The sequence below is a fragment of the Asterias rubens genome, chromosome 5, assembly GCF_902459465.1.
Source record: "Asterias rubens chromosome 5, eAstRub1.3, whole genome shotgun sequence".
Classification (NCBI taxonomy): Eukaryota; Metazoa; Echinodermata; class Asteroidea; order Forcipulatida; family Asteriidae; genus Asterias; species Asterias rubens.
The window spans coordinates 2322602-2460791 of record NC_047066.1 but is presented as its reverse complement, the minus strand read 5'-3'; the positions used below and the strand labels follow the sequence as shown (position 1 = coordinate 2460791).

General features: G+C 38.1%; 4 protein-coding genes across 6 annotated transcripts; 3 read left to right on the top strand and 1 right to left on the bottom strand.

The window, feature by feature from the left end:
• Window positions 1-8591: 8591 nt before the first annotated feature.
• Window positions 8592-42880, top strand: LOC117291013. The gene is made up of 5 exons (XM_033772610.1): window positions 8592-9079; window positions 35808-35941; window positions 38655-38750; window positions 39225-39353; window positions 40175-42880. The coding sequence occupies exons 1-5, from the start codon at window positions 9049-9051 to the stop codon at window positions 40868-40870; spliced, it is 1086 nt and encodes a 361-aa protein (XP_033628501.1). The 5' UTR covers window positions 8592-9048; the 3' UTR covers window positions 40871-42880.
• Window positions 42881-52825: 9945 nt separating this feature from the next.
• Window positions 52826-107323, top strand: LOC117290541 (N-alpha-acetyltransferase 25, NatB auxiliary subunit-like). 2 transcript variants are annotated; one of them, XM_033771975.1, is made up of 24 exons: window positions 52826-52899; window positions 57143-57228; window positions 60939-61077; window positions 64720-64838; window positions 72040-72114; window positions 72734-72920; window positions 80948-81059; window positions 82069-82161; window positions 83320-83504; window positions 86730-86911; window positions 88115-88340; window positions 89577-89687; window positions 90471-90540; window positions 91584-91683; window positions 92460-92611; window positions 92988-93043; window positions 95024-95096; window positions 95529-95775; window positions 97103-97226; window positions 97815-97877; window positions 98927-99024; window positions 100238-100348; window positions 106403-106552; window positions 106901-107323. In XM_033771975.1, the coding sequence occupies exons 1-24, from the start codon at window positions 52836-52838 to the stop codon at window positions 107030-107032; spliced, it is 2955 nt and encodes a 984-aa protein (XP_033627866.1). In that variant the 5' UTR covers window positions 52826-52835; the 3' UTR covers window positions 107033-107323. The 2 variants fall into 2 exon arrangements, with proteins under 2 accessions (XP_033627866.1, XP_033627867.1); XM_033771976.1 differs by lacking the exons at window positions 86730-86911; window positions 88115-88340.
• A 4069-nt stretch (window positions 107324-111392) lies between these two features.
• On the bottom strand, window positions 111393-118919 carry LOC117290309 (peptidyl-tRNA hydrolase 2, mitochondrial-like). The gene is made up of 6 exons (XM_033771629.1): window positions 118792-118919; window positions 117800-117960; window positions 116469-116558; window positions 115457-115578; window positions 114404-114516; window positions 111393-112039 (listed from the first exon to the last, which is right to left on the bottom strand). The coding sequence occupies exons 2-6, from the start codon at window positions 117944-117946 to the stop codon at window positions 111990-111992; spliced, it is 522 nt and encodes a 173-aa protein (XP_033627520.1). The 5' UTR covers window positions 117947-117960; window positions 118792-118919; the 3' UTR covers window positions 111393-111989.
• A 145-nt stretch (window positions 118920-119064) lies between these two features.
• On the top strand, window positions 119065-135946 carry LOC117290308 (beta-glucuronidase-like). 2 transcript variants are annotated; one of them, XM_033771628.1, is made up of 13 exons: window positions 119065-119189; window positions 122413-122668; window positions 123764-123946; window positions 125490-125665; window positions 126740-126882; window positions 127837-128030; window positions 129184-129324; window positions 130977-131152; window positions 131731-131880; window positions 132521-132614; window positions 133212-133388; window positions 134038-134173; window positions 135151-135946. In XM_033771628.1, exons 2-13 carry the CDS (start codon window positions 122435-122437, stop codon window positions 135270-135272), a joined length of 1926 nt encoding a protein of 641 aa, XP_033627519.1. In that variant the 5' UTR covers window positions 119065-119189; window positions 122413-122434; the 3' UTR covers window positions 135273-135946. The 2 variants fall into 2 exon arrangements, with proteins under 2 accessions (XP_033627519.1, XP_033627518.1); XM_033771627.1 differs by having other exon boundaries at window positions 119065-119293.
• The last annotated feature ends 2244 nt before the right edge of the window (window positions 135947-138190 follow it).

Genomic DNA, 138190 nt, shown 5'->3' with positions numbered 1-138190 from the left:
TAAGCTGGGTGCTTCTCAACACTTGGGTGCGAGCGTTTGGCAACACTCAAAGAGAGTGACTTCTCTTCACTTTGAGTGTGTAAATCCAGTGTAGGTGTGTGTCTCAAGTTACTCAGGAATGTTACTCATGACCAAACAGTATACTATCAACGCAAATTATAAAAACTCATCTCTAAGCATAGTGATAATTACACTCAACAGGAGTACATTATAACAATGTAAGATAGTCAAACTTAAACCACCCAATAAGTATACTTTAACTCAATACTCAACATGAGTATTATGTCAAAAGAGTAAATAAATTGGTATGCATATCAAATGAAAAGATAAGTTTTCACGTTTGGTAATTACTCAAAACAAATATTAACTTCAAAACTGACTTGGTAACGAGCATTGGAGAGCTGTTGATAGTGTAATTTCTCACTCAAATAAAAAAAGACTTCTAGCTAGAAGTCTCTTATTCTCTTATTCCTATCTGAAAGCACACAAATTCGTCCAACAAGGGTGTCTTTTCTTTCATTATTTTCTCGCAACTTCGATGATCAATTGAGCCCAAATTTTCACAGGCTTGTTATTTTATGCGTATGATGGGATACACCAAATGAGAACACTGTTCATTGACAATTACCAAAATAAAATTAATATATACATGTACCTTGCCTTTAACCCACCCAATAAGTATACTGTAACTCAATACTCAATATGAGTATTATGTCAATGGAGTAAACTTTTGTTTATTTATTTATTAATTTTGTTATATAACTAAATATTCATAAAGCATATAATGACAAACTTGACGAGTACTGCAACCAGAAAGACGAGTAAATTTAAACCACAAATAAGTATGAAATTCAATACTCAACATGTGTGTTATATCAACAAAGTCAATTAGTGTATATTATTCAATCCCTAAGTAAGAATTTAACTCAATCTTTAATATCTAACTTAGTGTGGGTATGAGTACTTATATAGAACTTATTGGCGTATTGTGTCAAACGGAAGTAATTTCAGTCACTCATAATGATGTAAAGCGCTATATTAATGATCCGTATTGTAATTAATCTGCCGCTGAACTTTGGAACAATCTCCCAATTAATGTCCGTAAATCTTCTTGTGTTGTTACTTTTAAGAAAACTTTCCTAAGAAGAAGATTAATGATTTGTTTCTTGCTAGTTTTAATTTATCACTTTCTTTGGTTATAAGCTTTGATCATGTTTTAGACAAGCGCACTATAAATACCTTTTATTATTTTATTATTTATTACAACTCAATATTCAACACTCAATACTTCAACAAGAAGTATTAGTGAGAGTACATTATTTAATACAAATATAAAGAGGAGTACATATCAGTCACTCATTGACAATATAACTCCATATTCAAAAGCAAGTTGTATGCCAATAAAATCAGCGATTATATTAACTGGAAAGACAAGTAAATTTAACTCAACACTCAAAAGGGGAAAGACCTATTATACCCAATAAAAGTACATCTCAAATCGAATAATGTATATCATTACTCAAATAGAATAATATAGGTTTTCTCGGTCAAATTCGGCAAATGAGCAGTCAATTTCATTTCGAATTAAAGCTGTTTTGCCTCTCCAGTTGTTACTGCGTTTCAAATTCAGAATTCGGCCATTCAATTTCATTTAGAGTCGAGTCAAATTCCTTTAGCACTCTGTTCAATTTAGCGTACCGTCATTCTTTCTCGTGACACATCCGCCTCAAGAAGCGTCTGTGAATTTGAATGCTGCTTTGATGAATTTTAAATTGAATGATTACTTTGTTAAATCGAATGACGCAACATTACATTTTACTAATCATAAAACGCAATCGAATGACCATTTTCAGTAGCATTCGATTTCGCGCGAAATAGAATAGCTTGGTGGTTAAATTGGCTGCTCTTTTTCCGAAATTGACCGTGAAAACCTATAATATGTTAACAATACTCCAAACGGTAGAGACTTATTATACTAACTTTTAGAGTGACGTCAATATAGACATTTTTAAGATGCTCATAAAGAGTTTATTCATCAACTCTAAATCACTGAATTACATTACACTGTATTACATACGGCTAATCCATTGCTCATCTATAAAGCTGATCTAATCACGATAGGAGTAAATCTAAACTATACATTGATTCCTCTATGAACCAACTGTGCATCCCATCACTGACCTAGAGTTCAACTCACAAGCAATAGTTTATTCCCCACCCACATCATCCCGCGCGGGATCAAAGACCCTTCCAAGGCACTGAACACCTTTGGTAAATGTCGAAGACAAGTATTCTCCCTTGGTGTATCCCAACATAATATGCATAGGGGCATAATGTAACAAATATGTAAAAGAAAAAGTGAGCTCAATGGGTTATCAAAGTTGCAAGAAAATAATAAAAGAAAAACATTCCTTTGTTGCAAAAAAGTGTGTGCTGTAAGATGCCTAAAAAGGCTTCGGGCCTGGAGTATTTTATTTTTTCACGAACATTATGTTAGTTCAGAGGGAGCCGTTTCTCAAAATTGTCTATACTATCAACAGCTCTCCATTGCTCTTTAACCAAGGAAGTTTTATGCTTGTAGTTAATTTAAGTAATTACCAATAGTGTCCAGTGCCTTCAAAAGTGTATACCACTCAAAAAGAAAAATCTCCACACTCAAGTGATCTCGACACTGAATTATTACATCAGGGTTATCTATTACTCATCTATAAGCCTGATCTACCTTTAGGTCGGAGTATTGCTTTTACATTAATCCCACTTGATTACTGAATTTATGTAAAGAATGATGCCCGAGGTTCAAAATAATGGAGCGATTTAATAATAGCATGACGTCACAGGTATGGGCTTAACCTTTATAATGGCCTCTTTTGTACGAACTGCTGTTGAGCTAGCAATGATTGTTCCCATTGCATACAAAAAGCTACACAATGACGTCCGATCGCTCAGGGGTAATCGGTCTTTTAAAAAATCGTCATTCGAGTTTTCATATATATCAAATTGGTGCAAAAAAAAATAAAGGGTAAGAACATCACCCTTTTTGGTCAAATATTTTCATTTGAAAGGGTCTGTGTACGTTTGATTTGTAGAACCCTTCGAATGTTCCAATCTAGATATACAATCAAATGTTAAAAAGGAGGTAGCATTTTGAAGATATCGCCAAAAAACACGAGTGAATGTCCACGCAGGAAGAAAATCCCTAACAGTGTGCATCTGTTCAGCAGAGGGTGGTTTCGAATCCCGGTCGTGACACTTGTGTCCCTGAGCAAGACACTTAACTATAATTACTTCTCTCCACCAAGGTGTAAAAGGGTATACCTGTGAGGGCAGAGATGGTTCTTGTGATTGATTTAGCCGAGAAGCGCATTGTTGCACAGGCTGTTTACCCCCACCAGGGAGCTGAGATGGTTTAATGCATATGTGAATTAAGGCCCGCAGTGACCAGGGGTAATAATGTGAAGCGCTTTGGGACGCCTTTTGGGTCTGAAAAGCGCTATATAAAAACTGTTTATTGTTATTATTATTAGGAATGCACGTAGTTATTTCTATATTCATATTTCTGGGGATAAAAAGTGATACATTTTTCCATAACCGCAGTTCTTCAAAGTGCTCTGCTGTACGTCTTACCACATAAGCTTTTATTGACATTCATGTTTGGAGTAATTACCAAACGTATACACAGACCCTTTATAAGCAAATCTTAGAAGTATGAGAATACATTTTAGGCGTAAATAGCTCATGCTTTGTTAATTGTTTGTTCTTTAGAAGCGATGATCGGATCACATTGTTGTTTGATGTTCCTAATGGTCTTTGCACTTTTCCTGATTCCCCATGAAGTGTGCCCTGGAAAAAGCGAGTTGGTCTATAAAAAAAGGTTTGAAACCGTTTGTTATGAAATGTATACGGTTAGAAAGATGTTTTAAAAGTATAATACAATGATCCACACAAATATGCCTAAAAATCGCATGGTTATCCTTTTACTCTGCGAACTTACACAGTCGGCCATTTTGTGGAGTCAAGTTTTTGACGCCATAAAATGGCCGACCGTGTTAGATCGCAAAGTAACAGGAAAACAACTTTTAACTTGTTTAACTTTTAAACCATCTTTCTAACCATTATCGTTTTCATAACAAACGGTTTCAAATGCTTTTCATGGACCAACTCGTCCGATCCAAGGCAACGTGTTCTTTTAAGAAAAACAGTCCACATGAGTTTTGCGGCCTCTAAATGTAGCCCATACCTTAATTTAGTTATAATGATTGTACATCATGAGGCCCGGTCAATGTAACCCCAACTTTGTACCTAAATGTAGCCGGGGCCTAACGTGATACAAAGATTGAATCTGATTTACCCCGGTCATACACACATGTAGCCTCAATGTAAATGTCGCCCGGGACCAAAATGCGAACCAAACATTGTCCCTAACTTAGCCAGTCATATTTGTAGCCTGAACGTTGGACCTAAATGTAGCCCGGGCCTAATTGTGGCCCCAGTTGTGTACCTAAATGTAGCCTGGAACCTTAATCTGGCCCATCATGATTCAGCCCGGTCCTTCATGTTGTAACTATGTCGCCCGGACGTCCTCTTCCTTAACTTTGACAGTTTTTCAGTTTCTGTCTGTAGGAAAGGTACCGTCTGTAGGAAAGGTACTGAACTTTTTTACACATTACTGTTTCTTCTCAGAACAACCACAGCTTATGAAATATTTGCTACATGGTGTCTCCACAAAACCTCAGTAGATTGTATCTTGCAAAGTGTTAAGTCCTACTTTACACTGTTTTAGACATAATACTAACATACAATAAGCAGTTAACTTTCAGATTGAAAGCAGTCAGTTATTGATCGATGATATCCAATTTATATACGTTGTCTTTAGGACCTAAAAAACAATGGTGTGACCACAAATAACAATAATTGATGTATTAAACAAAAAACAAAGGATATCCGCCAGAATTGACAGGAAATGTAGGTGTATTATATCAATATCATAAATGTATTAAAGGAACACGTTGCCTTGGATCGGTCTTTGAAAAGCGTTTGTAACCGTTTGTTATAAAATGCATATGGTTAAAAAGATGTTTCAAAAGTAGAATATGATCCACACACATTTGCCTCAAAATTGCGTGGTTTTCATTTTACTTTGCAAACTAACACGGTCGGCCATTTATGAGAGTCAAAAATTTGACTCCCATAAATGGCTGACCGTGTTTGTCGACGAGGTAAACGGAAAACCACTAAATTTCGAGTGATACTTGTGTGGATCATTATATTCTACTTTTTAAATGTCTTTCTAAGCATATGCATTTTATAACAAACGGTTACAAACGCTTTTCAAAGACCAACTCGACCGATCCAACGTGTTCCTTTAAGTGTTAATTCTTCAGTGAGCTTTGAAATTGAAACAATCAAATTTGGTTGACAACATTTGCAATTCTGATAAGTCAACGAGAATGCGAGTATGGCAGTGTGTGTGTTTTATTAAAGTGAACGTATTACGTTTTGTTATCACTCTTGACATTACTGGCAATAAAAATCCTTGTTGGAAGCCAAAAATCAGCAGCTTTTTATAGTAAACCATTATGTAAAAAGATAGTGATTACAAAGGTCGTGGGTTCGAATCCCACCCGAGTAAAGCCCGGTTCATACTTTCTGCGAATGAGAATGCGATACGAATGTTGACGTCACAAATTCGCAACGAAAAATTCGCAGCGGGCAACTCCCCTCAACTCACTTGCGAATATCGCTGCGAAAGGAGGGTTGTGACGTCAAATTCACGTCAAATTGGCTTCGCATTCGCATTCGCAGGAAGTATGAACCGGGCTTATTATGCCTATGGTTTCTTTCACAGGACTCGGGTAAGAACTGAGAATACAGTGCTAACACACATCGGTGTATAATGTGTAATACAACATATAATAAGATATTGGTTGTAATGCTCCAAAAATTGAATCTGAGAAGCATTACCGTCGGTAATGTTTCTCAGGTTGTGTATTCCTATTTACTATATGGACCAAATCAACTAAAGGAAAGGATAATACACACAACAATATTCATATAGCCTGTTATTGGGGATTTTCTTCCTGCGTGGACGTTCGCTCCGGCTTTTCGACGATATCTCAGAAACGTAACCACCCATGCAGGGCCTAATTTCACAAAGAATTCATATTCGGTCTTAACTGCAAATCAATCTTAAAGGCAGTGGACACTATTGGTAATTTTCAAAGACACGCCTTGACAGTTGGTGTATCTCAACATATATGCATCAAATAACAAACCTGTGAAAATTTGAGCTCAATCGGTAATCGAACTTGCGAGATAATAATGAAAGAAAAAACCACCCTTGTCACACGAAGTTGTGTGCGTTTAGATGGTTGATTTCGAGGCCTCAAGTTCTAAACCTGAGGTCTCGAAATCAAACTCGTGGAAAATTACTTCTTTCTCGAAAACTATGGCACTTCAGAGGGAGCCGTTTGTCACAATGTTTTATACCATCAACCTCTCCCCATTACTCGTCACCAAGAAAGGTTTTATGCTAATAAATATTTTGAGTAATTACCAATAGTCTCCACTGCCTTTAATTGTTAAGCGAAGTTAAATGTCACAATACGATTCACTTTGGTGAAACTGACAACTCAACTTTGAACCTTTCAGAAGGGCTCCAACCACATCTTTCCAACCTCCAGCCTATGCGCTCAAATACCAAACATCTTCTAAGTAAACCACTGGCCAAAACATGATGAGTGAAAGATCGCTTACTTCTGCTGCCCCTTCATTGTGGAATGACTTACCGGATCATATTTCTCAATCACTAGCTTTGTTCAAAATTTTCCTCAAGACTCAGCTAATGAGGACTGCATAAACGTTCCCTTCCTTATACTGGTATATACTTTTCCTTTGACTGTAGCCCTAGTAAAAATTTAATACGCAAGTTTAATTACGAAGCTGTATGAATGAGGCAGTACGTCATCGGTCTAATATTGTCAACAAACCGTTAACATTTATAAGGTGCTCGAATCGTGTTTGGACAACGGTCAATTGTTTGTAAGCTGAAATCACAGTAACTTACCACTTAGCAGGTGTGTTCTTAATGTCTGTTCGCTAAAGATCAATTGTATCAACATTGAAATCGTATACCGACAATCAAAGGTCGCCAATACCCTTGGTAGTAGATGATGGAGATTTTTGCTTTTGAAATAGTTTCTTCTGACAAAAATATCATAAAAATAGAGTGGCCGCTCTTGAGTGAAAACAACACAGGGGAAAATAGTTTATGTTTTGTGATGTAAATGGTGTGCGTGTTTGGGAACGTAGGTTTAATTTCAAGACACTTGACACTATTGGTAATTGCCAAAGACCAGCCTTCTCACTTGGTGTATTTCAACATATGCATAAAATAACAAACCTGTGAAAATTTGAGCTCAATTTGTCGTCGAAGTTGCGAGATAACAATGACAGAAAAAACACCCTTGTCACACGAAGTTGTGTGCGTTTAGATGGTTGATTTCAAGACCTCAAATTCTAAACCCGAGTTCTCGAAATCAATTAGTGGAAAATTACTTCTTTCTCGAAAACTAAGCACTACAGAGGAAGACGTTTCTCAGAATGTTTTATTCCATCAACCTCTCCCCATTAATCGTTACCAAGTAATGTTTTATGCTAATAATTATTTTGAGTAATTACCAATAGTGACAGCGAAATTAGCAAATGGGGGAGTCATCATATAGTATTTGTTGTCAACTTTAGCACTGTTTTGAGGACGCATTTTTTTGAGGCTTCGACTGGTTCATTTATTGCCAAGCTTTCAGATGTGCAATGCTATCCCATTCCAACCTTTGTACGCTGTGATTAATAGATGGAAATTTGCATTAATTTGGGTGTTACCCATATACACCGATGCTTTGTACGTTCATGTTCCCTGGTGGCACTCTTCAAAAGAGTGTAATTTTCATAAGCCCAAACCTAGCATAGGCCTGTGGTTGAGCTCTTCTGGACCCCCTACCCCGACACAATCAACCGCCCAAATAACTTAATTTCTTATTCAAGTCAATAAGTTCCATATCTGATTTATGTTACGTTTACTGAGTTATCACATCACTGTGTGCTGTGGAGGCAATTTGTTCTCTGCTATGATGAATAAATCTCTCAGATGATCCACAGCCCACACAAAGCATAGCAACAACCCACTTGGTATTGCCTTTACAAAGCATTGCGATGACTGTCTACATGATCATTCTATATGAACTGTCTGAGCGTACATCCCCATCATTGATGCATTGACAGTTCAGACCACATGCAACAGTTTATTCGCGACATCACCCCACGCGGTTGAGCATCACTGTATCAAAAAAGACTCCTTGTCTGTGTATGTCTGTCACTCACCTATTGTCGTTTTAACCCCCGGACAAGTTTAATCGAGTCCGCTTGCAGATTATTTGACAAAAGCTGCCTCTTTTCGGGGGGCGTTTTTATCCAAATGCAGTGACTTTCTCATCGGGGAGTAAGCTAGCTGTGATGAGAGCATCGCTAACGCATCGTTTTGCCTTGCCTATACCCGCAGCTAGGTGTCACAGCTGTGTACATTCCAACCCAGATCACCGTCACCTGAACTACGTACCGTGTCTTGCACAAGTGGGTCGACCGAGTACCCCACGTGCCCCCTTTATTCCCCCCACTTAAATTGAGTAATGCCCAATTTCCGTTTTGTTACAATTGAAAATTATGCTTGGATAAAATTAATGTGAATGATATGCTCGTTTTATCGCCGGTCGTTTGGTAGTTTGTGGTTTCCCGTATAAAAAGGAGAACGTTACCAAGTAGCAGCACAGAACTAGTCGAGCTGGTAGAGAGCAGTACACACGCAACACAGACGCGCTGCTTCTTGTAGAAATTATTATTGAGTATTGTCGCGTAAGAGTGAGAAGTGTTTGTAGATTTTAGGAGAAGTGGAGAGTGCCTTTCCCCTTTTTTGGACTTCGAGTGATTTGTGAGTTGGAGAGGCAACTACAGTACAACTATCCTGAGAAGCAGATTCAACCGGTCGCTTTTTCCACCATGTGCCTTATAAAGTCTTTAACTACGGCTGGTAAGTTTTGATTTTAGAACATCTTTTCATCACACAGTTCCGAACCACCTTTTTGCATATACTGAAATGTGCAATGACAACGTTCGGACTACCCAATTAAAAACACACTTTCGCTGTTGACACTTCAATCTTGTGGTTTTCATGTTTTTGTTCAAGATTTGCACATTTAAACCGCTGCATATACTGTGGGAAAAGTGTTGTGGTATTTTCTTTTTTCGTTGGGTATTATTTGCATTAGATGACATTAAAAGGAACTTGATTGTCTTGTAAATCGTTCCTTGTAATTCTATTGACTTCCACTGCGTGGGTTTGTATATGGAATGATGCGAATGTTGGATAAATAACCGCATGATAGCTCTGTTTAGGAAATGGACTAACTGCGAAATTTGATTTGTGTTGAGGATGGGCTCGATTTCCCCCAAAAAATGAAACTGATCTAAAAGAGTAAAGTATACCTTTCTTATTGAAACCGTTCGATTGTTTTAATATGATGTAAACTGTAACATGTGAAAGTTTAATTTCAAAAGATGGTTGCGTTTTTTGAGATATTGCCGAAAATCCAGAGCGAATGATATGTCCATGCAGGAAGAATTATCCATAAGAACACACAATCTGAGCAACGCTTCTCAGATTCAAATTATGGGGCATAACAACTTTTTTCATAACCACATTACTTCGAAGTAAAATGGTTTACAAAATGCTTTATACTTTCGAAAGCTGTTATTAGCTGCTTCATAAACCATAGTTTGTATTGCCATTTGATAAGACTGGTTACCAAACGTAAATACATTCCTCTTAATATTATTTTTGCAAATATGCTTTTCGTGTCAATTAAGGGTTGGGCTTGATTTCACAAAGAGCTAGATTGACCTTAAGTTGTGCACAAAGAATAATTGATAAGGAAAGTGAAAGGCCACAATACAAATTAATCATTTGTGATATTGACAACTTATCTTAGAGTGAATCCTAGTGCTTTGTGAAAAAGAATCAGGGCACCGTGCGCTAATATTGATAATAGTTGTGTGCCAATTTTAAGTTCCAAGCAAAGTGTTTAAAATGGTTTACAAAATGCTTTATACTTTCGAAAGCTGTTATTAGCTGCTTCATAAACCATAGTTTGTATTGCCATTTGATAAGACTGGTTACCAAACGTAAATACATTCCTCTTAATATTATTATGCAAATATGCTTTTCGTGTCAATTAAGGGTTGGGCTTGATTTCACAAAGAGCTAGATTGACCTTAAGTTGTGCACAAAGAATAATTGATAAGGAAAGTGAAAGGCCACAATACAAATTAATCATTTGTGATATTGACAACTTATCTTAGAGTGAATCCTAGTGCTTTGTGAAAAAGAATCAGGGCACCGTGCGCTAATATTGATAATAGTTGTGTGCCAATTTTAAGTTCCAAGCAAAGTGTGATGTCACAATACAAATTATTATATTGACAACTCATCTTAAACTGAAGAATCTTAGTGTTTTATGAAGAAAAAAACGAGTCAGGACACTGTTTCACTAGGAACTAAGTTGTGTACAAATCTTAATTGCCATGCAAGGTGTAATGTACACGATACAAATTTGTATTCTTGTGATATTAACAGCCCGTCCTAAAGTGAATCTTAGCGGTTTGTGGAAAAACGAGACAGTGCACGGTTTCACCAATAGCTAATATTGATATTAAGTTTTGTATCAATGTTAGCCACTAAACAGTGTGGTACGATTTAATTCAATATTTGCAATCAAGTCGTCTATAGATGAATGTTATAATGTGATTTAGGTTGTAAATTATTTATTGAGACAAAATGGTCATATTATATGAGCAACTTCAGCCTAGAGCTGCGTTAAGCATTCAATTTTTGTCCACACAGCTAATGTAAATGTTTCACTTACAAAACCATGCAAGGAAAATTTGATCAAACTCGCACGTATTTCACGTACAAAACGCAGCTTTGCGTTCAGTCAAGATGGCTGACTTTTCAGTCTGTGACGTCAGGTGGGAACTACCGTTGATCTCTGTCACATATATATCAATGAGAACTACCCATTCATTGTAATCGAAAGTCCCATTGTGTACACTAAAATGAGACAATGGGTTTACACTCTTTATCGTAAAAGATTTCCAGACCTGTACAGGTATCACCCGATTGGATACCAAATAATTATCGTAAAACTTTAAAAAAAGGAAACTGTACCAATGGATTCAACCGGTTGTTAAAAGAGATACAACGAATTACTTATTGAGTGACATTTATGCTTCAGAATTTTGTAAACGGTATCCTTAAACTAAGCTGTAACATGAACGTAAAATAAATGTAACGATAATCAACAAGTATACGTGGTCCTATACTCATAATTTACTACTGAAAGATGTAATAATTTGCACATGGACAGGCAAGCTTGTGGTATGATTGATTTCATTCAGATTCTATGTGTAAATGTATGGCAACAGTGAACCGGTAACTGATTTTGATTTCATTCACATTCCAAGTGTAAATGCATTGCAATAGTGAACCAGGAGCTGACTCGACATTTATGTTAAAACTTTTGACCTGGAATCTGGTCTAACTGTAAAGGCCTAAAACCAAATCGGATTCACGTTGAACCACAACCGGTGAGGCGGACCAAATAACACCATAATCCAATGTAAGAACAAAAATCCAACCGCATAAGTCTAACAAAGAAGACAAAAGCAGAAATTGTACTTGGAAGAAATAATAAGCAGTAGTCAAACTATCATTTTATATGTGGCAGATACTCTGATGATACTTGCTTAGCAGAAGACTTCACTAAGCACCACTGTATTTGCGAACACCTCATCCCCGCAAGTCATGTGTGTCACTGACTGTGCATCTACCTCCCACCTGAAAATGTTCACCTCGTGTATAACAAACCTCTGTCAATAAGAAAACGATATCTCCAGATAGCTAAAGAGACACAAGTGTTTAGATAGAGACAGTGGGAGGAAATCCATTAAGCGTTTACTTGGTATTTAGGGCTAAGGCTAAGTGGGAATTCACTCTTAGGTAAAAGACGGACAAAAATCGGAACCTGATCGATGTTGGCCGGACTGACTAAATACTTAATGGTTTGACGTGCTACTCTGTCAAGTTCCTGAAAATAGATTGAACGAGGCCCTGATGGAGAATACCTATAAATATATAATTATATAGCACGTGGGTTGTACTGCAAACGAACGCTCAGTTGAAGTGGGATTTAAAGTATTTATATGTAAAAAATTGTGGTTTTTTCTTCGTTTAGTTTCAGACGCTACCAGTCTAATTTATGAATTTTGTAGTCACGTAAAACACATTGGACTTCTATTTCAATTGTATAGCACTTTGACTCTGCTGGGAATGAACGGTTAGTTGAAGTGGGGATTTTAATATGTATACAAGAAAAATGCATGTTTTTGTCTCTTCTTCGTTTTACTTTAGGCGAAACAAGACAAATACATCAAGTTTGTAGTCAAGCAAAATATATATATATATATATTTTTATTGGATTATTCTCAACTAAAGCACATTGACTTCCGCTCAGTTGATGTGGATTCAACGAATATTCATTAAAAAAAGTACCTTTCTTGTTTTTCTTCGTTTCGCTTTAGGCGAAACCAGCCATTTTTTTGAATTTGTAGTCACGTAAAACACATGGTTTTTATGGGTTATTATACAGCACGTTTGCTACTGCAATATAAATGATTGCCCAGTTGTTCTTCTTCGTTTAACAAAATACCACAGTTAAATGGCAAAGGCTAAGGAAGGGGCATACTGCACAAAACATAAAGACAGTACTTTGGGGAAGAAATGTTTTCTGGCAGATTACGGGATAAAAAAAACAATTACCTTAAGAGATAATAGCTCCATCTGTCATTGACGAAACATAAAATTAAACATGCTCATTCGATTTCTGATTGTTGTTTTCTTAACACAAGTATTTGATTTAAAGAATACACAAGAATTAGTTATCTTTTAGCTTTCATGTTGTTGCCAGTTTTCCACGTTGTACCGTCATTTCGTTTTGTAGTAGCATTACGGAAAACAACTCAAGAAGAAACTAAATAGATTAAAATGCCCACGTACTTCCATTCACCACTCCTTCACAAGGATTTCAGCAATCTGGTTAACAACGTTAACAGTACTTTAAAGACCTTTAATGTATGTGGATAACGAAGGACGCATACACAAGAACAAAACACAGGACCAAAATTGATTAAAAAGTAGCCATCAAGTGGTGTGCCGACTTAAAGTGTACAATAATGATATCCTTGAAGTTGACATACATGTATGAGCAAGCTGACAGTGTACCTGTTGAATGCCTCACTGCGCATGTCAGTATTTACGCACTCAACCCCCCCCCCCTAGATAAATCAATAACTGAACGACGTCAACCCCAATCATGATTTATTTTTGCGACTGGCACCGTCATCACGTGTTCCATTCACAAATTCACTCTCCGAGTGTTTACGAAGGTCGTTTTGGATGCATTCTTGGGCCGGTGGCCTCGGATGGTTGATACAGTATAATGGAGGTTATTAGGAAACGCAGAGAGAGTAATTCGTTCCAATAACGGTTATCGTCAAGAACTGATAGATCATTCTGCTATAGCGGAACTTGCGTTGGAAGAATGTATACACAGTGGTTTCAATTCAACCACGAATGACGTGATTAGTCTACCTTTGTTTTTAAACTTATATTAACCCCGGATATTTGATGTTGTGTCTCAATCAAATGAACAGCTTTCATACCAAATAAGAAGCCAAGCACTTGTATACGACGGCCGAGACATGTACCTTGTATCATGACGACAATGCGTTAAAATGGTTCGAAAATGGTTTATTTACACGTTCGTTTTCCCGCCCAAAACATCCCGAGCGCGTTGTTACAGCACTTAGCGTTAATGTCGTAGCCAGCCAACGGCATCGCTCGATCACACGCCGACTATTTGACATCTGCCCTTGTACATCCTTACCATATAAATACACGTCATTGCAAGCCCCGTCTTGTACTTATTTATAGTGGAAAACAAAATGAAAAACAACACAATCGAAGAGGTATGACATTTGAACAAGGGTCCGTGCCACCCACCTAAAATGCCAATTGAAAAAAAACCTCTCTTATAATCTGAAATATGTCCCTTCATCATGATGGTGGATGCAAGGAGAACTCTAAAAATAGCTCTAACGGCGATAGTCACACGTCAATCCGTTGATATGAAATGAAAGAATCCATTATACAATAATATGTATATATTAATAAAGTAACTGTCGACTTCTCACCCGTTGAGTAAGTGTTTGATTGTACCTCATTGGTCTAACAGTGCAGTTTACTTAATTAATTAGGCACACTTGATTGATCTTATAAGGAGGTGAAGAAGCCTTTAGTGTGCAGATAGATTTGTAATGTGAAATTGCTGTAAATTGGTTTGAAACCAACACTGTGTACAGTTTAACCATCTGGGCCCAATCTCAGCTGCTTACGCACAAACAAAATAATGCTAAGCACAACATAAATTATGCTGATCAGGATCAGCCAAACGATCACAGCCAAAAGCACATGTACCATATGTGACCTGCATCCTGCTCATTTCTGCTTAACAGAGAGTTGTGTTTAAAGACAGTGTACACTATTGGTAGTTGTCAAAGACCAGTCTGCTCACTTGGTGTATCTCATCATCAGCATAAAATAACAAACATGTGAAAATTTGAGCTCGATCGGTCGTCGGAGTTGCGAGATAACTATCAAAGAAAAAAACACCCTTGTCACACGAAATTGTGTGCTTTCAGATGCTTGATTTCGAAACCTCAAGTTCTAAACTTGAGGTCTCGAAAACAAACTCGTGGAAAATTACTTCATTCTCCTAAACTAGGTCACTTCAGAGGGAGCTGTTTCTCACAATGTTTTATACCATCAACCTCTCCCCATTACTCGTTACCAAGTAAGGTTTTATGCCAATAATTATTTTGAGTAATTACCAATAGTGTTCACTGTCTTTAAAAAATATTTGCTGCTGAAGCAGCTCTATGAAATTGGACCCAGTTCATTGCTCTATATAGTTTAACCAATACCGTACAAGAGGGTGTGTTTTAAAAGCTCACAGAAACTGAACAAACTATACAAAGTAGCTTATTTCGTCCCAAAAATAAGAAAGACTATTTCTAAACGTCACCTGGCTATTATAGGCAAAGTTTGAAACACGTCTGACACTTGGCATTCAAAAAATCTTGGAAATGGGATTCCCCGTGCCTTTTTGTTAATTTAAAAGCACCCAGAAGGTGCAATGACTTGCCTTGACCGTTGTTGACAAAAACCCATGTAAACATCTCTCTATTATAATCAAATACAATCTAAAGTGCAAGGTCCCAGTCGAGAAGTTCCTAAACAAATGTTTCATTTCGAAATGGAAATGTTTTAGAAACACAGTACACAAGAAACGGCCACCCAGTGGCGTCAGTGTTCTTTGTGACTTTACCGAGGCAGATCCTCACGGTCCCATGAGCCCATACACGGCTGATTCCCGAGGTTGGCTTTGTGATTACGCAGTTCTACCCCGATTAATTTGTTTTCTTTTTTTCAATGACAAGGGCTTCACAAATAAAATACGTTATGGGTGAACGTTCGAGCATGATGAAAGGTCTTTTGGGGTATATTTAGTGTCCGAAAGACAGTTTAAAAAAAAAGATTATCTCAGATGGTCCAATCAGATTTCAAATTTGTAGTTTTCCCAGATAATATGTAATCACTCTTAATATTAAGTGCAATAAAAACAGCTCTGGTTAGAAGCATACCGCAGCTTTTGATAGTATAAAGCATTATGAGAAATACTTTACTTCGGAGAAATATTTTTATGGGCTATATCAGCCGTTGTGCCCCAAAAAATTGAAGATGAGATTATAACGCTTGTCAGATTGTGTATTTTTGGTTTAAGAAAATTCTTCCTGCGTAGACAAAACCGCTCCGGATTTTCAGCGATAGCTAAAAAAAAACGCGACCACCTTTTAATTAAAATGTTCACCTTATTGTACACATCTACATATTTTATGATTAAAATGATCAAACGGTTCCAAAAACAAAAGATAACTTTGCCGTTAATGTTTAAGATAAATCTACCAAAAAAGAAACCCGCTCCAATTGCCTTGCTTTTTGTGCCAAAGAAAGTGCACGACTCGGTCGGGATAAGAAGCAGAGTGAACAAATTTTTAAAGTGTTCCATATTACTTTGTATACGGTTCTTAATCTCTCTTCTTCATCTTCTTTTCCTGATTTACCATTAGGTGATTTTGTTCATTTAATAAACTGGGTTAGAGTTTTTTATTTTAACTTCTTACATTTATTTATCTGTATATATTTTTTTTAAAGTGGTACGGGTTAAATTTTGTAAAACTCCCGAGAATTCAAACTCCTGAAACTCGTTTATTCTCATGCCAAACCATATAGCAGTCCCATCATGCTCTTTTCATAATGGCTGCGAGTATAAAAAGCCAGGAGTGCGTTTTGGCGACCCGACCAAAAACTGTTTCTGACGTCACAACCAAAACGGTAACCGAGCTCACAACTCGGTTGTCGTTCAGTCTGAACAGCAGAACCAACGACCAACAACCGAAACAGTTTTTGGTTGGGTTCGCCAAAACGCACTCCAGGTGCTCTATAAATTACGTCACACTTGTGTGGAAACTTTCTTGAATGCATCCTTTGTGCGCATCCCCGTACACACTTGGATGACTCCATAATAGGAGTCAGGAGTACATACCCGAACTATGCCTCATTGTTCTGACTAGATCGGACAGGGCAATACTACTGTAGTGCTGGGCTGATCCTTTTAGACAGGCAGCCATTGCATTTGTATCGATCAAACACAATCCCACACTGTGTACATACTTGTTGACACCTATCACTGAACTACATGAACACGTTATTGAACATCGTTGGATGTAGTACACACCCAACCTCAGGAAGGTTCGACCCCGGCAAGTCGGTTTAGCTGGGCCTTACACCAAAGCAGCACCTCATCAGGTATAAATTACGGGTAATATTTATAACTTGATGGACATATACCTTACTTGACTCTTTCAAGAACTTCCAATTTTACGTAGGGCCTGTTCCCCTTTGTCAAAGAACATCATTGGTAACTGTCGTTGCGGACGTAATATTAGTCATTAAATTGAAACGTTAAATTGTCTAGGGGAATCTTATTGGGGTATTGACCCGTTGGAAACCGTTGGTAAAGAATTGAGTGCACAGCTTAGCCACTTTTAAGTGGCTGTTTCTTTGCATTGTTAAAACAATGCAATTTGCAGACACCATTTCGTCAACAACAGTTTTATGACACAAGCTATTAATATCTGTTGTACCTAGTACCTAGGTTCCTCCAGCCGCTGTTTGGTCGCGCTATACATAGCCCCTTTGAATAAGTAATTACAACTTAGATTTCAACACGCCGTTTGCGCGTCATAAATAATTATTTCCCGCCAAGGACGAGCCATAAGCGTGGGAAGATATCCTTCGACGGAGAAAGCAAAAATTGTCACAACTGCTTCCCGTAATGTCTGGGCCTCTAATTTCATAGAGCTGCTAAGCAAACAAATTTGCTTACCGTAAAATTTTCAAAATATACTAGAACAATTACTGCTCAATGCATATTCATTATAACTATAGTTCATGACCTTAATAGTACGAGTCAATGCAATGATGGCTCGCTTTCTGGTACAAGTTGGTACACCGTGTTCGTCTGGGATTATTGTCCCTTGTCTTTGTCTTTGTGAGTCTTATATCCGGTGTTATTCTGTCAATAGGTTAAGGGTTTCACCCAATCTTAAGTTTTGCCCTTCTGATTTGTTAATAATGTTGGATACTATTTATAACTTTCACTGTTAATATTATGAAACACAAATTGTGTATTAATCATGCAAGGGCATAACCGACGTTGTGAAAAGGGCCCCACAAGGACACTCCCGTAAGCGTATACATTCTAGTTCTGACATAGAACATAGCAGCTGAATTATGAAGACAGCCTTTGTTCTTTATTTTGTCCCTGTACTAAAGGGCAGTGGACACTATTGGTAATTGCTAAAAATAATTATTGGCGTAAAACCTTACTTGGTAACAAATAATGGGGAGAGGTTGATAGTATAAAACAGTGTGAGAAACGGCTCACTCTGAAGTATCGTGGTTTTCAAAAAATAAGTTATTTTCCTCGAATTTGATTTCAAGACCTCAGCTTTAGAATTTGAGGTCTCTAAATCAAGCATCTGAAAGCACACAACTTCGTGTGACAGGGGTGTTTTTTCTTTCATTATTATCTCGCAACTTTGACGACCGATTGAGCTCAAATTTTTCACAGGTTTGTTATTTTATGCATGTGTTGAGATACACTAAGTTAGAAGACTGGTCTTTGATAATTACCAGTAGTGTCCAGTGTCTTTATTGTTTTATTGAATTGGAACCCAAAGTTGAATCTATACGTATAATACTTGTGTTGATTATACTCAGTTGCAAAAAATAGTTAATGGCCTGACGTATTGACCCTAGCAGAGTCTTTCTCGAAGGCTAAATGACAACACAACAAACATGAACAGGTAACTAAGTGAAACATAAGCAGTGAAGTGGAAATACATGGGTTAGAAAACATACAGAAAAACAGGGGGTAAACAATGAATAGGGGGACAAAAAGGGGGTGGGGTGAAGGGAAGGGACTGGCTTGACCACAAGCAAGAAGATGGAAACGCAAAGGTCAACATCAAGGGTGGGGAGGTGGGGTAAAAAAGTAATTAATATTAGTGAATGAAGCTCAGGCTAAAAAGCTATGGGAAAAAGGAGACGGCAAAATCCTTCTTGGATGTTCAGACCATGGGGTTGAAGTCTATAACCAGTTGCATGACACTTAATATGCAGATGGCATGTTCTATGTACTCCCAGTCTTTGCATACTTAACAATTGCTAAGATGCAAGATGATAATGGGGCCGCTTTACTATGATCGTTTCCGAGGTTGTCTTTGATTAAAAATCAACCAAACGCTGAGAAGGAAACCATTAACGTTCGCTTCTCCGTCAAAACAAAATAACAGACCACAAACCTTTGTTTATGAAGTAGACCACTCTAAAAACTGGGGGGGGGGGGGTCAGAATTTACCAGGATTGTGTGTCCCAAGGGGGGGGGGCTGACTCGTTTTGGGTCAGTCTGAGCGGGAAATTGTAGAAGGTATTCAATGGTTTATGGGGGTTAATTCATTTTAAATTTTCAATGTAATATATAAAAACAAACTTTTTTTTAGTGTGTCTTCTTCTATAGTCACCTTTCCAGTTAGTTTAAAATTTTTAGCATAGATAGGGTTAGAGGCGCAATATAAATTTTAAGTATTATTATTATTATTATTATTATTAATTTAAACATCCAATTTAAATTCGTGCACATTACAACGTAATACGGGGCTCTGGAAGTGACATCTACTTGTTGTGATTCTGAGTTGGTAACTGCAGTAAAAAAATAGTATTAATAATAAAATGGGATGCTCACAAGGCGCTTTAAAGGGTTTGTGTACTTTTTGTTGGACACAAAACACAATGTCCACAGATTTACGTTAAACTGACAAAGTTTGCAGATTTTAATAATCGAAATCTTCCAGATGACAAAACAGTTGACCTATTTTTGTCAGGGATTTTTAGCACGTTGAACATGGAGTGTAACTTCAAATGCAGCACACCGTAATAACAACATTTCGTCTGCGGTTGGATTCGTGTGGGTCTTCTTTCTTGACTTTGAGACGAGCATTATTTTTGAGGATCAGCGGAGGTCGCTTTCAATAAGAGCTACCAATGCTTTTGGCGTGTCAATCTTACTGTTAGTGTGAAAGTGTGATGTCACAAACAAAATCACAAAATGGTTATTTTGACGACTAATCTTAAAGTATTTGTATTTGTATTTGTATTTGCACACATTTATTTCATTGCTGCCCTACATTTAAACTTACACATTTTGCAAAGTTTTATAAATATATTCAAATTATGAGTAGTTTACAGTATTACTTAGTATCTTAGGATATGAAAGTTTACAATGATTTAGATAGTTATACATTAGGAAGCTTTTGAAGTAGGACAACAATTAGGTTAGGGTGAAGCAGAGGCTTTTGTGCCTTAACCTATGGACAGACAAACAACATAAAATACTATACAGAAGAAAGAAAACACAAGACAGACTAGACAAACAGAATACACGACAGAGGCTAATATATGATGGCGAGTAAGTTAACAATATACTTAAATAAACCTACGAATAAGCATCAAGAAGTTGCTTTTTAATTTTCTTGTGAATGCAGGAAGAGTGATTGAAGATTTAATTGAGTAACTAAAATTATTCCAAAACATAACGCCACGTTGAACAAGACTATTTTGGTATAATGTTGTTCTCTGGCGGGAAACGAGCAGGTTTTTCTTGGCAGTGCTACGAGTATAATGTGAATGGATGTTGGAAGTTAGTGTGAAAAGTGAATTAATGCAACTTGGCAATGCGTTATTCATAGCTTTATACATCAATTTACCCAAATTTAGTTGGTAAAGGTCAATAATTTGTAGTAATCTAAGATTACAAAATAATGGAGCCGTATGGTCACGGGCACCAGCATTAGAAATAATACGAACAGCTCGCTTTTGCAAGGTGAGAAGTCTACTGTTTTGTGTCAAGGAACCACCCCAAGTAAGAATGGAATAATTTAAATACGGAAGAACCAAAGAGTTATACAGGGTCAGCAAAATAAACCCAGGAACGCATTTTCTTAGACGGTTAATTATACCAATACTTTTAGCTACTTTATTGGTAACGTCTCTTAAGTGATTCTTCCAGGATATATTCTCATCAATTTCTGCACCAAGAAACTTGGTATGTGTCACTTGTTTGAGAACTACACCATCCAAAACTAGGGGTACAGATTGAATATATCTACGTTGAGCTTGACAGAATATAATATAATTGGATTTTAGCAAATTAAGACAAAGTTTGTTTGCTTTAAGCCATTTACTTATTTTTGCGGCTTCAAAATTTAAAATGTTCACAGCTGCATCAACGCATCTGTGGCTAAGAACTAAACTTGTGTCATCAGCAAAAAGACAAAATGATATAATATCGGATGTGTTACAGATGTCATTAATATAAAGAATGAATAGCAAAGGTCCTAAAACAGAGCCTTGGGGCACTCCACAGATGATATTTTGTTTTGTTGAAATTGTAGAATTATATGAAACAACTTGTGTTCTGTTAGATAAATAACTTTTAAACCACTCCAACGCTATTCCGCGGACTCCATAATGTTCTAATTTGTGTAATAATATGTCATGGTTAACAGTGTCGAAGGCCTTAGACAGGTCTAGAAATATGCCAATAGAAAATTTTTTGTCTTCAAAGCCATAAAGCAATTTATTTATTACAAAAGATGTCGCTAACTCCGTAGAACGCTTTTCTCTTTAAAACCAAGTTGTGATTCAGAGAGGAGGGTATGCTTAGATATAAAGCCTTGTATAGATGAGTTTTTCAAGAGTCTTTGAGAATGTCGAAAGAACTGATATCGGTCTATAATTGCCAATGAGATTTCTATCACCACCTTTATGGATAGGGGTAACTTTAGCTTTTTTCAGACCATCTGGAAAAACTCCCGAAGTTAAAGACATATTGAAGATCTTTGCAAGTGGTTTTGCCAATGAGTACCTAGCTTCTTTAATAACAATAAGGCTTAAAGAATCACACCCTGGGGCTTTACCACAAGGAATCTTGTTAAGAATGTCAACAATTTCTTCTGGTGAAATAGGGGTCAGGAAAATAGAGTATTACGAATGGAGTATTACAAACTGGGAGCTTGTTAGCAAGTTTAGTACCAATGTTAACAAAGTAATCATTGAATGCACCACTAATTGGATTGTCACCTTCAATAGTCACACCATCATCATCGACAATGGAGGAAGGGTTTGGTTTGAATTTTCGCTTATTTAAAACAGAATTTATCACATTCCAGGTGCCTTTGATATAACCCTTGTTGATTTCGAATTGAGAGTTAAAATACCGTTTTTTAGATATTCTAATTAAAGAATTTAATTCATTCTTATACAGAGTATAAGTGAAGGTACACGTTTGGTAATTACTTAAAACAAATATTAAATCAAAAACTTGGTAACGAGCATTGGAGAGCTGTTGATAGTATACTACATTGTGGGAAACGACTCCCTCTGAAGTAACGTAGTTTTTAATTTAATAAAGAGGTAATTTTTCACCAAAAAAATAAAAGACTTCTAGCTAGAAGTCTTCTATTCATATCTGAAAGCACACAAATTCGTCTAACAAGGGTGTTTTTTCTTTTATATTTTTCTTTCAACTTCGACGAGTAATTGAGCCCAAATTTTCACAGGCTTGTTATGTTATGCTTGTGATGGGATACACCAAGTGAGAACACTGGTCTTTGACAATTACCAAACATGTACCCTCCCTTTAAGATGAATCTTAGTACTGTTTGAAATTGAGCCCCTTGTCTGGTTTGACATTTTACAATCAGTGAACTTTCAGGTTTGAGCTCTTTGGTTTTTATTTAGATACCAAATACTTTGTCTTAAAGACTCTGGGCACTATCGGTAATTGTTAAAGCCCAGTCTTTGAAATAAACTCATTTATTTTGCCATGTTATTATTGGGTCAATATAAAATAAAAAAAAACACAAACACAAACGAACAAACGAACAAAAACCACAAACAACTTAAAACAACAAGGAACAATTTAGATCTGAAAGTAACCTTCGCAGATACAAGTTGTCGTTACCAACCCCCCCCCCCCCCCGATTGAGAAATTTTCTTCTTTTGTCTTTTAAGCAAATTTTAGGTTGCTCAAAGTTGTTGACCAAACGGGTTGTTTTTAACGTGACCGCAAGATTTATAAAAACGTACCGGGTTGTCAATAATGCGCATTGTTGTTGTTTGTTTGTTTGTTTGGGTTTTTAATAATAAAGTATATTTCTATAGGTTACACTTGCGTCATAAAACCTCAATACCGAAAATGGATTTTAACGCAATTTGCTAAAATCGGAAACCGTAGGTTGATCGAATTATAAGAAATGTTTAAATGTAAATGTGTGTTGATGTACCTGAAGAGATTTTAGCGGAAATTGATCGTGGACAACCGTATTATACCAACGTCATAATGGTTTCGTCACTAAACCGTTTGACATACCAAATTAATAACAAAATTCACAAGTCACCTGTTCATAACATCATGCGAATTAATTATTTACGATGTAATTAGAATTTTGTATCAAGGTACTATGAGTCACTCCAAGGTTCAAATATTGACCAAACTTACGCTTCGAAAAAGTAAAAGAAAGTGAACCCGAAACACAGTGTCTCAAAAAAAAAGGGTGAACCGGAAAAAGCAACAGGTGCTTGTGAAGATGTGGGTTAAGGAAATTCTTTTCTTCAGGTAGCTATTTCAAGATATGAAATAGTTAATTAAAACTGGTTGTGATTTTGATGGTATGGGATTACTTGGAATTTTTGGGAAATTCTTTTCTTCAAAAATAACTTTCTCAAGAGATGAAATAGTTAAATAAAAGTGATGTTTTGATTTTGAAAGTGTGGGATAACTGGGGTTTTGTTTTTTAAGAATAACTTTTTCAAGTGTCTAGGACCGAAGAAATAATGCGCCGGCCTGTTGGTTTTAATTTTTAAAAATGGAATATCTTTCATTTTCAAAACAGGTGCACTGTAGTATTGCTTTAGGCTCGTCTGTTTCCCCTCCCACCAACCTTACAACCTTTAACTCAATTATACTGGGCTGACAGATATGGGCTTTACAAATCAACTGACGGAACCTGACAACAATTATGCGCTGACTTGAGTTAAATGTAAAACTTAACAAGAATAATTAGTAATAATTTTGGAGGCTATACTTGCAGCTGGAAGGCTGAATGGTGAAGGACAAAGTGGACACTATTGGTATTACTCAAAATAATTGATAGAATAAGAACTGATTTGAAAACGAGCAATGGAGAGCCTTTGATAGTTTAAAACATGGTGAGAAACGGCTCCCTCTTATAAGTAACACAGTTGTTGAGAAAATGACAATTTTTCACCTAAATGAAATATTTCAGGTCTGAAGACTTTTATTATGAAAGCACACAAAGTAATGCAACGGGGGTGTTGCAAATTCGATAACCGATTGAGCCCAAATTATCACAAATTTGTTATTTTATGCATGTTGATACACCAAGAGAGAATACTGGTCTTTGACATTTACCAAAAATGTCCAGTGCCTTTAAGAGTTTGTTCATGTACGGAGGCAATAAGTCACAATGGAACAATAATTTCACCAGATAATTTTTATCGCATTATTTTAAGGCTGCAGTGCAGAATTGAAAGGCTTTTATATGTTGCACAGGTTTATTATTTTTTATACATTATGTTGGGATACACCAAGTGAGAAGTCTTTGGCAGAATACTAAAGGTGTCCAGTGCTTTAAGACTGAGTCGAAACGTATTTTCGCGATTGTGTAATAACAAGTTACCTCGTCAACCAGACGGCGATGGGTGTTTTTTGTGAATGAACGGAATGCGTAGGTTTCGTTGTCAGATGACATGGATCAGGTAGCAACGGCGTTTTTAAGTGGATTGTTGGGCAATTATTTTTGTTACGCGGGGAAGGTTGTTGGGTGGGGGGGATGCTGTTACATGATGAATTTGTGCCACTTGTCCGTGAGTTGTAAAGGGCAATTAGATGGTGGAACTGTCTGCTTAGTGAGCTAAGCTGAAGCAAAATAGTGTAGATGAGGTGATGAACTGTAATGATTTATTTTTAAGGTTAAGACTGATGTTCCGTGCAGTTTACACAGATATTCGCTTGAAAAGACTCAGAAGTTCTGACTTTTAACGAAAAGTGTTTTGCGTGTAAAATCAATTTGACTTAAAAGTGTAAACATGCTTTGGCGTTAATCATTAATTTATTTCATCATCTAAGCCCCCCCCCCTAATTATGTTGTTATTTTGTTTTAATTATAATATTTTCGCATGGTTCTAGTACCTTATTTTTATTTGTATTAACATTATTAATATTAGTTACTTACTTGTTTAATGTGTTTAATTTTCAGCATTTTTTCTTTGCTACTTTTTTTGCCTGCTTCATTGATTAATAGTTTAAAGGTAGTGGACACTATCGGTAATTACTTGAAATAATTGTTAGCAAAAAAACTTACATGGTAACGAATAATGGAGAGCTGTTGGTAGTTTTCGAGAACTAAGTAATTTTCAACGAATTTGATTTCGAGACCTCAAGCATCTGAAAGCACATTACTTTGTGTGACAATGGTGTGTTTTATTTCATTATTATCTGCTCGCAATTTTCACAGGTTTGTTATTTTATGCATATTATGTTAAGATACACCGAGTGAGAAGACTGGTCTTTGAAAATTACCAATAGTGTCCAGTGTCTTTAAGTAATAGACATCATATACAAAGCATTACAAACAATCTTAATTCCCTTAACCAAACATTCTGTACTAACAAACACTGACAATTTCAAAATTATTTTGATCGAATTTAGACACGAGGATTTTTGTTTTCTGGCCTTATTTTGGAGAGGGGGAGCCCTGAGCGGAGGTGCTCCGCGAACACAGGATGTCTCATTAACATTGCTTCTAAAGGCACTGGACACTATTGGTAATTACTAAAAAATAATTGTTGGCATAAAAACTTACTTGGTAACGAGTAATGGGGAGGGGTTGATAGTATACAACATTGTGAGAAACAGCTCCCTCTGAAGTAACGTAGTCTTTGAGAAAGGTATAACTTCTCACTCATATAAAAAAAAACTTCAGGTCTTAAGCCTATTATTTTGCATCTTAAAGAACACAAATTTGTGCAACAAGGACAAGGTTTTTTTCTTTCTTTTATTATTCTCTTGCCACTTCGACGACAAACTAAGCCCAAATTTGTACAAATTTGTTATCTTAAGCGTAGTATAGGGCTATGTTGGGATACACCGAGTGAGAATGATGGTCTTTGATACTTTCCAAAGGTGTTCAGTGCCATCAATGACTTGTCCTTAAAACATAATTCTGTCAAAACTTATTTTGATATTTCAACCAAATCCATTCATAACACTCACACAAAAAATCTATCTATTTATTGTTTTAATGTTTTATGATAAAGACTTAAATTTCATAATCAGGCATGGCATCCATCCGTAGTTCAACCACTTGACTTTGTACAAACGAGTTCATAAACAATATTAATTTTTAGGATTCGAACTGCCTCTAGCTACCGGGCAACCTCGGTAGTCTAGTTGGTAAGACACTGCTCTAGAATTGCAAGGGTCGTGAGTTCGAATCCCACCCAAGTAACATGCCTGTGATATTTTTTCACAGGACTCAGGAAAGTACTGAGTATACAGTGCTAACACACATCGGTGTATGGGTAAAATCCAAAATTCATATTCTTTATCCCCGATGCAAATTTAACATCTATTATATGAGTTCATAAACCTTTGGTCATTAACGTTATGTAAACAAATACTAATGGGTTTGTCTTCCATTGTTGAGTACAAACGCACAATGACCTCGATCACACGTATTAACCACTCAAGCTAAAGCTATTGGACACTTTCGGTAAATAGTATTGTCCAAAGGCCCACACTTCGTGTATCACAACTTATATATAAAATAAAAAACCTGTGAAAATTTAGGCTCAATCGGTCATCGAAGTCGGGAGAAAATAACGAGAAAACCCACCCTTGTTTCCGCACGTTTCGCCGTGTAGGCCCAATCCGTAATTCTCGTTGTCGAGAATTGATAATTGTTTAAATGTTTTCTCAAAAAGTAAAGCATTTCATGGAATAACATTTCAAGAGAAGTCTTTTACCATTACCTTCTGCAAACCCTGTAAGTTATTTGTAAATCTGTGAACTCTTATTTGTTTTTCTGTTCCGAAAGTGTATAGGCTAATGGCTTTAAAAAGCATCATACTCAACACACAATGTATTGTATGCAATTCTAAGGTAGTCCAAAGTGGGGCCGATATTGAGATATGAATAATTTATTATCAGCTTAATATGCAGCCCAAATTGTTTAATTCTTACACTTGAACTCACTGAATCGCTGTGTATTTTTATTAGGCTAAGTGAAGAAATTAACTTAGTAGTATTTTTCTTTCTAATGAACAGCTTTGTAAAATGGGGCCAATGTCACCCTGTGCAAAATACTCGACTGGTTTACTTCTTTAAAGGCAGTGGACACTATTGGTAATTACTCAAAATAATTATTAGCATAAAGCCTCACTTGGTAACGAGTTAGGACCCGTCTTATCTCGAGTTAGGACGAGTAGCTCGTCCTAACTTAGGATTAATCTTAAGGTTATAAAGAGTTTTGTGAAATCGACGGCTGGACTCTATTGGTAATTGTCAAAGACAAGTCTTCTCACTTGGTGTATCTCAACATAAACATAATTAACAAACCTGTGAAAATTTGAGCTCAATCTGTCGTCGAAGTTGCGAGATAGTAATGAAAGAAAATAAAAACCTTGTGACACGAAGTTGTGTGCTTTCAAGTGCTTGTTTTCGAGACCTATACTTGAGGTCTCGAAATAAAATTCATGGAAAATTACTTCTCTCTCGAAAACTATGTCACTTCAGAGAGAGCTGTTTCTCACAGTGTTTTATACCATCAACCTCTCCCCCTTACTCGTTACCAAGAAAGGTTTTATGCTAATAACTATTTGGAGTAATTACCAATAGTGTCCACTGCCTTTAATAAAGTAAAACAATTGAACGGTTTCGAAACGCAAATGTATACTTTGCCCTCAAACCCGCCGTCTCTGCAGAAAGAGTGAAGAAATGCTCTTTTATTTGGGGTTAAATTAATTAGATATGAAGTCAGATTGTTTTAGTATAACTTATGGATCACATTACTGTCAACTTATATTGGCAAAACACGCTACGATAAGGTTAAGAACATCCCATGGTGTCTTGTGTTACGATAAAGTGCGCAATGACGTCACAATGTAGACTTAAAGGCAAAGTATACTTTTGTTTTTTTCTAGAGCCGTTAAATTGTTTTAAACCTATGTGATTGTAGACATTACAAAGTACAACTATAACCTGTGAAAAATTTGATTTCGAAATGTGGTAGCATTTTCGAGATATCATCGAGAATCTAGAGCGGTTTAGTCCATGCAGGAAGAATAATTCGTTATAATGGAATACACAACCCGATAAACGTGTCTAACACCAGTAACGTTCCTTTCAAAAAATTGTTGTTGTTTTTTTATTATTATTATTTATCTATTTTTCTCGGTTTTTGGGTTGTTTTTTTTTTTTTTGGGGGGGGGGTCGGATGATTTATTTTTTTCATAACCACATCACTTCAGAGTGAAATGTTTCTCACAGTGCTTTATGCTATCGAAAGCTGATGTACTTCTAAAAGTATATTTTAATTGCCACTTGTTTTTAGGAGCATTTACCAAGCGTCTATACCTTACCTTTAAGACATGAATTACGTCAATGGGTTTCACCCATTGAGTTACACCTGAGGCTCGAGGAGCGGGGGGGGGGAGGTCAAATAAAACACAAAATGAATCACAAACACAGCCAAATATAGATTTGGAGAAAAGTGTCAACACTACGATCGTACAATTCCTCCTAAATTGAGCCCAGAAGACGTGAATTAGTTGAACAACTCTAAAATAAAGGTGATATTCTTGTCCCCTTTTTACGACACAGATAATAAGTCAGTCTTCAACAGCAACATTTATTACAAATATTATACAAAATAAAGATTGACATTAAAACAGCCAATGATACTAAATAATTATAGTAGGAAAATGACAGAGTAAGTGAAATGATGACGATCCCCGGTAAGCGTTTGCTTGAATTTGGGATGTCTAACGGGTAAGACAAACAATAGACACCAAAGACAAAAACACTTAGACAGACATCACGGACGGACAGACAAGAGGGCAAACACTAACAGAAATAACTGTGATTACTCAGTCCCTTAAAAAATTATTACTTATATCGTCTCAACAACTTGTACCCTGCAAACAGCACAGTCTTCAGTATTCTCTAAAAATGCAAAAGAGTGAAAGGGCACTCTTTGAAGAGCCATATGAGGGCCAACTCTTTTTCGAGTGGTCTTCCACTCTTTTAGACTGAAGTTTGCATCTTTTTGAGTGATTGTTCACTCTGTATACTGGAGTGAAACCTCTCTAAAAGAGTGAAATAACCACCACTCTTTTTAAAGAGCATAGACAACTCGAAATGTAAAGAGAGGTGTTTTTCACTCTTTTACATTTAGAGGGTTGATAACTGCCATGCCTTCGTTACTACATTGACATCAATATAAAAAAGACAATAAATAAAATTAGGGACACATCACAAATTGACAACAGTTTTCCGTTTATCACTTAGCACCTCATTATTGGTGTGGGGGAGGGGTATGCATGGGTGTCCCCTTACTGTTATACTTGTGGTAGTATTTTATTCTATTAACAATGCAGAAAATAATGGCTTGCGAAGAATGATATGAAACTTGTTTTTACGTTTTTTGACGGATGGCTGAGTTTATCTTACGGTACACTCACCGTGGTTGGTGAACAGGAAAAAAAACACGAAAAGCTTTTGCGGTTTTACCTTTGCTTGCCCCGTAGACCGCCGAGAAAATGCTTTCTTGATTTCATCAGCAGCCAGGGCAAAGCAGTGGCATTATCACACTCACGTTCCCTGCTAAACGGCGGAGACCGTCTGTAATTAAAAAGGAAATGTTCATCTCCCTCAAGAATTAGAATAAAGGGCTCGATCAAAAAAAATCTAACCCTCTTCAACTTGGCGAATTTCAAGGAACCCGCCCACGAGCGTTTCCAACAAATTACACCCGTGAAAATCACACACAATTTGTGATTAGGAACTGTGGGTTGATGAATATTATAAGTGAAACGCTTAACGCTTTGCTGTCTTCCTTTTTTCTTCAAGTAATGGATTTTTTTTTAAGCTCATCAGTTTGAAGATCAAACTTGACGAACTTTGCTAAAATGTCGGCATTATAAAATGTCTCAGTCTTGCAGAATTCATATTTCTGAATGTGGCTAAATGCGGTATTTGAACCGTTTAAAAACAGTGGACACTGTAATTGGTAATTACTCAATGTAATTATTAACATAAAACCTAACTTGGTAATGAGTAATCGGTAGAGGCTGATGGTAAAAAACATTGTGAGAAACGGCTCCCTCTGAAATGACGTAGTTTTTGTGAAAGAAGTGATTTCCCACAAAATTTGATTTCGAAATCAAGCATCTGAAAGCACGCAACTTCGTGTGACCAGGGGTGGATTTCACAAAGAGTAAGGACTTGTCTTATCTCGAGTTAGGACCAGCTACTCGTCTTAACTTAGGACTATCCATGCAATTTGTATATCTCCTAGGACTAATCCTAAGTTAGGACTGGTCCTAACTCTTTATGAAATCGATCCCAGGGCGTGTTTTTTCTGTCATATTATCTCGCTTCGATGACCAATTAAGCTCAAATTTTCACAGGTTTGTTATGTTACGCATGTTATGTTGAGGTACAACAAGTGAGAAGACTTGTCTTTGACAATATTACCAATAGTGTTCAGTGTGTTTAAAAAAATTGTTTTTTTTATTTGATTTTTTTTTATCCAGCAGGGTGGATATACGTGCGCATTACAAGTCTTAATATTATTATTATTATTATTATTATTATTATTATTATTATTATTATTAAGAACTGTTAACAAACGGTTTTGCTCATTTAAATTCATTGTTATCCACATTTTGAAAACTATCATTTCTAGCAACTGTGTGAATTCATCAGATTTGCATAGAAATTGCAATAGGTACATAGTAAGTATAGAAGGGTCCATGGACATGGTGAACAACTTCCCTTTAAGGCAGTGGACACTATTGGTAATTACTCAAAATAATAATTAGCATAAAACTTTACTTGGTAACGAGTAATGGGGAGAGGTTGATAGAATAAAACATTGTGAGAAACGGCTCCCTCTGAAGGCCATAGTTTTTTTAAAAGAAGTAATTTTCCACGAATTTGATTTCGAGACCTCAGATTTAGATCTTGAGGTCTCGAAATCAAAAACGCACACAACTTCGTGTGACACGGGTGGTTTTTGTTTTTCTGTCATTATTATCTCGCAAGTTCGATGGCCGATTGAGCTAAAATTCAAAGGTGTGTTATTTTATGCATATGTTGAGAAACATCAACTGTGAAGGCTAGTCTTTGAAAATTACCAATAGTGTCCACTGCCGTTAAAATATGTTTGCTTAAAACACGGTACAGCATGGTGAACACAACATATTGACGTCATCTTAGATGATTCTGTACTGTTGTCTCTGATAGGTAATTACTCAAAATAATTGTTAACAAAAAGTTACTTGGTATCTAGCAATGGAGAGTTTTTAAAAGTATACAAACATTATCGTTCCCTTTGAAGTATTGTTTTTGAGAAAAAGGTAACGTCTCAATCAAATTTTGAAGCCCTTTTTAGGCATCTGAAAGCACAGCAATTTGTGCGACAATAAGGGTGTTTTTCTTTCAATCGAAAGTGCGAGTTAAAACTCGCAACTTCGATAACCAATTAAACCCAAATTCTCACAGGTTTGTTATTTTATGCATAATGTTGAGACACACCATTGAGAACAAAGTTCTCTTGACAATAACAAACGTGTCCAGTGCCTTTAACGATGAAGGGACATGTCAGATTCAAATTTGTAACGTACTCATTTTCGAATAGATATAGACCTAAAGTTAGTGATGGGGAAAAAACAAGCCTATAATCTTAAGTTAAAATGGTGTCAATTCTGTTCATATTTGTTGTCACTTTGTCATTTACTGTACTAGGGTCGAAACGTCAGGCCATTAAAGGAAGTGGACACTATTGGTAATTACTCAAAATAATTATTAGCAAAAAAAAAACTTACTTGGTAAACGAGTAGTAGGGAGAGGTTGATAGTATAAAACATTGTGAGAAACGGCTCCCTCTGAAGTAACGTAGTTTTTGAGAAAGAAATAATTTTCCACGAATTTGATTTCGAGACCTCATAATTAGATTTTGAAGTCTCGAAATAAAGCATCTCAAAGGTGACTTCGTGTGACAAGGGCGTTTTTCTTTCATTATTATCTCGCAACTTCGAAGACCGATTGAGCTCAAATTTTCACAGGTTTGTTATTTTATGCATTCGTTGAGATGCACCAAGTGAGAAGACTGGTTTTTGACAACAAAAGTGTCCAGTGTCTTTAAACTATCTTCTGTATGCATTTATACCAATTCCTTTTGGTTACAACAACTGTATTGACACAGCTAATTATATTCCATTCTCGTTTCTAATTAACTTTACATAATATAGAATTTGTTCTACGAGCAAATTGCATTTGATGAATAGCATAATGCATGACTGGGCCTAATACGTGTGTCTCTAGTGACAAAACACCCACACCCCCATACCCATGCTAAACACCAGGAATGAGTCGGTGTCAATTTGTCACCAAGTAGGAACCAGACCATAGCCAATGATTGCTCACAAAGGTACACGAAGGTAAAAAATAAGCGGTGAAACATTTGCTATTATGCACACAGACTGATATTGAAACGGAGTCGGGACGCCATACTGTGTGAGTTTTCACACGTTGAATGTATGAGTGGCTTTTTCACCGTAGAGGGCCATCATTAACAATCAGGGATAAATATTCATGGAGCTTCGTAATTAAAGGAACACGTTGCCTTGGATCGGACGAGTTGATCTATGAAAAGCGTTTGAAACCGTTTGTTATGAAATGCATATGGTTAGAAAGATGTTTTAAAAGTAGAATATAATGATCCACACAGGTATCACTCAAATTTGCACGGTTTTCATTTTACGTCGCGAACTAACACGGTCGGCCATTTATGGGAGTCAAATTTTTGACTCCCATAAATGGCCGACCGTGTTTGTCGACGAGGTAAAACGAAAACCACGCAATTTCGAGGCATATTTGTGTAGATCATTGTATTCTACTTTTATAAATTCTTAAGCAGACAATGTTAATTAATATTTTATGCTATAAGCACTACCAACAGATTCATTTTGGACATGTATAATGATAGCATGGGAATCTTAATCTGGTACGCACAATGCAGTTGTGCTTAGCAAATTGTTTTTTAGTCACAAGCAACGCTTTGATTTTGAGCCCATGTCTGTCGAAAAATAAAAAAAAAATCGATGAAAGTACAATTTTTTTGTTCACGAGACTTGTATCCGTTTTGGCTCTCGAAACCGTACACTGAATATGCCTTCGGTGGGCTCTTGGAATTTCCAGTAGGCCTATTCTTGCTAAATATTATTATAGGATGGGGAGGGGGGAGGGTACTTTAGTATACAAGGCGGGCATGCCAGAGCATGTAAATGTATTGGGGGGTGTCCCTCACCACAAATTGGCCATGGTTTGTTGTATTCGTGGCTAGTTAAAATTTTCCGCAGGCAAGTTTAGAAATTCTTTGGCACAAATTAAAAAGTTTAACGTGACCAAGGGACAATATAGAGTTACTTAGATGTGTATTTTGTGTGTACTTCTATTAGTACTTGGGTGTGTGTGTGTTATTCGCGCCTTCGAGCATATCCTCGGTTGGAGATGGCGCACAAGAAATGCATTAAAGTATTATCATTAATTTTACTTGGGCTCAATGAAGAGAAAAGGTATTTGATTTCAATTTCGTTTCAAACTTTTCTGAAATGATTGGCAAACTAAACGTGACTCGAATCAAGAGTAGAGCGGGGAAAATTAAACAACACTGAAAGTGACGGCGAAAGATAATGAGGCCATCCTTATTAATACGCTGATGTGTGTGTGTTTGTGAGAACTGTCAGCATGTAACAGGAACAAACAGACATCGGAACATAAAATATTAATCATAAACGCATGCGATACGACGAGGGACAGAAGCTTAGACACATATCACGAACAACCGGGACTAAAGACAAAGAGTCCAAGGTCTAAACTGTGTTTTGTGGGCCCCTGTTTTTCCCCTTTGGTCCATTTTACTGGTACTCCAGGTACTTTACATGCATCCCAAGTTTGTCTTTGTTCTAATCATAGAAAGGGGAAAAATCAACAGTGGGAAAGTCCATTGCTGCCAAAAGGCGGGTATAATACATGCAACAGGGGACCTATATTATACAACCCCCCCCCCCCCAACATCGATCCAGTGAGGGGTCCTGCTTTAGTTGTTCTAAAAAACAAACTTTTCTAGAGCATTCTGTTGTGGGGTCCTATTTGAACAAAGAGTTCCCTTGTGGGATCCGTTGTTCTATTGTGTAAAGGTCCCACAAGGGCACTCCCGTATAAGCGCACATTCTAGTTCTTACATCCCTGAATTATGAAGACATCTTTTGTTCTTTCCTTTGTCCCTGTATTTAAAGGCAGTGGACACTATTGGTTATATTAATCAAAATAATTAATAGCATAAAACCTATACTTGGTAACGACTAATGGGGAAGTGTTGATAGTATAAAACATTGTGAGAAACGGCTCCCTCTGAAGTAACGTAGTTTTCGAGAAATTTCCACGAATTTGATTTCGAGACCTCAGATTTAGAATTTGAGGTCTCAAAATCAAGCGTCTGAAAGCACACAACTTCGTGTGACAAGGGTGTTTTTTCTTTCATTATTATCTCGCAACCTTGACGACCGATTGAGCTCAAATTTTCACAAGTTTGTTATTTTATGTTTATGTCGTGATACCCCAAGTGAGAAGACTAGTCTTTGACAATTTAACATCATCCAATGTACACAACTTTCCTTGTGGAGCACATTAGTCTTAAGAGTGATCCCCTGAGGATATTGTTTGTGTTCTCTTTTTGTCCGTGTTGTACTGACTCGGTCTCGATCAGTTGGCTTAAGGGCACTGCAGCCGATTTCACGAAACGCTGGGATTAATCCTAACTCGAGTTAGGACGAGTAACCCGTCCTAACTTAGGATGGATTCAATGCTTCCTACGTATTTGGATACGGAAGATTAATCCGAAGTTAGGAAGAGTTTGGTGAAATCGACGGCTGGACACCTTTGGTAAGTTGTCAAAGACAAATATTCTCACTTGTTGTATCCCAACATATGCATAAAGTAACAATTCTGTGATTTTTGTTTTACTCAATTGGTCATCGAAGCTGTAAGAGAATAATTAAACACAGGACACCCTTGTTGTGCTTTCAGATGAAACTGTTCAGGCTTTTAATACTCTTATGATAAATTATACCGTCTTCTCGAAAACTACATTACTTTAGAGGGAGCCGTTTCTCACAATGTCGTATATTATCAACAGCTATCCATCAGTTACCAGAAGTAAGTTTTTATGTCAACAACTATTTTGAGTAGTTTCAAGCTGTCATGTGCCTATAAAATAATGACCAATAATAATGACATATCACGTGGCTTAGCAACTTTACCAATCGGAACGCTTTGCTCATGTTGTGTACGAACAACAGATCGCAGGTGTGGTTATTGTTGAGTCAATTAATTACTAATGGCGACTACACCACAACTTTCTTTTCATTACCCCCCCCCCCAGTTACTTATAACAAAGTGTGTAAAATTGAGTCGATTGTTATATAATGACCAAAGCAGATTTGAAACAATCTTCCTACTGTCATGAGGGAATCTGTCACTCTATCTGCATTTCGTTGTTTATTATAAGATTCCACTTTTGTTCCTTTTTTATAGCGATGCTTATTGTCTTCATCAGCAGGACAGTGTATGCAACTAACGATGGGTGTGGAATGGATGAAGAGGACTTAGACGATTATACGACCATTTTCCAGCCGTTTGGTCGATCTAAAACTCATGTCAGGAACAATGTAAGTAGTTAATAATACAACATTCATTATTAATACCCCAGACAGTTTCCATACTCCTATTGGCGGAGCGCGTTACGTGGGGTGTTTCCGGTTGATAAGGACCAGCTGGAGCTGTTTATAACTGGTTGTTTTCGGACAGCATTTGTGCATGTTGGCGCACAACCTTGTTCCCCGGGGTGATTTATCAAAGAGCAGGTAACATGGCGTCCCTTGTTTCGTCGTTATAACCTTGGTGAACCAACGTTTAATAGAGCCGTTTCTCACAATGTGTTATACTATATCAACAGCTCTCCATTGCTCGTTACCAAGTAAGTTTTTATGGTGACAATTATTTTGAGTAATAACCCATTGTGTCCAGTGCCTTTAAGACATTCGTCCAGAATAACGGTTTTTTTTAAAGGCACTGGACACTATTGGTAATTACTCAAGAAAAATGTTAGCTAAACAACTTACTTGGTGACGAGCAATGGAGAGCTGTTGACAGTATAAAACATTGTGAGAAACGGCTCCCTTCGAAATATCGTAGTCTTTAAGAAAAGGTTAAACCAGGCTTGAGGTCTTTTTTAGGCATCCGAAAGCACACACGTTTTCGGCAGCAAGGGTGTTTTTTCTTTCAAAACTTTCTTTTGAAACTGAAATAACTCGATGACCAGCTGAGTCTACGTGTCACAGATTTGTTATGTTATGCATACGTTGGGATACACAAACAATTAAAAGCCGATTTTACGAAACGCTGATGGGAATAATCCTAGCTCGAGTAACTCGTACTAACTTAGGATGGTTTCAATGCATCCTAACGTCTTTGGATACGGAATTTAACTCGTCCTAAGATTAGTCCTAGTTGAAAGAGTTTGGTAAAATCGACGGCAGGGGTGGGTTTCACAAAGAGTTAAGACTATTTCTCGGGTTATTAATATTAGCACGAGTTACTCGTCCAAACTTTAAGGACTAGCCTTAAAGTCACCTGGAAATATAGTTGTTTTCGTCAAACATTAGAGTATAAGTTTATGAACATTAACAAAAAAATTGAGTTATTGTTTGTAAAGATTTATATGTTTAAAAAATAGATAAAGTTGTTTTGGGGGTGACTCCGTCTACCCCTTTTGTGACGTCAATCGAGGCAGACTTTGCCTCGATCGCACATCGAACACACGTATACGTGCAAGCACATGCAAGTCCTAGTCGTGAGTTTGTACGTTTCGAAACAGAAAAGAAAAAAATCTTGCATTTTCCGGCAATGTCGACCTGGTGTATTTCTGCTGGATGCAGCAAAACAACTAAAGATGGGGTCAGTTTGCAAAGTGGTTCAGTCCGACGTCTTTTCCAGCGCTGTGCAGCAAACACTTCGAGCCGTCGTGCTTCGAGAATCCGGAATACACCACCACAAATTTTGACATGAAGAGAAAAGTTCTTTTTTAAAACATGACGCCATCCCAACAATTTGTCCAGCTAGTGGGAAGTCGAAGAAGGTACCTGAAAGACGTGTTGTTTCTAAAGGAGCATTTGCCTAACGTAAAAAAAATCGGGTATTGTTTCAACTCTTTTGTTGGCACTGCGCGTGATTCACCGTGCTGGGTAATCCGAGTGGACCATCTGCACAGCAGCCATACAGTGCGTGCAGTCTGCTCCGTGACCGTAGTTCTGTACGTAGGCATATTACCGATCAGGTACCCAGACGTAGTGTACGGGGCCTGACTACACATTTTCTCTTCAAATTTCGCGCTTCGATTTACGTCACAAACAGCGCCCTGTCGGATCGGGCCTACTTTTAAATTTGTAAATAAAATGGAAACTAATTTTTTAGAACCTTAGTTTTTTGTTTATTCATATTCCACTCATCAAAACACAAATTTTAGAGATAAAAGCTTTATTTTGACAAAATACCACTTCCAGGTGACTTTAAGTTTTTACTATCCTGTAAATAGTCAAGTTAAAGGAACACGTTGCCTTGGATCGGTCGAGTTGGTCTTATGGTTAGAAAGATGTTTTAAAAGTAGAATACAATGATCCACACAAGTTTGCCTCGAAAATACCTGGTTTTCCTTTTACTTTGTGAACTAACACGGTCGGCCATTTATGGGAGTCACAAATTTGACTTCCATAAATGGCCGACCGTGTTAGTCGACGAGAAAAAAGGAAAACCACGCAATTTCGAGTGATACTTGTGTGGATCATTATATTCTACTCTTAAATTATCTATCAAACCATGCATTATATAACAAACGGTTACACACGCTTTTCAAAGACCAACTCGACCGATCCAAGGCAAAGTGTTCCTTTAAGACTATTGTCCTAACCCTTCGTGGAATCGATCCTATAGACAGTGTGAACTGTGTTTACAATAAGTAAGTGTGACCTTGTGCATTCTTTGGGTATTCTGGCAGGCAAGAAACTGCGCAAGTCATACGGGAAAGTTTACATTTTGTGTCATAATTTCCACATAAATCCAAGAGTTATGAAAGTAAAAGCTGGACAAAAGTTGATACAAATTGGACAGTGCAATCTCTATAAATTATAAGATTTTATGATTTCTTCCATTAGCCTGTGTACAAATCGTGCCTGCAGGAAGTCTTGGTGGCTCTTTTGTAAACATGTGATGTCACAGGTCACATCGTCCATGAACACACACAACGTAGATTTACACACCTTGTTTGTCCGTTATTTCAATCTCAAACGTTTTTTTTGTCTCCCCGTTTTCTTTTTTTTACCACAGCAAGTTTCAGGCGAGACCTATGATGAAAACATCAGAGGGGAACTCTTAAACTTTGAAAACAATTATACTGAGGCTACGGATTCCGACTGTTGTCAAGTAAGAATTTTTAGTTATTGTTAAAGAAACATTACATAATTGGTTTTTGCTAACAGGAACAATTGCTGGCAGTGAGCACTCTATGTAATCCATCATGCTTATAAACGGATAAACCTGTAGAAGTTTGAGATTTAACCTGTAACTGCTGTACAACAAGAGATCAGACCCACGTTTTGGGTACAACCTTGGGAAATGGTTAAAAAGAAAGATCAAGGGGATGCAACTTTTCCCAAAATATCATGTACTAAATTACAAGGGAAAGTTAGAAGACGGAACTCCAATTGTGCCATAACACATCAAGAAAGCTAGAAAATGTTTCTTGACAACAAATCTGTCTAACGTGTTTCGAATATATTGTAAGATAGATGATTCAAGTGGACCCATGGCGACTAAGTTGTTGGTAGATTTTAATGATCTCGTTATCTGCATAATTTATTAAAGTAAAATTTCCTTGTTTTTTTTTTTTATTTCTAGATATACGAAAGTATCTTCCACAATTTCGGAAAATCCATCTCAGCCCTGCTAGCTATGGATCTCCATGAAGATGTGCACACTGAACTCTTTCATTCGCTCAAAAATTTTCGCGATAGGATTGGAGAAGCGGTAAGTGGTGTTTATAGATACAAGTCTGCTCGATGGCCGTGCCCGAAACGGAGACTTCGGCTGCAGCTACGGCTACTTTTGCCTATTCTTCAACACCGACAGACGCGCTGACCTAGCCGTAGCCTGTAGCCGAAGACGCCGTAAAAAATCAATCTCAAGATGTATACCAAATCTGAACTGCTAAGCAAATTGTGATGCCAAAATAAAAATAAAACACTGTAATGAAAACTGCATCATAAGATGAATCTACTTTGTGAAATCGTGCCCAGGTTTCTTTAATATATAGATTAGTGCAGTACACATGTTTTAAGGCCGTGTCACACTGCAGCGATAACGAAAACGAAAACGACAACGACGCAAAGAGAACACATTCTATTGGTTAAAATGAGCCTGCGCGTATTCTGCGTGGAGCAATTCAACCAATAGAATGCATTATCTTTGCGTTGTGATCGTTGTCGTTTTCGTTATCGCTGCAGTGTGACCCGGCCTAAAATCTCCGCTTTTGACTAGGCCCTACTATAATTAAAGCTATATCAAATGTACGCGTATGCAAGATACCATAACAGTACACGGGCGCTGGGAGGCTATTTCAAAAAGGGGTTACCTAATTTAAAATTCAGATACTTTATTATGCCGGATTGTCCGACCTATGTACTGATCAGTGGGACACAAGGTGACGGGAACGTGGGGGGGGGGTTATGTTATAGTAGCTGCCATTTGATTCTTGTTAATGTTAGCAGTAACAGAAGGCTGCATTATCCAAAATAATGATATAACCGAAAGTTGTGTTTAATTCCTTTACTCGTGTTATTCCGATACAGCTTGTTGATGTCGGTCAATGGGACGAACAACAACTTATAGCGACGAGACTCGCTCACGACGTATCCAACAGACACATCATACCTTACTCGACTGTTGCTAAGAACAATCGTCGAAACTTTTTAGCTTTTAGACTTATAGAAAATATTCTTAACAAAGACCTCGACTATTTGAAAAGCTGCTCGCAAGGTCACCGATCCAAACGCATTATGGGTTCGAGAATGGAACCACGAAATGCGCCCGTCCCCGCCGAGCCAGCAGCGGGTCGATGGGAGTATGATGCCCGTGAGAATCGCGCGTTCTATCCGCAGCAGCAGGAGCCCGACAGCCGGCTACTTGACAGTGAGCCCGTCGTTGATCCTTTAGATGATATGGTACGTCAACTCCGTATGTACGAGCAACTTCAAGAAATTCGCGAGGCACTCAGACGAAGTGACGAATTCTTAGCCTACCCTGCGGACAGAGACGACATGTTGCGGGAAATTCGCGCCTACGATCGGCAGCAGCAAGTGAGGACCGAATTGGTGGCCAAGCGAAACGGGGAGTTCCTGACGAACACAAGGGTCGCACCAAACACCTTTTACGAGACCAAGAGAGATGCAGAATATCTAGGGCCGTTTGCTGCACCTGGCAAGAGAAGTGTGCGGATGAATTCCTTGGAATTTAAACGGGCGTTGGATATGTTCTCGAAAAAGTGATCCATAGTTTTTTTGTCCATGATATTTGTTCGTGTCCAAACAGCTTGTTAATGTGTGTAAGGGGGCTTGGGTTTGATTGAAGAAAAGAAAATGAAGTTCGTTGTCAAAAGCCATCCATTAGCACTGAGGCTGATTTGCAATTTTAAATTCGATAAGATACAACTTTTATTTTTCTGTGATTATATTTAATTTTATTTTTGAAAGCAAAATCAATGTGGGCTACGATTCCGATTGCCAATTCTCTTTTAAAAAAATCTAACAAACCTTATCATAAAAAAAAAATGAAAAAAGAAAATAGCGGACTCCGTGCAGCACAGCTGTGCATATTAAATATGATTGTCAATGTTAAATGAACGGCGGACTGATTGTTTGTAGCATTTCAGACCTCGATATATCAAGATGACGTACCGCCATCTTTGGAGACCGCCATCACGGCCATCACGGTGTGTAAAATTCTAAGCCAATGATAGGCCCTTTTCGAAACGACTGGATTTGGTTTCGAAAAGGGCCATAGCCTTTCATGCATGCACGACGTTTCATCAAAGATTGCGGCCATTGAAAAAGGATTTACAAAGGGATCTATAAAAAAGAAAAAAAATTCGTGTCACACAATTCTATTTCTCAGTAACGTTTGACGCGTGGAATGCTCACTGAAAGGCACATGTTGAGCCATCTTTTTCGTGTGTTTTTTTTTGTCTAAAAAGAACATCGGTTGGGGTGCAGAGACATTTTTTAAAGTGATTTGTTCTACATCGGTAACAATGTTTTAATTGTGTCAAAAAATCCATCCCCATAATGTATGACCAAAATGTGCACGATTGATGACGATGATGACGTAATCATGTGTGTGCCTTGTTTGTTGACAATGATAAGAAACACAACTTCTGTGTACTGAGGGACGGTATGGAGACGTAGGGGGGTTTAACAGATGGATATTTGCATCGGGATAAAGAATATTAACTTTTGTTTTACTTATAATACTTAGTATGAACTAAGCGCCTTGAGTACCTTGTTGGTATAGATACGTGCGCTATACAAGACTTCGGTATTATTAAGTAAAATCGAAGTGTTTTTATAAAAACAGGGGTGTGCCCCGCAAAACATATCGGTGCGTCCTTCATTAATTATCATATATTTATAAAAGTATGAAATACACAAAAGAAATATTTGTTCAATAGACCGAATAGTGCTCAATATTTAGAGCTGCGTTTACATTGGTCCTGATCTTGCGACACGGTGGACAAGTTAAAAAGAATAACACTGAAGACGAGCAGAGTATACTGTTCGAAACGTCGAGACCAAAACCGGCTCTTTTTACAGCCAACACTCACCCTAAGAGATTTGCACATGGCTGTACATGCAAGTTCACATAGTTTTTTTCTTATTTCTCCACACCATGCAAAGCTTTACTTACTATCAAAATAACATCAGGTCATTCCAATTAAAGCAGCCTTAAGAGTAACTATTAATATAAATATGAACAGTAAACTTGCGGGTATACAAGCATGAGAAAAATCTCTTTCGAAGGAGTGGTGGCTCTGAAAAGAGCTGTTTTGGTCTCGACGTTTCGAACAGTATACTCTGTTCGTCTTCAGGAGCCATGGTTGCCACCCCGGTTGCGTATATGGTTGTGGCTAGAGTTGCTCTTAGCAACAGCGGCTATGGCTGTGGCTAGCACTGCTCATAGCAACAGCCATAGCCGCCCGTTCGGACCCAGGTTCGGCCATTGTATCTTGTATCTTTCTCTAATTGTTTATTTTATTGTTTCTTTAATGCGCTTAGAGGCTTTTGCATTAGGCGCTTTACAAATGTCTTATTGTTATTATTGTTATTATTATTATTATTATTATTGTGGTTTCATGTTACTCAATGCATTGGATGCAATTTGTCTAAAACCTTGTTGACAATCAAGTATCAATTGTTAGATTATAGGATTTGAGCATTGCATGGTGAGGTATCAATGTATGTTTGCGGTAACACCATGTGTGTATCTACTTGCCAGGTAGAGTTTGTTCTTAGAGAACTTATTCTACTACCGCGGAGTATGTTCGGGGGGTTCGGGAGACTTCTCAGATCAAAAAGAACTGTCCTGCTTTTTAACTATTACCCGGGCGGATTGTTAGATTGCTTTCCATGTTTTTCTTCGCAATTTAAATATTATCTGTTTACCAAAGAAACTTACTTGAAGCAAAATGGCGAATCCTAGAACACCGTTGTTTCACTTGCTCACCATTTGGATACACACAGCTAGTGGCATTTAAACCCAACGTCGCTGAAGTAACTTAAAGGCACTGGACATTATTGGTAATAACTCAATTGTTAGCATAAAAACTTACTTGGTTACCAGCAATGAAGAGCTGTTGAAAGAATATAACATTGTGGGACACGGCTCCCTCTGATGAAGTAACAGCCAGAGTTTTTGAGAAAGAGGTCATTTCTCACTCAAACAACAAAATACTTCAGCTGAAGCATTTTATTAAGCATCTGAAAGCACACAAAGAACAATGCCACAAGTGTGTTATTTTGTCTTTCACTATTTTCTCTTGAAAATTCGAAGACCAATTGAACCACAATTTTTACAGATTTGTTATTTTATGCTAGATTATGTTGGGATACACCAAATGAGACTACGGGTCTTTGACAATTTATTACCAAATGTGTCCAGTGCCTTTCCATATAAATAGAGTGAATGACACTGGTAGTATAGAGAAAGGCTGTGTACGAAAAGTGTGTATAAACTGAGAATGCAAGACAGGGGCCCAATTTCATGGCTCTGCTTACCACCGAATTCTGCGCTTACGATCACGATTCCCCGCTTACGTGCAAGCGCCAAAATACGCAGCTTACCCGTAAAATACGCTTGCCGTAAGCACATAATTCCCTGCTTCCGTAAGCGCCGATTCTGTGCTACCGGTAAGCAGAGCCATGAAATTGGGCCCAGAAAGCAAGCAGAATTATAGGATTCTGACTTGTTGTAAGGAATGGTCACAGAGTGTGTGTGTTTGTATACAAATTATGTGCCTTGACGTCGATGTCTATACCGTTCGCCCCCCCCCCCGCCCCCTTAACATTGAAGTCACATTATTTTGATTTGACAGAGCATGATTTCAATTTAAGCGCAAATAAAACCACCCCTTTTAATAACAACAATCGATGCTAAACTCTCCTAGTCAAAGGATGATTATACAAGGTGCTCGGTTGACTGCGTCAATAATGGAGGTGTGTAGTATGGGGAGGGATTGCTGAACAGGGCCCCACCCAATTTCATAGAGCTGCTTAAGCAGAACCCTATTTTTGGTAAGCACGATTGTTGTGCTAAGCAATTTTTGTTATGCTTTAGCAACTCTATGAAATTGGGCCAAGGTGTTGGGAGTTCCTGAGATTGGAGTAGTTCGGAGAATGTGACTGGAATGGGAAAAAGACAAAGTGAGACAGAAAGATAAACTTAGATTGTATTGTAGTGAGTCAAGGTTCACTATAATGATTGGCTTTAGAGTTTTGTTTTCAAACCAGGAACTGAAATTCTCATCAGAAAGTGGGTAGTTTTTGTCTTGATTTAGTTACATTTTTTTGTAATGGAGAAACAAAAATCAAAAAACAGCACCGAACACACGTGTTTGTGATATCGGGGATTGTGTGTGAGGTTATGGACAGGCCAAAAAGAACGGTAAACATATTGGAGTTTTGTTATCTGAGTTTTCACGGACAATCATGGCAGTTGTAATCAGTTTATCAGATGTACCTATGCACCATGAACTCATTTGAGTAAAGGCGCCCTCGGCTAGAGGCCAAAGAAGGCAGTCTGGTCCCTAGTCCTTACCTGCAGGGATCGGATAATGACCGGGTGTTGGCTTTACATGGCCCGTTCCGAAACAACGACTTCGGCTCCAGATTCGGCTCAGGCTAGCTTAGCCCCGCGCTTGTTTTGACAATAATTATTGCGCTTGCTTTGCGTATACGTGCTCAGGGCTTCAGACGGGAAGAACGGAGCCCGGAAGCCAAATCCAAAGCCGAAGCCGTGGTTTCGAAATTTTAGGTCATAAACTGAGGCGAGAGTAGAAGGGCTACCAAGCAATTTGACACATTTTTAATGAGCTTAAACGATCCCATTAATGAAACGATGATGGGAATGATGTGTAGAACGAGAGAACGAGAGAGAGGGAGAAAGGATGAAGTGGGAAGTTGTGAAGTCTCCTTTCACGAATAACGGGTGCGTTCGATTAGCTTCCCCGGGTCGACTCCGGTCTGCCCTCGGTGCGTTTGAAAGGTTTTTGACGTCACTCCATGGGCTCATCCAGGTCAGCCCCAAGTGCCCTTGTTGTGGAACGGGTCACTTGGGGCTGGCGAGATACATGAACGTCACCAAGAGAGGGCGAGTGATCGTTCGATAAGCTCTTGTCGGGGGCTCATCTGAATGAGCACCGCGTGGTCGACCCGGGAAAGCTAATCGAACGCACCCTGATGCTAACTACATTTACGCATGCGCACATTGGCGGGCAAACACCCAGAGTTGTTCACAAACGCGACGAACGTTACATCAATAGGAGACTTTCCAACGCTAGGTGGCAGCAGACATACCGGGTAAATTTCCATTGTTTACGTAGTTCTGAACATGCGCATAATTCTGAGAACAATGGATTTACCCGGTAAGTCTGCTGCCCTCTATCGTCCCAGAAAGTCTCCCATTGATCTCTATCATACATGGCTCATTTTCATAGAGTTGCTGAACACCCGATTATGTTCTCCCCTGCGCGATTTACATTTCATTGCGCTGCTATAACCGTAAGCACACGAAAAGGCAAGCTAACCTTCCGGGCATGCTTACTGCACGAAAATGAATGACGTCACAATGCAAATCCATGGTGAACAAGCAAAATGGCAGCCTAATCGTTTTGCTTACATGTTAAATACGTTTACACATTAGCAATTTTTTTCTGCTACATTAAGCACGAAAATTTGCTAACTTTAAAGCAGCTCTATGCAATTGGGCCTGAACAATGATCTGTTAAACCACCAAATAAAAAGGCGCGATATTTTCTTGATTGACCAACCATTACGCGCGATGTGATAATTTCATGGGGAAAACAAAATAATATTATGTATTTGTAATATTTAAGCCCCTATTTAAAAAGAAACATGAATTTTACCATGGTCTTTTTAAAACATACAAAAATGGTAATTACCAAAAACAATCTAGAAATCTAAAATGAAATAATACACACCATTATTGATAATTATGTGTAAAAAGGGTGACAACAGCAATGAGAAGTTAAGCAATGTACTATGGTGTACTCGGAATCCAATAGTACTGCATTTTTGTTTTCAATGCTGTCCGTTATTTTAGTAAAAAGTAGGCCTACTGTACCATTGTTAACTTTTTGTTTTATTGCTGTTACACATTTGAATGTCAGAAGCCGTTTATCAAAACTTGTGTCTGCGTTTTAATGACAAAATAACTTATTAGTAAAATTGAATATGTTTTACTTTAAAGTTTAGCTATTATGGAAGCCCTCTGTATTTGTACGATGTTTTTCTTTTTTGAAACCTTTGACTATAAAAACATGATTATACATTCCTAATCTTTAAGATTTTTTAACTGTATAGTTGCAATGCGTAATTTGTTGCTTTCAAAAACAATTATTCTGATCAACCCGTTTTGATCTGCAAGCATTTGGACACACTGCATGCTGTGAAGTTGTTCACTATGTGACAATACTTTAAAACAATAATGTTAAAGGCAATGGAATCGGTCAAAACAATTATTGTTAGCATAAAACATGTATTGTTAGCATAAAAACATTTTTGGTAATGTGCAATGTAGAGCTTTTGATAGTATACAACATTGTGAGAAACGGCTCCCTCTGAAGTAACTTAGTTTTGAGAAAGGATACCTCTCATCACTCAAACAAAAAATCCTTCAGGCCCGATGCCATATTTTAGCCATTATTTCTATCAATTATCTCTTTCAACTTCCATGACTAATTGAGCTAAAACTTTCACAGATTGTTTATTTTATGCATATGTTGGGATACACCAAGTGAGAAGACTGGTCTGACAATTACCGAAGGTGTCCAGTGCTTGTAAAGTTTGTGCAGGATTAATAGATCTGACTGAGTCTAGCCTTTAGTCAAGGCGCACGCAGCACCCCCACATGTCAAGCACGCCCCTCAATATCACACACGAAAAAAGACCAGCGCGAGCGGCGGAGGAGCCGCCGCTCGCGCTGGTCTTTTTTCGTGCGAGATATCTGGGGGTGCCGCCGCCGCGTGCGCCTTGATTAAAGGCTAGACTAAGTCTAGTATCATGTTTTGTGTGATCAACCAATACATTAAACAAGAAACCTGTGCAAATTTGGGCTTCACTAGTTGTGTGAGTCAGAAGAAAATAGTGAAAAACATTGCACAATTTTCAGCATCAAATTAATGCAATGTCCTTAAAGGCAGTGGACACTAATATAGTCTATTGGTGATTACTCAAAATAATTATTAGCACAAAAACCTTACTTGGTAAAGAGTAATGGGAAGAGGTTGATAGTATTAAACATTGTGAGAAACGGCCCCATCTGAAGTGGAGTAGTTTTCGAGAAAGAAGTAATTTTCCACGAATTGGATTTCGAGACCTCAGTTTTAGAATTTGAGGTCTCGAAATCAAGCATCTGAAAGCAAATGGGAAGACTGGTCTTTGACAATTACCAATAGTGTCCAGTGTCTTTAACTTTGGCTGAAACAACCGAGCCGTTGCTTTTTTGTTGTTTAGATATTCAGAATTTGACTCAAATTCAGAGGGAAGTATTTCACATAAAAATATTGTTATAGTATGAACCTCATAATCAGTATAGCTTTCGAAATAAAATTTACACAATTAATTACCAGACCTGTATAATACTTTTAACTCTGAACTGGGCCCAATTTCATAGAGCTGCTAAGCACAAAAATTTGCTTAGCATGAAATTTCTTCCTTGATAAAAACAGGATTACCAACGAAATATTTACGTGATTTTCAGGATAAGCAAACAACAGCTGAATACCAGTAACATGGAAAATGCAACAAATTGAAATTTTGTTGTTAATCCTGTTTTTATCAAGGAAGAAATTTCATGCTAAGCAAGTTTTTGTGCTTAGCAGCTCTATGAAATTGGGCCCTGCTTGTTCATGTTTCGATGATGTTTACATAAGGCGTTAGTATATATATAATATATGCACTAAGTTGGTTTGACGACTGTTAATGGTGCATTTTTACAGCGTAAACAATAAACCTTATGCATAAGTATGACGTCATTTGAGTAAGGGCACCCTAATTGGCTAGAAGTCAAAAGAAGGCTGCTCATTGGCCCATCCTGTACGCTGTGCGTATATGGGTGTGCGTTTTCCTAATTGTTACAATTTCATCGTCGCTTTGCATGTATAAGATGGCACTTTGATGACGTCGTTGCAGAAGGTCCAAAGACAATTCAGAAAGCCAATTGAATTGCTTAGGGCAACTGAATCAGTCTGCATTTTGCCCATAATTTGTATAATCAATTTGTAAATTAAAATGTAGTAATCCATAATATTGCTTGTATTGAACAAGACTTGCCGGTGTAAATTTTCCGAAAGCACACGGAATGAATTAAGTCCGAATTCCTATATCGTCAACAGATTTCTAGCCAAAGATACAAGACAGCTTGAACCACATGAAAAACACAAATAATAAACAGAGAAAATACTATAAAAACCCAGCGACACCGGGAGCTCCAACAGCCATGACGTAAGCACATTGCATAACTAATAGGCTCAACTTTCTTAATATGTAAACAAAATCAAGCTGTGTTTGTAGCATTCAAACATACATTGATATATTACTGTTGTTCATTTATAAATTGATATTTAATGGCATTCACTATTTACTGATGCTGACAAAAATATTATGTGTTAATGTTTTTGATTGAAATATTACTGTACTTATTAACTTCTATTCATGCAGTGCTCTGTACTATATTTTGTGTACTATAAAACAAATGAACAATCTATTAAAACTGAATTTAATTTTACATGGACGACATTTTCTCATTATTTCTTTCTGTCAGTTTGATTGATTGATTGGTTTCTTTTCTTGAATGATCGCTTGAAGAATGTGGAATAATATGTTATGCAAGTTGCCTTTGACTTGCCTCCCCCACCCCCCCCCCCAACCAACTCCACGGGTTTGTTATTTTGTGCTTATTGACAATATTACTAAACGTGTCCAGTGCATAGGGTTTGAGGCATTGCATGGCGAGGATATCAATTTTGGTTTGCGGTAACACCATGTGTGTATGTAGAGTTTGTTCTTAGAGAACTGTCTGTTCTTGAAAAACAAACTCTATATACCTGGCAAGTATAGATAGTACATACATGGTGTTACCGCAAACCAAGTATAATTATAGTGTCCAGTGCCTTTAAGAACTTCTTCCTTTCGACCAATTTCATAGAGCTGCCTAGAAGCACGCAAAATACCTTAGCTCACCAAATATATGCTCACTACAATGAGGTTACCATCCCAAATGCCCTGCCACGTATGTATCTACCTGGTACTCTGGATATTTTTACTGAACAGAAAATTGTTCAGGAATATATAAAGTTGTTTTTATGTCACAATTTTGAGAAAATCCGGAGCGGATAATGTCCAGAAACGTTACTGACAGTGATGATAGATTCACATTTTGGGGGCATAGTGCACTTTACTTCGAGGTGAAACAATTCTCTCAAAATGCTATAGCGAGAGCTGCTGTTAAGCTTCTAACCGAAAGTGTTTAAACTGCCATAATTTTAATAGTGATTACCGAACGATACCGTCCCTTTAAGCAGCCCTACACGAAACAGCCTTTGCGAGTTAGCGACCAGTCTTCTCACTTGCTGTATCTCAACATATGCATAAAATAACAAACCTGAGTGAGAATATTTCAGCTCAATCGGTCATCTAAGTTGCGAGGTAATAATGAAATAAAAAACACCCTTGTCACACGAGGTTGTGTGCTTTCAGATGCTTGATTTCGAGACCTAAATCTGAGGTCTCGAAATCAAATTGGAAAATTACTTCTTTCTCGAAAACTACATTACTTCAGAGGAGGGACCCGTTTCTCACAAATGTTTTATACTATAAACTTCTCCCCATTACTCGTTACCATGTAAGGTTTTATGCCGATAATTATTTTGAATATTACCAATATTGTCCACTGCTTTTAATTAATTGGCAATGTCATACAAAAACTGACTTGGTTATAGAAGTACATCATTGAATCATATTTCCCTTTGAAGTAATGTCGATATGGAAAGGTTTGCGGTAACACCTTGTAATGACTATCTCTAATGAGTTAGGTTGGTTCTGAAAAGAACCGTTGGTTTCAATTCGACGAATTGATCAGTATGCTCAGCTCTGATCGTCTGCTGGAGAAAGCAGGCAGCAGTCTTTCTCCAGAAGATGATCAGATCATATAGGGCCTACTGATCGAAACACGGTCGAATATGAACTCGGAATCCGGATCTGGGTAAATTCTGAACTAAACCGGAAGTTTCCAATACAGCCTATATACGTAAGCACAATAGCATTGCTTAGCAGAAGCTAGTTACCAGCTCAAACAACCTTAAGCTTGCGTTGTGGCTGGTGGTGTCCGCCTCAAATTTTGCTTTATTTGTCAAGCTGTATTTTCTGCTCTGTAATAATCACATGAAGCGACACATGGCGCGCTACAGACACCGATTCTAGACAAGGTACTTGCCATACCCCCCTTTGCCACACATTTGATCACCACTGAGGCCCCCCCCCCCCCGGTCCAGGATTTCTTAAAGCCATAATACACTTTCGGTAAACAGTATTGTCCAAGTCCCACACTTCGTGTATCACAACTTATATATAAAATAACAAACCTGTGAAAATTTAGGCTCAATCGGTCATCGGAGTCGGGAGAAAATAACGGGAAACCCACCCTTGTTTCCGCACGTTTCGCCATGTCATGATGTGTTTAAAATAAGTCCGTAATTCTCGCTATCGAGAATTGATATTGTTTTAATCTTTTCTCAATAAGTAAAGCATTTCATGGAACAATATTTCAAGAGAAGTCTTTCACCTTTACCTTCTGTAAACCCTGTAAATTATTTGACAATCTGTGTCACTTTTGTTTTCTGTACCGAAAGTGTATAATGGCTTTAAAGGCAGTGGACACTATTGGTTTATTTACTCAAAATAATTAGCATAAAACCTTTCTTAGTGACGAGTAATGGGGAAAGGTTGATGGTAAAAAACATTGTGAGAAACAGCTCCCTCTGAAGGTGCCATGGTTTTCGAGAAAGAAGTCATTTTCAACGACTTTGATTTCGAGACCTCAGATTTAGAACTCGAGGTCTCGAAATCAACCATCTATAAGCGCACACAACTTCGTGTGACATAGGTGTTTTCTTCTTTCATTATTTTCTCGCAACTTTCAAGACCGATTGAGCTCAAATTTTCACAGGTTAGTTATTTTATGCATAATTATGTTGAGATACACCAACTGTGAAGGCTAGTCTTTGACAATTACCAATAGTCCACTGCCTTTAAAGATGATGTTTTTTCTCGTAGAGTATTAGTAACTTTCGGGTAGACCCTCCCATGCCCGCGTACCCAAACCATTTATGTTACAATTGTCCAACCCATCTTGTACATGGACCGCTGCCGCCCCTCCCCAAAGGCACTGGACACTATTGGTAATTACTCAAAATAATTATTAGCATAAAAACTTACTTAACGAGTAATGGGGAGCTGTTGATAGTATAAAACATTGTGAGAAACGGCTCCCTCTGTAACCTAGTTTTTGAGAAAGAAGTAATGTCTCTGTAAAATATTTGAATCAAGCATCTGAATGAGCACGCAGCTTCGTATGACAAGGGTGTTTTTTCTTTCATTATTATCTCGCAACTGCGACGACCAATTGAGTTCAAATTATCACAGGTTTGTTATTTTGTGCATAGACACACCAAGTGAGAAGACTGATCTTTGACAATATTACGAAAGGTGTCCATCCAGTGTCCTAAAAAGAATTTCAACGGGACACAATGGATAGTTACACACAAGGAGGATATATCGAGCATGCATGGATTAAATGGGTCAGTAGTGACACAGTAAAAATCCGGAATAGCGTGATTCCAATCCTTACTTATCTTTACCTAAATAGCTCCTATATAGGCCTAATCCCGTTTGTATCAACGGAAACAAAATTATGCTATAAGCAAATTTGTTGTGCTTATATAGCAGGGCCCAATTTCATGGCTCTGCTTACCGTAAGCTCAGAATCGACGCTTACGGAAGCAGGGAATTATGTGCTTACGGCAAGCGTATTTGTAAGTGCACGGCCATCCAGACTGACCACATACGACAAAATCATGCAAAACATCTCTCTGGTTTTTCAAGCGCAAAATGTGTAAAAAGGTGTATCGACTGGTCTTACTAGCAGCCGGTGTCCGCCATGCAATACTGTCCGCTCAATACTGCCAACACTTTTGCATATGCAAATGTGTCCGGGGCTATGCAAAAACCGTCCGGCGGACATGTACATGTATGTGCAGCATGAATATTCACGTATTTTATAATTGCAGCGAATACCAAACGGCCGAACATTTCACATGCACTTAAAAAAAATGGCGAACGTGTGCCGTCGACCAAGGGCGTTTAATTTACTGCAAGGACGGTTTTGCACGGGGCGGACACAACTGCATATGCAAATGTGTCCGGTCGGACACAATTGCATTATGCAGCAGCGTCCGGGCGGAGGATTGCATAATATGCAAAACCGTCCGGCAGACATTATTGCATAATTATGCAATAATGTCCTCCGGATAGTATTGCATAGAGGACACTTTAATTGCATGCGACACCGGCAAGCCAATCTACTATTATGTACATGTTGTACCATTGTTATGTTCTCGCGAGAACTCACGGGCCTGGCGGGTTTTAGCGAGATAAACAATCCAAGATGGCGAATCGCGGAGGCCACCATGTGGATACAGTAACTGAGCGGAGATTGAAACCAATTTACGGTAATATTTCAAGGCCATGTTCTATTTTGATGGAATAAGCAAAACACATATAATATTTTAATTGTACAAATGATATTATGTCGTGGGAAGGTTTTTAGTTTGAGTGTTTTTTGACTTGTGATGGGTATTTATTTTCGAGTTCGTTGTTTTGCTCTTCTTCTTTTGCCTTGCCTTTGGTTTGGACTTTGGTTGGGTATTGCTGGAAATTTGATTGGGCAACCCTTTTCGTTAAATATTGTTGGATGGGCGCGGTGATGAGTGTGGGAGGACTAAACCTGAGTTTGATGTAATGGTAACACGTTGACAGACTCCTCACACTGTTTAGTGTAAGCTATAATAAATAAATACTTTGTTCTTGTTGTTGCAAAAAAACAAAATTGTGTAAATCTTCAGAACTTGTGTTTTACTTTTGTAGTAATTAATATTAATAACTACATGTAATTCCTATTTTTTTATTGGTCTACTCTTTCTTCCTGTATCATGTCCTGGAGCCCATGTCCTTAGTTTAAGGATTCTGCCGAGTATCAACAGATCAACGTAAACGTAAACGTTTATCTCTTAAAGCCAATGTACTCTTTCGTTCGGCACAGAAAGAAAAAAAAGTTCACAGACTTACAAATAACTTACATGGTTTACAGAAGGTAGTGGTGAAAGACTTCTCTTGAAATATATTCCATGAAATGCTTTAGTTTTCGAGAAAACATTAAAACAATTATCAATTCTCGTTGTCGAGAATTACGGATTTATTTTAAACACATGTCTTGACACGGCGAAACGTGCGAAAACAAGGGTGGGTTTTCCCCGTTATTTTCTCCCGACTCCGATGACCAATTGAGCCTTAATTTTCAAAGGTTTGTTATTCTATATATATAAGTTGTGATATCGTAGCGTCATACGATATCGACCCTCATATGTTTTCGAACCCCCAACTTTGATTACCGTTTACCGCGAGATTGTGCAAGCTGCACCGGTTGCAGAAGCTATGCAGTTTACTCACGGTCTGTATTTTTATCAGGCTTAATCATGCTGAGAATAAAGTTTCCTGACGTTGGTTATGCTCAAATATTTATAAAATGATTGATTTTTGGTACAAATCACTAGTGCATTATTATGCCAACACTCAAATGAGTCAAAGAAACATCATCCAACCTCGAAAGTTCAAAACAAAATTACTATCTGCAAGATTGAGTTTCATTCTGTTTTAGTCATTAGATGGATCACGTTAGGCATGTTAGGTGGTTACTATTTGGGATTCTACGGTGTGCCAATATGAGGAAAAAATTTAAATGTTTTAAGTGAAAATGACAAAACAAAATTTTTGATTTAAACTGCATACTGTAATAAATTCCGATAAGCGTAAAAAAATTACTCTATCTTAAAGAGAATATATCATAGATTGGTTTCTTATCTCCTGAAACAAAACATTACTGGTCTAAAATGGGGGAAAACGGATTGTTATGAAGTGTGTGTGTTTTAAGGGGGGTGGGGTGTTTTACTACCATGCCTTATGATATCTCTGGATTCTGATATAGTAGCCATAATGCCGTTGCAGAGATACCAACATACACGATTTGGGCGTAGCAAATACAATTTCAAGCCGTGACTACGACGCTATGATAATACTCAATAAAACACGCTAAACAAGCCGCCCAATATAATTTTTTTAAGTGGAAATAAAAATATCAAAATAATTGTATCAGAAAAGAAAAAAACGCTTTTAATTTTAGAAGGCAGTGTTGAATAATAGCGGCGAATACACTCGAACATGATTGTTGCGTGCCCTCTGATCCCCCGCTGGCTGGCCGGATGAGTATTTTTACGCTAGTTCATTGCTGCAAGATCGTACCCATTGATCTCTATTACACGATGGGGAATAGTGCACACGTGCGTGGGGAATGAGGTTGTGTGTGAGCTAACGTGTCTCAGTAACCTCATTCCTCACGTATCCACTATATTATTGTGCCCACGCTGTCTGTACATGTACTTCATCGAAGCTTGGCACAAAAAGTACGAAATAATGGCGACAAAAAAGGAGACCTTCTGAACAAAAATACCTTCAACTGAGTGGCCTGTGAGTTCTTAGCTAGACAGTTTCCATGTTTTCTTACTAGTAATTGTAGCACCGATGTCCAGACAATGCCCAAAATACGGACACGTATTTTTTGCCCAAAATCCGGACACGTTTGTTTTTTTGTTTTTTTCCTTCTCTCTCCCAATAGCTTGTTGTTGCATTTCTGATCATTAAAACAAAAACATTTAAGTAAGGCCACCCTTTGTTATGTTTATTTTTGAAACAAAGTCAGAAGATGAGGGAATTCTTTTTTTCACTGGCCATTATAAACATTTGTAGCTGTTCTGTTGGTGCATACAGAGGTAATTGTTATTTCACGACAATGCCTGAAAATGAGCTAATTAGCATTGTAGAGAGTAATAGAAAGATCGATTTAGGGAGCCATAGCTGCGCTCGCCCTTAACTTTTGGGAGATGCTACTCTTTTTTACAATTCAATGTTGGCATCTCTGCCATTGGACAAAAATGTAATTAAATTTGTTAAGTAGTAATTGAATAATATTTTTGATTTATTTTGCACGCCATACTAGCTCCCTAACATTCAATAAAATACCAACCAATGAAAGGTGTGAAAACATATGACGTTGCTCCAATGTCGTGCATGCATAAGCACTGTTAATGGCGGACTGTCTCTCGCAACGTAAAACCAAAACTTTAAAGATTTCAACGCACCATGAAGTGTAAGTGTTATTGTTAAAAAATTGGATAGATGATTTGAAAAAAAAACAATCAGTTTTCGATTGTGAACAATTTTCCCGTTATCCTACTGAAAACACATGACACCAGGATACACGAAGTGTGGGCCTTTGGACAATACTGTTTACGAAAGTGTCCAATGCCTTTAAGCATGTTCAGGCCTTTTCACACTGCCTCCATTTCGAATCGCATTGAAACCTACCCGGGTCCTCTCCGGTTCAACCTCGCTTCTTTTCAACACAGATCAGAGATTATTAAGGAACATTCACAATTTTGATCCAGATTGACTGAGATTTTCAACCCTGGTCCCTGCCAGGGTTGATTTCAATCCGGCTATGAGCATGCTACCCGGATCGGAGGTGAATTGAAATTTGTACAGAGTGAAACGGGTTGAATAAAATCTCCGGTTCATTTTGGATAGTGTGAACAGGCTATGTTTATCTGTATTTATTCATGTTAATTTGTTTCATTGGCCCTTTTTAGACTATTTAATTTGTGCCTCTTCATGGATGGGAAATCAGTCTTCTGACACCCCAATCCAAACCAGGACATAAGCTTGCGAAAAAACTCACCTGTCATCAGTTGTTGTGCCATTTTGGAAGTCAATTGCACTGTAAAATAAGATACATGTATGGCTTATACTCGGTCCCGAAATAATTGATAAAACGCTGAAGGACTCCCGAGCTGGGCGAGGGTCTTCAATGACTGCACTAATTTATGGTGCCTTACCCATGGGGCTGAGATTGTAGTCAGTTTGAATCTTGTATGCAATGAACGGCATTTCTTATAAGAGTTGGTGAACTAAAAACGCAAGAAAAACAACAAACAAACTAATACATGTATTGTCAATAAACATCTCTCTCTCTCTCTCTCTCTCTCTCTTAGTGAGAGGGGGGCCGAGATGTTTCTGACTTTTGCCAGAATTCTTCTTTTTCCAGTTCTGACTTTTCCAGTCCCCCCCCCACCCCCCCCCCCCCCCACCCCCCGCACACAAAAAATAGTTTAGACAGTGCTCACATAAAGAGAAAGAAGAGAGACAGAAAAAAAATCATTTTTTGTATTTAAACAAAATGTACTGAATTTCCTGAAAGATTGCATTGGGTCGCTACACATCGGCCACAAAATGCAAAGAGGATGGTGGGCCTCTCCGTCCAAAATAAAAGAATAAGCATCCCCCCCCCCCCCCAATGACAAACCTTTCCCCCTTCTTATCTTCTTTTAAATCCATACACTCTTGATCTGCTGAGATGTAGAACAAGGAGCCATTCCAACAGCTTTATTCCACGTACTGCATCTCTTTGGAACTCCTTGCCTGGTGGATGTTTCTCCCCATCCTACAATCTTGACTGTTTTATGAGGAACATCAATTCCTACCTGCAGCTCCCCTGAGTTCTTTCCACTTTGAATAGTGGTTTTTAGCCTTGTTTGGGGCAAACTTGCATTAAAAAAAAACAAATTCAATTTCTTTTTTCTACAGACAATCTAGATAATGGCAACTACAAGACGGCCATTCAGATGGCGGACAAAGTATTGAAGAAACACAGAGTTCTTCAGTGTGCAAAGGTGAGTACTTACATAAACACTGGCTCGAGGCCAGTGATTTTAGCACTGGGCCAGTAAACTTATGACCCTGACAGGTCCTGGGCCCAATTTCATAAAGCATGTAAACACAAATATTTGCTTAGCATGAAATTTCTTCCTTGCTAAAACTAGGACTACCAACCAAATTTCCACGTGACTTTCAGGATTTGGCAAACATCAGCTGAATACCAGTAACAAGCAAAACGAAACAAGTGGAAATTTGGTTGGTAATCCTGTTTTTACCAAGGAAGAAATGTCATGCGAAGCAATTTTTGTGCTTGCAGGCTTTATGAAATTGGGCCCAGTAGTGTTGTGATAATCCGATAATCATAACAAAAGATGTCATATCTATTTCTGGCAAAGAAACTAAGGATGTCTCAAGTGAACTTAATGACTGTAGTTCGCAAGCCTGAGGAAACCTGTAAACAAGGGTGGTTGCTGTGTGAACCAGAAACACAGGGGTTAACCTCTACTCTTCCACGATAAGTGTTCCGGGTTCTTTTACTACCAATCCTACATGTTGTACATTGTCCATAGTGTTTGTGCATGTAAGGCTTAGTGTCCCATCCAAAGGAAAAAGCAATAGACCGATCCATTAAAGACACTGGACACTATTGGTAGTTGTCAAATACTAGTCTTCTCACTTGGTCATCTCAACATCTACGCACTTTCAAAAACCTGTGAAAATTTGAACTCAATTGGTCATCATGGACATGATGGAAGGAAAAACACCCTTGTCACACGAAGTTGTGTGCTTTCAGATGCTTGATTTCAGGACCTCAAAATCAAATTCTGAGGTCTGGAAATCAAATTCCTTCTTTCTCAAAAACTACGTCACTTCAGAGGGAGCAGTTTCTCACAACGTTTTATACGATAAACAGCTCTTCATTGCTGGTTACCAAGTAAGTTTTTATGGTAACAACTATGTTGAGTAATTACCAATAGTATCCATGCCTTTAAGCTCCGCGCCATTACATATTGAACAAGCCAATGCGCAACTAAAAGTCTGACATGCGTGCACAGATGCATGGCGCGCGCGGCAGATTTTGGCAGAATGGCATTGGAGTAGCTCACGTGTTCTTGCTCACATGTGCGCTGTGGCAGATTCTAATGAATCAGTCTATCACTGTAAAGTATCTACGTAGCTCAAGGCAAAAGTGCCTTTAGCAGGAATCGAACCCACACTCTACTGATCAGAAACACTAGAGCTTGAGTCCTACAGTATGCTTTTAAAGCACTCGCACAACATCGGTAAACAGTAGGGCTCTATTGTCCAAAGGCCCACACTTTGTGTATCACAACTTATATAAAATAACGAACCTGTGAAAGCATTTCATGGAACAATATTTCAAGGGAAGTCTCTCACCATTGCCTTCTGTAAACCTTGTAAGTTATTTGTAAATCTGTGAACTTTTAATTGATCTGTTTAGAAAGTGTCCAATTAGCCACACGCATACGACACACCTCTTATTTCTGTATTGATAAGTCTTGTTTCCTGACTGCTTAGAATGTGTCTTTATGCAATTCTGTTAGTATGTTAGTAGGTTAATCACAATCTATACCTGTGGTCTACAATCCCGGCCAAAACGCTTGGGCCGTGTGACAAGAAACACATCCACCTGTTACCCAGGTCAATGTTGTTAACCCCAGCACAATGAGAGGAGCCATCATTGAACCGAGGGATTGTCTTTCCAGCTAATCTTTTTAGGTTACAACCTAACCAGACTAAGTTAGTTTAAAGGCCCAGTCCCACTGCAGCGATAACGAGAACGAGAACGAGAACGATAACGACGCCAAGAGAACGCATTCTATTGGTTGAATGAGTGTGTGCGTATTCTGCGTGGAGCAATTCAACCAATAGAACGTGTTCTCTTTGCGTTGTGATCAGTATCCTTCTTGTTATCGCTGCAGTGGGACCGGGCCTTAATTGAAGCTGGGCAACCTCGCTTTCAAATGTCAAAATGAAAAAACGACTGTCAAGAATTAAGACGCTTTATCAATAACTACATTACAGTTGGCTTAGTGGAAAATTGTGAGACCCATTTACATATGTTTTTACATAGCACAATGTAACGGTTTACAAGGTACTGTGGGGGCGTTTACCATCCAAGATTGATTAAAAACTGGACTTCAGTGTGAATTTTTCAACAATTGTTACATGTCAATGAAAAGACTTCTTAACACGCCCAGCTATATTTTCTAGGAATATAGCAGCCCCTTATTCTTTGTTTTTATTCAATTAAGTTTTGTATTAGTATACAAATATTGAGTGGCTCAGAGTGGAATGGGAGGAATATTATCGCAAGGTAAAATTTGGACTGTTCCATTTTTCAGGCGAAGCTGAGTGAAATGGAACAGCCCAAATTTTAACGAGCGATAGCATTCCTTCCTTTCCACGAATTAAAGCCACTCAATATTTTGTTATATAACTGACATATAGATCGTTGTCATTTGATGTATTTTAAAGGTATAACAACATTATGAAAAATCATACAAATTACTGACAACCAAAAATCATATAGCACCGCGTAGCGGCAACAATGCACAAATCGGATCACAACCTTTTGCACAGGTGCTCCTTTGTTTTAGCAGCGGCGCGGCGGCACTGTACTGCTCAAAAACATTGGGAACAAGGATGATCCTAACTGTTGAATTGGAAATGCTATTCCCCATGGGCGAATAGGTATTTCTGATTGCCGGTGCGGATGGGAGTAATAGTGAATGTCACTTGAAGTAAGTTCCACCAATCAAATGACAAGGATCTGTATGTCAGTTAATAATAAAAAAAAAATAACAAGTAGCGAAAAGAAAACATCTATGAAGTTAAGCCCACATTATAAACATTTAGTTTAGCCTACACAGTTTGGTGGCATTGGGGGTATAGTAGAGCATGTAGAGGGTGGATGCCATATATAAGCCTGTTGAATCCTGAAAGCATGCTAGTTTGTGCAACACAGGTGGTTTTTCTTTCATTATTCTCTTGCAACTTTGATGACCAACTGAGTCCAGAAGACACTGGTCTTTGACAATACCAAAGGTGTCCAGGGGTGGATTTCACAAAGAGTTAGGACTAGTCTTATCTCGAGTTAGGACAAGTAACTAGTCTTAACTTAGGACTAGCTGTATGTTTTTGATATCTCTTAGGACTAGTCCTAAGTTAGGACTAGTCCTAACTCTTTGTGAAATCGACTGCTGGGTCTTTAAAGACACCAGACACTATTAGTAATTGTCAAAGACCAGTCTTCTCACTTGGTGTATCTCAACATACATGTATGCTTAAAATAACAAACCTGTGAAAATTTGAGCTCAATCGGTCATCGAAGTTGCGAGATATTAATGAAAGAAAAAACACCCTTGTGGCACCATGGTCACACAAAGTTGTGTACTTTCAGATGCTTGATTTTGAGACCTCACATTCTAAATGTGAGGTCTCAAAATCAAATTCGTGAAAAGTTACTTCTTTCTCTAAAAATACATCACTTCAGAGGGAGCTGTTTCTCAAAATGCTTTACACTATCAACCTCTCCCCATTACTCGTAATCAAGTAAGGTTTTTATGAAAATAGTTATTTTGAGTAAGTTACCAACAGTGTCCACTGCCTTTAAGCGTGAACTGCGACTTTGTTTAAAAAAAAAAAAAAAAATGTTCCAGGGGTCTTAATTAAAAGGTTAAACTCATTTTATTCCCCTCAGGTCTTGAAAGCTCTAGCACTGCTGAGAATTGGTAAACGCTTGGAGAGTTTTGCGTTGACCCAAGACGTGATGTCCACAAAGCCAGTTGATGAACCCACCTTACAAGCTTTGTCAATATGCTTCAGAGAAATGCAGAAACGTAAGTTGATATTATCTATGCTCTGCAGCATTTTGATTTAAAACAAAAAATAATGTTCAGCATTCCCGCCCACTTTCTTTTTAGAGAATGTTTTTTTTTTTTTTTTTTTTTTTTTTTATAAAGCGATACATTTAAACAATTTCAGACGAAAAAAAAATAAGTTTTGAAAAATAGCCCAGAGCTAGTTGTCTATAAAAAATGTGTTGGGCAGCCTTTTTTGGGAGAAAGAAAAGAAAAAGGACCCTCCTTCAATTTTTCCCAAAAGGCCAAAAATGTGGTTTTTTACTTTACCTTATGTAGGTACATGTAGGACAAACATATCTTGTTGTATTTCGTTTAAGAGGGTAGTTCAGAGAAATGCAGAAACTTGAGTTGAACTCTTCAACTACAATTTTATAATTTTTCTTTATGTAGCTCAGGTGTGGAAGCAGATCATTGTCTCTTTTAAAAGAAGAGTTATAGATTGGTAGCTACTCCAAAACAATTTGAGAAGCACTGCAGCTGTTGATAGTTTGCACTATTTTGGGAAAAGATTCTCTTTCAAGTATTGTGGTTTGGGAAAGTGTGTCAGCCAATTCCAAAATATATCTTTCTCAAACTTGTTGAGGGTTGGTGTCCGTTTGCGAATGCTGTGGTGACCTGAGGTACGGTTGATACCCGATGTCACCTCGCTAAACAGCGTTCTTGTAAAAGATTGTGAAAGTTTGTTGCTGTTTTCTCAGCAAATTGATGTGCTACATTCAGCATAGCTGCCAACTCTTCTGGATGTTGCGGAAGACTCCCGTTTTTGATGGCCATCTTCCCTCCTACTATAAATGAAAAAAAGTAATACAATTGATGAATTTCCCAGCCCTCCGCTGTTTTTTAATACTGGTGTGGTATCGCTAATCGAGCAAATGTCGTTCACCAAAGCGCAACGGAGGGTGATTCCTCACCGAGTCATCATCGATGTGACGCGAGTAAATGTAAAATGTAAAATCTTACTGAATTTGTAAAAACCAATTAGCAGCTCTGCATTCAGCTGATACTTTTACATGTGACTTGTATTGTATCTTTCTTTATAATTTTGCCTATAAATCAGCATTGAATTGACAAACAAACAATCTATGACCCTACATTTATAGAGGCAATTTCATAGAGTTGCAGTACCAGTGTACTTGAAACAAACTTTTTCAATCTTTTAGCAAAGATCAGGTTCATGTGAGATAAACAATATTGTTTGATATATTTTTCTCAAATAAAGATGGAATTTTCAAATTGACTTAAGCCCAGTTTATACTTCCTGCGAATACATGCGAAATGCAATTGACATGAATTTGGCGTCGCAACTCTGTTTTCGCTGCGATATTCGCAAGAGAGTTGAGCACAACCCAACTGCTGCGAATTAGAAGTTTAAATAAAAATCAGCTCCGGATGTTCCGAAAAGTAACCAGTTACATGTAGGTGGTACCTTTAAAAATTCAGGAATCTCGGTCCAAACTGGTACCTAGTAACCAGTCACTGGTAACTAGTAACCAGTCACTGGTTGCTTGTTATTGTACTAAACAGTCATTGAACTTATAGGCTACAATGTATTGCACTCACAGTAGCAGCTCATTTACTCCCCCTGATTTTCATTTATAACAAACATGTAAAGTTTGTCATGTATTTGTGTTGGAACTATTGGAAGAGTACAAGGGTACACGCATGGGTCGTCCATCCACAACTAAATTGCATGGTTAATTGCAGTCCTACACAAGTGTGTACTGTATGTACATGTATGAGTGATGTACCCCCCCCCCTCCCACTTTCCCCCTTCACTTAAAAGTTACCGCCCACACAATTCTGATCAAACATTCAAAGGATTCAAAAGATACTGAATATGAATGACAATTTATTTTTGCTAACGGACCATTATTTTTGAGCTGGGTTGTGTATAAAGACATTTTGCTGTTTTCCCATCATGGTGGAGTGCTATTGATTTTCCTTAAAGTCGTGATTTTGTTAGATAAATTATTTATAAAAACACCCACACCTCACGAGGGAGTCGCAAGCTTTTTCACCACGGGCAGAAAGTATTTTATGTGAAGCACTTGACATCAACGCCTTATTGTATTTTTTAATGTTTGAATCGTCGCCGAGACAAAGATGTTCCCAGTTGGATTCGTATCAGACAATAGCGCCTGGAGATTGGACGATCTTTAACTAGACACCTAGAAATAATTTTAAGAAGATATCGTTAGCAGAGAGCAGGGATTGTATTCTGGAGGAAAATCCACTTTTGAACAAAATGTATAATTTGTTTTATTTGATCAAGTACTAAGACCTGTTTGTAAGAAAACATTTAATCTCATTTGTCTTTATGGGTTTGAGTTACATTACATACAAAAAAAATCAGAATTAAAGACACTGAACACCTTTGGTAATTGTCTTCTCACTTGGTGTACGTGTATCTCAACATAATGTGCAAAAAATAACAAACCTGTGAAAATTTGAATTCAAATTAGTCGTCGAAGTTGCGAGATAATTATAGTAGAAAAAACACCCTGGTCACACAAAATCGTGTGCTTTCACATGCTTATTTTTTGAGACCTCAAGCATGTCAAGCGTGAGGTCTTGAAATCAATTTGAATACTTTATTGACAAATTCTTTCTCCCAAATGAGGTTACTTCAGAGGGAGCCGTTTCTCACAATATTTTATACTCCAGACAGCTCTCCATTGCTTGTTAGCAAGAAAGTTTTTATGCTTAAAATTGTTTTTGAGTAATTACCAATGGTGTCCAGTGCCTTTAGGTAAATTTCGGTTTTAAAAGCCTTGTGAACTGTGAAAGCATTTTGCATGGTTTTCTCTAGATATGTTTTGTGAAGAAAAGAAAACAATTGCATTTAATATTCATTTGGTTTTACCAGTTCACCCTTTACAATGAATAGGTGTACAGCACTGTATACTTAGTACTTTCCCAAGTTCTGTGACAATGATCACAGACATATTACTCATTTGGGAATCAAACCCACGAATTAATGCGATTAAGTTACAAAATGGCAACAAAAAATGTTTTCTGAGATTTTGTTAGCATTTTAAGTAGCGTCATAAATTTTGAAAAAATATTTAATGGCCTGACGTTTTGACCCATAAATTTGGGTGAAATTTGTTCTTTGGATGATGTATCTTTGTTGAAAACTAGAAACGAACTAACACTTATAAAGTTACATAGTGGCAAGATAAAAGTGTCTGTGTTATTTTGTTTTCTATCAATACATGTACATGTAGCATCTATCATTTACAATGGGTGAAATTTGTTGTTGGGATGATGTGTTATTAGAAACGAGGAATTAATTCACTTAAAGGCAGTGGACACTTTTGGTATTAAACAGTATTGTGCAAAGGCCCACACTTGTGTATCACAACATTATAAAATAACAAACCTGTGAAAATTTAGGCTCAATCGGTCTTCGGAGTTGGGAGAAAATAATGGGAAAACAAATACATAAGTTTAAAATAAATCCGTAATTCTTTTTAGCGAGAATTGATACTTGTTGTAATGTTTTCTCAAAAAGTAAAGCATTTCATGGAATAATATTTCAAGGCTTTAACTAACACAATGTGATGTACTTTGAATTGCGTAAAAACTAATTTGTGTTTTTGACAAATTTGTTTGTAGCGGAGCAGATCGTTGAGCTATACACAACAGCTCTGAAGAGTAACCCGAACAATGAGGAGTTTCACACCCATCTCTTTATGGCGCTAGTTAGAGTTGGCGATTACAAACGACAACAACAGGTAAAATATGTAGGGGGGTGGGCTGTCTGCGTGGTAATGACCGGGTTGGTGGCTGGCCACTGTTAATGGACACAGCAAAAGGCCAGGTCCATTAATTGCGTTTCAAAAATTAAACTGAGTTAGCTGTTCAATTTGTTCATATTTGTTGTGTTGTCGTTTAGCCTTCTAGAAAGACTCTGCTAGGGTCGACATACCAGGCTGTTCACTTTTTTTTTTGCAAAAAATAAAGAAAATATAGGCCCCTTGCCCTGATTTTAAACCTGGGTATTGTCTGCCGGTCTCTGCTTATTGTCAATATATTGGTCAATCTCAGTGCCCACGCATCGCCTAAAATGCGCACCACACAACAACACACTGGGAATGCCACTACCTAAGTGATGGGAGCAAGATTTATCATTAGTGAATTGGGTCAATCAAGAATGGTATCTAATGTAATAACACTTGGTTGTTCCATTTTAGCGCACGTTTCTTGTTAGCTAGATGAAGATGAAGACACTTTACAACATCAGGGTTCCTCCCCCGGACTTTTCAAAACTGTGGGGCATTTCTGGACCCAAATTGTTTGGTCTTCTGAACATTTTCTTCTTGGTGTTTATCTGGGTATGAAAAGTCAAACTAGAGCATTCAATATGTTTTTCTTTAAAAACTAAAAGTGAAATTATGACGAAAAAAAGTTCAAAACTTGTCCGCATATTGGCTGAAATTTGCACTTTTGGTGCGCTATTGGCTGAAATTTGCACTTTTGGTGCGCTATTCGTGCGTATCACCACGCATTTCGCCCTTATCGGCTCAGTACGTTGCTTGTGCATGGGGAAAACCCTAAAGATCATAAACCCTGTTTATCAGGTACACAATGTATGCTGAGACCAATTCATCAAACTCTCTGAACTCCCTCAACTCCCTCAGGTGCCTACAGCTCAAGCTGCTTAAAGTAGATTGGTTTTTGTCTACGTAAGACTGATTTATGGGCAAAATTATAAAGAATGATACACCGAATGTCACATGTGAAAGTTTCAGCTGAATGCAATGTCTAGTAAACAGCGAAATAATTGGCCAGGTAATTTCACCGGAGCGTTGAATCCGTCATGTTTAGCGAGGTCACAGCGGTTACATGTAGGCAGTAGGTGTACCAATGGCAGCGTTCTAAATCGGAGACCAACCTTCAGAATTCGACATATTAATAATAATATTAATCGTGGCTTCTTATGTAGCACACATGTTCGTCACTCAGTGACGCTCCTGGCGCTGTAACATACAATATTTCCTGCAAGATGTTGGACTACGTTTGAGTTATGAGACTTATTCTGATAGCACCATGTAATGTTTTTACGAGGTGGTGGCGCAATTTGCTGCCGATCGGGCCAGGAACACCGGGGCGAACCCCCTTCTCTTTTCGATAAGTGCACTGGGTTGTTTTACATGCGGTACATAACACATGGGACCAACGGCTTAACGTCCCATCCGAAGGACGAAGCAATGGTGAAGTGTCTTGCTTAAGGATAAAATTGTCACGGCTGGGGATTCGGACCCACACACTCTGCTGATCTGTGTTTTGGGGTGAAAAATTATCTCTACATGATGAGCCACATCACTTGGAAGGGAATACTTTCTTTAAAAAGTTCATACTTTGTACCTACCCTTTAAAGACAGTGGACACTATTGGTAATTGTCAAAGACTAGCCTTCACAGTTGGTGTATCTCAACATATGCATAAAATAACAAACCTGTGAAAATTTGAGCTCAATCGGTCATCAAAGTTGCGAGATAATAATGAAAGAAAAAACACCCTTGTCACACGAAGTTGTGTGTGTTTAGATGGTTGATTTCGAGACCTCAAGTTCTAAACTTGAGGTCTCGAAATCAAATTCGTGGAAAATTACTTCTTTCTCCAAAACTCTGGCACTTCAGAGGGAGCTATTTCTCACAATGTTTTATACAAAGGTTTTACGCCAATAATTATTTTGAGTAATTACCAATAGTGTCCACTGCCTTTAAATTAGCGCTACACGTAAAAGATTAATTCAACACCATAAATCTCAGCCCTCTATAAGCACTTATTGAAGATTGGTTCATACTTCTGCAAATGCGAAGCGAATTTTGGTGAGAGACAATTGGTACATGCTCCATTTCCCTTTGTGGCGCAATGAAGCACGCATCGCATGAAGTATGAACCGGGCTATATACACCTTGGTTAACACCTGGTTAAGAGAAGCAATTATGGTTAAGTACCTTGCTCAATGACACAAGTGTCATGACCGGGAAGTGAACCCACATCCCGATGTCTCAGCAAGCAGAATGTAGACCTCTCGGCAACATCACACCATTTTTAAAAGTCATTTCCAATTACATGTAGAATTTACTCTAAGGGGTCAATTTTTAACAGATTTGTCTGCTTGCTTTTAGAATCTGAAATTAACTGGCCCGGGTGATTTAGTTGTCAGATTTAAGTGTCTATTTCTTATTCGCAATAGGGCACCGAGGACTTGAACTTTGCTCTTTGAGAGGCACGGCAATTTTTCCCACGTAAGGGGCACTTCTTTTAGGAAAATATAAATTTGTATTGAATTCTTGCAAAGGGCACAACAGCAAAAGCTCACAAGGCATCAATGTGGTGCCGTGGGTAAATTTTGAGGCCTGGGCGCCCATGAAATCAATATGAAAAGAATCGTTCAGAACCGACTTTGGGGAAAACTGCGATGAATTGTTTCTGTTACTGATACCCTATATTGTACCTGACAATGATGGATGTTCCATAATTTAATCCGCTTGATGGCATTATTCTGTTATTACTCGGGAACTTGCAACGGTACGGTGTCACAAATGATGGCAATTATTTCGGCGACAATTGTTTGAAAAGGATCTGATTGAAAAAGCGTTGTCAGTATAAATGATGCAGAGGATTTGAATGATACTTTCAAACAAACTAAATGTTTACATAATTCAAAAATTTCAAGCCGTGAAAACTGACTGTGTGTGACGGCGACTGCAATTGACTTTGTGGTATCCACTTTCTTCAGAGGCCATCAGAAAGGGGCAACCGGTCTAGTTTTTTTTAATGGGTTTTGGGGACAAAGGGACTACGTCAGATATTAATCAGGTTTTGATGAACGTGTTTACAACGAGAGATGGTTATGAAAGTCAACGTTGTTGGTACTCGGTTCATTTCAGGTCATGTTGGTTGAAGAAAGACAAAATGGCAGAATTAGCAAAATTGTGGGATGTCATGGCGAAGTGGTTTACAGCATCGAATTCAAGTTAATGTGATTTAGTCATCAGAGTAGGGGTTCGAAAGGGTGTCATGGCCATGTGGTTTAAGAGCATTGAATTCAAGTTCTGGTGGTTAAACAGTGGACACTATTGGTAAATACTGAAAATAATTATTAACATAAAACCTTATTTGGTAACAATTTCACTGGCTCCTTACACATGTATCTCTCAGCGTATCATCTTCAAGCTGATGTCCATTGTCCACAAAGCACTTAACGTCAAGGCTCCCCGCTTGATGTATTTCTTAGAAGTACTTCAAGTTAGCACTCTGTCAAGGAATCTTCAATCCAGTTCCATGCTTCTCCTCATTGAACCCAAGTGACACTCTTGACAAGCTGTGCCACCCATCTGGAACTCTCTACCACTTAATCTTAGATGATCTTTCAAAATTTATCTCATGTCACAGGTTTTTAAGGACTAATTTTAGCTGTTTTTCTTTAAACACCCATGCCAGCAAGGTGGATGTGGGCATAGTTACAAGTCTTTCTTATTATTTTAAAGACACTATACACTATTGGTAATTGTCAAAGACTAGTCTTCACAGTTAGTGTATCTCAACATCTGCACAAAGTAACAAACCTGTGAAAATTTGAGCTCAATAGGTCGTAGCAAGATAATAATGAAAGAAAAAACACCCTTGTCACACAAAATTGCATGCTTTCAGATGCTTGATTTCGAGACCTCAAATTCTAAATCTGAGGTCTGGAAATCAATTTGTGGAAAATTGCTGCTCTCTCGAAAACTACTTTACATAGCCATTTCTCACAAAGTTTTATACCATCAACCTCTCCCCATTACCAAGTAAGGTTATTTGCTAATAATTATTTTGAGTAATTACCAATAGTGTCCACTGCCTTTAAAGGGTCTATGTAACTTTTGTAGGACAAAAAACACAATGTCCACAGATTTACACTAAACTTACACAGTTTGAAGATAATGATAGTAGAAAGCTTCCCTGAAAATATTACGTGCTGAGGTGTTGTAGTTTTTGGGAAATGAGTTAAACAATGTCATGAAAATAATTTTCGTCTCATGAGACGAAAATTATTTTAATCATTTACAAACGTATTTTCATGACATTGTTTTACTCATTTCTCAAAAACTGCAGCACCTCAGTAAGTAAAATTTGAAGGGAAGCTTTCCACTATTATTATCTTCAAACCCTGTAAGTTTAATGTAAATCTATGGACATTTTGAAAAGGTACCCAAATCCTTTAAGTCGGTATTTCTAGTCCTGTACTTCCAGGTCACCAACTGACCTCCCCTCACCAATGCGATTTGGTTAGATTTTCTGAAATCACCGATGGTGTCATAGGCCTACTCTTCACACTTTGGTTAAAAGGTACAACTGAAACGCCGTTTGTTCTCAGCAATGGCTTCATGAAATCAATTAAATCTTTGAGCAAAAAAAAATTGTTCGGTCAAAGTGGCGGCACTGAAATTCTGTTAATTGTTTTTTTTTTCTTTTTTCGGGGTCAATTAGATGTGAGAAAATATGAGTCATGAGATTTATTACTGAGGTGATTGCTGCAAATGAATAGTAAAAGTTTATTGAGCTTTCTTGGAATTTTTTATTATTTTTGTTTAATAGTTTTTTTTAATTTATGAGAGATCGTTGTTGTCACAAGGCCGGAAGGCCACTTCAAGGTGAGGGTGAGGGCTAGGGCCTACTACACTTTTCTGATTCGTGCTATTGACCCAAATCTGTTTGTGAACTCACTTGGACTGAAACAGGGTTATCCTTTTCACAGAGGTGTCATGGGTGTCATCATCTAGGAGCCACCTACAAATGGGACTGAACAGGGTTATCCCTTAACAGTCTGCAAGGATGTAGGCATGGGTATCATTCACTAGGAGCCACCTACTCCTGGGAATGAACAGGGTTACCCCTTCACAGTCTGTAAGGATGTAGGCATGGGTATCATTCACTAGGAGCCACCTACTCCTGGGAATGAACAGGGTTACCCCTTCACAGTCTGCAAGGATGTAGGCATGGGTATCATCCACTAGGAGCCACCTACTCCTGGGGATGAAACAGGGTTACCCCTTCACAGTCTGCAAGGATGTAGGCATGGGTATCATCCACTAGGAGCCACCTACAAATGGGGATGAAACAGGGTTACCCCTTAACAGTCTGTAAGGATGTAGGCATGGGTATCATCCACTAGGAGCCACCTACTCCTGGGGATGAAACAGGGTTACCCCTTTACAGTCCGTAAGGATGTAGGCATGGGTATCATTCACTAGGAGCCACCTACTACTGAGGCTGAAATAGGTTTCCTTTACGAGTGTTCACAGTCTGTTGGTATGGGTACAATTTACTAGGAGACTAGCTTAATAGAGCAGAATTCACTACCGTCCCAACTTTTTATGAAGCAATTATGGTTAAGTGCCTTGCCCAAGGCTCAAGTTTGATAGGTGTCTATGACATGTATGATGATAATGGCCTAGATATGTGTTAGCAAATTGAAGGGATTTAGTTTTATTTTATTACGATGCAGGAAACATGTCAGACAACTGGCGTCGCAGTTCAATCTTTACTTTCAAACTGAAACACAAAGGACAAATGCATTTATTATACTCACACAGTTATTACATGTAATAGTCCGTGAAAAAATGATGACTTGAATACCGGACAAAGGAAAAGCATATTGATAGCTATAATTTGGACTTTACTCTTACCACCAATGTTTATACTCAATACTTTGTCAAATTCTGTGCAAAAAAGCCTGTAGGGAAATCTCTCGGGTGAGTTTTCTAGGTCAGATGTGTGACCCAGGCCCTCTCTCATGAAGGGGCACAGCAATTGCTGTCTGGTAAGTGGCATTTCTATGAAGAAAATGTACATAAGTTTGAATCAGAACTTTGCAAAGGGTACCACAGCAAATGCTCAGGGCATCGCAGACCACTGAGCTATAGCCCGATGGCTAGAGACAGTTTGAATCCGTAGCGGGTACCACAACGAGAACATAAATTAACATAGGTCGAAAAGCATATTGGAAATGACTACCAATAAAAATGACTGCCGTATGCGTAGTATATAAAATATTATAAATAAAAGCGGGAGTAGAATATGGAAAAATATAGCGCTTCTGTGCCAATATCCAACACGCTGAATCTATCTTCAAGCAAACTTGAAGCTCATACAAATGTAGCTTAAAGAGAAGCTATACAATGTACATGTATGTTAGAAATCGCTCTTAAAATTAATGCCAATAAAAACTTCAAGGTTAAAGCGTACAGCAGCTTTCAACTATATAAAGTATTTTGAGAACTGAATCATTTCAATTTGAAGTATTAAATGTTATTGCTAAGTTTTTTTTTAAAGATAATGTGAGATAAATGGTGAGTGCTGTATCTGGGTGACTTCACAAAAGGAAAAAGACAGCTAAACGAAGAAGTATAGTTGTCAAAAAAGATGTTGAGGGCAGGAAGGGTTCCACCCCCCTATAGACCAACCCATTAGATCTATCTCCCATTGGCCTTAAAGGGACACGTTGCCTTGGATCGGTTGAGTTGGTCTTTGAAAAGCGTTTGTAACCGTTTGTTATAAAATGTATATGGTTAGAAAACTGTTGTAAAAGTAGAATACAATGATCTACACAAATATGCCTCAAAATTGCGTGGTTTACGTTTAACCTCGTCGACTAACACGGTCGGCCATTTATGGGAGTCAAAAAGTTGACTCCCATAAATGGCCGACCGTGTTGATTCGCGATGTAAAATGAAAATCGTGCAATTTTGAGTGATACTTGTGTGGATCATTATATTCTACTTTTAAAACATCTTTCCAACCATATACATTTCTTAACAAACGGTTTCAAACGCTTTTTTATAGACCAACTCGTCCGTTCCAAGGCAACGTGTTCCTTTAAGTTAAGAATTGATTTCAAAAGTTAAATCATCCCATTGTCTGTAACTTTTCTGTACACAGGTTGCTAAGGAATTATACAAGGTCTTCCCTAAGAATCCCTACTACTTCTGGGGCGTAATGAGCATCATTCTTCAGGTAAGTCTTAATAATATAGTAATAATATTTAATGATATTTATTCAAGCAATCACATTTACAAGGACATGTACATACATTAAAACTATTTAAGAGTCCCTGCCTGTAAGAATGTACCAAATTAGGGGGGGGTGTGATTCATGGGTTCGCAGATCTTCTTCTAAAAATTTAGAGTGATACACCATCATACCAAACGAATAAATCCAATATTTTAGTTTGCTGACGCTTTCGGTTTTAGAGTTACCAGTTATCAAATTTTGGGCCAAAAGACCCTCGAGAAACAAATAGTACATTCCCTGTAAACACCGTTTGTCGGATAGAGCTGAAATTTGAGCTTGTTGAGCCATTATTACCCAATAAAAAAAATTTGAGCAAATTTGAAGAGGGTAGGTTTTAAAATTGTCTCTTTTTTGGGTGATTTGACACGGAATGACCCAAATACAAAACCCCAAATGGAGGAAAGCCTAAGCAATTAGGTAGGGACTGATAAAAACAATCCATATATACAAGGCTCTGGTTTGAGGTGGGATTCGAACCGGGGTCCACAGAGGTCAATTTATGTTTTGCATCTTAGCGACGAAAACAACAATCTGAAGTCGTAGTAATTATTTAAACTTTAAGGCCCTGACAGCAACCGATGACAAGTTGGCGCAGATGATGTACCTGCCTTTAGCCGAGAAAATGGTGGATAGAATGGTGAACGAAGGAAAGATGGAAGCCGAGGCTGAAGTCAACATCTATCTGATGATTCTTGGCTACCTCAAGAAACATGACAAAGCTGTCAATGTCTTAGATGGCACACTGGGACGTAAGTTGACATTCTTATTCACTTGTACTGAAAACATAGACATTATTATTATTATTTTTTTTTTTTTATTATTGTTATTCAAAGGCACTAGACACTATTTGTGATTGCTCAAAACGATTGTTAGCATTAAAACATACTTGGTAATGAGCAATGGGGAGCTGTTGATAATAAAAAAAACATGAAGTAACTCTGAAGTAACGTAAGTTTTTGAGAGAGAGGTTAATTCTCACTCAAATGAAAAACACCCTCATTGCACAACATTGAGTACTTTCAGATACATTATAAAAGGCTTCAGTTTATTTGAGTGAGAAATAACCTCTTTTTCAAAAACTACGTTACTTCAGAGAGAGAGCCACTTCTCACATAGTTTTATACTATCAACAGCTCTCCATTACTTGTTACCAAATCAGTTTTTATGCTTACAATTATTTTGAGTGATGACCATTAGTGTCCAGTGCCTTTAAACAAAATGTTAATTCTTCCTTTTGCCATTAGTAGTTATTATTGAGTGACATGAGTCAACCATTCTTAGTTTGATCAGTTAGTCATTCTTGTTATGGCATACACTTTGCACTAGGTCAGTTCTACCAGCTTAGAACACGATGTGCCATTTACATGTACCTTGATTATATATTACTTGTAATGAGACCAACTGTGCCACATAAGTGAACTTAATTACTGTGGCTTGCAAGCCTGACTGCCTGAGGAAACCTGTAAACAAAGGGTGTTTTCTGTGAACCAGAAACACCAGGGTTAAACCCTACACTTCCACAATAAGTGTTCTATTTTTCAAGCCTGAGGAAACCTGTAAGCAAGGGTGCTTGCTATTGTACATGTATGTACATGTACATCAGGTACATGTATGGTACATGTGAACCAAAAACACCAGGGTTAACCCTCTACTCTTCCACTGGGGACATTGCTTGCAAGCTTGAGGAAACCGGAAAGCAAAAGTGCTTGGTATGTGAACTAGAAACACCGGGGCTAACCCTTACTCTTCCACGATAAGTGTTCTATATTTCTGGCAATGAAACCAAGTGTGCCTCATAAGTGAACTTAAATACTGTAGCTTGCAAGCCTGAGGAAACCTGTAAATAAGGGTGCTTGCTACAGGTACATTATGTGAACCAAAATTGCCGGGGTTAACCCTTACTCTTCCAGGATGTTCTGGGTCTTTTACTTGCCCTAATAATCCTAGTATATGGGACCTACATTTTATGGCTAATATACCACCCAAAGAACAAAGCAATATTATGTAAAAAACATTGTATCTTGCTCAAGGACACAAATGCCAGTGACCTGGACTCGAACCCACATTCTGCTGATCAGGGTAAAAACAGAGCTTGAGCGATCTCACCCCTGACTTTTGTTTTTGATTGAGTTAAAAAGAGAAGAAAAAACTGCCACAACACTTCCATTGTGTCCAAGTTACCCGTGTACATCTTAATTAAAGATTTTCCTCCCTTAGAGGCGAATCAAATGTTGCATGAAATAATTGAGTCAAAGGTTTAACAACGAGGACGAATGTCACTCAATGTTCCAACCTCGTGAAATGACAAGATTAAAAGCCAGACATGCATTAACCTTAACTCTTTAACACAGATTCAATTTATAAATGATAAATGCTTGGATCCTTCCTCACGTCTAACAAAATGCAACACCAAATGATAACTCAACATGTGAGATTATTGTTCCGTTTTAGGGTTTTAAAGTTTTTTTTTAACGAATAAATATTTCTTTTTAGTCATGGGTGAACAGACGACACCATATGGTCAAAAAACTGTTTGTCATCAAGAAACAAAAGGAGACTTTTTCAGAGTTAAATCTGTGCAGCTTTTTGAAGCGGTTTTAGGGAACGCTTTGTTCCTTCATCTTTTGTGTTGTCTTGACAAAAGGAGACTTTTTAAAGTTTTAAAAAGGAATGCATCTGTCAGAACAAAGGGTTACCCGATCCGCTTCCCCGAATTCAAACGACAATAAATAATACGTACGTGGATGACAACTTCTTGCATTGGTACTACTTTATATAAAACAAAACAACTCCAGCACCAGTCAATCTATATGTACACTTGTGCATTAACTAATTATAACCCCCAAATCTCCCTCGAGCTCGTATGAAACGAAATGATTATCCTTAGCCCCACTTACATTGTGTTGTTAGCTCTACAATTAAAGGCAAAATAGCAAATTGTTTACACAGCAGCATTCTCAACTTCGTCAATACCAACTTTAGAATGTTAAATAAATTACAAGACTGTATTTTGTGTTGTTTTGATAAAATGTGACGATCGTTTTCACTTGTGATGGGATGTTACGAGAGGACGGTGCTGCGGGTTAATAAGGAAGGGGGCGATATCCTTCATGGATTTTGCCCTAAGGTTGTGCCTTCCTACAGTTGCACCAACCCACCATCCCTCTTGAGGAGACAGGTAGGAGGCTACTGGCTACATCTTCTCCCCAAGGCGGAAATTTGTTGACGCCATTGAGAAAAGAAAAAAAAATTGACCCCAGTAATGATATTTGAAACTCATCAGCAATATCCCTGATGACAAATTTTGTTTGGAGCCGCGAGGCCTCCCGATGACTAATGTGATGATTTCATTAGGCACTGCCAGTAAATTGATATAAATAAAATGTCAGCCTTGTTAGGATTGATGAGGAAAATCGCATTACAAAGTGGTGAGGACACTTTAATTGCGCTCGGACAAGTCAACCTCGGTGTCGTCGAGCTTCTGTTTCCGTATGGAGTCCCGTTATTGGTGCACTTAAAAATGCTAAGATGGTGGTGTCAATGCCCACGCCACCCAGAGCGAAATTCAAAATGATTTTAGAATTTATGAGTTGCCTGTTGGTTACGTTGTGTCTAGTCTGAGCATCAATAGTCATTTTATCAAGCTGGAAATGTTGGCTGTCATGTTCCCTGACTGCAGTAGCAATTAGGAATGATGGTTCTCATTATAGCTAAAGGGTTCTAACTAATGTTCTTGCCTTATCTTGGTACGTTTGGTGCTCAATTTGGAGCATGGTGTACCCTCCCCCTCCCCTCCCCCTCCCCTCCCCCTATTGTGTCTTTAATGTTTGCTTTGAATCGCAGGAATTCTTCAGAAGATTTTAAGGGGGGGTACTTCGTTATGATCTGTACGAGCATGTTAAAGTACAAGAACAGTGGTCAAGGGGGGATTAATAGCCATGCTCCACATCGTGCATGGTAAACCTCAGTTAGGTTACCCGTAATGGGGGGGGGGTGGGGTAGGGACTGTCATGCTTTGTCGAATTTGTTTCTATTTGTTTTTTTGACAATCTGAGTATGTTGAGTTGGAGTAGGTTTTTTTACTTGGCTTTTGTGCCTTAAATTGATATTTTTTTACATTTTGTTTTAACATTGTGATTCAAATTCAAATATGCCTCTGGCTGTGACTTTTTAAAACGATTTTAATAAACCACTTAACCAATAAATAAATAAATAAATAAATGGGATTCAAAAAGTGACAATGGTGATTTTGATCGGCTATACTTTAGCTGCTGTTTCGGCCCGTCATCATTGTGTGTGCACAGAATATCTTTTTGAGCTTGTTCCCATTTTGTTGATGTCATGTCCTTCTCCATTAGGAAAAGCTTTCAGTTCGTTACTGCAACTCGTACTGCCCAGAGCATAATGTCATATTTGGCTACTTTCATCAATCACTCAAATAAATACATGCACCTAGTCTCAATCTTAAAGGCTTATAAACTCGCGACCTTTTGCTCTTTTTTCCTCCCAACTCTTCTTCACAGCATGACTCAAGATTGAATTGAAACGAAACTGAGCCTTGAGTCATCAGGCAATTGAACATCAATCTAAAGACAGCACAAATTGGTGATGTTACAGTGATGTCATCAGGTGTCAAATTACATTCAATCAAAGTTAAAAGGCATAGACACCTTTAGTAATATTGTCAAAGACCAGTCTTCTCATTTGGTGTATCCCAATATGCATGAAATAACTAATCTGTGATCCTTTGGACTCAATTTGGTCATCGAAGTTGCCAGAAAAATAATGAAAGTGCATGTTATGACACCATTGTTGCACAAATGTGTGTGCTTTCAGATGCCTAATAAAAGGCTTCAGACTTGAAGTCTTTAATTATTTGGGTAAGAAATTAACTTAAAAAAAAAAAACTATGTTACTTTAGAGGGAGTTGTTTCTTACAATGTTTAATCCTATCAACAGCTCTTCGTTGCTCGTTACCAATTAGTTTTTATGCTGACATTTATTTTAAATAATTATCGATAGTGTCCAGTGCCTTTAATATTTGTATGAGTCATAACTCCTGAACCACACATTGCATTTTAACAACAAAAATGAAGGTGCCAATTTGACGCCTGCCAACAAAAGCAGAAGTAGGGTTTTTTTTACTTTTGAGTTTAAAGCATAATATTTGGATCAATAATTTCACAAAAGTCAGAATTGTAAAATATAAAAGTTTAAATTTCATGATAATAATAATAATATTAAAACAACATTTATAAAGCGCACTTTATCTTTGTGACATTCAACGGGATCAGACAAAAATCGCTAGATGTGTTCATGGACTAATCTGAAGATTGAAGATAAACAATTTTTTTGTAAAGCCATTGGACATTTCGGTAAACAGTATTGTCCAAGGCCCACACTTTGAATATCACAACTTATATAAACCCTGTAAGTTATTTGTAAATCTGTGAACTTTTAAAACAAATTCTGTACCGAAAGTGTCCAATGGCTTTAAACAAAGACATTATAAAGCTGTTTTTATAGAATTTCCATAATCTATTTTTTTTTCTCGCTGAAGTAGCTGTTTAAAAAAAATGAAGGTTAAAACATAACCCCCTAAAGAATTGTTTTCAATAAAATATTCTTGTATAAAATGCTAATTTTGCGATTAATTTTTCTAGTAGTTGCTTTTTCAATGACAGGAAACACGCTGAATTGTTATACAAAATAGGCCAATCATAATAAATACTGTTTTAGAATCAATTACCCCTCCCGTTTCTGTATTCGTCGGCCGAGGTAATGAATTGGAAGAGTAAATGGACCATACCTTCAATCAATCATCAATTAATCAGACATACTATTTTATTGCCAGGCCATGTACAGGCCATAGTGAAATCATCTCATTAGAGCTCAAAAATGGGAGGAAAATTAAAACAAAATCTGGGTTTGTCATGGTTCGGCCAGGGATTTCTTTTGTTGGTGGAAAAATGTTTCCCCATAAACCATTGCGAGATGGATCAGTTACATGGTAGATCATATTTAAATAGACTCAAATCAAAGAAGTGCTCAAAAATTAATGGCTTCAGGTACAATTTTTACTGGTAAATACCCAATTTTACATTCAGCTAAAAACCTTTGAAATTGCAATTGTAATTTAAAAGTTTTAAAATATGTGTGGTGGTCGGAAAGAGAGGAAATTCTTTCAGTGGTGGTTGGGGAATCCTCCTGAGTGTCGGGCGGGTTTTCCAGGCACTGACCACTGTGGGGTGAACCCTGGCTTGTTGCTCAAAATGTTTACTGGGCCAGAACTGCTTTTACGAGACCAAAAATCATCCTGCATATTGACTGGTTTTTTTTGTTGTTTTTTTCTTTATGGGTATTATACTCCATTACTCGACAGACATGATAAATTTGAAAGATATTTAATCAGACTCTCAAAGTCAACATTTAAACATAATTTGTCAACATTTGAACATAATTCGTCAACATTTGAATATAACTTATTTGAACAAAATTTGTCAACATTTGAACATAATTTGTCAACATTTTTGAACATAATTTGTCAACATTTGAACATAATTCGTCCATAATTGAACATAGTTTGTCAACATTTGAACATAATTTGTTTTTGTTCAAGATATAAGGCCTTGACACAGTGAAGTTTTACTATTGAAATGAAAAATACAAAAAAGATCGCCGGACTTGTTCAGTCATGAGTTTACTGCAGTGCTTGAGTTTTGGGAGAAAATCCACAGAACTGGGCCCAATTTTATAGAGCTGCTAAGCACACAAATTTCCTCAGCATGAAATGTCTTCCTTTGATTAAAACAGGATTATCAACCATATTTCCACGTGATTTTTAGGATTTTAAGCAAACGACAGCTGAATACCAGGCAACCGTGGTAGTCTAGTTGGTAAGACACTGCTCTAGAATTGCAAGGGTCGTGGGTTTGAATCCCACCCGAGTAACATGCCTGTGATATTTGTTTACAGGACTCTGTAAAGTACTGAGTATACAGTGCTAACACACATCGGTGTAAGGGGAAAGTACTGAGTATACAGTGCTAACACACATCGGTGTAAGGGGAAAGTACTGAGTATACAGTGCTAACACACATCGGTGTATGGGTAAAATTAATATTCTTTATCCCCGATGCAAATTTAACATCTCTTATAGTTGAATACCAGTAACAAGCAAGATGCAACAAATGGAAAATTGGTTGGTAATCCTGTTTTTATCAAGGAAGAAATTTCATGCTCAGGAAATTTTTGTGCTTAGCAGCTCTATGAAATTGGGCCCTGCAGGGACTTATAGCTCAGAATCTTTACTGGAATGGGATTTCATTAACAAGACCAGGATCAAAGATTGAGAACATGAAATGAGTGGATATCTTCGCTGAGTATATACACGTTTATTCATCAGAGTAACTCATGACTTGGCAACAAGGGTTGTGGGAATAGCGCCCTCTAGTGTTGATATTACAAACACAGTTTTGTCATCTAAACTGTTTTACTTTATCTTCTTCTGTTTTATGGGTGATACTCGGCAGGATTGAAAGATGTTTGTGAGACTCAAATTTAGCATTTAAACATCAACAAACAATTTTGAATTGAAAAAAACAACAACAAAAACACGGACTTGTCCTGTCTTGAGTTTACTGGCCTGATACTGAATTCACTGGCCTCGGGCCTGCCATCCAGTGTAAACTTTAAGCCCTGAACACCGTCTACCAATCTTAGATAGATCCTTGTCTTTGTACCACAACATTCAAATCTCTTATTAAAACTTAGCTTATGTTACAGGTTTTTAAAGACTAATTAGCTTATGTTACAGGTTTTCAAAGATTAATTTAGTTGTGTCTGGTTTTTTTCTGTTTTTTTTTTCTTTTAATTGGGCAAGGATCAAACTTTAAGGGTTTTACTTGTCTTCGCTAAAAAATGAAGGAGTAATCAAGGAAAACGTGTTTTCGGTCTACAGTATATGTTGCAGATCTGTAGGTCATCAGAGGGTTTTAAAGATCTAATAATTGCATCAGGTATAAAAGTGTATTTATTAAGTCAAATATTATCATGATTATTGGTTGTTACAATTCACTGATGTGTGATAAATACATACAGTACTTGTGTTTTAATATCCGCTGCCTCATGGAGACAGGAGGACAAAGCAAAGAAAAAAGGTCCAGGCCTGGAATTTCATCTTTGAGTTCGATCTCATTTTGCAAAAGGCACTTCCATTGGAAAAATCTTCAAGTCAATGGGAAACCTTTGAACGGGCTCGGGAGTCCATAGCCTGAAGGTCTCTACACAGGGGAATAGTATAGACTGGGTAGTGTTTGAGCAAGACGGTGATATTCATCACCACTCATTGCTATTCCCTGCTCTGTGCAGCACACACCACTATTGAACAAGTTTGTGGCTCTCGGAGAACGGCCTCTAGTGGTGGGATGGTTGCAACATGTGTAGTGTTGAATTTATGGTTTTACTAACTCATCATAAGAAGGTCTTGCACCAAGACTCAAGACTGAGGCTCCACATGGAAGGACGTTAGGTACACAGTGACAATTAAAACCAACAGGGATGTAAAGAACGTTTGAGCTTGGTGCTTTCGCGAGTCCAGCAGAAGAAGAAGTCCACAGTCGTACTGCTTGGGCGGGATTCAAACCCACAACTTCGGGCAGTATGCGGGTAACAGGCGGGGCAGCTGCGGGTGGTTTGCGTGCTAAATGGCTTATTAGCATTATGGTTTATTATTTTAGTTTAGTATTTTTATTAGCTTTTTATCTACTCATTCTAGAATTTCTGAAAGCTGAGGTTGGTGCGTGTCCAATCCGTAAGGCTGAGCTTTACTGCAACATGTCACAGTGGGCCGAGGCAAATGGAGCATATCGAAGGTTACTGAGACAGAGGTTAGTAAAAGGGAGAGAAAAACAGCCGAGCGTTCCAAAAGATTTCTGCAAAAAAAAAAGAATAAAAATTCAAAGGAACTTTAGGCCTACATGTGCAGAGTTTGTTTTTGCTAACAAAACAGTTGTTGGCAGTGTAAGCACTTTATGTAGACCACATACATAAACTGACAAACCTGTAGAAGTTTGAAATCGATCGGCCATCGGTCACAAGAAAGTACTGGGAAAATTGAGTTGAAATATATAAATAAAACGCCCATTGAGCGATAAACTCCAAACGGGGAATAAGTTTTATTTATTTCTCATCAAATATGACATTATGACATTTCTGAAAGAAATATTTCAAGGGATGTTTTCTACTATCATCATTATTAGACCGTGTAAGTTTTTTTCTTACCAATTCTGTAATGTTCCTTAAATGCTGCATGATTTCAAAGCATTGTTTTAGATCATCAAACACACACAGGGTTCTTCCCAGGGCATTCTGGACCCAAATTGTTGGATGTTTGGCGTACGTTAAAATGGAACAAGGCCTCAGAATGTTAATGCCCTAATACATGTATATGCATTCTGGAGCATGATCAATTTTTTTTCTTTTTCTGATGCTTTTTGTGATTTAAAAGCAGATATCAAATTTTTTTTTTTTATTACTCATACACTTTTGAAGGTCTGATACTATGGAGGCAACGGAGGCAATTGCCTCCATGCTTTCTTGGTCATTGCCTCGGTGCCCTTGAATGCACATGTAGAAATGTACAACTTCCACATAGGGTGCCCTTTATCAAGGAGAAACTGCCTTGGTGCCTTTGCCCTTTCAAAAACAAAGCATACAGGCCTGCCAATGTGTATTAAGCCCTGATTACTCGGTACTTTCTCAGTAATTATATCCCGAAGAAAGAAAAAACCCAAAAGCATCTATTTATCTTGTATTGGCCCAAATTTGCACAGTCTATATTAATCGAGTAGTGTCTTCAAGGATGTAGTAATGAAAGGTTCATTTCATTTAATCTAGACCCGATGAATGGCGATTTTATCAGCAGTACTTGAAGTCAGCCTTGGCACTCATCGAGAGTAACTGGTCTCCTCCTATAAATCAAAATGACAGGTATGTAAATAATAATAATGGGTGTGTTCGTTTAGCTTCCCTGGGTCGACCCTGGACTGCCCCCGGTGCCTTCAAATAGCTTTGACGTCATTCCAGGGGCTCACCTGGGTCAGCCCCAAGTGCCCTGCTTGTGGAGTGGGTCACTTGGGGGCTGGCCCCAGGTGCATGACGTCACTACGAGAGCCGTGAGTGGTCGTCGTTAAGCTCTTGTCAGGGGCTCACCCGAGCGAGCACCACGGGGTAGACCCAGGGAAGCTAAACACTCAATAAGAACAATAGACTTGCGGGCGCACTTCATGTCATGACCTTATACACAGCACGGACCATTTCCGTAAACCTATCTCTAAGGGTTCACCCCACTGAATAAACCTCCATAGCATTGGGTTCAAAATAATAATAGTTTAATCTTATAAAGCGCTGGTATATAAAAAACTATTCACTGCACTAAAGGTCCAAGAGAAAACAAATGGTAGGCGTGACTAAAGAGGTAAGTCTGAAATCATGATAATAGAATATTTAAAGAGCCTACAAAATATAAATTAGTCGCATCCCCTTAAGGTGATCCCCTGGCTGCCGCTTCCCAGGTTGTATCGTAATTTGTTTGTGATCCCTGGCTACACGGCAGTTAACGGTTGAATGGCTTCTGACTGGCACCCCTGAACAAAGATATTGACAAAATAGGGACACCGCCAACATAGGGCTAGATAGCTCAGTTGGTAGAGCGCCAGGACGTCGTTGGTTCGATTCCCACTCTAGTCAATTCTTTGTTCAACCCAAAAAATCAAAATATATATTAGGCGGACGCTCATTTTTCTCCCCCACACGTATTATGTGGGTTGCACCCCTATTAAGCACCCCACCATTCCCAAACTCTGTCAAATTAATGTAGTTACATGTAAGTCTAAGAAAAGGTTATTGACGCCTCGCACCAGTGTCAAACATTGCAATTGTCTACTAACAAGCGTTCCCCTTTTTGGGAGGCAAAAGGCGAGGAAAGCTATGATAAGTATGTGTTTTGTCGATCGTTTATCATGTTTATACGTGTATAAGATTTTAAGAACAATTGAACGGTTCCAAATCCAAAGGTAAACTTTGCCTAGATGTATAAGGTAATGCTGCAAAAACACAAATGCTTTAAACAGATCTTCCGTTTTATAGTGACTGCGATATCCAGGCTGACCACACTGTGGACATGGTGTTAGATTTCATCGATGAACTCGCAGCGGCAGACGCAGAGATAGCTTCGGGGAAGAGCCACACCCCATCAAGGGGCGTGTTTCTAGCTCGAATGGAGTTGCTAAGAATTCTCAAGGAAAGGGGAACTCAAGACCTAGAAAGAACAGGTGAGGACTTTAAAGGGAAAGTATACATTCGGTAATCACTCATAATAGTAATATTAATAATAGTGGCTTCTTATATAGCGCACATATCCGTCATTCAATGACGCTGAAGGCCCTTTAACACACAGTATTTCCTGCAAGGTATGTGGGATTACATTTGAATTATGAGACCTACTCCTTTTGCAAAATTTGACTCAGAATTCGCTCTAGAATGTTCACCAAATGAAAACTAAGTTCCTATTAAAGGCAGTGGACACTATTGGTAATTACTCAAAATAATTATTATCATAAAACCTTTCTTGATTACGAGTAATGGGGAGAGGTTGATAGTATAAAAGTTGTGAGAAACGGCTTTCTCTGAAGTAATGTAGTTTTCGAGAACGAAGTAATTTTCCACGAATTTGATTTTGAGACCTCGGATTTAGAATTTGCGATCTCGAAATCAATCATCTGAAAGCACACATCTTCGTGTGACAAGGGTGTTTTTTCTTTCATTATTATCTCGCAACTCTGACGACCGATTGAGCTCAAATTTTCACAGGTTTATTATTTTATGCATATGTTGAGATACACCAAGTGGGAGACTGGTCTTTGACAATTACCAATAGTGTCCACTGCTTTAAAAGAGTGGTGCGACACCACAGCCCAAGCTACATGTGGAACAACGCGAGAAAATCACTGGTTTGTTACTGAGAGAGCCAGCTAAAGAGTTTCGCGCGGCATACCAGTGAAGTACATGTAACGCATAACCATTGAACTTGCAGTAGCCAAGCCGATCACACGTGACGTTTGTTCGGTTTGTCGTGTGAAACATGTTGTGAAATAGCGGACGAGCGTGGCGCCGGACATTTGGCGCACGTAACCGAGGACATTGGTTATCACCGCTCGTAATCCCACAATCACGATGACATGCTGGTCCAATCTTCATTAGGTTCCATCCTTTGGGCAGACAATGGACCGCCATCTGTTATTCTATTGATGTCCGGACACTTTCTATTCACCAGTCCAGGACCAGGGTTTAAAAAACGTAAATGTTCTTCCTGTTGTTCGGTTTCCAATTTTGTTCGATTTGTTTTTCCCTTTTCCAATTATTTTGTTTTAATACTTTTCATTTTGAAGGGGAGGGGAGTGTTGGTTTATTGTGTCAATGCATGGCTTAATGCTGTTCCATTGTGAGTAGAATAAACCAATTACATCAGTGTGAAATGGCTTTGGGACTTGGTCATTAATGCCTGGCCAATGCTAATCCCTCTTAAATGAGTTCTGTCCAGTATTAAGCTCATTACAGAACAGCTCTAGCAGTGTAGGCTGCCAACATGTGGCCATTGAGATTACATCCAATAACAGGCGCTTAAGGAATGCTTTTTAAATGGAATTTTTTCCTAAACTTGAGGGCGATAACTTCTGGCGGTTTGCGTCAATATGTCGTCATTGGGTCGTTGGAAGAGTGTAACTCTAACATGTCTTTCTACTTACAAACACATCATCTGATTAGCCTTGTTAAACTTTCATTTCAATTAGGCCGAGTAAAAAAAAAAACATGTTTCACGTCCGGGTTTTTCAAAAAAAGGAGGAAGAGGGGCTTTTTATTTTTTATTTTTTATTTCAAGATGGCTGCCATTCTTTGTTAAAATGTCACATATCCATTGTTTTTTCTACTGTTTTTTTGAAATACACAAAACATAAATGAAACAATTTAGTCGAGGCATTCAGACAAGACATTCAGATTGTTTTTGCTGAGATCATTTAAAATAACCCTATTTAAGAAAAAAAAAAAAAATGTGCATACAAAAATTAAATAAAAAATAAAATAAAAAAGGAGGCGGCCTGTAAAAAGGAAGCGGCCAAGCACTCTCAGAGAAGTGACATTAATCACTGTATAAGCCAAAACCTGGTAGAGAGAAGACAAGAAAGAAATTTTAATTTTTAAAATCATAGAGAATTATTCCTGGGAAAACCCAGGCACAGTCAAGTAGAGCCAGAAAACAGCCTTGCCCTCTCAAAGATAAAATTCAAGACCTTGAATTTACAATTATGTTAAAGGGAGTAGTAATTTAGAGCTTAAAGGCAGTGGACACTATTGGTAATTACTCAAAATAATTATTATCATCAAACCTTTCTTGGTGACAAGTAATGGGGAGAGGTTGGTGGTATAAAACATTGTGGAAAACAGCTCCCTCTGAAGTGCCATAGTTTTCGAGAAAGAAGTAATTTTCCACGAATTTGATTTCGAGACCTCAGGTTTAGAACTTGAGGTCTCGAAATCAACCATCTAAATGCACACAACTTTGTGTGACAAGGGTGTTTTGTTCTTTCATTATTATCTCGCAACTTCGACGACCGATTGAGCTCAAATTTTCACAGGTTAGTTATTTTATGCATATTATGTTGAGATACACCAACTGTGAAGACTAGTCTTTGACAATTACCAATAGTGTCCACTGCCTTTAAAGGGAAGGTACATGTTTGTTAATTACTCACAACAAATATTAACTTAAAAACTGATTTGGTAACGAGCATTGGCTGTTGATGGAGAAAACATTGCGAGAAACGGCTCTCTCTGAAGTGCATGTAGCATAGATTTTGAGAAAGACATAATTAAAGACTTCTAGCCAGAAGTCTTTTGTTCCTATCTATAAGCACACAAATTCGTCCAACAAGGGCATTTTTTTCTCTCATCATTTTCTCCGACTTCGATGACAAATTTAGCTCAAATTTTCACAGGCTCGTTATTTTATGCTTATATTGGGACTACATGTATGTTTGAGAAATATAACTGTAACATTTAAGAAATACATTAATTAAGAGTTTAGACATTAGTAAACTATCCAAAGTTATACCACGATATATTCTTCATACTTTAATCCGATTTCTGATTAATTTTTTTGCCTTTTGAAAATCAGATTTTTTTTTTTTTACAATTAATTAGTCTGAAAAGTCCATTAAGGACTACATCAAAAAGTACGTGTAGGCCACCCTAGTGTTTTTTTTTTTTTCACGGAACTCCGTGAAAGTATCAAGTGCTTAATACACATCTGTTTAAGGGTAAAAACCAAATCAAATTTAGCTCATTGTACTCGTAAAATGTTCCTACTAAGTACTTTGTTAGCCTGAGAAAAGTTCTAATTGCTAATAGTTTTTGTTGTAACAGTTTTGCTTGCTTCTACTTACTGAACTAACTTGATGTCTGTTTTTTCTTTCGTTTTCTTTTCTTCACTCTCGATGTAGGTTCTCCAACACGTCTTTTGAAAAGCTACTTTGATTTGTTTGGAGATCGGCCTTGTTGCTATGACGACATCAATCAGTTTCTGCCACTTCTTGCAGTCGAAGATCGTCAGCAGTTCGTGGACAGTCTTCTAGATACATTAGCGTTAGAGACTGGCGAAGATGGAATCAAATATGCAACTTCTGTAAGTCTCCCCAATTTCCCCTGAAAGAAAGAAAGCCTAGTAGCGAGCATTTGTTCTTTTATTCTAAAGGACACTTGTATCATGTATGTGTAACACCGCCGCCCCCCCCCCCCCCCCCAGTCTTCTCACTTGGTGTATCTAGACAGGTGCATTTGATTAGCTTCCCTGGGTCGACCCCCGCTGTACACTCGGGTGAGCCCCTGACAAGAGCTAAATCGAACAATCGCTCACCGTGGTGACGTCATGCACCTCAGGCGAGCCCAAAGTGACCCGTTCCACAAGCAGGGCATTTGGGCCTGACCCAGATGAGCCCCTGAAATTAAGTCAAAGCTATTTGAACGTACCTGGGTCGACCCAGGGAAGCTAAAATTAACAAACCTGTGAAAATTTGAACTCAAGTGGTTGTTGAAGTTGCGAGATAATAATGGAAGAAAAAATACCCTTGTCACATGAAGTTGTGTGCTTTCAGATGCTTTAATAGTCTCCAGTGCCTTTAAATAAAATAAAATTAATAACAAATTCAACACAAAAAGCAGACAAACAAACAAAAGGTTGTAATAGATACACTAAAAAAAAAAAAGAGTTAAAAAAAAAAGGGAAAAAACATAGTTACATGTACATGTACTTGTTTTTTCATTGTATTTTTTGCTCGGATGGACAAAAGATTCTTGAGGAATGACTCATATGTGACCCGCTACGTTAAAATGATTCAGATGTTGACAATTTCAAGGATTGAGTTACATTTACATGTATATGCATGGCTGGAAAGAACACACCAACAGCAGTAATGTGGTATATGTCTTAGCTTTATGGTGTATCGCGTTGCTGAGTTACTTCTGTTTGAAATAAGCCAATACATAATTTTTTCTGAAAAACGTATTACAAGTAAAGTGATGTTTTAAACTACCATTTCATGCAAAAGGATACAAATTAGACATACGTACAGTATGATCACAAAATTGTTGTATTCATAGCTTTATTGCCTAAAAGTATAAGTGTTCTAAAGGTTAACCTTGATGAAAATAAAGATCTTAAAAAGTAAAAAAAAAAAATAAATAAATAAAAACATTAAACACATCCCACATTAAACTGTCCATTACTCAATAATGCATTGGGCGACATCTGACTCAACTCATGTTTTCTTAGCAAGTTGAAATTCTCAATCTTACCACATGATATTCTCTGTTCGCTTCCTTCTGGCAGGTGAAGCAAATCTACAGGCATCTATGCATATTGAAGATAAGTCGCCGCTTAGGTCTTCAGGACAAGCTGTCACAAGACGTGAAGTTATCGCTGGTAGATGAGCTCATCAAGCGAAGTGAAGACGCGCTGAAATACGGCAAGGATTTACTTAACACCGATCTACAGTATGGGGACGAATACCTCGTCATGGCTGTTCATTTACTTCTAGACATTTGGCAGGAATCAGGTGATTACGATCATTCAAACGGGGCTCCAAGGTCTAATTCATTTTTGTGACCCACTAAATTTCCAATACTAACTTTCAAATATTTTCCCAAAAAATTTCAAATTTCTAACTCCGAGTTAAATTGGTGTATATATTTATACTACCGCGTTTGATACCCTTCAATCGCATTTTTTCTTTTATTCAAAATTTTTTTAAATTTGAAAGGGGTCACATTTCAATCACATGGTCTGTCCACTTTGTACAGATGACTGTACTGTTTCGCTAATAGACCTTCTTGTATTCAAACTTCTGGGACCAAGTTTGTCTCACTGCATTGTGTGTGTTTTGTTTCTTCAAATACTTTAATTTAATATAAATGATGTTTAAAGCTTTGCATGGTGTGAAGAATAAGAATTAACTATAAAATACTAAATAGTAAACCTGCGGAAATACTAAATAGTATACTTGCGGGTACATCCAAGTATAATATCTCTTTTGAGGGAGTGTTGGCTCTGAAAAGAGCCAGTGTGGTCTCGATGTTTCGAACAGTATACTCTGCTCGTCCTGAAGGCGAGCAGTCGTCCTGAAGAGGAGCAGTCGTCCTGAAGGCGAGCAGTCGTCCTGAAGACGAGCAGTCGTCCTAAAGACGAGCAGTCGTCCTGAAGGCGAGCAGTCGTCCTGAAGATGAGCAGTCGTCCTGAAGACGAGCAGAGTATACTGTTTGAAAAAAAGAGATATTATACATAGTTGTACCAGCAAGTTTATTATTTAGTATTTACAGTTATTTCTGATTTAACAGATTTTGGCAAACAAAGATATATTATATTGTCATGATTGTGGGAAATTTAGCCATGAAATGTATGAAAATAAAATAAATTTAACAAATCAACAAAACCCGAGAATAAGAATTGACTTTCTTTTTCGGTTAATTTTAATGTTAATGTTATCCTTGAACCTATGTAGCATGATTGGCAATTTTATAAATTACTGATGAATAATAATAATAATAATAATAACAACCAACATTTATAAAGCGCATAAAGCAACAGCATCAAAGCGCTGTCAAGAAATATTAAAAATCTTAAGCAATACTAGAAAACAATTTCTACGCCAAAGCCTAAGCCCAAGCCCAAGCAGTGGTTTCCAGAAAAAGAGCCATAGAAAAAATATAGTCTATGTTCGAGTTGTTTTCTTGTTTTTCGGTTTGAGTGAGACTTGCAGTCTATTGATATTGATCTTTCACATTGATTCTAACAGGGACCGAGAGGTATCTTTGGAGAATGATTGAGATCTTAGAGAAAGGTCTGAAGGCGAGTACATCTTGCCATCACATGAAGTTGCTTCTCATACGACTGTACTGCCTCATAGGTAAGTCACGCCGCCTGCTTGTAGGATCCATGAAAACGCATCCTCATTCCCAAGGGTGATCGATTTCACTACGCCATATTTTGTGCATGCCTTGCTCTCTTGTATTCCCTGGAATTTGTTCATTAAAATGTTCAAGAATCTGGCATTTTTTATTAGACCTTATGCACATGATGTCATTTCAGTTGGGCGCCCTCACATAGAGGTCAAATGGCGGTTGTTCATTGTCCAATCCTGTGCGCCGCACGTACAAATATGTGCATTTTGATTGTTTCGTCACCGTTTTACCTCTAAGATGGCGGCTGAATGTTGTCAATGAATAAGGTCTATTAGGCCTGTGGCCAATCCACTCTACATGCGGCTCATGTATATGGTAGCCTGCAACAGTGGCATAAAGTCAAAGAGTAACTGGTCCCCTCCCATTATTCTTTGATCTTGTGGTTATGTCTAACTGTATGCTTATAAAAACGTGATTCATTTCAAACGGAATTGATTCAAAGTGCTTGTATTTTGACACGCATGTACTAAGCGTCCTTTAAGTGCCATACAAGGACAGGGTCCCCAGGGCCTGGAGACAATTGAGATGGCGTGGGCTGCGTGTGCGCATGCTGCTCCAATAAAAAGAAACAAAAGCTGACCCAGCTATTGTTCCCTATAGAGCAGCATACGTTGGGAGGCAATTCTAGATTTGTGGGTCTTTTAGCAAAAATGGAGCAATGAAACATGAACTGCTTCATGGTCATTTAAATACCTTTTACATTTTCATGTTTTGATTTTTCCTATCAGGTGCGTTTGGGCCAATACCGGACCTGTATGATGGCTTGGACATCAAACATATACAGCAGGATACACTAGGGTAAGTATGATATTGAAAATCAATGCATGAAATACCTCAAGTTGTGTGGAATTAACGGAGCTGCGACAAAAGTGAAACTTTGTTCTAAAAGTTTGCATTTTCTTAGATGCTCCAAAACACAACAACAACAACTTGCGTGGCCAATCACAGACCCCGCGTACTATTGGTGTACGCAAACTAGTCTTGAGAATGATGTAAGCTCTGCGCATATACAGTGCGTATCTCTAGGTGCGTATACATGTAGTGCATTTGACCGTGAACACGGTGAACGCGGTAAAATAAAATATCCTTGTAGTTACACCATTATTATCCCTGTTGTTCATCAGAAAAATAATTTGTTCAAACTTTCTCAATTCCCTTGGGAGCAAACGACCTCATGTTTTATCAAGCTGTCACCATCTAGGTTATGATCCCTGTTTTCCAATAACAGTAATGGATGCTAGCATTCATTGCGCATGGCACCAGACTATTATTTCGTCCAGCCTCAGTTTGGTACCAATGAGTTAGAATGGGGTAAATTCAAGATGGCCACACCATGATAAAGGTCTACTGACAATAAGACCAGCCCTCACAGGTTCACATGTTATGAAATCTATTGTTTTCTCGCAGTCGCAGCAAGCATAAAAATCAGTCGTTAAGCAGCTCTATGATATTGGGCTTTGAACCTTAGTGTATGAACCAGGTATCACTTAATCAAAATGTTTCTTCTCCAGACATGCCAGAAGACGATCAGAGCATACTGATCGAAACGTTGAATTGAAACCAAAGGTTCTTTTCAGTAACACCCAACTCATTCAGAGAGTATCATTACATTACTCTAATTTTATTGTATTAACTGACAAATTGTAAATTTAAGACAGCAATTCATTTTTTTTACTGCGAGTGTCTTTTTGTTATTATTGTTGAATAAATAAACCATTAATAATATATAAAAAAAACATGGTGTTACCGCAAACCTTATAACATCAGATTTCCACCATGCAAAGTTTCAATCCTACTTGTTATCATTTGTTGTTCTTCTCCACAATCATTATGCATTCTAGGTACACTGTGTCGGGATATGTAACTAGTTTGGGCCACTTCACTTCCGCCAATGCCTTGTTCAACACAACTCTAAAGTTCTTCACCGTAAACCACAAAGATGTAAGTTTATTTTGTGGGGATTGGATAGGGAGTACTCTTAATATTAACATTCGCTTAGACAATGAGGCTATCCTTTTTGGTATTACAAAAAAATCTTGGAGTGCTCTTAATCTGATCCTTCCTTTGTGTCGATTCAATATCTATAAAATGAAAATGAGTGAGAATAGACCCTTCCTTGCACTATTAAAACTGGATTTAAAGCGTTATTATACTTTGGATAAATACATCTCCATCACCAATGATTCCACTGGTAACTTTATAAAAAAAATGGGACTCTTTCAAACTATTGGTTCAAGGTTAACATCGTATTTTGTTTATTTCTTTGCTGTTAATGTTACGTATTTTCAGCGTATTTGTAATATCAGGAGTGGTCTTAAGTGTGAATAAAAAATTTCCTCCGTGGAAAAGAAAAAAAAAATTATTTTGTATCTATCTTAGTTAGTTTACATAGTAGACCTGTTATCACCTCATTGAACATGGATGGATTTGTGCTGTTTTCTCAGCATGTAAACACTATTCAGTCAAAACTTTCACACATGAGTTTTATAGACCTTATGCATTGACGTCATCCAGCCGCCATCTTTGAGGTCAAACGGTGACGAAACATTGAAATGAACATAGATTGGCCAATGAACAACCTCCTTTTGACCTCAAGGCGAGGGCGCCGTACTGAAATGACGTCATGTGCATAAGATCTATTGATATCTCTTTTTCATCTACAAATAATTGATGACCCTACCTTACCGAAGTGTTTTATTTGAATGTGATTTGATCAGACCACCGAGTACATGATAACGGCGTACAAGTTTGGAACATTCCACAAGATTCCTGAGTTCCTGACCTTCAGACGGAGAATCAGTCATTCGATCCATTGTGCTCTGGTCACGGTTGAGAAACTACTCTTGGAACTGCTCTCCGAAGCGGAAATGTAAGATATACTTTTAAAAGTGGACCGGATATTCTTCATACTCTTATCTGGTTCTAATTTGGTTTACATTTGGAAGATTCAGCAAGATTGTTATTAAAACTTTACAGGCCAATTGGTCAAACTCACAGATAGTGATGTCATAGACCACATGGAACCTTTGATCAGATGAGAAAGATCATGTTGAACACTTCTTTTTTCCCAAACCAGTGAGTACCAACCCAACTTTGTCAAAGGCAAACTGATTCACGGAATATGGCTTTTTTAGGTACGCAATATTTTTTGCACAATACGACACTATGAAGAAATTTTACCATGGTTAACATTTACCCTATTCGTTATTTCTTATTTTTGGCTGCGTCTTGCGTCTTGACTTCAGTGGAGGAAACTCACTACAAGACTTCATCCTGGACATGGAAATCTCTCCTGAGAAAGGTGACACAAATTTGCTTATTCTCAAATAATAATAATATTTAATAATAGTTAGTTTTTAAATAAGGGAATCAATGTGTGGTGAAGAGGTTTTCCACTAGTGGTTTAATCCCAACGAGGCCTGGTTCTTGATAATTTTACCGAGACGAAGTCGAGATAAATTATCAAGAACCAGGCCTCGGCGGGTTTAAACCACTAGTTCCGAGTGCTAGAGCTCTGTATGTTTCCACTTCCATGGTATAATCAGTATACATGTTACATGCACATGTACGACGTCCGTACGTGTGTGTTTTTCGGTTCCGTTTGTGCGCATGCGCGTATAGTCTTGGTGCATATTCGCTGGTTTTCCTTTCACACACAGCGCGGCCAACTCGCCGACAGCGCCTGCATCGCCCGTAACAAGAAACGTCTTGCATCAAGACTAGCGCGGAGTCTCCGCTCACAATCGGTTATAAACACTGCTCATTATCAACGGTTTAAAAAACCCCACGTGACGCGCTCTCCACCAATAGGAATAGCGAAACTGTCTAAGGTATTTATGAATAGCGCTTCATACACCCGAAGGGCATCCGAATGCACTTCACATTATTACCTCTGGTCACTGGGCCTTAAAAAGTGTTAAATCATTCCTTAAACCACCTCAGCTTCCTGGGAATATACAGCCTGTGCAACAAATATGTGCTACTCGGCTAAAATAATCACAAGAACCATCTCTGCCCTCACAGGTACCCATTTACCCCTAGGTGGAGAGAAACATGTCCATGTACGTGTGGTTAAGTGTCTTGCTCAGGGACACAAGTGTCACGACTCTCGAACCCACACTCTGCTGAAGATCATCACCAGAGCTTGAGTTCCGTGCTTTTGTTCGCTCGGCCATGATTCCCCACAAATAAAAGTATGCCGTACGGTAGGACCCAGGGAATAATTTCTTCCATCAGTTTTGAGAATGAAAATAGTTGTTGATGTAAAAAAAAGTGTAATTAAAGGCAGTGGACACTATTGGTAATTGTCAAAGACTAGCCTTCACAGTTGGTGTATCTCAACATATGCATAAAATAACAAACCTGTGAAAATTTAAGCTCAATCAGTCGTCGAAGTTGTGAGATAATAATGAAAGAAAAAAACACCCTTGTCAAATGAAGTAGTGTGCGTTTAGATGGTTGATTTCGAGACCTCAAGTTCTAAATCTGAGGTCTCGAAATCAAAATCATGGAAAATTACATCTTTCTCGAAAACTACGGCACTTCAGAGGGAGCTGTTTCGCACAATGTTTTATACCATCAACCTCTACCCATTACTCGTCACCAAGAAAGGTTTTATGCTAATAATTATTTTGAGTAATTACCAATAGTGCCACTGCCTTTAAGGGCATAATGTAAGAAAAAGATCGTCCAAAACGAGGTCAAAACGAGGTCATATCCACTGCCGAAGCTGTTAATTCAGATTCGTCTTTTGTCGTGTCAAGCATCATAGCCAAGTCTAGTACCCTATAGTCAAGTTCTGTTGATTTTCAAATGTTCTGAAGCTGCTGTCTTTTAGCAAGACACCAATGGACCGATCCGGCTAGTCAATCAAACTGTGCGCGTTCACCCATTTGACCAATCACAGCAATGATTGTGGTCGGACAAACTCGGTCATGCATGCGCGTAAATTTGGCACGTGCGGCAGAATCGTGCAGAATGTCATTTGGAGTGCTCGTACACGTGTCTTGCTCACGTGTGCGGTGGGCGGAGCTTAGTGGAAAGCCGGAACGGTCCATACAGTGGCTACATGTAGGTCACAGAGTACTCCACTTGTGTCATCTTGTCTGCAGTCTTTGTTTCTAGAATTTGAATTTTTCAGTGTAAAAGAAAACGGTTGTAATTAACAACTAAAAATGCATGGCATTACATGTGTTTCAAAAGAATGATGTTTTGTATAGGGCATACGTGCTTAAATTTGATAAATAACATTTATCATTTGACTTTCTTTTTCTTTCTATAGATGAAACAAAATGGGATGAGATCACGGATAACCGCGATCTGGATGTTATGTTGTCATGGGCACCTCAACACAGGTAACTAACAAACAAACATGTAGACCCCTTGCGTCACAAATTCTAATACCGCCCTCACTTAGAATTACAGGAAGACCTATCATTGGCTGAGAGTTGTTTTTTTAATTTGCTATCTTTGAGGTACAATGATGAGGCCGTAATGGAAAACTAAATGTAAGAAACATCAAAGATGGCCAGCATTAGCCATTTGGGAGGATTGTGGGATACCTTACACCTTGGGTGCATTTTGGCGCCCCCAACCAAAAACTGTTTCGGTTGTTGGTCGTTGGTTCTGCTGTTCAGACTGAACGATAATCGAGTTGTGGACTCGGTTACCGTTTTGGTTATGACGTCAGAAACAATTTTTGGTTGGGGTCGCCAAAACGCACTCCAGGTCCGTCCTTTTCCTGCAAACAAAAGCAAGTGATTTGTTATCGGGTTTTTTTGTCGCAGGCAACTAACCGATGATGACAAAGCAGCCTCGCTTCAGCAGGAGAAGTCTTGGCTGAAATTACGACAGCTCGTCCTCCGCTCCCTCGCTGCTGCAAGCTACCTCATCCCAATCCCTCCACAAGGGGCTTCAAACACCCCTACTAATAATGGTGAAGGCCCGGGTCACGAGGAAGTGCTGGGAATGTTAATAGAGCAACTTGAAAGGTATCTGGGGGAGGCGGCGGAAGATCCCATTACACATAGAAAGGTATGAAATTGCAGCTACATCTAGTTGTAACTTATTAAAGAAGGGCTCAAAAATGGGTCTCAAGGCAGGGCCATATTTCACACAGCAACTAAAAGCCATTGGACACTTTCTGAACAGTAACAAAAATTAAAAGTTCATAGATTTAAAAAATAACTTACAGGTTTTACAGAAAGTAATGGTGAAAGACTTCCCTTGAAATATTATTCAATGAAATGCTTTACTTTCTCAAAACAATTATCAATTCCCGTTATCGAGAGTAACAGATTTATTTTAAACACATGTCATGACATGGCGAAACGTGCGGAAACAAGGGTGGGTTTTCCCCGTTATTTTCTCCCGACTCCGATGACCGATTGAGCCTAAATTTTCACAGGTTTGTTATTATATATATAAGTTGTGATACACGAAGTGTGGGCCTTTGGACAATACTGTTTACCGATGTTGTGTGATTGCTTTAAGCAGACAATACTGCTTAACAATTCTCTGCTCAGCAGAAATGAGCAAGATACCATTCATAAATGGTGCATGTGACTTGGTATCTGGTCAGCATAATTTTGTTGGGCTTAGCTACTTTTTTGTGCTTAAAGCAGCTCCATGAAATTGGGCCCAGGTCTTCAGAATCGGCATTCCATGATGGTTGGTGGTTGTGCTTAGACTCGGATTCCCCCCAAATTGCGCACTGATCGTTCTGATTGGGATATGTATTAGAATCACTCATGACTGTTATCCTTCAAGTCTAACGACGAGGGCATGTTTTCATACATTTTTGTCATCTTCAATGGGAGACTTTTTAAGACATTGGACACTATTGATAATTGTCAAAGACCAGTCTTCTCACTTGGTGTATCTCAACATATGCAAAAAATAACAAACCTGTGAAAATTTGAACTCAGCTGGTCGTTGAATTTGCAAGATAATAATGGAAGAAAAAATACCATGTTGCACGAAGTTGAGTGCTTTCAGATGCTTGATTTCGGGACCTAAAAATCTAGTTCTGAGGTCTCAAAATCAAGTTCAAGTATTTTAATAGAAATTTACTTCTTTCTCGAAAACTACGTTACTTCAGAGGGAGCTGTTTCTCACAATGTTTTATTTTATCAACAGCTCCCCATTGCATGCACCAAGTAAGTTTTTTAAAACATTTATTTTGAGTAATAACCAATAGTGTCCACTGCCTTTAAGACATGTAAGACACTGGCGGCCGCAGACACAACCGCAGACACAGGTGAGATCTGTGATAAAGGACCGTCCAAAAGTATCCCATTACTTCAAATCCAAAGCATTTCATGACGGCACAATGAAATGTTCTACATATTTTCCGTTTCAGTTTCCTGTTCAGGGGCCTCCGAGTACGAGGACTGCTAGCTACCTCAAGGGAGACTGTGGTACTATTCTCCTGACTACATTGAAGGTTGTACTTCAGATACATGAATTATCAACATCGAATGAAGGTAAACAATTTTCATTTCTAGACATTTATTTCCATTCCAACAGATAAACGAAATAACAATAGCAACAGTATTTAGGAGAATTGGAAATGGGGGCATAACCAGAAAAGACAAAGCCTGTGGTAGGAATAACCAGACAAACAATTTTAAACAAAATGGACCATTGGACATTAACAAGTATAGTCAGAGTAACTTAAGTGACTTCAGAGGGATGGAACTTAAAACAATACATAGGACTAAGCGAAGGGGTTCCATTAAAAATAACACGGGGTATCCATTTAATATCAAGAATTCACAATAAGGTTAAAACCAAAGAGGACACTCTATGGATTCGAACTGCCTCTAGCTAATGGGCAATCTTGGTAGTCTAGTTGGTAAGACACTGCTCTAGAATTGCAAGTGTCTTGGGTTCAAATCCCACCCGAGTGATATGCCGGTGATATTTTTCACAGAACTCGGGAAAGTACTAAGCCTACAGTGCTGACACACATCGGTGAATGGGTAAAAACCAAAATTAATATTCAATCATGTATCGATACCTCACCATGCAATACCTCAAATCAGATTTATACCCTTGTTTTTCCTCATCAGAAAGTGCCGATCTGCAGAGTAAAATACAGCAAGATTTCACCGTCATAATCGACAAATGTACAGGTTGGTTTTGTGTTTCGTTGTAATGAAGAAGAAAAAAAATAGATCTCAGAAAGAGAACCATTCTTCACCACAACCAGTGAGATGTCTTTACCTTGTCCACATTTCGTTGAGCTGTCAGTTTTTTAATTGTGCCATATTTTTTGATGATTTCTTTGAAGCATTAATTAAAGGCAGTAGACACTATTGGTAATTACTCAAAATAATGGTTAATTACTCAAAATTATTGTTACCATAAAAACGTACTTAGTAAGGATAATGGAGAGCTGTTGATAGTATAAAACATTGTGAGAAACAGCTCCCTCTGAAGTAACATAGTTTTTTAGAAAGAGGCAATTTCTCACTCAAATAATAAAATACTTCAGGCCTGAAGCCTTCTATTGGCATCTGAAAGAATTTTTGTTCATTATTCTCTCGCAACTTTGATGACCAAATGTTCACAGATTTGTTATTTTGTACATTTGTTGGGATACACCAAGTGAGAGTTCTGGTCTTTGAGAATTAGCAAAGTTTTCCAGAGTCTTTAAGAAGCATTCAGTGAGTTGAGGTCTCGCACAAAATGGATTAATCGTGTTGTGAATTTTCATTTCAGCTTGTAAAGAACCAGACTACACTGTGTGTAAAAAGTAACATAACTTCAGTGAAATTTTTCTCAAAATGCTGTATTGACCCAATTCACCTGACGTCATCATCAGCATAATCTTGGATGCACCATTTTGGTGGTCAGTGTCACTGAGCAGTATTCAGTGATTCAGTGAAGTGTGCATTTTAGGCGACGCAGCATTTACACGTAAACCTATTGACCACCATAATGGTGAGCGTGGCACAGTCGCTGCGTGTGACGTGCGTGCAAGGGGTCAATACTATCAAAAGCTGCTTCAGGCTTCTAAACCAAGGGTTTTTATTGCCATTTATTGTACAGTGATAACCAAAAAAATACCATTGCAGTTATACAATTTTGTATCCCATCTCCTTCGGTAGATGGAATTGTAATTTGTTGAGATGTCATATTTCATGTTTTCCTTCAATTGATCTTTCTTGAATCGACACAGAATCCATCAGGAGAAGTAGACGATGTCTTATACGTGAAGACAACGAGACCAGAGTCTTTGATCGACATATCCTTCCTGAACTGGTTATGCTTGTCGAGGTAAACATTCCAACTATTATTGAGTGTTGTGACAGAGAGATCTAGTGCCTATTTTTTTTGTTTTTTTTATGTTTGATGATTTGTTGAGAGAAGTTCAAATGGTCATGTTTTGTCATCATCTTTGTTTGAACTGTCGTCATGGCCGTCTTTGTGGTTCTTGCATTGTTTGTTTGTTTGTTTGTTTGTTTGTTTGTTTTGTTTGTTTGTTTGTTTGGGTGGTGGGGCGTTTGTTTGTTTGTTTGTTTGTTTGTTTGTTTGTGTTTCTTTGTTTCTTTGGTTTTTGCGCTTGTTTACCCGTCTCTTTTTTATCTTTATATTGATTGTATGCATTGTTATATTATTTCATTGTTGTAGTTATAAATACTATTCATCTTTGTTTTGCTTTGTACCAGGCATCCCAGCCTACAAGCTTTTGCTTTGAATGGGTCTTGCCTTCATACAGTTTCAGTTATGTAAAATCAAGTTGTTTATATATGTATATATTTGTATGGAAATAAATGTGGATTGATTTGATTTGATTTGATTTAATTTGATTTGATTTGAAGAGACACAGAACAAGTCCTCAGAATGTCTAACCCTTTGTTAGACCAAAGTGGCCACAAGTGGCCTGTACGAAAATTATAATAGCAACCACAATTGGCCGCAATGTTTGACTTTATTCCATTCACATAAAGAGGTCAAAATAAAGGTCATATCCGGAAATAAATTTTTCAAATGCAGTATGTTGACAAAGTTTCCCAATTTCTAAGCATAAAACTAAACCTTCTGTTTCAGGTTATTTCTGTTGACATTTTTACTGATTTTATTTTATAAAGAAAATTAACAAATCTACCAATGTCTTGGTGTTTGTGGTACATAAATATTGATGTTCTCTAAAGAGTTAACCTCTTCACCACACTTTGATTCCCTTATTAAATCTGGCTGTCGATCTCACTTAAATTTGTGTATTGCATTGTGTGGTTGACGGTTATTAAGGCCAAGTCACATTGCAGCAAAAACGAAAATGGTAACGATCACGATGCAAAGAGAATGCATTCTATTGGTTGAAATGCTCCATGCCAAACACATCCACACTCATTCAACCAAACGAGGGTGTGCATTTTTATCGTTCTCGTTTTCGTTCTCGTTTTCGTTCTCGTTATCGATGCCTGTGTGACCGGGCCTTAACGTTCATGTTCACACTGATTCTTTTGGTATTTTGTTTCGTCTGCAGACGTTAGGTTTTGTCATCTTACTGTCGGGTGTTTGCTACAGACTTCTTAAACCCATGAAAGCAGCCGCCAATAGGAAGAGTAAAAAGAAGAAGGGCGGGGCAACCGTCAAGGTATGAAAGAAATGTTAAAAAAGTAAACAGTTTATATTTTCGTCAAGCTGACTCTGTTCAAATTTTCAGGGGACTTTTAAAGACTCACTTGTTTGAATCTACATTGTTGAAACTTTGCTTTTGATATTATGTCATTGTTTTTATGTTATGTAATTAATTTCATATAGGGACTCCTTCAGTGTGCGCTACATACAGTTATAATTAAACATTCAATCACAAAAATACTGTGGTGTGTCATGACCAAGCGGTTAAGAGCACCAGATTCAAACTCTGGTGTTTGATCAGCAGAGTGAGTGTTCGAATCTCGGTCGTGACACTTGCTATGTAAAATTGGGGAGGTAGTGCTTTCAGCTCTACCGGCCAGGCTTCGAATTGATGATACCCAAGACTACATCCGTATGGACTGTAAAAGGGTTAACCCTGTTTCATAAGTAGGAGTAGGTGGCAACAGCCTCTGGAAAAAAATAATTGTAGCCCACACCTTGAAGTAGGCACTTACCAATCCACTGTGTGTGTGTATGCAAAAATGGGGCCCCGCGCACACGGTAAAAAAATCACTAGCTTTTTCACACGTAGCAAAAATCATGAATGAATCGGCGCACGCGCAGAGCGATGCTAGCGGTGATTGGTCAATAAATTACCGCTCAACTTGAACCTGACAATTGTAGCTGTCAATCACCGTTTGTTCCAAAGAAATCGACCCAGCATAACTTTTTTTACAAAAGTTTGAAAATTTTCAGTGTTTTAGATCGTTTTTTGCATAGCTATAGCAACTCTAGTCGCTCACGAAAGTGTGATTTTCGTCTTTTTTGACTATTAAATATCTACAAATCAATCTCTCCAATAAAATTGAGAGCTCCGAAAACGTCCACTGAAGCGCCGACAAATTATTAGTCAGCAGCCGCAAGCTGCCGACGCAGCATCGTCGGCATGGCGGCCATCTTGGATTCCATGAGTAATAGTACACACGTAAGTAATCCAATGCATTACGATTTCAATCCACTACCATCCGAAATTGTAACAACATCATTACTCATAATTCAATGAAAAAATGTTTTTTCGAAGACACATTTTATGGATTATCACAATTTTGTACATAAAATTTATATTTTTGGTCGAAAATTTCACCCCCAAAAAACATTAAAAAGTGGGACTGTAAAACTTTGGTCGGCCATTTTGTTTTTGTCGTCTGCTAGTCAAAATTAATTACATGTATAAGGAATTTCTAAAAACTAAGTGATGAATAAATTATTTATCCATGATGCTAATAATATTCTCCCGACTGAAATTGGATTTCCAACCTTGGATTTCGGAAATTATAAGTTAAAAAACAAAAACAATAATAATAAAATTAAAAAAAGTACAAAAATAAATAAACCATAATTTTTTTATTTTTTTTTTCTGAAATTGGGATTTGTTGTGTTAGATTCTTTTCTTCAATATTATTTTTGTTTTGATCATTACAATCATGAATTAGTTGGCAATATAAATTACATTTGGATTTAAAATTAGGTTATTGTATCAATGGGAAGGCCAAGTAGAACAAATAACATTTTAATTTTCTCTGAAGTTTTGTTTGTCAGTTACCATATTAAAATATTTTTAATAATATATATGAAAATTGAGGTACTGACAAAATGCAGGTGCCCAAAAAATATATATGTAGCTATTTTGTAATGATCTTGAATGAAAACCAGAAAACCCTTATTTCGGTACTATATTTGAATCTTGAGAACCAGGGAGAAAATATTTGAGGTAAGTGTCTTTATTAAAATTTTCCCATAGTTTGATCGTTTTACAGCTGGAAGTTTTGGTGAGTAATAATATGTTTCCCCTCTCTGGCTCGAGAAACTGTTGAAGCGTATGGTAATGCCTGGTTTCAAATTTTAGGTGATAACAAGGAAGACACAAGGTGACTTCGTAAAACTGCTCTCCGACTCGTTTGCTTTTGATGTTAGTGATTCAGATCTTCTGCTTCGAGCAGTCCTCAAGAAAGGTCATGTTGTTTTTTTGCATTCAACCACAACCAAGTCATCAATAATGGAAACGGCAAAGAAAATCTTATCCATCACCAGTCAAGACCCTGCATGCAACAAACATTTGTCTGGGCTGAGGTCTTCAGTTATTAGACTGATGAAACGTGTCAAGGTCTTTCAGAAATCCCTCACAAGAAGTTGGAAATTGATGGTTGAATTCTTGAATGAAGAGTTTCTTCTTCCAACGCCTTCAATATCTGCTTTGAAAGCACAGTCGCATCAAAATGTTCCATCATCTGACCCTGTGGCAACCACTTCTTCATTATTCCTACATCCAGCTGTTCTTCCCTCAAAAAAGTTGAAAACAGATTGTTCAAAGTGTGAGAGCCGCAGGAAAAAAATTTGGAAATTGATGACACAAAAAAACAAGCTGAAGTCTGACATAAAGTTCATGAAGAAAAAATGTCTGCTAAACCATCATCTCCATCAATCACTGAAAAGAAAATGTAAAATTGAAGAAAACCTGAGGAAGAAGCGAAGAATACTCAAGAGGGAGTGCTCTCTCAGAGACGCAAAAATATGTCGATTGGAAGAAGAAATTGGATTGAAGGCACAGCAGGAATTAAAGAATTTGAGAAGATCAAATAAGAAACTTAATGAGAATCATAAAAAATACAAACTGCATCATGATGATAAGCTAAAGAAATCAAGAAAAGCAAAATCAGAACTAACGAAAAGGGTTCTAGAGCTAGAATCAATAACTGAAGAACTCCATGCTCAAGTAGAATATAAGGCCGAAGAGATGGAGCTGCCAAAACTAGTGAGCACCAAAATAAATAAGAAGACATACTCTGCATCTTTCAGGAAAGCTGCATACCACTGCTTGAACAACCAAGTTCCTGTTGAAACAATCAGCTGTGTCATAAGCAATATTGTTTCCGAACTGTCTGATGTTACGTTGGATTTTCTACCAGACAAGAAGACAATTAGCCAGTTTGCATATGAACTTGGTGTAATAAGTGACATACAAGTTGGTGAAGTTCTTGTCAACAATGAGAACTTAACTCTTGCTTGGGATGCTACTTCATTGGATGCACAACATGTAAATGAAGTGCATATCCATACATCACCATCTCTTTCATCCGGATATGTCCTTCAAGTAAGCAACCTTCCTGGTGGAACAACAGAGGATTATACAGAACATATCAAGAACTGTATCAGTGATGTTGTTCAGACCTATGCTCTGTTTAATGGTGAGGACGAGCTTGTCACTAAAGGAAAGGTGATAAGTCATCTTAAAAACACTTTGTCGGATAGAGTTGCAGTAAACCATTGTGTTGTACAGAAAATACAAGATGACTTCCACATCGAATTGTTGGAACTGAAATGCAACGTTCACCCTCTTGATGGCATTGCACACAAATGTAGGAGCAATCTCAAGAAATATGATACAGAACATAACATTAAAGGCGATATATTTGGAAGTGACTGCTGTGCTGCCAATCTCATATATGGCATTTCAAAGATGAGGTACAAACAGGGAAGGGGAGATCCAGTTGGTTTCAAGCAATTCTTGAGGTAGGAGAACATAAAGCCTGGAACAATTGTGCGCTATGTAGGTAACCGACTTCATGTTTTATTTTACCTCGCTGGTGTGTTTTTTTCTTTGAGGGACGGTCTCTTACGGTACATCAATAACATCTGCCACAACAAGTCTTCCTTCCGGACAGCCCTAAAGAAAGATCTTGAGAATGATAACATTTGTCTTCAGTTACGAGTGATTGGCCTAATTGGAAAGTTGGTAACAGGTCCATGGATGACGAAATTCTACGCAAACACTTCACAACTGTCGAACCTAGAGCTGTCTCCATCTATGAAGAAGTGCATAGAAAGTCTTAAGTACCTTGAACACAATCCACTCGAGTCTCTCCATCAGAAGATTGATGTGTTTGGGGATCCCCTGATAGATGATGCTGTGTTGGGAAGTCTTCAAGCTCCAATGACTTCCAAATCCGAGGAAGATGGCTTCATCAAGATATTGTTGCTGCTGGCTAGATCCTGTATCGAAGTACTTGAAAGACAGCTGCAGCCATACCTAACTGGTCACCTCTCCAACCCAACACCGGAACAATATCACCAATCAAAATCAGCTCCAACACACAACATATATGCAGAGCAAACACTTGGACTAACTGACCATCACTTCAGAAGAGCCCCAAATGCTACAGTTGGCTTCATTGATGGAAAGGTAAAGTGTAAGAAAAATAAAACCATCAAGTGGTTAGAAGAAAAATCTGCAGAAACACAGCAACAAATAATCACATTTGCAATCAAGAGAGCACGAGAGATAAGAACACTAAAAAATCAGCGAGAAGCAAACATAATCAAAATCCAAGACCAGAGATTGAAACAAAAACAGCAGAAGACAGACCAGTCAGCACGCAAGAAGGTGGAAAAGAAAGTCAAATCAATACTGAGTGGTTCATCTCTAATGTCAGAATTCCCAGATTTAGAGCATGACAAGCGGGATTTGGTGGAACTCATAATTAAGGACACTGCCTGTATCAAGAACAGATACCTTCATCATATCTGGTTCGAAGAAGGTAAAAATACATCATACAGCGGGAAAGTAATTGGGGTAAAATCCAGGACAAAAATTCCCACCCTAACAGTTGCATACTGGTCAGAGAAGGAGACGGAAGATGACGCTGTAGACTACAAGCTGTCAGTGCCTCAGGTATTGGCAGACATCATCATCGGGGACATTGTTTTCTGCTAAATAGGCCTACATGTCGTATCCAGCCAAACAAAGGTATTGACTTAATATATACTTATGTACACATCATTTACAGTCTTCTACACCAGCTGTCTGCCATGGATTGATTTTGAAAAGTCAGAAACTTGGCCCTGAAAAAAATAATAACAATTAAAATATTAGCAGTTGATGATCATCTAAACCATTTTTATAAACAAGTAAATATGGATACATAGCCATCATAAAACCCATTCAGAACATTCTGTTAAATTATTTAATTTTTCATTTTGTATTTCGGCCTAAAAAAAAATTTGGGGGGCGCATCTTGATTCTCGCAGCTCGCTCTAACATTGGAGTCATGGTTGATTTAATCATGGAAAAGTTATTGGAAAATAATCATTCAAAGACTTAAGTGTGCAAAAAGTGTTTTTCAATAATCTGCTATAAAGGACATATAATTGAAGAAAATTTTGTTGAATTATCTTTAAAAATAGCGAAGTTATGGGATTTTAAAGAAAATATCGATACCAGAAATGACGCTTTTCGTCACAATTTCTTTCGCAATTGCCTATACATAACATTAGCGAAAGCGTTCAAATTTTACGACAGTAAAATTTAAATATCTTTCGTTCTGGTTGTGCTACAGTGACATACCACCCACCATTGTAAAGCATTTTGTGTGCTTTACAAGATAGACACAGTTTGAAATGTTTTAATCGAACTTGAAAAAAATTGGTAAGTGCCTACTTGAAGTGGCCCTCGGGCTTTGTGTGTCTGGCGACTTGCAGAACAAAAAAAGTGGTAGAAGAAAGCAATCATTAAGGACCAGAACAAGCAGATACTCAAACTCGTTTGTCCCCTATTCCGTTTGTCTTCTTAATGCTTGACATACAAAATAATAATATTTGAATTATTCTTTCCTCCGTCGCCTTCACTCATCTTGTTAGATCTTTTCAATTGTACTTAACATTGCCTATTTGTATATAGATATTGGTGATTATATATTTTTATATTAATATTTTATATTGTAGCATGTAACAAAACAATTGTCCTTTTTTCTTTTACTCCTAGTATAAATTGTAATTAGTAAGTTTCAGACAAAATTTATTCAATATTTTCTTTAGGACTTACCAATTCTTAACAAAGATACTACAATGTTTTAAGTCTCTGTTAAAAACTCATCTGTTTGAAACTGCTGATTTGTAATCTACTTATTTGTAATTGTATTTTTCTCGCATTGTATATTTTATTGTTCTTTAGGCGCTGTACAAATTTCTTTATGACTATTATCAAAGCTTGTACTGTGTTCTTCTTAATTTTTAGCCTCCAGTTTTTCAGCATTTCAAGCATTATATTGAGAATGTCCAGTTGATGGCTGATGGCTTGACTTGTGCTGTGCAGGACATCGATCCCACAACGCTTTCTCTGGACCTCGGCAAGCTCCAATTATCAGACGCTCCAGTAGAACCCAAAGTGAGTGTCCTAACATACTTCAGACAAAAGAAACACCACAATATGCCTGTGGATTTTTTTTCACAGGACTTGGCAAACTACCAAAAACTCATGCAATAGTTTTGCACACACAGTTGTGGGGGCTCTCTATTGTTCTATTTTTCCCTATTATTCTCTTTTAAGAGTTACCCTTTGGGCACCCAGTTAAACAAAAACAAGTGTTGTGGGGTACTTTATTCCATTATGTCAAAGTCCCCACCATGTATGTATGCCTACCTAGTGCTTCACAGACACATCGGTGTGAGGGTAAAACCAAATAATATTCTGTATTTAAAGTCTTTCATTTCCATCGGTTTGCTCTCAACACAGATCGTGGACGATACAGCTGCAGGAACGAACTCAATCTGGAAACGAGTCGAGAAAAGTTACCACGAATCCTCCAAGGAACTCCTGGACGTACTGAAAGGAAAAAAAGAATTTCTTGCCATGCTTAAACTTTGACGGCAGATGTGTCTGTATAGTTCGCGAGGGATGTGTGTGTTTGTGTCCAACGCTCTTGAGTTTCACTACGTTTCATTGCGCTTTGCAACTTTGTGTTTGTAGTTCTTTGGGATTGGCCCCAAGTTGTTTGATCTGACCTAATTCCCGAGACCTTGTCACAAATCAATCTTGCTGCGCCATTTTGAGAATCACATCATGTGACTTCCAAGTGAGCCAAAATCAATTAATTCTAATCCTCCTATCGGCGCTCATCAGTGAAATAGTTCAGAAATGAACAACAAAACAAAAAAATAAAAAGTTGAATCCCTTTACGGTAATCCGCTGGCTGCCGCTTCCCAGGTTAACTCGTAAACTTGGGTGAGATTCCTGCTCAACGGTAGTTAACGGTTGTATGGCTTCCGACTGGCGCCCCCAAACAAAAATATTGAAAAAATAGGAGACCACCAACATATGGCTAGTATAGCTCAGTTGGTAGAGCACAGGACGTTTGTCCAGAGGTCGCTGGTTCAAATCCCGCTCTAGTAATTTTGTTTGTCCAAACTTAAATCAGTAAAATAGTTGTAATATAAACATTCACCCTGGAACCCACTTCCCCAAGTCAACTCAACTAAGACGGCTTACTTAATCTGAGATGAATGACTGGATGTCTCAGTTTGTACGAGTCATCTTTTTGGGACGGTCGGGTGGGCGCGGTGGTATCTTTCCTCACCATGCACCTCTAGGACCCCGGTTCTAATCCTGCCAGGGCACTATGTGGATTGGGTTTTCAGTCCCTACCTGATTGCGTGGGGTTTTTCTCCCACAGTAAAACTGAAACTTTGTTCATCGTCTTATCTCCATGGGTTCATGGCTAGGTATAATGATTAATTTTTGCTTTTCTGAGAGCCCTTGGCTTTACAACCAAAACAATTGAAATGAAATGCAAAATTGAAACCTTGTTGAGGTAAATATCGGGTGCGTTCGTTTAGCTTCCCTGGGTTGACCCCGCAGTGCTCACTCGGGTGAGCCCCTGACAAGAGCTAATTGAACGATCACACTCGCCCTCTCGTGGCGACGGCATGCACCTCAGGTCACCCCCAAGTGACCCAATCCACAAGCAGGGCACTGGGGGCTGACCCGGGTGAGCCCTGTCAAAGCTATTCGAAACATACCGGGGCAGACCGGGGTCGACCCAGGGAAGCTAAACGAACGCACCCATCATGATAGGTCAACTTATTCTATCAAATACGTTGACTAGACAATAAAATTATCTCTTTACCTTGAAATGATTTCTGAGAGTTCTTGGCCTTTACAACCCTCAAAATTGCAATGAAATTCAAAAATTTAATCTTGTTGACGTAAACACCATGGTCGACTAATTCTATCAAATAAGTCGACTAGACGAGAAGCTTTGTCTCTATACCTCAATACAGGATATGTGCCATTATTATAGCTTGGCTCCCAAACACTGACTGAGTGTAAACTGTTGTACTGTGTGTTTCTCATTATTTGTGCAAAGTTAAAGTCCTTCACATTGAGCAAAGTTTTACCGAATAAAAACCATAGGCAGAGACCCTAACAAGGCACCAGACACCTTTGGTAATTGTTAAAGATTCGTATTCTCATCACTTGGTGTATCTCAACATATACGCATAAAATAACAAACCTGTGAAAATTTGGACTCAATTGGTCAATGAAGTTTCAAGAGAACAATGAAAGAAAAAACACCCTTGTTGCATAAATTTGTGTGCTTTCAGATGCCTAAAAAAGGCTTCAGGCCTTTTATGATTTGAGTGAGAAATGGCATCTTTCTCGAAAACTACGCTACTTCAGAGGGAGACGTTTTTCACAATGTGTTATACTTTCACAATGAATACATGTAAGTATTGTCATCTATGCCCCACATGTAAATGTAGTTATCAAATCACAATTTATTGATTTGTGCAATTCATAATCATAGATGTTAAACCAATGTTTGTGTGAGAGAGACTGTCATTTATATCCCCATGTGTTGGAGCTTTTGCCGAGTTCTTTTGTTGGCAAGATCATCTATAAAAAATAATAATAATAAGCAAAGCTAAAACCACAAGGACTGCAAAACACAGGGGTTGGTTCATTTTGAGGAAAGAATCTGCCATCATGACTATTGTCTGATCCACAAAATACATCCAAATTATTTGATTCTTTCAGTGAAAATGAAGCATCTGAAACTTAATGTTTCAGATAAAAAATAACAAAATGTCCTAATATAGGTATTGTTAGCCAGATTATGAAAATTCTTCAAAATATCTATGCGTCAGCGCAAAAACGTTGTATCTCGCTTGTGCTAAAGAATATTGTGTCTCACAAAACGAAAACGCTCTGTGCAAAAACATTGTAAAAACATTGTATTTCTGCACGTACTTGTTTTGTGTGAACATTTTGGGCTATATTACGATGCTTTGACAATTTCAAACTCTCGTTTTAACATAGTGCTTTTTAAGAAGATGACAACGTTTCTGCCCTGACACCAAAATATTCATCTGATTGCATTGTAGGGTTTTTTTGAACGATGTAAAAAGTTTTTCTACAAGAGTTTCAGAAATAAACAGGCAACAGTTTAAAAGGAATGCGTCATAGTCTTTTTTGATGACCAAATTAGTTTGGTAAAAAGAGGTATTTGTGATCTAATAAGCCCCAGATTATCGCTCCTCTCTCCTTTTTACTTCGGACCGGTTGTTATTCACTTTGCTCATCAACCGGTAAATGAAAAATCCCTCGCAGTCCAAAACACATAAACTCACAGGTGACAGGGCCTCTTCCATTGCTGCTCACCGATTATAGAACCAGGAGCTCGAACAGTGTCCCAGCCTTTAAACTGGCTCTCAAGACCCACCTTTTCCCCTAGTCTAAGCTGGGGGCAACCTCGGTAGTCTAGTTGGTAAGACACTGCTCTAGAATTGCAAGGGTCGTGGGTTCCAATCCCACCCGAGTAACATGCCTGTGATATTTTTTCACAGGACTCGGGGGGGGGGGGGGGGAGGGGGGCGGGAGTACTGAGTTTACAGTGCTAACACACATCGGTGTATGGGTAAAAACCAAAATTAATCGTCTAAGCTGGTTGACTGCAGCTTTGTTCTATTTTGTTTTCCTTCGTTCTTCAGCGACTTGTATCCTCTAGCAATTAGGCGCTTTATAAATAGTTATTATTATCATAATTAATGGATCGTTAACTGTTTCAAGGTTTGTAAATACTTAGGGCCTCCGGATGATTTTATTCATGCTCCCCATTTAAAATATATATTATTATTAATATTAAATGATTGAGGCTTGATTAGTCAATTAACCTTAATACTCGCAGGCAATTAATTGTGCAACCGGGCAAGGACAGAGAAAAATGTATTCTGACCTCAGAAAACTTACTTCCTAACTCTTATCTTTTTTGAAGTGATGCACTTAGTGGCGTCTTGTGGCCGATAGATTAAGAGCACTGGACCCAACTCGCTCATTCCAAGGCAGCGTGTCCCTTTAATCACATTGTAGGATGAGCATGTGAGCCAATTTATAGCCAATAATTTGTGGGACAAATGAAGTGGGTATGTGCGATCTGAAAACATCAAACTTCTGGTAATAGACCACAAACATGACAAAGCCCGAAAGAATTTTTACACAACTCTATGGAAGAAACAATTTCACTCTTTAGTTGACATCGTATGATTTTTAATCAAAACTTTTCGTATAAAAAAAAAAAAAGCAGCTCCCTAAATTCATTCAACCTTAACATGCATTATTTGATGTTAAAGTTATGTTAATATATATTTGGTTTGTGGTAACACCATGTGTGTATCTACTTGGCAGGATAGATTAAGAGCCCTGGACCGAACTCGCTCAATCCACTTGGCAGGAGAGAGCTGTCATTTGAGACCAATTCAAGAACTGACTCCGCGGTAGTGCCGTTATACGATCCTATGAGCTAAAGTCCAGCCAATTTTCTATACCTTCCGCCTGGGTAGTAGTACAAAAGCAGGCAGTTCTTTTCAGAACTGAGAAGTCTCCCGAACATCCGATAGTCTACTCCGCGATAATAGAATATAGAATGACATTCTCTAAGAACAACTCTACCTGGCAAATAGATACACACATGGTGTTACCACAAACCAAATACATATTGATACATACCTCGCCCTGCAATGCCTCAAATCCTATGGTCATCGTTTGGTTTTGTCAACATAATACTATGAAGAATGATACAATAAAATTCACCTGTGAAAGTTTCAGCTGAATAAAGTGTCTATACTTGTTAGGGAACCTGCCGTCGATTTCACAAAGAGTTAGGACTCGTCTTGTCTCGTCCTAACTTAGGATTAATCTTAATGTCTGCATGCTACAGTGCAGGGTTGGGACTCGTCCTAAGTCATGAGATTAATCCTAAGTTAGGAAGAGTTTTGTGAAATCGATGGCAGCAAAACAAAATCTGCCATAGTCTACAGTACAAAGCCACATAACACTGCAAATTGGCAAACGGAGAATGTCATCTTGGCTGAAAAGGGGACGATCCAGTGTTATATTCATCACATTTCTAATATCTACCTGCATGGCGACGTCACGCCATCAATAAATAAAATAAAATGACACTCGAGAAAGCCACACTGATGCAGTGTGTTACATTAGAAGGTACACAAGGCTGGCCTTTTGTCTGTCATTACTATGGTAAAACTTGCCTTCTGACCTGTGTAAAGCGTTTCATTTTATGTGCACTCCAAACTTTGACTGGTTTTCTTGGGTTTTCGATGATAGAGACTATAAGGCGCACAAGAAAGGCACACTGATGCAGTGTGTTACATTAGGAGGTACACAAGGCTGGCCTTTTTCTGGCATTGGTGGTAGAAGTTGCCTTGCTGACCTGTGTTAAGCTTTTTAGTTGATGTCCTTCCAAACTTTAACTGGTTTTCTTGGGTTATCGATGATAGAGACTACACTCATACCATCATCGTCATCATCAATAAAGTTTGAGCTCTCCAGTTACTTGGTCGACGAGAGATGCTGGTGCTAAGAGGAGAACAAGAGAGAGAAAGAGGGTGAAGAATACAAACAAATTGATGTGCAAACACCAATTTTTATTTTGTAGTAATTTGGGGTGGGGTTTTTTGTTAACAAAATTTCCACATGTTTTATATTTTTTGTTCCAAGAAAGTGGTAGTCATGTGACACAGATTTAAATGCATTGTTGGAATCCAAAATGGCTGTCAAATTCAGCAGCCATCTTGACTTTTGTATTTTCAGCCTGTACTCGGGGTTCCCACTCAATCAAATGTTTTATTTTTCATTATAATGCTTTAAAAGAACACTGCACTGTTGGCCAAAGGCTAAATTGTGATAATGCATACACCAAGATAAAAATAGAAAATTTACAGAGGCTTACTACACAGAGAAATATTGAAAATTAAGGTTAAAAAACCACATCATTTTTTTTTAAAGTGATTAATCGTGTACAGACAGATGACCACTTCCTTGCAAAAGAGATAAAGTATCCATATAATAACTCCATTAGCACTAATTTCAAGGCATCTGTCCTACAAATTTGATCCAGGTATCTTCTTTTTGTAGGGATACTTATCGCTTTTAGTGGTTTTAGTCCTAGAACTGTTTTTAATATTTGTTAATGTTTCGATGCTTTAAAGACAGTGGACACTAATGGTAATTGTCAAAGACCAGTCTTCTCACTTGTTGTATCTCAACATACGCATACAGTATTAAACCTGTGAAAATTTGAGCTCAATCGGTCATCAAAGTTGCAAGATAATAATGAAAGAAGAAAACACCCTTGTCACACAGAGTTGTGTGCTTTCAGATGGTTGATTTCGAGACCTCAAATTCTAAACTTGGGGTCTCGAAATCAAATTCGTTGAAAATTACTTCTTTCTCGAAAACTACTCCACTACAGAGGGAGCCGTTTCTCACAATGTTTTATACTACCAACCTCTCTCTATTACTCGATGCCAAGTAAGGTTTTATGCTAATAATTATTTTGAGTAATTACCAATAGTGTCCACTGCCTTTAACTGATAAATGCGAGCAATTAAATTACCATCTTGGGATCTATAAAGATTAATTGAATTGAATACCCAAAGACTGAAAAACAACAGAGCTTGGTCAATGCTACAAGATTCCAAATCAATCTTGGGTCAGCCCTTCAAGGATTAACGATGATAAACCACTATCCATTAAGTTTTATGGGTTCTGATATGGGTTTTGCAGTCAATTAAAACCATTATTATTTAATGCCATTATTGCCTCAAGGATAATAAACAATTTGATTGATTTCATCCTTCAACAATTTCATTACTATTAAGTGCTGCACACTAAATACTTTTTAAGCAAGTCCTACAGAGACAACAAATCAACAAGCACCCCCAGCGGGGGATGTTTTTTTTTAAGATTACTACTTTGTAGATAACGGCAGAGGCCATGATGTGACCACTGACTAAATTTAACAATACTGGTCATTTATTTGTCTTCAGTCTGATAAAAAAAAATACAAAACAACTTGCAGCTCAGAAGTACATTGCGCAAAGATCCTATTTTGGATGAATAGGGAGGGTTGTAGTTTTTGAGAAATAATTAGTTAAACAATTTCACAAAAATAATTTTCATCTCCGGAGAATTTTTTTTTTTTTAGTACAACGAATTTACGTGACTCTCCTGAAAAAATTGCACTGCAATTTTCACTTTCCCCCCCAAAAAACAAATTGACAACAAATGAAGCTGAATTATACAGGTAAATTTTATGTACATACATCTTCATTCACAGTGAGTAGGGATTCATGTTTTGGCCAAACACTTGATCTACAACAGGTATCAAAACCCTATACAGTCTTCTCACTTTGTGTATCACACTTGGTGTAACTCATCATATGCACAAAACCTGTGAAAATTTGAACTCAATAGGAGACTTTCCAACGCTAGGCGGCAGCAGACATACCGGGTAAATTTCCATTGTTTACGTAGTTCTGAACATGCGCATAATTCTGAGAACAATGGATTTACCCGGTAAGTCTGCTGCCCTCTATCGTCCCAGAAAGTCTCCCATTGGTCGTTGAAGTTGCGAGATAACAACAAATATTGGGAAGAAAAAAAAACTTGTCACACGAATTTGTGTGCTTTCAGATGCTTGATTTTGCGACCTTAAAAATCTAATTCTGAGGTCTCGAAATCAAATTCGTGGAAAATTACTTCTTTCTCGAAAACAACGTTACTTCAGAGGGAGCCGTTTCTCACAATGTTTTATACTATCAACATCTCCCCATTACTCGTTACCAAGTAAGTTTTTATGCTTATAATTATTTTGAGTAATTACCAATAGTGTCCATGTGCCTTTCAGTGAAGTTGAAAAGGAAGAGTTTATTACTATACCTGGTCCAACTCCTAGAACTGTTCTTGATCCAGGGGCAATCTGTGTCCTACCAGCGTCCTGAATGACTGCTGTAGTCAAACCTAGACTACGAGCCCTTGATGCTAACTCAGCTCTGTAAGGATCCGAAAAACAAACATACATGTACACCGATAAGCCCTGTTCACACTACTCTATTCCCAGGGTTGCCCCTGGGGAATAATGGCTGGTCTTTTCACACAAGTTAGTTTACCCCCGGTCTGCCCCGGTGAATAGCCACCCTTGCTTCAGAGTAGGGGTGAGCAGTAAAACCATTGGGTATTTTTGAAACGCTGTAGAATAGAGACACAGTAGGAAAGTGCGTGAGGGTAACCATAGGGATAAAATATCCCTGGGACCTCCCCAAAGTTTGTATTCTACTGGAGTAAGAGATCATAATAATTTGGGGGGCTAATCATCCTTACTCGCAGCTAAGAGCTGAATTGCGAAGGGCGTGGCTAAAACGTGTTTGAGAAGCAGGCAGGCGAGGGCATTTTTGGCAGCCAGCCACATCTAACCTAATAAGACCACAGAGCCAAAGATCGAAAGTGTTTGAGTTTTCTGGAGGAAGAAAAACGGGATGGTATGGAAAACCCTTGTGGCACATCAGAGAACCAACGCACAACTCAACTCACATATGGCCTTGACCGGGTATCCCACCAGGGTCACCTTGGTGAGAGGCGAGCGCTTTACGCACAAGCCAACCATGCCCCCACAGTATGAAAGAGGGCTATTCATGAAGAAAATGAACTTAAGCCTCAAGCGCTCTGGTGATCTTCCTATTTTGTCAAAATCTATTTTGTCTATACAATCGCCCTGTCAGTGGTCGTATCTCAATTTTGGGGAAAAAACTGGTATCACCAATGAAAATGCTCCATGCAATCTCAGTGCATAAGTGTTTTGTGTGTACATCCAGGCTATTCTATACACAACATTTTGACAATCAAACTTTCGCATTTAACGTAAGTGCTGTTTTAAAAGATACAATTGTCTTTCGCACTCACACGACGCACAATGAGTATTTAGAATGAGCTTACAGTGCTTCTGCATCCGGTGCTTTGAGGACCACCTTGGGCTGACCGTAGTGCTCCCATTCCTTTAACATCGCTGGATTCCTTCTTGCTAGCTGCTTGTAGCAAGACACTGCTGCGTGGCTGCACTGTTTATAGTCAAGAAATTTTAACATAATAACAATTGGTCATGTGCTCTTGGCCGTTGTAGTGTATTAGTCTTTTATAGTCTGTCGCGTCTTGTTACTATCTTTTGTTATGTGCGGGGCTGCATGAGGTTAATAGTAGTCAATTCTACTTTTGCGGCCCCTAACACACATAGCCGTTCCTTTTGATTTTTGCATTTTGGTTTGTCCTTGGTTTTGTACATATTTATTATTTTGTGCTGTTATATATATTTTTGTACATTTGCATTGTTTTGGTCAAATAAATCATAACAATAACAATTTTTTTAAATGTACAATGGCTTGCAACTCAAGCCCTGAATACTTGGGACAAAAACTGTACACAGCTTTTTAACAAACAACATTTGTGCTCTGCTCAAGTTGAGTGATTTTTTGTTTTATTGGTCGACTATTTAAAAGTTGCCATTTTGGCTGAAGTAGGGTAAGACTTAAAGTTAAAGCCATTGGACACTTTCGGTACAGAAAAAAAAAAATCACAGATTTACAAATAATTTACAGGGTTTACAGAAGGTAATGGTGAAAGACTTCTCTTGAAATATTGTTCCATGAAATGCTTTACTTTTTGAGAAAACATTAAAACAATATCAATTCTCGATAGCGAGAATTACGGATTTATTTTAAACACATGTCATGACACGCGCGGAAACAAGAGTGGTCGGGTTTTCCCGTTATTTTCTCCCGACTCCGATGACCGATTGAGCCTTAATTTTCACAGGTTTGTTATTTTATGTATAAGATGTGATACACGAAGTGTTGGACTTGGACAATACTGTTTACCAAAAGTGTATAATGGCTTTAAGAGTAAAATCACTGGCCTGTAGCCCAGTGTAATATTTCAAATTCTGAATACTGACCTGTGCTGCTACTTTTCCTTTTCCCATCTTCAAGTCTGTCCTCACCACTAGTACCAATTTATATTCACCTGTTTCTCCCATCACACTCGTCTGCAGATATAGACAAACAAAAACATTAAATTACGAGCAAATTCATTGCTGTAACTTTAATGACAATTATATTGGTTTTTCTAAGTGAGCGATGGTTGGTTTTCTAATCTTATCAAATTGTTTTTGTGCTCTTTTTAAGTTTATACATTAATATTCTTTTCTTTTTTCTATATAATAGTAATGTTTTTCAATGACTTTTTTGTAAACTGTGCATTTCGGCTTTTTAGCCGCTGTATTGCAGTGTTTTAATAAATAAACCATGAATAATAATAATAAATTTAGGAAATAAGCAAGATTTGGAACTTTACCTGGTGCAAATACTATCTTGTCATGTGGTCTCACCAACCAAACTTCCCGTCTTCAACGCCCCCAAAACACTGCACCCATGCATTGTGAAAATGTGTAGAAAATCATGTTCTATCACCCCAATTCTGAAACAACTTCTTTTGGCTCACTGTCCACAAAGCACTTAACGGCAGTCGGCAAGTAAAACACTTACAGTGTGTGTAACAGCAAGTTAAAGGCAGTGGACACTATTGGTAATTACTCCAAATAATTATTGGCATAAAACCTTACTTGGTTAAGAGTAATGGGGAGAGGTTGATAGTATAAAACATTGTGAGAAACGGCTCCCTCTGAAGTGACGTAGTTTTGGAGAAAGAAGTAATTTTCCACGAATTTGATTTCGAGACCACAAGTTTAGAACTTGAGGTCTCGAAATCAAGCATCTGAAAGCACACAACTTCGTGCTAATTCTACCTCCATGGTGTGACAAGGGTGTTTTTTTCTTTCATTATTATCTCGCAACTCCGACGATCGATCTTGCTCAAATTTTCACAGGTTTGTTATTTTATGCATATGTTGAGATACACTAAGTGAGAAGACTGGTCTTTGACAGTTACCAATAGTGTCCACTGGCTTTAAGCACTTAACGACACTAATAACTACTTCAAGTTTACACTCCGTTAAGGAATCTTCGATCCAGTTCCATGCTTCTCCTCAATGAACCCATGTCTCGACACTCCTGGTGTGAAAGGTATTTTTCTTAAGCTGCGCCACGCATCTGGAACTCCTCTACCACTTAATCTTAGATCTTGTCTTTGTACCACAAGATTCAAATCTCCTGTAAAAACTTATCTTACATGTATGTTACAGGTTTTCATGACTAATGTTGTTGTGTCTGTTTACCTTCGTTCTATTTTGGGGTTTTACTGACATGACTGGGTCACGGTGTGACTTACATTTTCCTCCTCAGTTGGTAGGTCATTACGGAGCTCAACTTGACGTCCATACTTTCCCTTAACCAACCAGCCCAGTATGACCCCTGCACCCATGCTCATCAAGAGGTTAAAGGTCATTGGACTAATGACATCTTCAATCTTCACCATCTTTGCGAAAATATCTAAAAAACAAAAGAAATACATTCAAACATTAGCTTCCCCTTCTTCCTCCATGCTTCTACACAGATCAAAATTATACTGAAACCCAAGTTCTTATATTGAGCTTCTATTTTAAGAGTGATTCATCGTTCTGATTTGAAGTTTGAAATCTCATTGTTTTCTTTCTGCAAATAGGGGTGTCCCGCTAAGAGAGTGACTTCAAATGAATGACATAATATCATAACAGCCAAGTCCCAAGTCCCATTGGACCAGTCAAAAAAGATACGTGTATGGCTATCTTAAGACATTTGTTAGAAGTACTCCTAGAACTAAGAAGTTCATTTGAGGATGATAGCGGAACAACCCTCATATTCATAGTTCAAAGAGTGCTTGATGAGAAGTTGCCTGTGGAACTCTCCAATTGCTTCAGTCGAATCGGCGCAATCCCTTGCAATCTCCAGGAGCCAGATGCAAAGCCATCATCATCATGCCTCCGCTAAACTTGATGTGTCCATTTTCTTCAGCATTTTGTTGTTGTGATTTAGCGTTCCCGTGCCAGCACCTTTGTACCCCAACTATAGTTGCGATAACCCTCCTCCCGACTACGGAGAGCTCAAAGGTTACGTTATCGCAACTACCCCAACTAGTTCGGAACAAACCTAAACCAATCATATGTACATGTAGCGTGTCTACCCCCCCCCCCCCATCCCATCATAATCGACCATCGTAACCATGCACATCCACTTCATATTTCAATCATCAAGCCAGCCCGCACTGCAACCATGGAGGTACTGCAACAGTGCACCACATCAAATTACAACACACTGTATTTATCTTGAGTTTTCTTTACTTACCTTAATGTCACTGTCAGTGTGTTTTGTTTGTTGAGAACTTTTTGCACACACGTGCCCTAGCCTTGGATTTACACTGGTCACATGACCGGTCACCGGACAAAAGTAGCACCAAAGTCAATTTGAGAACCGAATTTTCAATCCTCGACGACGACCGTCACTACCTATCAGGGTCTGCTGTGCACTGAATCGCGTTCAGCTTTCACCTACCTTGTGGAAACCATGCAGGTCTAAATTGACCTGAAGTGACGGTGATTAACAGTGTAAATTAGAAGAGGCTCAAAGTCTGATAGGTTTTCGGCTAGACAGTTAGTGAGTGTGAGAGTGTTTACAGTTTTTCATCAGGTCACTCTCTCCGCCCCACTTCCACACTCTCTGCCAGCAGTGGGGGAGTCTGCATGGTTAGTGAAGTATTATTGGGGAGGGAAGTCCAAATATATTATAAAGAACTTGATGTGTTTTGTTTATGCCAGCTGTCTTCTATCGAAATGTAATCTGCATATGTGTAAGGCTTTTATGTCTCTTTCTTTCACAATTAAATGAATTACAATGAGCTATGTTAACTTTTTTTTTATTAATAAATTAAATAAAATTTATGGCTTCTCTCACCATCTCTCACTTACACTACAGTCACAGTACAGAGAACAGTAAAACAGTCCAGGGAACTTCAAGTGCACAAATTCAAATTTGTGGGTTGTTTTATTTTCTTTTAGACTAGAGGCTCTTTTAAATAAAATTTTTAAGCAGTATTATTCTGTATCCTGCCACCACTTTTCACAAAAAAAAAGAATATCACATTTGAGCTAGCCCAGCCAGGTGGTAAATAAACTTGTTTGTTTCCTATTCTAATGAATATTTTTCAAAGAAGCGTCATGATGGTGTGCCATATTGCTAGGTTTTGTCTAGCCCCACCTGTGTGGCCTTGGCCACACAAGTGGAGCTAGGTTTTGTCAATTTGTTATTTATAAGTGTTTTTGATTTTACTTTAAAAAAAGTACATAAATAAAAATTAACTTTTACTAGTATTATTACTATTAGGCCAAATAAAATAAAAATACAAGTTGATCCTCCGGATTTTTCAAAAAAAGGAGGATGAGGGCCTTTTTATTTATTTATTTATTATTTTTTTTGAGATGGCCACTTAGTATTTCAAATCAAACAGGCTACCAATTCTTCAGTTTGAACCCACCGCAAACTTATTTTATACCTAGATGTTGTTGCTAGGGGACCTGTACTAACATAACAGGGTCCGACAACACTAAAAAAAAATTGCAGGTAAGCATTCACTAATATTGTTTTTGAAACAGACGGTTATGTTACACCAGTTCGAGAGCATCACGTAAGATTTTTTTAAAAAGCTCCTAGGCCAGTCCTTTTGAAAAGATGGATGAAAAAAAAAAATTAAAAATCATAAAAATAAAAAACAGTAAAAAAAAGGGTGCGGCCCCAAAAAAGGATGAGGGCGGGGACGATCAACTGGTATTATTTTTTATTTGGCCTTAGTAGTACATGTAGAGTACTACACTTACAGTTACACAATACACTTTATCATTGTACCTTTTCCTATAAGCGGATGTTCTTTTTCAAACTCGGGTTCCATGCCTGGACACAATATTCAAGATGAGGTCTGATGTATGTCTTGTACAACAAGATAGTGAAGCTGTCTATTATGGTGATGTATTTGAAGGTTCTTGTTATCACTCGCAGGCTGTTCATGGCTTTCTTTGCAGCTTTGATGCATTGGATGCTTGACTGACAGTCCTTAGTAATAAAAACACCCACATCATTCCCCTGGTCAATCTTCTGTAGGGTTTTGTCCTTCATGTTGTACTCCATTCAAATTGCTGGTACCGAAATGCATAGTTTTGCATTTATCTGCACTGAAGCGTAACGGCCAGTTCTCGGACCACTTTTGAAGTGCTGATAAATCCTCTTGGAGCTTGGACAAATCTTGTGTGGTGTTGACAGTAGTGAAGGTTTTAGTGTCATCTGCAAACATATGTATACTAGATTTGACATGATTGGGTAGGTTGTTGATACTTGTATAGGATAAATAACAGAGGCCCCAAGACTGATCCCTGAGGGACACCGCTCACATCTGCCGTAGCGGAGGATGAATTTCTGACTGAAACTGTCTGTGTTCTTCCTTTTAAGAACCCCTTTATCCAGGCTCAAACTTTCTCTTCTCATCCGTACACCTTTAGCTTATTGAGGAGTCTTAGGTGTGGGACAGAGTCGAAGGCTTTGGCGTGGTCTAGAAATATGACATCTGCCGCATTTCCATGATCCAAGTCGCAAGTGATCTCTTCATGTGTCTCCAGAATGGTCAAGCATGATTTTCCTTTCATGAAGCCGTGTTGTTTCTCCGACATAGCGTTGTTGTCTTCGATGTGCTTAAGTAATCTGTTCTTTATGATTGTTTCCATTATTTTGCATGGGATGCAAGTTAGGCTGACTGGACGGTAATTTCCTGGTTTAGACTAGGAGCCCTTTTTGAAGATGGGTTTGAAGATGGGGATGACTCTTGCTGTTTTCTAGTCTTCGGGTAGGGTACCAGAGTCCATTGACTTCCTGAAAATGATGAACAGGGATAGTGATAATTCTTGGCTGCATTCCTGGAGGACCCTGTGATGGGATGAAATTTGTCAGGTCCTGGGCTTTTGTCGGGGCTTAGTTTGTTTAGTTCTTTGGCAAGATCTTCGCTAGTGAACTCAACATCTTTCAACTCGTTCGGTATTTGCTTGTCTAATTTTGGCGTGTCTCCTTGTGGATCCTTTGTAAACACTGATTGAAAATTGACTTAGCTCCTCTGCTGCCTCTAAATCTGTTTTAGTTAAACTCCCGTCTTCTTTACTGAGCTGTGATATTCCAACTTAACTTTCTGTTTCTGTCTAACATAACTGTAGAAAGGTTTGGTTTTGAATTCCTTCATTAACCGTTCTTCATGCATTGCCTGGGCTTCACGTACAGTCTTTCTTGTCAAGTAACTCTGTTTCTTGTACTCTTCATAGTGCTAGTACTAAACCTGTGTGGTACCTGCTGATGGCTAACACAATATTATTCAAGCTGCTTCTAGCCACCAGGGCCCAATTTCATAGAGCTGCTAAGCACAACAATTTGCTAAGCATGCAATTTCTTCCTTGGTAAAAACAGGATTACCAACCAAATTTCAATTTGTTGCATATTCCTTGTTACTGGTATTCAGCTGTTGTTTGCTAATATCCTGAAATCACGCTGAAATTTGGATGGTAACCATGTTTTTATCAAGGAAGAAATTTCATGCTTAGCAAATTTTTGTGCTTAGCAGCTCTATGAAATTGGGCCAAGGCTAGTTTGTACTCCTACAAGAACTAGGAGGTTTGTTTATTCGTGGAGACGATAGCGGAACGAACCTCTAGGTAGTTTGATGGTCTAGTGAAGACATCTAGTGAAGACATCTGGTCTAGCAATGCAAAGGTTGTTGGTTCAAATCCTACGGGAGTGATTTGCCTGTGGATTTTTTCACAGAACTCTGGAAAGTACTTAGTAGCCTATACAGTACTTTTAAAATACACATTGGTGTCGGGTAAAAACAAATCATATTCTCTATCCCCGATGCAAAAATAACTTTTTCTCTTTTTATAGCAACCAAAGAAAGAGCTTGATCATGTTACGAACAACCCTCCTGACATGTTGCCTGATGCTAGTGACGTCACAGCATGTCTTTATCAATGAGGTGCCAAACGACGAGTCTATCAAACCCAAACCAATGCTGTACCCTAGAGAATCGCTAAGCAGGGAAATCAAAGATCTAAACGGACTATGGAATTTCCGAGCCGACGTCTCTCCATCTAGGAATGAAGGATTTGTTGAGAAATGGTTTGAGGCGCCCCTTGCTAAGGTAAAGTTTTTTCTAGTTCTTCTGCCCCAGGACATTTAAATGTACCACAAGTTTTAAACATGTATTGTCAAAACTTTATCTTTCTGATTGTAGCGATCACAACCAGTTCAAATGGTCAAGCGAAACATCCACGTACTCCAAAATTTATGGACACATTTTTAAGACCAATTATTTATATTTGAAAAGGAAGAGATATGAGAATGATTGAGAAGAATGTACATAAAATGTACATGTTGCACGGATTTTAGTTGGCCATGGGGCAAGTTGGGAAGTGGTGTTTACTAGCCAATAGCTGTTTTTACTAGAAAAGTACACCGGGCTAGTGTTATGCTGGGATAAGGTTGGCTATGTGGTTTTTGTTTTCACCTTTGTGGACCTTGGTTTGAATCCAACCTCGGAGCCTTTGCCTTGCACATCGATTCATTGGTTTTCCCCATTTTTGAGTTTTAGTCCCACATCTAACTGAACATCATTGTCCTATTCATTCTGTTTATGTTTTTTTTTGTAATTAATTCTGTGTTTTTAAAATGTAATGTTTTTTTGTTTTTCTATAAGTATCAAATTTGTATCTTTTTAGTGCACACAGGGAACAAAATTTTCACTTTTTACTTGTAATCTGTGATGAAATAAATAAATTGAATTGTTTTTGGCATTGGCGCTGTTCGCTGTTGGGTGTGTAACAAAATCAAATTTAAATGTCCGATGAAAGAACATTAGAAACTTTCAATCTGGAGGACTATTCCAAAAAAAATTCTTGTCATTAAAATACATTAATCAAACAGTCCAATATTCGTAGTTTTTTGTATATATGTGTTTTGTAGTTTTATTACGCTATACATCATGTAGGCCTAAACACGCATAATTTAAGATGCAGAGAAACAAAATATATTAAATTACCAAGCCAGTGAGATGAGAGGCAAGGAGGAACAGGTGAACAGCACCTATACAAAGTGCCGTCCTGCCACAAAGAATGTCCCCTAATACTCACACCATAGTTTAAAAACCATCCTCAGTTTAAAAACCACCCATCCCTAAAAAATAAAAAAAAAACGCTTTTAAATGTGTGTGATGCAAGATGTGTTTCTACTTTTATAGACAGGTGCTGTGATCGACATGCCTGTACCGTCAAGCTTCAACGATGTGACCCAGAGTAGAACCCTGAGGGACTTTGTCGGATGGGTTTGGTACGATCGGGAATTCTACCCTCCAGCGGGATGGAAATCTCCCAATGTGAGAGTTGTGCTACGGTTTGCTAGCGCTCATTACAATACTGTTGTGGTAAGTAGAATAGCGCAGCAACGGAAAATCTTGGACCATAGTCATACACGTGGACAAGCAGTTAAGAACACCAGACTCAACCTCTGGTGTTTCTGATCAGCAGATTGTGGGATGGCACTTGAATCGTTGAGTAAGATACTTTACTGTAATTGCTTTGTCCTTCGGAGCCATAGGTCATGTGTACTAGGATTTGGTAGGTTAAGTGTCTATAAAAGCACACAAAACATAGGATTGGAACTGCCTCTAGCTACCGGCAACCTCGGTAGTCTAGTTGGTAAGACACTGCTCTAGAATTGCAAGGGTCGTGGGTTTGAATCCCACTCGAGTAACATGCCTGTGATATTTTTTCACAGGACTCGGGAAAGTACTGAGTATACAGTGCTAACACACATCGGTGTATGGGTAAAAAAACCTAAATTAACACAGACCAGTTATTATGGAAGGGTAGGGATTAACCCTAGTGTTTCTGGTTCACATAGCAAGTACCCTTGGTTACAAGTTTCCTCAGGCTTGTGAACTACAGTGATTAAGTTCACTTATGAGGCATCCTTGCGTTCATTACAGAAATACTGATATTATGTGTACCCACTTAAACTGTAAACCCACAGTCATCCACAGCAGAGTGTAACAAAATCGCAAGCTGTTTCTTTAACGGACTCTTATCGAACCAGACCATCCATGCGCATTTAAAAAACAACTGCTTTATTAGCTACCAGGCAATCTTAGTGGTCTTGTGGTGAAACATCTGCTCCAGCATGGCAAAGTTCATGTGTTTTTATCCCACCTGAGTAATATGCCGGTGGATTTTGTTCATGTGACTCGCGGGGGAAAGTACTGTACAGTGCTTCGGACACATTGGTATACATGGTAAATGGGTAAAATACAAAATAGTATACACATAATGAATGTTTATGAGTGCAATGGTGCGAATATGTTCATGAGTTGAAAGATGGAATGTTCTATTCAACGATCGGAGCCGAGTTGAATGGAACATTCCAGCTTTCAATGAATGAAAATATTTGCACTATTGCACGAATGAAAAACATTCATTTATTTGTTTTATATACATCCAAGTAGATCTTTGTCATTTTGATTGGAAGACACAACTTTCAAAACAAACAAACAAAGCGTAGGCCTACAATTTTTAATTGTGAAATTACACCCATTTTTCTTTTGGGTCGGCCTGTTGGATTCAACAGTCACTATGTGCGTTGTACAGCCTATTTTGAGACACGCAGAAGCCGAATGCTAGTAATGTGCCTTGCAGACTGCTGGGTCACCAAAGACGCAGTGATGTTTTTACTCAGCTTTTTCGTTCCATCCGAAAAGTGCAATAGTACTTTTCGGATGGAACGAAAACGCACGGTGAGTGACTCAGCGTTCAATGGTACTTTTATTTGCTATCACGTGACGAACAATCCTCCAATCAAATGGCAAGGATCTACGTAGGTGTTATATAATATTCTTTATCCCAGATACAAACGCGCCATCTATTTAAATAATAAATTTTTCCTTTCTTTTTCCTCCTCTTTTCATTTGTCAGTGGTTGAATGGAATGTCTGTTATGACACATGAAGGTGGCCATCTACCATTTGAAGCTGACATTACTGATAGCATTGTATACAAGCAAGCTAACAGGATTACAGTTGCATTGAACAACACCCTAACTCCAACGACATTACCACCTGGCAGCATAACATTTCAAACAGATACTAAGAAGTAAGTGTTTTATACGTTGCTCAGTATAACAAATTCCCAGGTCCAGCTTAAAGCCATTGGACCCTTTCGGTAAACAGTATTGTCCAAGGCCCACACTTCGTGTATCACAACTTTATATCAAATAACAAACCTGTGAAAATTTAGGCTCAATCGGTCATTGGAGTCGGGAGAAAATAACGAGAAAACCCACCCTTGTATCCGCACGTTTCGCCATGTCATGATTGATTATGTGTTTAAAAAAAATCTGTAATTTCAATATCGAGAATTGATATTTCAATATCGAGAATTGATATTTCTCAAAAAGTAAAGCATTTCATGGAATAATATTTCAAGACAAGTCTTTCACCACTACCTTCTGTAAACCCTGTAAGTTATTTGTAAATCTGTGATTTTTTTTTTTTTTTTTCTGTACCGAAAGGGTCCAATGGCTGTAATACTGATGTGAAATAAATTGTATTTTGAAAGTAATTTTTATCATTGTAAACCATACTCCTTGGAGTGTTTGTTTGGAGAATAAAACTGAACTGAAATGAAGAAAATAAAATACTCAAATTGGAAGGCAAAATCATCAGACCACAGCCGTCGATTTCACCAAACTCTTCCTAACTTAGGATTAATCTTAGGTTAGGACAAGTCCCAGCCCTGCACTGTAGCATGTAAACCTTAAGGTTAATCCTAAGTTAGGACGAGTTACTCGTCCTAACTTGAGATAGAATTCATTCTAGCGTTTCGTGAAATCGGCTGGAGGGCTTGAAGCTGAAATTGAAAATGTTTTAACTGGACCATAATTTGTTTATTACAACCTTTTTTTATTACAATCACAATGAGAACAACTTTGTTTTTACATGTAGTTAAAACAAAGAAAGTGAACTTTCTCATAATAATCATTGTAGTATGTTGCCTGCCTGGAAATGCCCTGGAATATAGAAGGTTATGCTATTTGTAAACAGGTGTTTAGCAATGGGTGTTCCTGAGAGAAGGAATTTTGATTGGCCAACTTACTGTCGAGGTTGTTTGTTCCTTTGTCTTTGATCCATCTAATTTATATTCCGAAATTTGTCCAATGTTTTTCAGTTATCCGCCGGGTTATTTCGTTCAAAATGTTCAGTTTGACTTCTTTAACTACGCTGGTATCCATCGCTCAGTACAACTCTATACGACTCCATCAGTTTACATCAGCGATATAACAGTTACCACTGACATCAACGGTGACTCTGGTAAGTGTTTTCCAACAGTTAAAGGCACAGAGAAGAGAAGTTTCAGATTTTTTATTTAACATTTCTCTCGAAGTCTGCTGGTGAGAGAAAAACAAACGTTAGTTTCTTCAGGTGTAAAGAAGTTTTGCTCTTTGATCTGCTTATGTAGTTAGTGATGAGGATTTTGATTCCCAAAACAATTGAAATATATAATGCCCAGGGTTTGTTACCCGACCCCGAGCCATGTAACATGCGTTTTTGTTGCACGTCATGTGATTGATTCTCGACCAATCAAACTTCACAGTTTGTTACCGAGGTATAACAAGGTTCATGGTTCTGAACCACATATACTGGGCCCAATTTCATGGCTCTGCTTACCACAGAATTCTGCACTTACGGAACCCTTGTAGCACACAATGCTATGATACGTAAGAGCAGAACTCCGCGGTAAGCAGAGCCATGAAATTGGGCCCAGGTCACATCCTGATCATTCAGAAAGCCCCATTTATTAAGCGTTACTTTGCAGTGACCAGGGCCCAACTTCATAGAGCTGCTCAGCACACAAATTTGCTTAGCATGAAATTTCTTCCTTGATAAAAACCGGATTACCAACAAAATTTCCATTTGTTGCATATTGTTTGTTACTAGTATTCAGGTGTTGTTTGCTTATCCTAAACATCATGAGGAAATTTGGTTGGTAATCCTGTTTTTATCAAGGAAGAAATTTCGTGCTAAGCAAATTTTAGTGCTAAGCAGCTCGTTGAACTGGGCCCAGTACATGATCTGAGTCGGTTGACAAAATGGTTGAGGCATTTCCATACAGCCCAGCTTGAGTCAGCACCGGGTGTGAGTTGCTCTTTTGCACTTGGATGACAATCGGTTATATATTGTATCAGTTGATTAATCAGCAATTCATTCGTACCTATTTTACTTAGTTATGTGATTGCATTTCTCTGATCCGTTTCTGAAATCAAGGTGTCGTGAATTACAAGATTTTATACGGTGGGACACTTAAAGAAAGTTTAAAATCCACCGTTGTACTTCAAGATGCACAGGGAGAAACTGTAGCTGAATCTAATAGCCTGGCAGGCAAATTTACCATCACCAATGCCCATCTGTGGTGGCCATACACAATGAGTGAACAGCCAGGTTACCTCTACACTCTCAAAGTAAGTATGGCTGTATCCATTATTGGCATAATTATGGAAAAAAGTGTGAAAATATCAGAATTACTTTTAACTGTTAAAGGCACTGGACACCTTTGGTAATTGTCAAAGCCAGTTTTCTCACTTGGTGTATCTCAACATATGCATAAAATAACAAACCTGTAAAAAATTGAGCTCAATTGACTGCAAAGTTGCAAGAGAATAACGGAATAAAAACACCCTTGTCACATAAGTTTTGTGCTTTCAGATGCTTGAAAATTCTATTCAAATATTTTAGTGATGAATTACTTCTTTCTCAAAAACTAAGTTACTTCAGAGGGAGCCATTTCTCACAATGTTTTATACTATCAACAGCTTTCCATTTCACATTACCAAGTAAGTTCCATTTCACATTACCAAGTAAGTTTTTATGCTGACAGAAATTTTGAGTAATTACCAATAGTGTTCAGTGCCAGTGTTAAGCAGCTGTATGAATCTTAAACTGCTAGGCAAACTGTGATCTAGTTACAGGATTTGAAATGGCCTCTTTTCACCAAGCATGCTCATTGGGCTTGTGGTTAAGACATCTACTGTAGCAGGGGTCGGAGACCGAATCACACCAGATTTTTTTCTGCAGGACTTGGAAAGACAATGACTAGAGCAAGCTGGTCGAATCGTTGAGACCAATTAAGAACTCACTGTGCAGCAGCGAAGTTAATAACGAGAAGTTACCTTGATCTACTAAGCTAAAGTAGTAGTCCCGGCCGATTAATTAAAAGCAGGACAGTTCTTTTTAGAACCGGGAAGTCTCCTAAATTAAAAAAAAAATGCTCCGCGACAGTAGATAAGTCTCCCAAATTCCGTAAAATCTATTCCGCGAAGACAAGTTCTCAAAAGAACATAAGCAAGTAGATACACACATGGTGTTACCACAAACCAAATTGACATCGATACCTCACCATGCAATGCCTCATATCATATCCCACAACTCCCTACTTGTAACATTTGTTGTATAGGCCCTTTTTGAAATCACGTCTTCGGCTTTGGATTTGGCTTGAGGTTCCGTTCTCTCGTCTGAAGCCTGAGCCGAATACAAAGCCGAAGCCTCAAAAAATGGCCATTATAGTTGAATGTTGGCCAAGCATTATATCTGCCTTCATTGGTTCCCATTTCACAGGTATTCATTAGCTGTGCATCCAGCTATGATGAGTACCACTTACCAGTTGGTATCCGCACTGTCTCAACAACCAACAAACAGTTCTTCATTAACGAGAAGCCATTTTACTTCCATGGAGTTGGGAAACATGAAGATGCAGATGTAAGTATGGACTAAACTTTGATGAACTTTTTCAAACAGTGTTTTATTCGAGTAGGTCTGGTTATAGAAATTTGCATCGCCATAAAAGCCGGTTTATAGTCAGTCGCGCAATGGTCGCGCGATGAAAATCTTGACGCGTGATAAAAAAAAAAGTTTATAGGCCTCAGCGATGACTATACGTTTTTTTAGGATCGCGAATCAAGATTTCCATCGCGCAACCGACTTTAAACCGCACTTAAGGGTGCACCCCACTAAAAAAAATCCTATGGCGTACAGTGTAGAATGGTAAATATTCAAAATTAGTCAAAAGATACTTAAAAGTTCCAACGGTTTTTACAGTTAAAGGAACAATATCCATTGACTCTTAAACTTGTATCCACTGCTCAAATAGATATGGGGAGTCCCAAGGCTCGATGAATTAATCTCCCCCAAATAAAAACCCCAACCCTACACCAGTCTATTTTTCCAAACATCCGAGCATCAATTTAAAAAAATGTCCCACTGGCATTCATTCGTTAAAGGTTTGTTAAAAAACACATGGCAACCAAGGGCTGAGATGAGTCCCTACACCGCTCTTCAAATAGGACAGTGTTTTTACTGTTTTTGGGCCTATGTCATCCTAAAAGCCATGTAAGCTGGAATTCAGCAACGCCCCAGTCTTGAAGTCAAGACGGTAATTGTTAAGCGCGGTTGGCTTGTGCGTAAAGCGCTCGCCTCTCACCAAGGTGACCCCGGTTCGACTCCCGGTCGGGGCAATATGTGAGTTGAGTTGTGCGTTGGTTCTCTGCTGTGCCACGAGGGTTTTCCAGACTATCCGGTTTTCCTCCCTCAGGAAAAAAATCAAACACTTTCGATCTTGGCTGTGCTCCGTGGTCATAATGGGTTGATGTGGCTGGCAGCTGAATGCGCCCTTGTATGCCTGCTTCTCGAACACGTTGTAGCCGCGTCCTTCACAATTCAGCTCTAGCTGCGAGTAAGGACGATTAGCCCCCCCAAATTATTATTGTTATTATTATAGCTACGGGGACAGTACACACACCCTCGATCCCAGTACATGTGTGTGAGTCAGTCGCAATTACGCGCAACCTACGACCGTTGCATGAATGTATAATTGCACTGTGACGACTTGTCATCAAGTCTAGCGACACCCTACGTCACAATTGGGCAATTTGTTTACACTGTATCCCTTTTATTGGGCTCTCAAATATGTCCATAGAATATTTTGAGGCCCTACCTACAATCCCGACCAAAATGCTTGGGCCACCCATTCCCAACGTTACAATAAATATTCCCTGTCTACTTCCCCCTGACATTAAACATTCTCTCCCCCGCTCCCCGTCCCTCTGCTCAATGTTGACTGGAATGCAAAAGACCGTGCAATGAGAGCCAACATTGGGTGCGTTCATTTAGCTTCCCCGGGTCGACCCCGATCTGCCCCCAGAACGTTCGAATAGCTTTGACGTCATTCCAGGGGCTCACCTGGGTCAGCCCTAAGTGCCCTGCTTGTGGAACGGGTCACTTCAGGCTGGCCAGATGTGCATGACGACACCACGAGAGTGTGGGTGATCGGTGGGTGATCGAACGCACCCAATGACCGGGATTGTAGTGTCCCAAAAAGTCTAACAGTGAATTGAATTTTTTGCGTTTTCCAGATTAGAGGGAAAGGATTGGACCTTCCACTGATTGTCAAAGATATCAACCTGATGAAGTGGCTGGGTGCCAACGCGGTGCGTACCAGTCATTACCCTTACTCAGAGGAGTTTATGGATCAATGTGATCGCCATGGAATAGTGGTTATTGACGAGAGTCCAGGTGTAGGAATTACAAAGTGAGTCATGACGCTTGTATCTTTTACCGATAATCCTAAGAGAGGTTTGCCGTAACACCCTTTGAATATCTCTTTTCTGAAGAGATCTTCTCCTGAAGACGATCAGAGCATACTGATCGAAACGTTGAGTCGTTAACCACCGGTTCTTTTCAGCACCAACACTTCTCTAAAGAAGTTGAAGTTGTGAGATAATAATGAAAGAAAAAAACACCCTTGTCACACGAAGTTGTGTGCTTTCATATGCTTAATTTCGAGACCTCAAATTCTAAATTTGAGGTCTCGAAATTAAATTCATGGAAAAATACTTTGTTCTCGAAAACTACTTCACTTCAGAGGGAGCCGTTTCTCACAGTATTTTACATTTTATACTATCAACCTCTTCCCATTACTCGTTACCAAGTAAGGTTTTATGCTAATAATTATGTTGGGTAGTTACCAATAGTGTCCACTGCCTTTTACAATCGGCAAACTCTAGCTGCCATGTAGATGTACAGTGTTGATGTTAGATAGACATGTATAGTCTCCAAAAGGTTATACATTTACTTATTTTCTAAAATGTGTACTTTTTTTTTTTTTAGAGCCAGCAATATGGGGAACGTGTCCCTCACTCATCACCTCTCAGTCATGATGGAGTTGTATCAACGAGACAAGAATCGTCCGTCTGTCGTCATGTGGTCAGTGGCTAACGAACCGGCTTCAACCATACCACAAGCAGTATTCTATTTTGGGTAAGTACATGTACGGCTGTGTCTGAATGTGGCTACGGCTATGGCTGTTGCTGCGAGTTAGCATTAAAGGGACACTTTACCTTTAATCGGGCGAGTTGGTTCATGAAAAAATGTTTGAAACCGTTTGTTATAATGATCCACACAAGTGCCTTGAAGTAACACTGTTTTCCTTATGCGTCTCTATGGGGTCTTTTGTGTCACAAACTGGCCGACCCTGAAAGTTTGTGAAGGTAATTCATGCCAATGTTACAATGTTTAGTTCCAACTGATGATCAGAAAAGCATAGTGTATGTAAAATGAGCTTTATAGGATTTGAGACATTGCATGGTGGGGTATCAATATGTATTTGGTTTGCGGTAACACCATGTGTTTCTCTTCTTGCCAGGTATATTTTTTTCTTTAGAAAACTGTCCTGTGTTTCGCCCAGTTAGTAGTTAAGAAGCAGAACAGTTCTTTTTAGAATCGAGAAGTCTCCCTAAAACCAAAAATCTACTCTGCGGTAGTAGAATATATAGTAAGACACTTCTCTATAGAATAAAATCTACCTAAAATGAGCTAGTTTTGAAGATTTTCACAAGAACATACTAATATTTGGTACTCATTTTATATTCATTTATTTTTAACACAACTTACTGTACAGGAGCGTGATTAACTTCACTAGAAGCTTGGATCCAACTAGAATGGTCACCTTTGTAATGGGAGGTGGTAGTACTCCTCCGACCGAAGAAAAAGTGGTAAGACGATCGATAATAAGTTTATGGAATAGGCCTTCACAAACTCTAAACCGAGGCTTTGGAACTCCCTTCCTGAAACTCTGAAACTTTCAAACTCACTTGGCATAATTATTCAAAAACAGTTTAAAAACTCATCTACATTTTGTAAACTTTATTTTCTAATAATGTGATGCTACTTTCATTGCTTGTTTGTTGTTTTTGGTACAAAAGCGCCATGAGCGCTGCCTTGCAGTGGATACTGGCGCTATAAAAATTTCCATTGTTACTATTTAGTTGACTTTAAAACAAGTCAAGTTGTGAACAGCCGAGTGCACTCTAATACAGCTGCCCCCTCTTGAGCTGGAATAGGTCTACACCTTGTTGATTTGATTGACTTAAAACAAGTCAAGTTGTCAAGGAATAGGTCTCAAACTTCAATACGTAGCTCCACATACCTTGCAGGAAATAATACTGAGCGTTTTTATATGCACCTAGGGGTGTGATTAAGCGCTATATGAGAACGAAGTATTATTATTATTATTATTATTATTATTATTATTATTATTATTATTATTGTTATTATTATTATTATTATTATTATTATTACCCTTATTTCAGGCGCAGTGGTGCGATGTGTTGTGTCTCAATAATTACTTCTCTTGGTACAGCGATTCGGGACATCTTGAAGTCATTGAGTTACAATCCAACTCATCTTTCTGGGAGTGGCATCTCTTGTTTAATAAGACCATTATGCAGACCGAGTACGGAGCCGATACAATACCAGGTCTTCACATGGTAATCAAAGTTTGCTTATTTTATTTAATTTTATACACTTTTTTTTCAATGCAATTCACATATATTTCTATACTTTCAAAAACACAGCATAACAGAGTGCAAATATACAACTTAGTAGCCAACAGATAAGTTTAAGGTTTATACAGTCAAAGAAAAGGAACATAACGGAGGTCAATTTCATAAGCCGGCAAACCACTAAACTCTGGCAAAACATAAAACCTCTTAGAAAATTAAACCGGGATCCCGTCGTTGGTCTTTTGCTTTGCTTACAGTAAGCAGAGCTTATGATATAGAAACTGTTCTCTTGAAGCAGAAAATAAACAAAATTTTTGCCAAATTTTTGACCAAAAAACATGGCTTATTATTATACCCCTTACACTTTCATCGAATTTCAGCCCATTTTTGACAAAATTGCAAGGCTTATTAGCAGTTTTAGACTAGCCTTGCAGGCGACGATGTATTAGTTGGACATAGCCAAAAAAAAGGCTAGCCCCCCCCCTCTTTTCTGAGCGGCAGTTTATGCAAATTTATGTGAAACTTTGACCAACCAGATTGCAATACTAATTCATAATTGCAGTGTTATTGTAATTTCCTTTAAAACTAAATTTCCTGAAATAAACAGATTGATCTCCTTCCAATCTTTTTCCAGGATCCATCTCAGATGTTTACTGAGGAGTACCAGTGTGATATGTTGGCCGGTTACCACAAAACCTTCGACAATCTAAGACATAACTTCCTTACTGGAGAACTCATTTGGAACTTTGCTGATTTCATGACAGAGCAATGTAAGGTTTCATTTGAACCAAATTTATCACCTCTTAAAAAAAAAAAAGCCAAAATAGCCTCTTTTGGCAGGCGTGAAAAATTGTTTTTAGTTTATTTGTATTTTGTTCTGGTAATGAAACAATGATGCCTCATCCTCATAACGAAGACTGTGTCTGAACTTGCGAACTCAGCTTCAGCTACGGCTAGATCTGTACGTCTGCCAATGTTGGAGAATAGGCAGACGCGATCTAGCCGTTGCTGTAGCCGAATTTATTGTTTTGGACAAGGCCTTAGTCACTGTAGCTCACAAGCCTGAGGAAACCGGTAAACAAGGGTGCTTGCTGTGTGAACCAGAAACACAGGGGTTAACCCTTACTCTTCCATAATTAGTGTTCTATATCTCTGGTAATGAAACCAAGTATGCCTCATAAGTGAACTCAATCAATGTAGCTCACAAGCCTGAGGAAACCGGTAAACAAGGGTGCTTGCTTCATGTGAACCAAAAAAACCAGTGTAACCCCCTATCTTCCACTGGAAACTGGTAAACAAGGGTGCTTGGTATGTGAACCAGAAACACTTTTTTCCCAATCAAAAGTTGATAAAGTCATAGGGTGTCGTGGCCGAGCGGATAAGAGCACCGAACTCAAGCTCTTGTGATTCTGTTCAACAGAGTGTGGGTTCGGGAATCTTTTGACACTTGACACTTTATAGACCCTGAGCAAGACACTTTAAACTACATGCTTCTCTCCACCCAGGGGTAAATGGGTACCTGTGAGGGAAGAGATGGTTCTTGTGATTGTTTTAGTCGAATAGCCCATTGTACTCGCAGGGAGCTAAGATTGTTTAAGGAATGATTTAAGGCCCAGTGACCAGGGGTAATAATGTTGGAAGCGCTTTGAGATGCCCTCCGGGTGTGAAAAGTGCTATATAAAAACTGGTTAGTATTAATATTATAAAGTCGTTAACTTGAATTTCATTGATCTTTGTTTACCCACAGCGGTTAAAAGAGTTGTCGGCAACAAAAAAGGAATCTTTACAAGACAACGTCAGCCAAAAGCAGCAGCCCATCTGCTGAGGAGGCGATATCAACAACTCTCTGAAAATACAGTGAAATATTGAAGAGATCTTTAACTGGTAACGTCAACCGAATGTTGAATTCATCTATTGAGGAACGTTGTCAACACATCTCTACTAATATTGCGAAATATTGAGGTGGTCTTCACCAGGTAACATCAACCGAATGTTGAATCCATCTATTGAGGAACTTTGTCAACAACTCTCTACTAATACTGTGAAATATTGAGGTGGTCTTCACCAGGTAACGTCAACTGAATGTTGAATCCATCTGTTGAGGAACGTTGTCAACCACTCTCTACTCGTACTGTGAGATATTGAGGGGGTCTTCACCAGGTAACGTCAACTGAATGTTGAATCCATCTATTGAGGAATGTTGTCAACAACTCTCTACCAATACTGTGAGATATTGAGGTGGTCTTCACCAGGTAACGTCAACCGAATGTTGAATCCATCTTTTGAGGAACGTTGTCAAGGACTCTCTACTAATACTGGAAATATTGATGAGGTGATCTTTAACTGGTAACGTCGACCGAATGTTGAATGTTTCTATTGAGGAACTTGTTAACAACTCTCTACTAATACTGTGAAATATTGAGGTGGTCATCACCCTGGCCCTATTTCGTAGAGCAGCCTAAGCAACAAATACTGCTTAACAATTTTCTCTTAAGCAGAAATGAGCAGGATACCAGTCACAAATTTCACTTGTGACATGGTAGTTTGGCTGGTAATCTTAATCTGGTAAGCAAAATTGTTTTGCGCTTAGCTACTTTTTGTACTGAAGCAGCTCTATGAATTTTAGCCCAGGAATTGTTAACTGAAAGCTGAAACCATCTGTTGACAAGGACTCTCTACTATTTAGCAGCATTGTAACTAGGGTTAAAATTTTAGGGAGACACAATGAGGTGCACCATTTTTTAAAGGGGAGCACTTTCGGCAAGTTTTGTTTGCCTTTTTCTAAAGCAAGACCTTTCCAGCTTATTTTTTATGTAATTTACTATTTTTTATATAATCTGGTGTGAGTTAAAAAACTAAAACAGTATCTTTATTTAAACAGAAAGTTTTTATAACATTTAAATTATCTTGAAAGTTTATGAACTGTAGCAGTTTATTCTTGAAATTTCCAATCTTAAAAGTCCAGATACAAATTTGAGTGAGGGTATCTTTATCAAAGCCCAATTTTACGGCTCTGCTTACAGTTGAGTTCTGCGCTTAAAGGCAGTGGACACTATTGGTAATTGTCGAAGACTAGCCTTCACAGTTGGTGTATCTCAACATATGCATAAAATAACTAACCTGTGAAAAATTTGAGCTCAATCGGTCATCGAAGTTGCAAGATAATAATGAAAGAAAAAAACACCCAAGTCACACGAAGTTGTGTGCATTTAGATGGTTGATTTCGAGACCTCAAGTTCTAAATCTGAGGTCTTGAAATCAAATTCGTGGAAAATACTTCTTTCTCAAAAACTATGGCACTTCAGAGGGAGCCGTTTCTCACAATGTTTCATACCATCAACCTCTCCCCATTACGTGTCACCAAGAAAGGTTTTATTCTACTAATTATTTTGAGTAATTACCAATAGTGTCCACTGCCTTTAAGGTCGACATTCTCCGCTTGCACGCAATGCAAGTGTAGAATGCCTTGTAACATGGAGTATGCACGCACACAAGCAAACATTCCCTCAACGTAAGCACAGAATTCCCTGCTTACGGTTCTTTGCTTCGGTAAGCAGAGCCATGAAACTTAGTCTTTGCAGTGTCAACAGAAAGTTGAAGCCATCTTATTGAGGAATGTTGTCAACAACTCGCTGGTAATATTGTTAAATATTGAGGAGGTTTTTCATCACCAGGCGATGTCAACCAAAAGTTGAAGCAGTATTGAGGAAGCATTGCTAGTCTCTAGTAATACTGTTAAATATTGAAAGTGTGTCTTTGCCTTGCAGGGCAGACCACATATACAAGCATTGGCTCCTGCTTTTTTTATGTGACAAATTTGTTCAATTTTTTTTTATAAACCAACAATTTATTTCAAGAAGTACCATTTTGCCTATTATTGCAGTATGATGTATTTATTGTGATTAAATAAAAAAGCCAGGCTTACCCTTGGGATTTTATCAAATTTCAGCCCTTTTTTGATTTTCAAAATATTGACAAAATCCCTTAGGATTTTATCAAATTAATTTCAGCCCTTTTTTGACAAAAATGCAAGGCTTAGCACTTGGGATTTTATCAAATTTCAACCCATTTTTGATAAAAATGCAAGGCTCCCCTGAGGAATTTATCAAATTGCAGCCCATTTTTGACAAAAACGCTTGGGATTTTATCAAATTTCAACCCATATTTGATAAAAAATGCAAAGCTTACCACATGCGATTTTATCAAATTTTCAAAATTTACAAAATCCCTTGGGATTTTATCAAATTAATTTCAGCAAATTTTTGATAAAAAATGCAAGGCTTACTACCCCTTGGGATTTTATCAAACTTCAGCCCATTTTTGACAAAAATGCAAGGCTTAGCCCTTTGGGCTTTTAACCAATTTCAGCCCAATTTTGATAAAAATGCCAGACTATATATAACCCCTAGGGATTTTATCAAATTTCAGCCCATTTTGACAAAAATGAAAGACTTGCCCCTTTGGGATTTTAACAAATTTCAGCCATTTCTGCCAATTCTTGACAAAAATGCCCCTTACAATTTTATCAAATTTCAACCCATTTGTGACAAAAATTGCAATTGAATCTATATCAACAACAAAATAATCAAAAGCAGTGGACACTATTGGTAATTATTCAAAATAGTTATTAGCATAAAACCTTACTTGGTAACGAGTAATGGGGAGAGGTTGATAGTATAAAACATTGTGAGAAACGGTTCCCTCTGAATTGCGTAGTTTTCGAGAAAGAAGTAATTTTCCACGAACTTGATTTTGAGACCTCAGATTTAGAATTTGAGGTCTCGAAA

Coding starts and splice junctions, on each gene's coding strand:
- LOC117291013 (XM_033772610.1), top strand. CDS start 9,049: ATGTGCCTTATAAAGTCTTTAACTACGGCTG. Junction 38,751..39,224: donor CGGATTCCGACTGTTGTCAA/GTAAGAATTTTT, acceptor TTTTATTTCTAG/ATATACGAAAGTATCTTCCA. Junction 39,354..40,174: donor GCGATAGGATTGGAGAAGCG/GTAAGTGGTGTT, acceptor ATTCCGATACAG/CTTGTTGATGTCGGTCAATG.
- LOC117290541 (XM_033771975.1), top strand. CDS start 52,836: ATGGCGAATCGCGGAGGCCACCATGTGGATACAGTAACTGAGCGGAGA. Junction 72,921..80,947: donor CTTAGATGGCACACTGGGAC/GTAAGTTGACAT, acceptor TACTCATTCTAG/AATTTCTGAAAGCTGAGGTT. Junction 92,612..92,987: donor CTGCTCTCCGAAGCGGAAAT/GTAAGATATACT, acceptor TCTTGACTTCAG/TGGAGGAAACTCACTACAAG.
- LOC117290309 (XM_033771629.1), bottom strand. CDS start 117,946: ATGGTGAAGATTGAAGATGTCATTAGTCCAATGACCTTTAACCTCTTG. Junction 114,517..115,456: donor GCACCGGATGCAGAAGCACT/GTAAGCTCATTC, acceptor GGATCCTTACAG/AGCTGAGTTAGCATCAAGGG. Junction 112,040..114,403: donor AGTTCTAGGAGTTGGACCAG/GTATAGTAATAA, acceptor TTCTCCTCTTAG/CACCAGCATCTCTCGTCGAC.
- LOC117290308 (XM_033771628.1), top strand. CDS start 122,435: ATGTTACGAACAACCCTCCTGACATGTTGCCTGATGCTAGTGACGTCA. Junction 131,153..131,730: donor CCAGGTGTAGGAATTACAAA/GTGAGTCATGAC, acceptor TTTTTTTTTTAG/AGCCAGCAATATGGGGAACG. Junction 132,615..133,211: donor CTCCGACCGAAGAAAAAGTG/GTAAGACGATCG, acceptor CCCTTATTTCAG/GCGCAGTGGTGCGATGTGTT.